At 40.5% G+C, this 114,412-nt stretch overlaps 4 protein-coding genes and 2 long non-coding RNA genes across 7 annotated transcripts; 4 read left to right on the top strand and 2 right to left on the bottom strand.

Moving 5' to 3' along the window:
• The first annotated feature begins 8,132 nt into the window (after positions 1-8,132).
• Positions 8,133-12,580, top strand: LOC124264816 (serine/threonine-protein phosphatase 6 regulatory ankyrin repeat subunit C-like). The gene is made up of 3 exons (XM_046699603.1): positions 8,133-9,701; positions 10,054-10,347; positions 11,090-12,580. Exons 1-3 carry the CDS (start codon positions 8,178-8,180, stop codon positions 11,432-11,434), a joined length of 2,163 nt encoding a protein of 720 aa, XP_046555559.1. The 5' UTR covers positions 8,133-8,177; the 3' UTR covers positions 11,435-12,580.
• Positions 12,581-23,208: 10,628 nt separating this feature from the next.
• Positions 23,209-34,703, top strand: LOC124264824. Its single transcript, XM_046699608.1, has 5 exons — positions 23,209-23,232; positions 29,358-29,840; positions 30,102-30,188; positions 31,033-33,571; positions 34,685-34,703. The coding sequence occupies exons 2-5, from the start codon at positions 29,360-29,362 to the stop codon at positions 34,701-34,703; spliced, it is 3,126 nt and encodes a 1,041-aa protein (XP_046555564.1). The 5' UTR covers positions 23,209-23,232; positions 29,358-29,359.
• Positions 34,704-35,512: 809 nt separating this feature from the next.
• On the top strand, positions 35,513-36,147 carry LOC124264819. Its single transcript, XR_006895266.1, has 2 exons — positions 35,513-35,597; positions 35,988-36,147. It is a non-coding gene; the product is annotated as an uncharacterized LOC124264819 (long non-coding RNA).
• Positions 36,148-40,714: 4,567 nt separating this feature from the next.
• LOC124264817 (ankyrin repeat and protein kinase domain-containing protein 1-like) lies at positions 40,715-43,965 on the top strand. Of its 2 annotated transcripts, XM_046699604.1 has the most exons (3): positions 40,715-41,057; positions 41,250-41,315; positions 41,703-43,965. In XM_046699604.1, exons 1-3 carry the CDS (start codon positions 40,730-40,732, stop codon positions 42,329-42,331), a joined length of 1,023 nt encoding a protein of 340 aa, XP_046555560.1. In that variant the 5' UTR covers positions 40,715-40,729; the 3' UTR covers positions 42,332-43,965. The 2 variants fall into 2 exon arrangements, with proteins under 2 accessions (XP_046555560.1, XP_046555561.1); XM_046699605.1 differs by lacking the exon at positions 41,703-43,965 and having other exon boundaries at positions 41,250-41,694.
• Positions 43,966-60,476: 16,511 nt separating this feature from the next.
• Positions 60,477-83,093, bottom strand: LOC124264825. Its single transcript, XM_046699609.1, has 5 exons — positions 82,920-83,093; positions 81,850-81,936; positions 65,126-65,211; positions 62,070-62,268; positions 60,477-61,580 (listed from the first exon to the last, which is right to left on the bottom strand). Exons 1-5 carry the CDS (start codon positions 83,091-83,093, stop codon positions 61,464-61,466), a joined length of 663 nt encoding a protein of 220 aa, XP_046555565.1. The 3' UTR covers positions 60,477-61,463.
• Positions 83,094-84,091: 998 nt separating this feature from the next.
• On the bottom strand, positions 84,092-88,468 carry LOC124264820. The gene is made up of 3 exons (XR_006895267.1): positions 88,368-88,468; positions 85,548-85,660; positions 84,092-84,156 (listed from the first exon to the last, which is right to left on the bottom strand). It is a non-coding gene; the product is annotated as an uncharacterized LOC124264820 (long non-coding RNA).
• Between the last annotated feature and the right edge of the window lie 25,944 nt (positions 88,469-114,412).

Below are 114,412 nucleotides of genomic sequence, written 5' to 3' on the forward strand. Positions count from 1 at the left end.
GTGTCTCACGGCTATCCGTAAAAAAAAGGAGAACAATGTTATGAAATTGTCCGTTCATGAAGACCCAAAAGCGTGTCACAACATCCAGGCAGTTTGTTTTTTTCGAAGCACTTTAATTCGGAATGGGAATCTTAAGGCACATTGTCACGCCTTTCAACAATATTTTTGTCTTTAATATACTATATATATAAACATGTGATTTCTGCAGGTGTATAAGCAATAGATATATAAAATATGAGTCCAGATATCTCATCTTGACAAATTTACTGTATATCTGCACGAGATCTTTCACTGTTCAACGGCTCCTCAGGTGTACAATGAAAGCTGAGTGTCGTCATCATGCGTATGACGTTAAGCAGTTAGTGACAATAGCGGGAGACATAAACCGTAGTCTTAGGTGACAGTAAGGTTACGTTTGTGACGTCATCGTGTTTTAGAAACAATAATGGTGGACGTGTATGCGTTTAGTCATGTGACCAACTCATGACTTCATCATGTTAAGCGACGTCATATGCGCTTACGGCAGTCTTGTTCAGTGCACTCCATGCAGACAGACGTTATGTCGGAGGGTTCTGATAACAGAGCATTAACAGCTGCCATTTCCCGCATTGAACAGAATCTTTGGTAAGGTCCGACATTCCACAGCTCAGAAATAAATGGCCAAAAGAGGACGATGCACAGAACAAGACTGGCGTAAGCGAGGTATGACGTCGCTTAACATGATGACGTCTTTAGGTTGGTCACATGACTAGACTGAAGACTGCAAATGTTTTTTTGTGAAGACAAACTATATACTATCAAAACCAACATGAACTGCCGCAGCAAAAATGTTATATATAGTACTAAAGAAATTGCTTTTTGAAAAACATTTAAGGGACGTCTTGAAAGTCTTTGAAGAAAACCCAGTGAACCATTCTTGAAATATCTTGCTGACAATTCAGGTTAACATGCTGAAATCTTCAAAGTGTCTCTGTGACCTTGAAAATTAAGTGAAGGTCACCAAAATCCACTGGGCCCAGCACCTTCCCTGGAGGAATCTTGGTTTGGAATATGAAGAAAATCCAGGGAACGGTTCTTGAGATAGCTTAACATGCAGGTAAAACGTTAAAGTCCCCTTGTGACCTTGAAATGAAGGTCAAGGTCACCAAATCTGACTTCGATCTTTCTAATACTGTGATAAACCTAGGTACCAAATATGAAAGGAATCTAGTCAACGGTTCTTAAGATATTCCAATTCGTACGGACGGACGGACGGAGCCTAATATTATATCCCCCGCTTCTCACCATGACAGTCTTAATCGCCAAACAATGAGACCTGAGGCAGGAAATGCATGACTGAATACTTCAGCATACACATGATGACGATAAGGAAAGGTAACACTAACTACATGTGTTCGGTATTTTTTGTTGTTTGTTTGTTTTGTTTGTTGTTTAAATCAGCAATGCTCCAGCCGTGTGATTACTAAATTTCTACGTTTAATTTTACGTCGCTTTCAGCAATATTCCAGCTAAATGGCGGCGTTCCTTAAATATTCGAATCATATATGAAGAAGATATTACTTCGAAAGGTTTATTGGGGATCTTCCCATAGTTTACCGTAAGGGCGACAAGCTATGGGCCCTAACTTGGATGTTTTCGGACACTTCCATGTCCTCTTAAGGCTCCGAACTTACTGAACGTTGGATTTTGCTATTTGAACATTTGGAGACTGGTCACTTTGGAACCCAGGAACCCAGGTTTAAGCTGGAGCAAAGCTCAGAGACGGGAGAGTGGTGCGAGACTTGAAGCCGAGAACGAGTGTGCTCCTAGGAACCCCAAGCCTGGGGTCTAGGGCGCATCAGCTCTATTCTGATTGTCACTAACTTTCGTACTAAGAAACAAACTCAAAGCACCAGCATTTCGACTGAGACTGAAGCTTCCCAGCTGAAGTCTTCTAATTATGTGACAAATAGAGTGGGTTGGACCAGCAACGCAGTGTCAATAAAACTGTGGAACGAAGAACATCGTCTTGTGGTTGCTGGAGGAACTACGGTAAAGGTCCAAAGGGCCCTCGGGTACTGACACGGTGCCTCTCGCACATCCCTTATTGTCAGGACCGAAGTACGAGGGTATACCGTAGTTCCAGGTAACGACACACCATCCCAGGTGAGGGATACCGACAGGTAAAATACCAACTACCTGCCAGGTAAAGGTGATAGTCGGAACCCTTTGGATACGTGGTGACAGATGCGGGGTAAGATCTCCGAAGAGAGGTACGTTGTATATTACAGAACTGTGTCGAGGCGGCAGTAATGACTGTAGGAGTAACTGAGACGTAAAGATCGGATGGTGTAAGATTCCCTGAGAGGTACAGTCGACATTTCAGCATTGTGAAGCAATGGAACTAACAGCAGTATGAATAACTGTGTGTGGTGAAGACCTGATGGCATAAGATCTCTCTGGTGAGGTATAGGTGACATTACAGAATTGTGCCACAGTGACGTGAATAGCTGTGCAAATAACCAGGAGTTGTGGGGCCCCGTGGCGACACCAAGTTGTACAAGTGGAACTGAAAATATAGAGTGGTTGGCCTGACTTTGTCAGTGCAGTGAACATTTGTGCTGATGTAACTTTAGTAGTGGTGTCAATAACGTAAATTGCAACAGTAGAAGAAAATGTGTAGCTTCGGCATAAATAGTTTTGTTAATATTTGAGGTTTTGCATGAACTCAGGCGGTTGTGTGAAAAATCAAGCCGCGCCAGTATAATCAGTGGTTGCAATAACTGGATGGGAGCATATACTCCTGCAGTAGAATAAATTGTGCAGAGCTGACATAACCAGTCATGTTAATATTCTAGGTGTTGCATCAACCCAGGTGGTGGTGTGAAAAATCATGCCGCGCTAGCAAACACTTTTAATCAGAGGTGTCAAAACCTGGAGGGGTTGCATATGTTATAACACTAATGAAAATACATTGTGCTGACATAACCGGTAGTGTCAATAATTTGAGACGCTTATAGTGGGTACATGTAACTAATGATCTAACTCGTGAAAACTCTGAAGACGGGCTCAAGACTGTACTAAAACTTTGGGACAATAGACGAAAAGGATTCCATGGTAAAGGTGACGAACAAGGAAGTGCCAGCAAGAACATATATATTGTGACATTCGGACCCCTTTCTTGGAAGTGCCAGCAAGAACATATATTGTGACATTCGGACCCCTTTCTTGGAAGTGCCATCAAGAACATATATTGTGACATTCGGACCCCTCTCTAGGAAGTGCCAGCAAGAACTTATATTGTGACATTCGGACCCCTTTCTAGGAAGTGCAAGAAGAACTTATATTGTGACATTCGGACCCTTCTGTGTAAAGTGTTAAGGTTTCATAAAATCGGGCATATAGAGGTAAGCCATACCTTATCGTATTATATCGAATACAAATTGTAAAAGAACGAGATCCTTGAAATAATCATGGCACCAAAATCCAGCTACAAGGCCTATCACTTTTATTATAATCTGTCTCACAATTGCTGAATAGCATTATTTTCCCTTCTATTTTGCTAGCTATAGGGCCTTAAATGAAGCAAATCTGTTTCCCCCATGTCTATGAATCTCCCATTTCAATAAAGAAAAAGGAATTATTGTGTCTGTCAAATTTAGTTAATTAGAGACCAAACGCTAGTCATATTAAAGCCCTTAGTTTAGTAGTACTACTCCATTTGTGTCAGTTACCACTACGATCAGGAAATGCTCTGAAATGCTCTGATACCATTCACCCTCCCACAACAAACTCCCAGCTGATATTTTTATCTTCCGCCACTCACATTACAAGCCCGCCACCTCATGGCCCCAGCACACATTCCAGAGCGTCTGTGAATGGAAAGCCTGCCCAGTTAATTACAAAGCAGTACCGCTCTCAGCAGCCCGCATGGCACACTATGTTGTAGACTTGCACAAGGCTCTAAAGTAGTAATGAATAGTTTAAACAACAATTCCCACAACAACAGCAAATATATGCAATCAATATTAACACATTGTCCATCTAACAGACGGACCTTTATCTTGACTTAGAAAGATTGCATTGCTGTACACTTGTAGCTGGGTTATGATGACAAACGAGAATTATTTTCCCAATATCTATCTTCTCAAGCATCACATCGGTTCGAAGGAACCCTGTGAAAGTATAATTGTCCCTGGCAAATCTTTAAGAAAACATTCTTGCAACGCTATACCCCAAACTCCATTGTTATGCTAAAAAGAGATAATGACGTAATAGACAGGAAACAAAACAGTCGGAGTCAATTGCTGACTTCTTACAAACGGTGGGACATCAAACAGCCATAATTGACCGAAACAATGATGATTTTGTCAGGGATCTCGTTCTTAGATTAGAATGTCAAAAAAAAATAATTGAAATTGTATTAACTAGACCACATTTTTACTCCCTGAAGTTATATAGAGCGCAGAAATTGGTGACGCTACTGGATCCCCTGAGGACGAATTACGGGAAATGCACACAATTCACGTACTGAGCGAACCGATGGACCACCAGATCGCGTTTTCTCTCCAGTCAATTAATGTTGTTGATTTGAGCCAGTTCCTACATACGCAACCACACACAGTCCAAAGACACATTACCATAACCACTGATTCGGTGCTCTCAATAATACCCAGATACAGCAGTATCTGCGGAAACGCTAGTATAGTGCACGAAACACTTACATTACAGTTGAAGGAGGCAGGCAACAGGCGGTATATGTCCAAACTTACTTTGACACAGGGTTTAAAAAGGCTGGGGAGGTGGATTCTTGTCGGACGAGATATGTATTCGCCGTGGAAGCGAATTTCCTGGAGAACATGAGAGATTATATTTTTATAAGGATACTAGCCTGTTGAGGCGGCTTCTTGTCGGACGAGATATGTATTCGCCGTGGAAGCGAATTTCCTGGAGAACATGAGAGATTATATTTTTATAAGGGTACCAGCCTGTTGAGGCGGATTCTCGTCGGACGAGATATGTATTCGCCGTGGAAGCGAATTTCCTGGAGAATATGAGAGATTTATATTTTTATCAGTGAATTAGCCTGTTGAGGCGGAGTCTTGTCCGATGAGATATGAATTAGCCTGTTGAGGCGGAGTCTTGTCCGATGAGATGTGAATTAGCCTGTTGAGGCGGAGTCTTGTCCGATGAGATATGAATTAGACTGTTGAGGCAGAATCTTGTCCGATGAGATATGAATTAGACTGTTGAGGCGGAGTCTTGTCTGATGAGATGTGAATTAGCCTGTTGAGGCGGAGTCTTGTCCGATAAGATATGAATTAGCCTGTTGAGGCGGAGTCTTGTCCGATGAGATATGAATTAGCCTGTTGAGGCGGAGTCTTGTCCGATGAGATATGTATTAGCCTGTTGAGGCGGAGTCTTGTCCGATGAGATATGTATTAGCCTGTTGAGGCGGAGTCTTGTCCGATGAGATATGTATTAATAGCCTGTTGAGGCGGAGTCTTGTCCGATGAGATATGTATTAGCCTGTTGAGGCGGAGTCTTGTCCGATGAGATATGTGTTGGCCTGTTGGGGCGGATTCGTGTCTGATGAGAGTGGTACAATGGTTCACCATGAGGGTGAATGTAGCCTGTCGAGGCGTAGATGTATAAATAGCTCAAGTAATATTCATTGCGGATGGCTACTGTCAGTGGGCCCTACCGGTAGCGACCCGCAAGAGCCGATGCCAGCCTCCCCTACACCACTGACGAAACTAGCCGTTGTTGCCCAAAGCTGACTGTTCGCCACTGCGCAGGGTGACGGTAGGCTCGCTTTTATGTGGATGGGCAGCTTTGGTTATTGACGTAAGAGCCGCACCAACAAACAAACAAACAAACAAAACAAAAAAGAAACAAACAAACAAAACAAATTCAGGTCACATTATCGTGTGACACACCTTCACGGTACATGGAAAATAGAACAGCGCCAACAGACAACAAACCAATAAACAAAAACAACTACTATTAATCACAGAGACTCAACCCTTGGTAGTATAAGGGTTTGTTTCATAATCACATTTAAACTGGAAACTTTACAAAGACACGCACCTATATACACCACCATGCTGGAATGGAGACTGTTGCGGAAACATGCGATCTGGTTGGCCCTTGGACCGGATGTAGAGACGGTTATACTTTTATGTATACAAACAAACACTATACTTGAAAAATTACGTCAAGTATTGCTATTGGACTTGTCAGGTGCTACTTACGACAGTGAGAAGACTTTGTAACGTAATCAAGGCACATACTTTCGCCGTCTCTATCAATGCGTTTCTTGCACGCGGGAAGTGGGTTACCCGTTGAACGTCATTAGGTTTTTCGTGCATTATTTTCAATTGTGGTAGTCTTTTAGATAGTCAAATATATTCCGCTGTGTACTTTACTGTTACAGTATCTATACTATTGTAATTAATATCCAATATGGCATGGCTCCCCTTGATGACGACTACGATCACAAGATCTCGATATAGGGTATAAATTATGTCGCATGCCTCTGGTTTTTAAGTGCTTTGAATAATATATGTTTAAGGTGGGGGAACGTTGGGGAAAACCATAAACGAAATGGAAAGATAACAGGGCCAAACTCAAAGTGCTCAGTGAATTCATGGCCGTAGGACCAAAATGAACTTCCAGAATATTATTTTATCATGTCGTCAAAGGGAGTTATACACATATATAGTAGATACCCATAGTTATTGTTGTTAACAAATATGTATTAGTATTGGGATTGATACCTTATACCCACTAGGTACCGGAATGAATTTGTGTTATACTCAGTCATAAACAATTGTACCATTTTGTATTCACTTCTCGTGGGTGATATGTTGCTATATTAGTAGTTGTTGAAACCATTTTAACCAACGGGATTGTGAACCGTTCTATGTGTTGCTGTACTCGATTGTATTTCAAATCGGTTGCTGTCTACTGGCTCTGTCTGTCACATTCAAAAACAAAGGAATGAAAAATCAACAAAAACATTTGGCACAAACTTGGATCCCTGCGTCACAGAACTTAGAGTGCGAGTGTGAGGGCACACTCTTGGTCAGAAAGGGGGTCGTATTACAGGCATGAAATTATAATATTGATAAAGATAGAACTTAGAGTGTGAGGGCACACTCTTGGTCAGAAAGGGGGTCGTATTATAGGCATAAGATTATGGTACTTGCTGCAATAATAGATATACAATTGACATTATTAATAACAGTGATTAAGAGGTGATAAGATACAAATTATGAGAGGATTTAATAATATATTTAAGATGTAAAGTGATTAATAACGTTGTAAGGTAGGAAGGAAGTCAGTAGCGGAGGTAATAAACATGAAAGTAGGTCGTTAAAGCTGATGGGGGCAACGTGACTCATAGCTTAGGTAGGGAAAAAATTGTTACACTATCAAGATTGAGCGGCGTGTCCGGGGACCTTGCTACCAGATCTTGGTACTATACGAGTCATATATGGTTAGGGGAGAGAAACTCTGAGATTCCTGGAATACACCTCACGGTCTTGCAAATATGGTAGTGGGGGTACGAAATATAGGTGGGGGAGAGTAATAGATAGTCAGGTTATGGGTTATTGACCAATAGAAAAAATGAAAAAGGGTGTTGGCTGTGACGTAGGAACCCAGGTTTAAGCTGGAGCAAAGCTCAGAGACGGGAGAGTGGTGCGAGACTTGAAGCCGAGAACGAGTGTGCTCCTAGGAACCCCAAGCCTGGGGTCTAGGGCGCATCAGCTCTATTCTGATTGTCACTAACTTTCGTACTAAGAAACAAACTCAAAGCACCAGCATTTCGACTGAGACTGAAGCTTCCCAGCTGAAGTCTTCTAATTATGTGACAAATAGAGTGGGTTGGACCAGCAACGCAGTGTCAATAAAACTGTGGAACGAAGAACATCGTCTTGTGGTTGCTGGAGGAACTACGGTAAAGGTCCAAAGGGCCCTCGGGTACTGACACGGTGCCTCTCGCACATCCCTTATTGTCAGGAGCGAAGTACGAGGGTATACCGTAGTTCCAGGTAACGACACACCATCCCAGGTGAGGGATACCGACAGGTAAAATACCAACTACCTGCCAGGTAAAGGTGATAGTCGGAACCCTTTGGATACTTCCACAGATTGACATCAATTGTCGGGGATTTTTGGGTTGGACACCACTGATGGCAGCAGCTTTGTGTGGGAAGAAAGATGTTGTCGACCTGCTCGTGTCAAGGGGAGCTGATCTCACACCAAGAGATGACAACAATGACACCCTCCTTCATGTGGCATGTGAAGGTGGAAATAGTCCCATTGTAGAAGATCTGCTTCCACAGTTTGACATAAATTGTCGAGGACAACTGGGTTGGACACCACTGATGGCAGCAGCATGGTGTGGGAAGCAAGATGTTTTCGACCTGCTCGTGTCAAAGGGAGCTGATCTCACACTAAGAGATGACTGCAATAGAAATGTCCTTCATGTGGCATGTGATGGTGGAAATAGTCCCATTGTAGAAGATCTGCTTCCACAGTTTGACATTAATTGTCGGGGATTTGTGGGTTGGACACCACTGATAGCAGCAGCTTGGTGTGGGAAGAAAGATGTTGTCGACCTGCTCGTGTCAAAGGGAGCTGATCTCACACTAAGAGATGACTGCAATAGAAATGTCCTTCATCTGGCATGTCAGGGTGGAAATAGTCCCATTGTAGAATATCTGCTTCCACAGTTTGACATTAATTGTCGGGGACAACTGGGCTGGACACCACTGATGACAGCAGCTTTAAATAGGAAGAAGGATGTTGTCAACCTGCTCGTGTCAAAGGGAGCTGATCTCACACTAAGAAATGATAACAATGACACCCTCCTTCATGTGGCATGTGAAGGTGGAAATAGTCCCATTGTAGAAGATCTGCTTCCACAGTTTGACATTAATTGTCGGGGATTTGTGGGTTGGACACCACTGATGGCAGCAGCTTGGTGTGGGAAGAAAGATGTTGTCGACCTGCTCGTGTCAAAGGGAGCTGATCTCACACTAAGAGATGATGACAATGACACCCTCCTTCATGTGGCATGTGAAGGTGGAAATAGTCCCATTGTAGAAGATCTGCTTCCACGGTTTGACATTAATTGTCGAGGACAACTGGGTTGGACACCACTGATGACAGCAGCTTTAAATAGGAAGAAGGATGTTGTCGACCTGCTGGTGTCAAATGGAGCTGATCTCACACTAAGAAATGATAACAATGACACCCTCCTTCATGTGGCATGTGAAGGTGGAAATAGTCCCATTGTAGGAGATTTGCTTCCACAGTTTGACATTAATTGTCGGGGATTTGTGGGTTGGACACCACTGATGACAGCAGCTTGGTGTGGGAAGAAAGATGTTTTCGACCTGCTCGTGTCAAAGGGAGCTGATCTCACACTAAGAGATGATGACAATGACACCCTCCTTCATGTGGCATGTGAAGGAGGAAATAGTCCCATTGTAGGAGATCTGCTTCCACAGTTTGACATTAATTGTCGGGGACAACTGGGTTGGACACTACTGATGTCAGCAGCTTTAAATAGGAAGAAGGATGTTGTCGACCTGCTCGTGTCAAAGGGAGCTGATCTCACACTAAGAAATGATAACAATGACACCCTCCTTCATGTGGGATGTGAAGGTGGAAATAGTCCCATTGTAGGAGATCTGCTTCCACAGTTTGACATCAATTGTCGGGGACAACTGGGCTGGACACCAGTGATGACAGCAGCTGTGTATGGCAAGAAGGATGTTTTCGACCTGCTCGTGTCAAAGGGAGCTGATCTCACACTAAGAGATGACTGCAATAGAAATGTCCTTCATCTGGCATGTGAAGGTGGAAATAGTCCCATTGTAGAAGATCTGCTTCCAGTGTTTGACATTAATTGTCGAGGACAACTGGGTTGGACACCACTGATGACAGCATATTTGTATGAGAACGAAGATGTTGTACACCTGCTGGTGTCAAAGGGAGCTGATCTCACACTTAGAAATGACAACAATGACAGCAAATGAAAATCTGCTTCCACGGTTTGACATTAATTGTCGGGGATATGTGGGTTGGACACCACTAATGACAGCAGCTTTAAATAGGAAGAAGGATGTTGTCGACCTGCTCGTGTCAAAGGGAGCTGATCTCACACTAAGAGATGACTGCAATAGAAATGTACTTCATGTGGCATGTGAAGGTGGAAATAGTCCCATTGTAGAAGATCTGCTTCCAGTGTTTGACATTAATTGTCGGGGACAACTAGGTTGGACACCACTGATGACAGCATATTTGTATGAGAACGAAGATGTTGTCGACCTGCTGGTGTCAAAGGGAGCTGATCTCACACTATGAAATGACAACAATGACACCAAATGAAAATCTGCTTCCACGGTTTGACATTAATTGTCGGGGACAACTAGGTTGGACACCACTGATGACAGCAGCTTTAAATAGGAAGAAGGATGTTGTCGACCTGCTGGTGTCAAAGGGAGCTGATCTCACACTGAGAGATGACAACAATAACACCCTCCTTCATGTGGCATGTCGAGAGGGAAATAGTGGCATTTTAGAAAATCTGCTTCCACTGTTTGACATTAATTGTCATGAAAAACTGGGCCGGACACCACTGATGACAGCAGCTTTAATTGGGAGGAAGGATGTTTTCGACCTGCTCATGTCAAAGGGAGCTGATCTCACACTAAGAGATGACAGCAACAGAAATGTACTTGATCTGGCATGTCAGGGTGGAAATAGCCCCATTGTAGAAGATCTGCTTCCACTGTTTGAGGTTAATTGTCGGGGACAGATGGGTTCCACACTATTGATGACAGCAGCATTGCATGAGGAGAAGGATGTTGTCGACCTACTCATGTCAAAGGGAGCTGATCTCACACTAAGAAATGACAACAATGACACCCTCCTTCATGTGGCATGTGAAGGTGGAAATAGTCCCATTGTAGAAGATCTGTTTCCATTGTTTGACATCAATTGTCGGGGACAGCTGGGTTGGACATCTTCGATGGCAGCAACTTGGTGTGAGAAAGAAGATGCTGTCATCCTGCTCGTGTCAAAGGGAACTGATCTTTCACTAAAAGATGACTGCAATAGAAATGTCCTTCATCTGGCATGTCAGGGTGGAAATAGCCCCATTGAAGAAGATCTGCTTCCAGTGTTTGAGATTTATTTTCTGGGATATGTGGGTTGGACACCACTGATGACAGCAGCTTGGTGTTGGAAGAAGGATGTTGTCGACCTACTCTTGTCAAGGGGAGCTGATCTTTCTCTGAAAGATAACTACAATAGAAATGTCTTTGGTGTGGCATCTCACGGTGGAAATAGTCCCGTTGTAAAAGATCTGCTTCCAGAGTTTGACATTAATTGTATGGAAAAACTGGACCGGACACCACTAATGACAACAGCTTCGTGAGGGAAGAAGGATGTTGTCGACCTGCTCGTGCAGAAGGAGCGAATCTTTCACTAAAAGATGACTAAAATAGAAATGTCCTTCATCTGGCATGTAAAGGTGGAAATAGTGAAATTGAGGTACATCTGCTTCCAATATTTGACATTTACTGTCGCTGAGAAAACGGTTTTATACCAGCAAAGGAAGCAGCTTTCTGTGGAAAACACAATATTTGGGAACTTCTTCTGAAAAGTGGAGGTAACAGTACATGTGTAGATGATGATAACCTCACAACACTACTTTGATCTCAGACACAAGAGAATGCATCCTTACTATGGCTCACAGAGGGCTAAGCAATGACATCGTGGAATACCTGAGGAATATGTCCGGAAATCAATGAATGAGAAAAAATTGAAAAATTGGTGGACAGCTGATGGACTTATAACGTAAGAATGTCAATGACCATTGTGGACATCAAATATTGAATTATTAAATATACTGATACACTGTGAATATGCATAATGAGTATGAACAAGAAGTGAGCAAAGGAATTTTGCACACAGCAGATAACACTTCAAATGAAACCTGTAATACGACTATGTTCATTTTCATGATCTTACGCCTCAATAAGCTGAACAATCTGATGTTTGTGAGGTCAAATTTGTTAAATAAATACAAAGAATGTAGGATGCTCTGCATGCAATTTGAATATACCCATTGTCTTTAGTGAATATTTGGAAGATAACATTTGTTTTTATTTGACACTTGACTTATCGATGTTCCACAGGTTTGGTACCAATTGTAATCGGATATTGTAGATATGTAAATAGATGTCTATATCATTTTGACACCGAACATAATGCTGCAGTACATAGGTGCATAACATTACATGTGTCGTTTTACTCCTGGCCAATTAAATATGCTTTGACTATTTTGGTGGTTGCAAATGGGAGAAATTGATAATGATGTACATTCAGTAATTACTAGATGTTTATTTTATTTCCAAACCTGCTTCCTTTGTTGCAGTGGTTACCAACTATTGCTTGTAATCAGATGTAGATATGTAAATAGATTTCTAGATTTCTACTATTTCCACCTATGCAATTGTTTGACACAGTTTGTTCATTCCTGGAGAAATAGTTTTTTCAGACATTTGTAACATTATTCACTGACTATATTTGCTGGTTGCAAATGGGATATGATGAAAACATTCACATTCAGCAATTAATGGATGTTTTTTTCACCCCATAGGCGGCTATAGGTAGTAACTCCTATCCTTTAATCAGATGCTGTAGATATGTACATAGATGTCTATATAATTGTTTGACATAGTTTGTTCATTCCTGGAGAATTAAGATGAACTGAGGGTCTCGTATTTCAGCTGTTCACTCAATATTTGACATAATGCATTGAGTATACTTTGTGGTATCAAAATAGGAAATATTGCAAATAATCCACATCTCAATTATTACATGTTTATTCTAAGATATGCTTATTTGCTTATTTGCATGATGTTCATCATGAAATATATACATGTGATATAAATTAATTCAAAAGGTAATAACCCCACTGATTTTCAATTACGCATATAGATATAACTGAAGGTGGCTCACAACTCGACGTCTGTCTGTATGCCTGCCTGTCTGTTGAATTCCATTCATAACTTTTCTCAATAGTTTCACGTTGTCAAATGATTGTGTGGGATAGGCATTATGTGTGTGTATATATCGATGTGTTCTTGGGGGTCGGAGGAAGATATTTTTCTTTCTTTCCTTTTTGTCAGGACAATACAGAAGTTGTGAGAACTTTGATAGACAATTAGACTGGTCAACTATCGTACATATTGTCAATATACTCATTGTACAGTTACAAACAGAACTGATTTGATATTGAACATGGAACTGATTTGATATTGTACATATAACTTATTTGATATTGTGCATAGAACTGGTTTGAAATTGTACATAGATCTGGTTTGATATTGTGCATAGAACTGGTTTGAAATTGTACATAGACCTATTGATATATTACATTGCATACATACTGAACCACAAAAGAAACGTCGCCTTTCAAGCCAAATGCAAAATTTTGTTCTTACAAGGTGGAGTATCTATCATGATCGTACCGTTTTGTTAACATGTTTTTCAATCCAAATTGACAGTTATTACCAACATCAATGTGTTTTCTGATAAAAAAGCATATCGACCTAACGCACCGAAAAAGGCAGACATGGTAGAAGGTTCAGTATGACATTCGTGAAAATGAAAATGCACGTGCATGTCGTGAAAACCCTACCATTGAAAGCGGGTCCCAAACTCGCCTCAAATCATTTTTGTTTTGACACAATCACCATGGGGCGACTTACGAGGGATCAGAGGAACGAAGTCTTGGGGCGATTGCAAGTTGTCCCGACTGCACCTAGGGTAGTCAATCATTTTAATGTCATGTTAGGACAATCTATCGACTGCAGGAGTGGTGTCAGGTCACTAACAGCATCCAAGACCTTCAGTAACATCACAACGTCAAGACCGACAGATTTTGCGCCACCATGTGCAGAATCGCTTCATCAGAGTGACGGAAACAGCACGCCAGACCACTGGGACTCACAACAGACCCATCAGTGCCGATACAGTGCGTTTACGTTTGCGCAGAATAAACCTCTGCTGTCACAGACCCTATGGTAGTCCTGTCATAGCCGCTCATCACCGCCCAAACCGAAATGCAATGGGCAACTCAGCATCGAAATTGGTGTTATCAACAATGGAGAACTGTGTTGTCATCTCATGAATGCCGATATTGTGTTTCGACAGTCAATGGCAGAGTGAGAGTATGGTGAAGCAGTGGGGAACTGTCTTCCAATGAATGTATTGTTGAAGAGACTCGTGGGGTGGTCGAAGCATCATAGTGTGGGGTGCAATCGGTTTTAAACCAGTTAGTTGGCACCGTGGTGTTCCAGAATCTCGGTCCAGGACGAGGAAATGACATGGCAGCTGCTCATTATACTGACCAAGTCATAAGACCCCATGTTGCACCACATTTTTGACGTTACAAAAATCACATCTTCCAGCAAGACAACGCTCGTGTCAACACTGCCATCTAAACGCGACAATAGCCTGCACTCAGCCCGGATTTAAGTCCAATAGAACACTTTTGGGACGAGATTCAAAGAAGACTGAATTACCTCCAACGAAGGCCGACAACTGCGGCTGGACTCGATCAGACATTTCCAAGTGCCTAAGGCCTTCATCAACCGGCTAATTCATTCCAGATGATGGAACGCTTTCATCAATGCCCATGGAGGCCATACACGATACTGATTTTGGGATATCTTAATGGTACTGTTTTTGGTGATAATGTTTGTGATAACTCTATTGTGATTCCCGAACATGTGTTAACCATAATGGTCAAGCTTGAACTCAATCTTCCTTTTTGATTGTTAACTAGAGTGAATTAAAGTGCGTGCTTTAAGAAACCGCTATCGGTGCGACATTTATTTTATGGTTCAGTATATATGCTCCTATTTTACCCAAGAAATGCTCAGTATCTAGACCCTTAAATATAAATCTACATTATTGGTAATAATTGTGACATGTTGTTTTTAGTGTCCTGTTGTCTACAAACTATACTTTCTATTATGTGAGAAATACATTGTGTATTCATTGTAATTTCACCTGTATAACGATATATAATTAAATATTTAAAGATTTCAGACCCCCTGAAGAAAAGCTTATTATTTCATATGCCTAATGATGACAACAAGTGTATAGAAATTAACATGGCATATTTTGTATGTCTGTTTCAGTAACTGTTGGGACATATTGTAACACGTGGTTCTATGTTATGTAATTCTGTTTAGATATAAATGTTCTGCTGATGCGGCGTTAGGCAATATTCACTCACTCACCAGATATAATTGTGAACAAGCCAAGTTTTATGTAAATAGATGTTGTAACATGCTGTGGTTAACGTCGGTGATGAATCACAATAATTGTGTGTTAAATACTGGATTTCCTTACATTGTTTACTGATGTGTGTATCTGTGTGTTTTTGTTGTTTGTGTATGTGTGTGCGCGAGTGTGTATGAGTGTGTCTCCTAGTATTTGTTTTCTTCTTTTCAAAGAAGTCTGAGTTGATTCATGTCTCTACCTATTTGTCCAGACACGAACCTGAGTGCCTGCTCTGTTTCTGTAACAGGGAGTAAGAAATAAATATATGAATCGTGTTATGTATTTTGTGTTATCTACCTATAGCAGACTGGCTTCTACACTCTCTACTGTCTGTCGGGGAAATGGTAGTTGATGACGGCCAACTTCCGGTTGATCATGAACAGGGCTTACCCCATGTGTTTCTTATATGGCGGTAATAATGCCGAATTGACGCAAAGCCCAACTCCACTAGTAAAGTACAGATTCTAGTACTTTTGTCGAGTCCCATCCCAGATTCGAACCCACACTCTCAGAGTCAGGCACCTTATCGCCAGCACTTAGCCTAACCCGCTCAGCCAACGCGACTTCCACAAAAATGGAAGTCGGACAACTGGTAGTCTAGAGCGGACTTGTGTACATCTGATAAGTGTACATTGGCATGGTTCCGATGGCCGAAAGCTATGATTACACAATGTCATTTAGAAGTTGTGGTCACATGTGACATATGTTAACAGTCATGTGGCATTTCTGACATGTTGCCATCATGGAAGTTTGGACGGACAGATGTTCAATGACACCTTCATCACTGAACGCAGTGTTTCTGTCAAAGCTGCATTCTTGTGGTGGTGTTTCCATGATCTGCAGTGAAACATGGTACTGCAAAATCCAACGTCTCAACGTTGCCGGTTGTACTATTCATCTATCATCACTGGGAGTCAACAAGAGGCAGGTTGGCAGTATTACACAGGTAAATATCTATTGCCTTATGTTATTCACTTTTGTTCATTTAGTGATATATAATCTGTGCTTGTTGTTTAACTCCTTAAATCTCTGATATTTGGCAACCTGTAACTATTTGGGTTTTGACCAGAAAACCCACTAATTAAGACCATTAGGCATAATAACAAACGTTCACAACAAATTCAGCAATGCATGACGGCAGTACCAGTTACTTTATGGTATTTATTTTCTTGTTTATTTATTATTCTAAACAAGAATGCATGTTGTTCTTAGAAAAAATGGATAGAACAGTATCTGATCTGTAAAGCTGTAATATGCCCATTGCCTTGGTATAATACAAAGCCAGTCAATTGATGTGACATAACCAACAAAAAAACCATCCTGATAACTCTTGCTCCTTCGTCGGGGGATGGTGAATCTATTACGGTAGTTAAATCGGTTAGTACAAGAACTAAGTGTGATGGCAACAAACAACAAAACAATGAATACAATCAACAATTGTATTCTAAGTTTATAAATTTATACAAATACTACAAAGGTATTACTGTGGCAGTACAGAGTCAAAGAAGTACGATACAAATACGTTTTTTTTACATTTGCCTCCGCATACAGGTTGTCTATTGGAGAAGTCCTTCATGTTCCAAGACAGAAACCATGGCATTGGTATAATACAAACCCAGTGATTAAAGAATATAAAGGCATAGATGGTAATATTTACTCACTGCAACATTGTCCAAGTAAACTTTAAGGTATTATGACAGATTAGAGGCAAGAGTGATATCATCTTATGTAACTCATAGAAGAAAATACCAGATCTTTCTTTTATGTTATCTGCATCAGTGAAGGGTTGCGGAATATTCACGTGCACTGTCTAAGTATGGGACATGTCTAAATATAGATCAGACTACTGCCCCTTACAGAATACCAACAAGTACAACTTATTGCAATTGGAACATGTTATCACAGCGAATAACACTGCCAAATGTTTCGTTTACAACATAATAGTGTCATTTGTCACACGTTAGCTAACCGACAACTTACCTAATTCTATGTACAGTATTATGTTTGTGTTTCTTTTTCAACATACTAGTGTCAGCTGTCACACGTTCAAACCAACAACTTACCTCTAACTATATGTACAATATTATGTTTGTGTTTACAACATACTAGTGTCATCTGTCACACGTTCAAACCAACAACTTACCTCTAACTATATGTACAATATTATGTTTGTGTTTACAACATACTAGTGTCATCTGTCACACGTTCACGCCAACAACTTACCTCTAACTATATGTACAATATTATGTTTGTGTTTACAACATACTAGTGTCATCTGTCACACGTTCAAACCAACAACTTACCTCTAACTATATGTACAATATTATGTTTTTGTTTACAACATACTAGTGTCAGCTGTCACACGTTCACGCCAACAACTTACCTCTAACTATATGTACAATATTATGTTTGTGTTTACAGCATACTAGTGTCATCTGTCACACGTTCAAACCAACAACTTACCTCTAACTATATGTACAATATTATGTTTGTGTTTACAACATATTAGTGTCAGCTGTCACACGTTCAAACCAACAACTTACCTCTAACTATATGTACAATATTATGTTTGTGTTTACAACATATTAGTGTCAAGTGTCACAAGTAACTCTATGCACAGTGAAATACGTTTAATACGAACGCTCTTACAAGGAACTGACAGATATAACAAACTGTATTGATCTTAAGACATAAAACGAACTGTGGTTATAACAGAATTAACTTCGTGGTCCCTCTGATTCCGTTAGGGCCGTTGTTGACTGCATTATTATCATGCTACAATATCTACAATTTTAATATATGTGTAATTCAAAACACAACAGTGAACAGAACTTAATAATCAATAAAAAGCGTTTTAAACTACAAATCTTTGTTGTTAATGCTTTTGATATGTTTATTATTTATAACCATTATGGATTTATCTATTATTTATTATCCCGAACATCACGTAAACAGTTTTTCCATATGTATTTGACCGAATGAATCCACTATGTATAACTGAAGCACGGTTGGCCAAGTCTTCTATGTCGCTGCAATTCAATGGGAGTTGCGTCCCTTTGGCACAACAGGATTATGATTGTTGATTCCAATGTTGCTATGTCGGTAAACATCATATGCTCGTCAGTTTTAAATAACAGAGAGGCCTGTATAGAATATTAGAAGTTTTACCAGAATGCACCTAACTGTTCTTCCAGGATTTCTTAAGGGGTGAGTCCTCCTGTGAAATGACACAACATTAGAAATGTGCTTTCACTCCAAACCAGAAATAATGTCAGCCGTCGTGTGACCTGTTGATTCCAAGTTGAAACAATAGGGAAATCAGGCTGGAATAGATCTCACTGTGCAGAAAAACAGGATTTACTACTACTGTTTCAGTACTGTATTGACAGGTTGGAATTGTCAACAAGTAGTTCATGATGAGACTGATGTTGAATTTGTGTTGTGTTTAGTTGCCTGCAGCGATTTCCGGATCCTGCATGCACTCATAGTTATGAGGAACCAGACTCACGAGGATGTCACCTGCTCCAACGGATTCTCCTATCTACCGACCACATCAGACAATGTTTCCATGACAACGTACCATTAGACATAGGACGGTGCGACTGCCTGACAAAATCCCCGCAGGAATGAAGTCCCACAGACAAAAGCCCCATACATCTCAGACAAAAGCCCCATATGATAATATATACGAAAACAATTCAGATTTCACAAGATTTATTTACATTCTAATATAAAAAATCAACTTAGTCCTATCCAATGAGAGCATTTGAACACATATTTTCTGAGCAGCACTACTTGTCACATCAAATCAAAAACAAATCAGCATAGCCCTACCCAAACTCAGAATATTTCCCTTATACAGCACTTGTCCCATCTTATCCAAATCTTACAGTGTGTCCAACATTCTCAAGAAACTCTGGAACAGTTTTTACATTGAGGTTTAAAGTCCATACACAGTTTTGCAGCCTCTTTGCTTGTTGGTCACGGAGTTTCTTTGATCTTTTGGTGGGTCTGTAACTCCAGGCAAACTGGAGAAGCCGGGTGTCAGAGCCAGAGCCTGGTCACGTTGAAATCCTTGTATTGCACGCCACAGGATGATTGTGACCAGTCAACTTCTTGAATCCACTATTCCAGGATTCACAAATGTTATTTGTCTTGCTTCCCCTGTCAATAGGTGCCTGATGCACATTCCACACTGGTGGTGGAAACAGGGAAGGGGTTCTTCTCATCTTCATGTGTGGTGGGGGAGCATCTGGGTTAAGTGCTGGCTGTTGGATTCTTCTATAAGTCCCAACGACATATGTATCTCGGAAGCAGGACACAAGGTATCAAGGCTCTCGGGAATGTTAGTTTCCCAGAATTCCAAACCAGCCGATACATCCTAGATAGGAAGCAAAGATAGGCCATCAAGCATCCCACACAAGTGTTTGACATGGTCGTTCTCCTTGTGCAGTGTGACAAGTCCCAATTCTTGTATTTTTCGCCAGGTGCTCTGAGTACGATGGTACAAACAACCTTGTGTCTGTACATGATTACCAAACACAGACTTAACTGCCCTCATGATAGCCATCTCAAAGTCACCGATTACAGACGGCTAATGAACTAACTTATTTGTATGATTTTATAGCCAAAGGACTTGATAAAGATGAAGAGGTCAGAACTGTTTTTCGTGACATTAGTAAGGCATTTGATAAGGTATGGTACAAGGGCATTATTTCTAAACTTAAAAACTATGGCATTGGTGGATCGCTTTTGAATTGGTTTGAAAGTTATTTACAAAACAGATCACAAAAAAGTTATCATTAATGGATACTGTTCCGATTATAACCTGTACTTACTGGCGACCCACAAGATTCCGTATTGAGACCCTTACTATTTATTGTATACATAAATGATATAGTAGATGGTATAAAATGCCACATACGTTTATTTGCTGACGACACCTCACTTTACGTAATTGTAGATGATCACGATACTGCCGCATCCTGTCTGAACGATGATTTAAACAGTATATCTAGCTGGGCAGACAAGTGGCAAGTTTACTTCAACCCTGATAAACCCGAAACAAACAATTTTTCTCGCAAACATAAAAATGATACGATTCCGACCTTGAACATGAACCAAACCCTGATACGGGAAGTCGAAGGTCATAAACACCTAGGTATACCTCTACAGAGTGATTGTGGATGGAAAAGTCATATTGAAGATATTGTTAAGAAAGTTAGCCGCATGATAAACTGTCTCTGAAGCTTTAAATATCGCCTCTCCAAACGCTAGAAACCAGGTGCAAATCGTTTGTGATGCCGATATTTGACTATTGTTGTCATGTCTGGGTTAATTGTACAAATGATCAGTCCCTTATTCTTGAACGGTTACATCTAGATGCTCTTCGTACAACATGCGGCGCAGTTCGTGGCACTAGTCATCATAGGTTTTATATCGAAACAAAGTATAAACCATTAAAAGAAAGAAGGCGCGACATTAAACTAATAATTTTTACAAGATGAATAACGATCTCGCACCTGACTACCTCTGTGACCTTGTCCCTAAATTTGTCTCTGAAAACCGTCAATATGATCTCCGTAATAAATTTAAGTTACAAACAATAAATTGTAGGACTAAAATATATGAAAAGTCGTCCCTACCTGACACAATTAAAATCTGGAATTCATTACCTGATAATTTAGTATTCGTTAACTCAATCGTTGAATTTAAATCTCTGCTTAAAAATGATGAATCACTTAATTATCTAGATCTAAATTATGGCAGTCGATTCTGTCAGATCGTACACTGTCGACTTAAGCTCGGCTGTCGGCTGTAGTGATTTGAATGCGGATAAAGTAAATAGACACTGGATGCGCTTGTGGATACCACAATGAAGATACTGTTCATTATCCTTTTACATGTAAGTTATACACTGCTATTAGAAATGATACTTACTTCTATGTAAATGGCCACAATCTCCAAACTGTGTTAAACGGAATACCTCCGGCAAACAACGATGTCAATAAGAACATAATAGAGTCCCCGCATCAATAAATCTTTAAGTCTAAACGATTTGACAAATTATGCTAGACTAATATATGTAAACAATTAATGAAGTGTAGCTGCAGGCTCAAGGTTTATAAGCACCTACAACGCACATATATGATTTAATTTGTCGTTTTGTGTATCCAGTTCTTGTGTATTTTGTTTAAATGATATATGTACTGGTGAGGTATTGATATAAGCAAAGTTGTGCTTGTGTACCAAACCAGATTCTTTAGGAATAAAAGTTATAAAAAAAAAAATGATGTTACTTTCCTCTCCTCCCTGGCACCAAGAAGCAGGATCAACATTCTCAGAGGATGCCTCTAATCGGGAGCCGGGTTTTTATAGTGCCGAGACTGGGTCACGGGTAAATTTCATCATCCCACAAGCTCTTCCATATGAGAACCTTCTTTGTCACATCACGGACCATGACATTTACTTCGTCATCTTGGGTTGTGTACATCCCATGGTGCTGGTCAGTTGAATGCACTGATTATGACGCTAGTCCTAAACATGTTTATTGTTATTATCGTTTTTGAATAATGTTTCGAAGTAATGTCTTCGATACCAGTGAGTTCTGGGCTTTCCAACCAGTCTCTTTTGTGATCACCCAGAGAACAAGATGATCATTATCATCTTGGTCCACAACCATTACTGTATATGGGCCACAGTCAGTATAATGGTGGTTTATTTCAGAAAAGTAATATAGGCCATAGGCCCAGGTTACACTTTGAGAATTACAGAGTGAGAAAATATGTTATAATGAGGACTCTCTCAGTAACATATATAGCTTGATATATATATGCCGATAAATGTTTTAAGATGCTTGCATTTGATGATTGCAGAAGCGTATTAAATTTTTGGATTGTTGGATATTCATAAAAGTGTAAAGGTATAAACAGTCGCCGCAATACTTGATATGTATTACAAATAAGTAATAAAATTGTCACCATAGTACGAGCTGGAAGTATGGTCAGCTCATCAGCTACCCTTGTGTTTGATACTAAATCAGTTCTACGTATGTTTATTGCTGATCACCTGTCAATATGTTAGACTGGCATATTCTCCATGTATATATATGCAGCAGATGAGGTCTTGTGAATAAATGATTGGGATATACGTCTAATGTATTGTTTGGCCAAGAGGCGTTACACACAGTTGGCTCTGATCTGAATATGGATTTATGCCGTCTGTAGTAATATTCATTTGTCAGCGTTGGACGCCACGAACAGATTTCATATAGTACACCCATGTAGGGAATCAAACCTAGGGCTTCGCCGCAATGCGCAAACACTCTTTCTCGGAAAAGCTATGTTTGATAAGAGGTAAGATAAACCTTAGAGCAGTGACACACTCGGGCAGACAGTCATTATTTATATATCTTTTGTGCTTCTCAATAGCAATCAGTCTTCCGTGCAGCTATGTCTCCTAAATGAGTTTCCTAAATTCGAGTCTGGAAATTCGAGTACCTTTGTTTCTGAATGGAAATCTCAATAAACATAGCTGGCCGGTTTAAATGGTGCGAAAGGGGGTAGTATTTTGTTTCGGAGAATAACTTTCCACAGCATCTGTGAAAATTAAAATAAGAAAATGCTATATTATTTTAAGTAAAAAAAGCAACAAAAAAGTAATTGAGGGATGTCGGGAGAAAGGGAATCCCTGCATTGTCTGACAAATCTGAGTTTTTAATGGTAACATGTACTGTGAGTTATCATTAAGTGATTGACAGGTGTGATAAGTTATCTGTGTAACTGTCGTGTGGAAAATCCCTCACGTGTCTGCACGTAAATGTGACGTACATGGTGGGTGGTAGCAGTGAGAAAGATGGAGTCTAGCGGTTAGAAGGTAAGGGCGATTTACGTTGTCATATTTCCGTGGTAGTTTCAGGTTGGTTTCTCTAAAGATATGAGACTGGTCCTGTTAGTTGTATACAATAAAGACTGCTTACAAACAGTTGATATGAGGTCCAGAAACATGGACGTGTCGTATCACAGCTACAGGGCAAGATGACCGCTCAGGGTGATATGCAATTTTAAGTGCTCTCCAAATTAACATTTTGTATATGACGTTTTCTCCGTTTTCTCATTCACGGCAAAATAAGCAGCGCAACTAAATTCTTATAAACAGACAACCACAATTTCATGCAAACACACAGATACACGCACGCACGCACACACACATACGTTTCCGTCTGGAGGGTTGACAGAGACAGCACACGATTTGTGATGCTCGATGACTTCCTCCGACAAAAACGAGAATCTAAACGTGACAACCTTATGATATCAGTGAATAATTACGCTGCAGGCAACCCACATTTCATGTTGCGAAATATCTCCCCTGACAATATGAACTGTCAACTGATAAATGTGACTCAGGTACCTTCTGAACACGTTGTAACAGAAAGAAACTGAACGTCTTTGTCGAAAGTGATGTTAAAGACAAAATCGTCAGTTGCATTTAAAGATCAAATGACCCTATTTCATCCAGAAAATTTAAACCCTCAATGATAGCTTGTGAGCGGGGCTAGTGTGTGTGTGTGTGAGCGGGGTTGTGTGTGGGAGGGGGGTAAATGGGTATCCAGTAAGTTAAGGTAGTTCTGCAGATTATCAGACAACTAAAGTTGTGCACGTCCCATGGAGCTGGTCAGTTGAATGAACTCAAGATGCTTGGTCTAGTTCTGAACATGTTCTTCTATTATCGTTTTTGAATAATGTTACAAGGTTCCTCTTTGAAACAAGAGCCTTCTGGGCTTTCCAACCAGTCCGTTATGTGATCGTCCAGAGAACATGATTATCGTGATTATCTTGGGGAGCCCAATCATTATAATTGTCATCCCTGTGTTTCATACTAAATCAGTATGTATTCTAAACTAACCGGCAAAAGTAACGATACCAAGTCGAAATCACTGATATTACAAAACGAGAAACCATCATTGTGAAAAAGGAAAGTGAATTTTAATGACAGGTGTATTGGCAACAATGCTGGTTTGTCGTTTTGTAATGCCACTGATTTCGACTTGGTATCGTTTCTTTAGCCCGTTAGTCTAAGTATGTTTGTTGCTGATCACCTGTTAGTATGTTAGACTGGCAAATTCTCCATGTTCGTATATATTAAACAGATGAGGACCTGTGAATGGATGATTGTGTGAATGAATGAGTGGGGTTCCGGACGGAAAGCACAAAATTATTATTCTGATCAGAATATGAATGTATGCCGCCTGTAGTAATATTTCAGCAATTTGTCAGCATGGGACGCCACAAGTAGATTTCTTTTTATATACCTATATAGGGAATGAAACCTTGGCCTGCGCCGTGATGCGTCAACACTCTTTATCGGAGAAGTTAGTGTCTGATAACATAGGCCAGATACTCAGCGAGCAGAGACGCACTCGGACAGGCAGCCCATAAGAACTCTATATATTTTTGTGTTTCTCAATAGACATGAGTCGTTCTTGCAGCCATCTTTCAATATGTGCTTCCTAAACTCGTCTGGAAATTCGAAGCCATCTGCTTCTGTATGGAAATCTTAATAAACATAGCTGCCTGGTTTAAAGTGTGTATGGGAAAAAGTATTTTTTTTCGGGGAATAACTTTCATAAGTGAAAATTAGAATAAGAAACCCCAGCATATTCAGACAAATCTGGTTTTGTTATGGATAATGTCCCATACTGTAGCTGTATAGATCCAGGGGAAAACCCAACAACTACATCAAGATAAGGTGACAGGTCAAATGAGAGAATTGAATATTCAATTGACGTTACTAAGCAAGAGTTGTACCGATCATCTCGAAAATGCCTCATCCAGCTTCTCAGGCTGACAGTCGGTTGAATACAGCACACAGCCGAAGAGAACACTCACTCTAAGACAAATATCTATAGAATTAATTCTATACGCGTAATGTGCAGTTATCATATTGAAACATGATGTTGATCACAGGATTGTCTGATCCAGACTCGATTATTTCCAGGCCGACGACATGTAGCTGGAGTACTGCTGTGCGCGGCGTTAAACAACAACTGACCTACTGTTATACAGAAACCTAATGAAGAAACTTATCATTAAGTGATTGACAGGTGTGATAAGTTATCTGTTTTTCTGTCGTGTGGAGAATCCTTCACGTGTCTGCACGTGAATGTGACGTAAATGGTGGGCGGTAGCAGTGAGAAAGGTCGAGTCTAGTTGTTAGAAGGTAAGGGCGAGTTACGTTGTCATATGTAGGTAGGTTCACGTTGGTTTCTCTAAAGGTAGGGGGGCTGGTCGTGTTAGTTGTAGACAACAAAGACTGCTCGCAAACAGTTGAGATGAGGTCCAGAAACATAGACGTGTCATATCCCATCTACTGGACAAGATGGCTGCTCAGGGTGATATACACGTGGTCTCCACATGAAGCTCCACTTGTCGGGCTCAAGGTTTAAGTTTCAGCAGCAATTTGTTATCCCTGTGGGTTACAGGTGGTTTCTCAGGTTTAGGGTTCAAACTAATTTCCTCCATAGAATCCCTCACGGGTACAGTTGCGAAATATGCAATACAATTCTATTATAAAATGTCTCTCCCGATAAGCATGAACTGTTAAAACAGAAATGTGATATTGTTTCAGGGACCATGTCAACATATTCTAACGGGAAAAAAACTGGAGGACTTTGTGGAACGTGTCCTTAAGAATTAAATTCTTTTGTTGCATGTACATATCAAATGACTCTATTTTATCCAGAAAATTTAAACACTTAACAATGAACGTGCTACTAGTATCCAGATACTAGGCAAAGTTCCAAGACACCAATTTGGGCGAGACTTCGAGGCTTACAGTGTTGCCTACTAAACATGGGGGCCGATCTGAAGCTCAATAACGACAAAAAATAACAAAACATAAATGATCCTAATAAAGAGTATTGTCAACATCTATATGTGCTAAAACCTTGTGCAAACTGTCCCAGCAATACAATGAACAATGAATTAATAATGGATGGTAATGTCAATATGAGGTACACAAAACAGTTTTTCAATATCTGCCCAAGTGGTTTTTTTGAGAAAATGCCTGCTTACTGTCGAGGAAATGATTTGTAGATGTTGCAATAAGTTTTTACCCCCGTGGAGTGCCGCTGCCGATCGGATGATAGCCCTACATAGGTGCTGTCAACGTGGCTGGAATTAATAAACGAATTGAAAAGGTGCGTTTTCGCTGTCTTGGCTGATTTTGGCTTGGAATTGCGGAGGTTGCTGTTTTCGATGAGTCGTGGCGTATAACTTTTGCAATAATGATCTGATTGTGACCATTTATTGCTCATTTTATAGAGACATCTTCTAGCTTTCGATCCGTAGGCCTCGACGGGGGCTTTAAAAATAGTTTACGTGTTGAAATCTATCTTTAATTGAGGAGGTTTGGTTCCGTCGTTACATCCCTTTCCTTTCATATAGTACTAGGGTAGGGTCTATATACCTATATGTCTTTCTAACGCTGTTTCTAAACGCGACACGCCCCTGTGGTATTACGGGAGCAATTTAATGTTATTGCAGCATGGGTCTGTGGTACCCCCATTTGGAGCATATCTATAGCCCTTTTACGCTGCACTTGTGTTAATTTCTGAGAGACTGAAGATCTGATATATTACTCAGAGGGAAAAGTTTTACACTGTTTCATTGGTAATCCTGTAAATGAAATTTGTGCTTGAACCATAGAAAGGGTGTGTTGACATGGTTAAAGACCCAGAAACGCAATGAAGCATATGTTGGTTTTGTTGTTGTTGAAATTGCACGAAATCAGCAAGATGTATGAAATACGAGTATTTGAGTCAAAGTTCATGAATAGGCTAGATAACCATATGCCTGTCATTCCAATCTAAGCAGTCTCAAGAAGTACAGAAGGAAGTATTCATCTTTCTGGATTAAGCTTGACATACCGCGCCACGCAGAAAATGAAAACTGGGGATCGGAATGTATTCTTCAGTACCTTAAATTGTGACGTTGGTCACCAATTCAACGTCCAAAGAAAGACAAGTTTGCGATTATTGCAATAAGTTCAAATGCTAGACCGTCCCCATAGTAACCGCCCATCATTAACGACTGATGGATTCGAACCACGAACCTCCGAGACAGGTTCCAACCCTTCGAGCCCGTACCATACCTGACAACAGAGGTGTATCTACGAGAACAGTGAGCAGCTTGAGCATACCTTACAGTGATGTCTTACTTTAACCGATGATTTGTTGTGCATGCATATAACTCTACATGTATGACATTCTGTTAGTGTTGACAGTGTTCAGTCATCTGCTGTTAGTCTCACGACGGAAACCATGGTTACAACTCGAACCTTTCTGAATTCTTCATGAAGAATGAACGGGAACCCTGTCATGAAATTACATGAAGATGAAAACATTTGATCTGACAAAGTCAACAACTGATGTATCGAGGTCAAAGAATTAAGATAGCAAATTTCGGTGTGTCTTTATGTGTATGTTACTTAGTTGTATGAGTGAGTAGGTGTGTGTCTAATTGTGTTTGTGCGTGTGTGCGGTTGTCTGTATGTGTCTGTGTGTATTTGATTGTGTGAATGAATATATGTGTGCGCATGTTTATGTCTGTGCATGTCTCAGTGTGTCTGCTTGTCTGTATGTGTGGGTAACTGTGTATGTCCGTCTGTCTGTATGTGAATGTTTGTATGCGTTACCTATGCGTATGTCAGTGTGTCTGTGTGAGTTTCGGTATTTCTGTGTGTACATGTGTGTATGTTTTTGAATTTTCTATATCTGTGACTGTGTAGTTTTGTGTTTGCCTGTCACTATATAATACCGATAAACAAATGGGGACAAATAAGGATGATATTATTTTTGCACAACATCCAATAAATGTTACATTTTATCTGTTTGTCCATCAGATAGGAGAGAGACCAGAATGTGGAACCAGAAGCAATGAAACTTGTAATTCAACATACTGAGTGTTCTTTTGAAGAACAAATTGCAAAATATGCATTGTCTGAGTGGGGAAAAACTTTATCTTCTGTGACTACATGAACTGTAATAAAGAGTACCTTTGGGCAAGATAAGTATGGTATGTGTCAGGAGAAGTACGCAAAATGTTTTTGTAATTTCATTCACATGTCACAGGGAAAAGACCACCAGCTTCTGTTAATATCAGGAGTAGTTTCCCCTTCCACAGATCACACAAGCAAGTTTTTGGCCAGATTGTGTAGTGAAGATCCGGGTTAGAATTGCTGAAAACGGTTATCGCTAAAAAACGCACGCGCGTTATCGGAAATGAGCGTGCCACTCAATGCCCCAATATAGATTGACGACGGGCTGTTTTCACGCCTGTTGTTAGGTGACGTCATAAGGAGCTCAGCTGTTGATGTTCAATTACATACGGCTCGTTTGAAGTCGATATTTCCGAATCACAGTCTTGCTGTGATTATCGAATATCAAGCTTGTAGAATGAAGAAGATCATGCTGTTGATCACTGGATTATATGGTCCAGAATCGATTACTTACAGACCACCGTCTTATAGATTGAATATTGCTGAGTGCGGAGTTAAACAACAAACAATCAATCAATCAATATATATATAGGTAAGGTTTGATTGGTATTCTGGCCCTTAATCCTACGTCTCACGGTGCTGACAGACGCACTATTGTGGGTACGCATGGACGTTTTAGCGCTAATTTTTCGTAGTCATCCAGATCTTGGCAGATCCTTCACCTGTCATATTGGTTTTGATCTGGCTGGTCACAGTGTGGTTAACGTTCAGTGCTAATCCAATAATCTTACTTGACATCCCAGCATGGTGCAAAATAAAATCTTTAAACCAGAAGCACATTCAAGATCCAAAAGAAGTTATGATAAACATTCTTGCCTAGCCGGTGGCGTCTATCACAATCACAAGTCAAGCCTGTATGTTGCTTAATAACTTCATTTATCAATGGTTTATCAATTTTAGTTTCACTTGTGGAATAGGTTAATGTTTCTAACATTGATTTTCAGACATGTCGAGGAATCAGAGGGAGACAGAATCTGAACGTCATAACAGGGAAAGTGAGACAGATGGTGATGAAACTTTCCCAATGGACAACCTGGCAACATCAGAAGTGGCACAACCTGGTAATGACAATGATGTGGATGTCGTTCCCCAAGGAAGACATGGTGATGGGACATTCTCCATGGACATGATAGCATCATCAGAAGTAGCACAACCTGGTAATGACAATGATGGTAATGTCGTTCCCCAAGGAAGACAAGGTGATGGGACATTCTCCATGGACATGATAGCAACATCAGAAGTAGCACAACCTGGTAATGACAATGATGTGGATGTCGTTCCCCAAGAAACACATGGTGATGGGACATTCTCCATGGACATGATAGCATCATCAGAAGTGGTCGAGCGTCAGGCCAGTGCCGGAAATAGTACCATGGCTGTTTCCGAGAGACGAGAAAGGCAAGCGCTGTCAACTAGAATCACTGCAGGTAACTAGAATGCTTATCACAAACAAAATATTCACCACCTTTGATAAAAATCAGTATCAATGACGGTATTTTCTGAAACACACTTTATTGTCTAAAACGTGCAAGGGAGTTGGTGCCATCGTTGGTTACACTTATTGTTGTTTCCTTCCAAAATTACGTAAGTATCTGACAAGTATCAAACACATACAATCAGGCTGCGGCCACAACGAAGCTACTGCATGATCCATTGTGACTCACTTGCTGTTTCTACTCTCATTGCAGGATCTGACTTCAAAGGCATCATAGTACAGGACTCTTCTGATGTCAGCTTATCTGTTGGAGGTCACAATGATGGAATAATGAAGTCAGGTAATAATGATGCCTAATTGGAGAAACATAGCCTTGTTATGGGACAAAACAAATGCATTTAAAACCAGCTAGAAGTGAGCAACCGGGAGAGTTCTACGGACATACAACCTGAGTGTTCACTTGCTTGGTGATGGTGTTAGTAGCTACAACGAAGCTCCACTTGTTAATAGCCACATCACACCAACTTCCATTTGGAAGTGGCCTTTGAAGAACTCAGGCTGACAGGATTGTCTTAAGGTCTTAAACCTTTCTATTCTCTAAATGTATCCTTTCTCTTTCAACTTCATACAATATGTTGATTTAGGTAAGATTTACCTCTACACAGACATAATAGACAGATGATGACAATGAATGTTTTGTGTATAAGAAGCTGTAGAAAACCATGCTGTATATTACTCTAGGTGGTAATGTGTGGTGGTTGGGTGACTGGATTATGTAATTCTTAATCCTGTTAAATCAGAACCGTTAGCTTCGTGATGCTCTTTTTTGTTGGGCAAAGAGGACAGGCGACTGGGATCGCCCCCTGCATCGGATTCATCGGCTTTTATTCCCTCGGTGTGAAGAATATTGTAGCAAATCCAGCCTTTGGTACTTACATTTTATAACTGTTGAAGTACATTTTTTATATATCAAGGAGTTACATATAACTCTAGCTCATAACTTGTTTGATCAAGGTTACTCAATTGCAATTCCGTAACTGACTGAGTTAATGGCAAAAGACGATCTTGAATGAATTTATTTCGAGTTAATGTGGCAATCAGACGTAGATACGATACGGCAGATGTAACAGCATATATGATTTAAAACTGATGTGATAGCAGTAAATGTCATTTTCGTCTTGTAGATATGCTGGAAATGAATCTGAAACGAGTCAAAGATGTCTTTGAGAAAACTGCTAACTACAAGAGAGTGAAAGAACGCTTGGAGAAGTATGGTCATGTGACAATGAGTGGTGCTTCTGGTGAAGGAAAAACGTCCATTGCCTTGATGATCGGAGCAGATCTCAGGAACCAGGGGTATGAACTTGTGTTTGTTGATGATGTGGATAAATTCGAGTTGAAGAATTGTGACCTGCGTGGAAAGAAAGTTTGTCTGATACTGGATGATATATTTGGAACAGTCGGCTTATCAACTGACGTTCCCCATCTTAGGACCATGCTGCAAAATCTGAAACATTATTTAGAAAATGCTAACTCTAGTAAGGATAACAAGCGGGAAACACATCAAGGCGCTGAGTCAGAGATTCGCGTTATCTTCACCACTAAATCATACAACCTGGAATGTGGAGTCGCAAAGTTGAATGGCCAAGAATATTATTTTTTCACTGGACCATCGCTTCTCGATTTGACTAAAAGTAAGTCATGTCAATACAGCCCCCAGGAAAGAAGGAAAATACTCCAGAAACAACTAAGACACCATAACATCGACCTGGACCTCGATATTGGTGAGCTTTGTGACACAAGTGAATCTTTGTTTGGTTTTCCCCTAATATGTACACTGTTTTGTGAATTTCTGAGTTTTCAGAAAGAACCTGCACAGTTTTTCCGAGAACCCCTATTTTATCTACGGCAAGAAATTGACATGATCATAGAACGTAGAAATGACCAGTCTGCTGCGCTCATCCTCATGTTGCTGTGCGAAAATAATCTGAACTTGAGCCAGGTAGAAATGGAATCTGAAAATGATGTTTTAGAAGCTAATCTGCAGGCCACAAAACGGGTGGCACAAGTAACGTCATGGACTGTAGTTGCCAAAGCCGTCAGGTGTTACAGGGGTACATTTTTCACGGATGGAGATATCCTTGGATTTTCACACCCCACCATCTATGACGCCTGTGCGTGTGCTCTTTTCAAAATGAATCCATCCTTCGTTCTGAACCACTGCAGTATCAGATTCCTTTATGAGCGTGTACGGACCCAGCCAGTCCAGTCCACTGCAATAGATAATCACCTCCACATCATCTACGTCTCAGATGCTTACTATGACACAGTTGCCTCCAGACTGGCTGACGCTGTTGTCAAAGGCAACTACAGTATGTCTATTGCACACCCGATTTTGAAAAACGAGCAAATAGTTGACAAAGTGTTCAAGATGCTTAAACTGAAGAAATCCAACAAGCTTAACTGGTTGCCGAATACGGAAGATGCACAGCGGCTTGCCATGTTACATGCAAAGGAAGAAGGGAAGCACTTACTGTACTATGCAGTTCATGCACACAGTCTGTACTTGGTTGAGAAAATCCTTGATTTTGGGTACGGTTTTTCAAATGAAGAGATCATGGAAGCCTTCAAGGCCTGTGCTTCCTGTGGGAACGAAGCAGTGTTGTTGTTGTTATCTTCCAAATATACGTCACTGCCTCATCAAAGTGTGCTCAACAGAGCTCTAGTGACTGCCACAGACAATAATTACAAAGACGTTGCATCAGCCTTACTTAACATTGGAGCTGATGTCTTTGAATCAAAAAATGATGTTGGAGAAAATGTCTTTCAAATTGCTAGGATGAAGGGGTTCAATCTAATAGGAAGAGAAATATTTGTATTTATTACCAAAGGATTATACGTCCAAGATCTCACTGGAGACTTCGACTTTCAAAGTGCATCTCATTTAGCCTTGCAGTACAGCTGTAGAGTAGGTGACGTGAGACTTTCAAAATTCTTCCTCCCAGTCACTGACATTAATGCAAGAGATTCTATGGGGAAAACACTGGTTATGATTGCTGCTTTATATGAGAACTATAAAATATTTAGTCTGCTCAGATCTGAAGGGGCCGATGTTCGTATAACCGATACTGATAATAATAATGTACTCCACTTGGTTTGTAGGAGAAACAATATTGACAACAGAATCCTGTCTCTCCGTCATGGATACCATATAGACAGTATCGCAATTGTAAAATATCTACTCCCAATGTTTGACATTAATTGTCGGGGAAACCTGGGTTTCACAGCAGTAACGATAGCAGCTGTTTGTGGAAAGAAGGATGTTGTCGACCTGCTAGTGTCAAAGGGAGCTGATCTTACACTAAGAGCTGACAACAATGACACCCTCCTTCATCTGGCATGTCAAGGTGGAAATATTCCCATTGTTGAATACCTGCTACCACTGTTTGACATTAATTGTCGTGGACGGATGGGACTCTCACCAGTGATGACAGCAGCTTTGTATGGGAAGAAGGATGTTTTCGACTTGATAGTGTCAAAGGGAGCTGATCTCACTCTAAGAGATGACAACAATGACACCGTTCTTCATTTGGCATGTCAAGGTGGAAATACTCCCATTGTTGAATACTTGCTATCACTGTTTGACATTAATTGTCGTGGACACATGGGTCTCTCACCTGTGATGATAGCAGCTGTTTTTGGAAAGAAGGATGTTTTCGACCTGTTTGTCTCAAAGGGAGCTGATCTCACTCTAAGAGCTGACATCAATGACAGCGTCCTTCATCTGGCATGTGAAGGTGGAAATACTCCCATTGTTGAATACCTGCTATCACTGTTTGACATTAATTGTCGTGGACAGATGGGACTCTCACCAGTGATGACAGCAGCTTTGTATGGGAAGAAGGATGTTTTCGACCTGCTAGTGTCAAAGGGAGCTGATCTCACTCTAAGAGATGACAACAATGACACCGTTCTTCATTTGGCATGTCAAGGTGGAAATACTCCCATTGTTGAATACCTGCTATCACTGTTTGACATTAATTGTCGTGGACGGATGGGACTCTCACCAGTGATGACAGCAGCTTTGTATGGGAAGAAGGATGTTTTCGACCTGCTAGTGTCAAAGGGAGCTGATCTCACTCTAAGAGCTGACAACAATGACACCGTTCTTCATCTGGCATGTCATGGTGGAAATACTCTCATTGTTGAATACCTGCTACCACTGTTTGACATTAATTGTCGTGAACGGATGGGTCTCTCACCAGTGATGACAGCAGCTGGTTTTGGGAAGAAGGATGTTTTCGACTTGCTCATGTCAAAGGGAGCTGATCTCACGCTAAGAGCTGACAACAATGACACCGTCCTTCATCTGGCATGTCAAGGTGGAAATAGTCCCATTGTTGAATACCTACTATCACTGTTTGACATTAATTGTCGTGGATGGGGGGGTCTAACACCAGTGATGACAGCAGCTTCGTATGGCAAGAAGGATGTTTTCGACCTGCTAGTGTCAAAGGGAGCTGATCTCAGACTAAGAGCTGACAACAATGACACCGTCCTGCATCTGGCATGTCAAGGTGGAAGTAATCTCCCATTGTTGAATACCTGCTACCACTGTTTGACATTAATTGTCGTGGACGCATGGGTCTCTCACCTGTGATGACAGCAGCTGTTTTTGGAAAGAAGGATGTTTTCGACCTGTTTGTCTCAAAGGGAGTTGATCTCACTCTAAGAGCTGACATCAATTACACCGTCCTTCATCTGGCATGTCAAGGGGGAAATACTCCCATTGTTGAATGCCTGCTCTCACTGTTTGACATTAATTGTCGTGGACAGATGGGACTCCCACCAGTGATGACAGCAGCTTTGTTTGGGAAGAAGGATGTTTTCGACCTGCTAGTGTCAAAGGGAGCTGATCTCACTCTAAGAGCTGACAACAATGACAACGTCCTTCATCTGGCATGTCAAGGTGGAAATAGTCCCATTGTTGAATACCTACTTTCACTGTTTGACATTAATTGTCGTGGATGGGGGGGTCTAACACCAGTGATGACAGCAGCTTCGTATGGGAAGAAGGATGTTTTCGACCTGCTCGTCTCAAAGGGAGCTGATCTCAGACTAAGAGCTGACAACAATGACACCGTCCTTCATCTGGCATGTCAAGGTGGAAGTACTCCCATTGTTGAATACCTGCTACCACTGTTTGACATTAATTGTCGTGGACGCATGGGTCTCTCACCTGTGATGACAGCAGCTGTTTTTGGAAAGAAGGATGTTTTCGACCTGTTTGTCTCAAAGGGAGTTGATCTCACTCTAAGAGCTGACATCAATTACACCGTCCTTCATCTGGCATGTGAAGGTGGAAATACTCCCATTGTTGAATACCTGCTACCACTGTTTGACATTAATTGTCGTGGACACATGGGTCGCTCACCAGTGATGACAGCAGCTGGTTGTGGAAAGAAGGATGTTTTCGACCTGCTCGTGTCAAAGGGAGCTGATCTCACACTAAAAGCTGACAGCAATGACACCGTCCTTCATCTGGCATGTCAAGGTGGAAATAGTCCCATTGTTGAATACCTACTATCACAGTTTGACATTAATTGTCGTGGATGGGGGGGTCTAACACCAGTGATGACAGCAGCTTCGTATGGGACGAAGGATGTTTTCGACCTGCTCATGTCAAAGGGAGCTGATCTCACACTAAAAGCTGACAACAATGACACCGTCCTTCATCTGGCATGTCAAGGTGGAAATAGTCCCATTGTTGAATACCTACTATCACTGTTTGACATTAATTGTCGTGGATGGGGGTGTCTAACACCAGTGATGACAGCAGCTTCGTATGGGAAGAAGGATATTTTCGACCTGCTCATGTCAAAGGGAGCTGATCTCACACTAAGAGCTGACAGCAATGACGCCGTCCTTCATCTGGCATGTCAAGGTGGAAGTACTCCCATTGTTGAATACCTGCTACCACTGTTTGACATTAATTGCCGTGGACGCATGGGTCTCTCACCAGTGATGATAGCAGCTGGTTGTGGAAAGAAAGATGTTTTCGACCTGTTTGTCTCAAAAGGAGCTGATCTCCCTCTAAGAAATGACATCAATGACACCGTCCTTCTTCTGGCATGTGAAGGTGGAAATACTCCCATTGTTGAATACCTGCTAACACTGTTTGACATTAATTGTCGTGGACACATGGGTCTCTCACCAGTGATGAGAGCAGCTGTTTTTGGAAAGAAGGATGTTTTCGACTTGCTCATGTCAAAGGGAGCTGATCTCACACTAAAAGCTGACAGCAATGACACCGTCCTTCATCTGGCATGTCAAGGTGGAAATAGTCCCATTGTTGAATACCTGCTATCACTGTTTGACATTAATTGTCGTGGATGGGTGGGTCAAACGCCAGTGATGACAGCAGCTTCGTATGGGAAGAAGGATGTTTTCGACCTGCTCGTGTCAAAGGAAGCTGATCTCACACTAAGTGCTGACAACAATGACACCGTCCTTCATCTGGCATGTCAAGGTGGAAATACTCCCATTGTTGAATACTTGCTACCACTGTTTGACATTAATTGTCGTGGATGGGTGGGTCTCACACCAGTGATGACAGCAGCTGTGTATGGGAAGAAGGATGTTTTCGACCTGCTCCTGTCAAAGAGAGCTGATCTCAGACTAAAAGCTGACAACAATGACAACGTTCTTCATCTGGCATGTCAAAGTGGAAATACTCCCATTGTTGAATGCCTGCTAACACTGTTTGACATTAATTGTCGTGGACACATGGGTCTCTCACCAGTGATAATAGCAGCTGGTTGTGGAAAGAAGGATGTTTTCGACCTGTTTGTCTCAAAGAGAGCTGATCTCAAACTAAGAGCTGACAACAATGACAACGTTCTTCATCTGGCATGTCAAGGTGGAAATAGTCCCATTGTTGAATACTTGCTACCACTGTTTGACATTAATTGTCGTGGACACATGGGTCGCTCACCAGTGATGAGAGCAGGTTTGCATGGGAAGAATGATGTTTTCGACTTGCTCCTGTCAAAGGGGGCTGATCTCACACTAAAAGCTGACAGCAATGACACCGTCCTTCATCTGGCATGTCAAGGTGGAAATACTCCCATTGTTGAATACCTGCTAACACTGTTTGACATTAATTGTCGTGGACGGATGGGTCTCTCACCAGTGATGAGAGCAGCTGGTTTTGGAAAGAAGGATGTTTTCGACTTGCTCATGTCAAAGGGAGCTGATCTCACACTAAGAGCTGACAACAATGACACCGTCCTTCATTTGGCATGTCAAGGTGGAAATACTCCCATTGTTGAATACCTGCTAACACTGTTTGACATTAATTGTCGTGGGCACATGGGTCTCTCACCAGTGATGACAACAGCTGGTTTTAGAAAGAAGGATGTTTTCGACCTGCTAGTGTCAAAGGGGGCTGATCTCACACTAAAAGCTGACAGCAATGACACCGTCCTTCATCTGGCATGTCAAGGTGGAAATACTCCCATTGTTGAATACCTGCTATCACTGTTTGACATTAATTGTCGTGGATGGGTGGGTCAAACACCAGTGATGACAGCAGCTTCGTATGGGAAGAAGGATGTTTTCGACCTGCTCATGTCAAAGGGAGCTGATCTCACTCTAAGTGCTGACAACAATGACACCGTCCTTCATCTGGCATGTCAAGGTGGAAATACTCCGATTGTTGAATACTTGCTACCACTGTTTGACATTAATTGTCGTGGATGGGTGGGTCTCACACCAGTGATGACAGCAGCTTTGTATGGGAAGAAGGATGTTTTCGACCTGCTCCTGTCAAAGAGAGCTGATCTCACACTAAGAGCTGACAACAATTACAACGTTCTTCATCTGGCATGTGAAGGTGGAAATACTCCCATTGTTGAATGCCTGCTAACACTGTTTGACATTAATTGTCGTGGACACATGGGTCTCTCACCAGTGATGACAGCAGCTGGTTGTGGAAAGAAGGATGTTTTCGACCTATTTGTCTCAAAGAGAGCTGATCTCAAACTAAGAGCTGACAACAATGACAACGTTCTTCATCTGGCATGTGAAGGTGGAAATACTCCCATTGTTGAATACCTGCTAACACTGTTTGACATTAATTGTCGTGGACACATGGGTCTCTCACCAGTGATGATAGCAGGTTTGCATGGGAAGAAAGATGTTTTCGACTTGCTCATGTCAAAGGGAGCTGATCTCACACTAAAAGCTGACAGCAATGACACCGTCCTTCATCTGGCATGTCAAGGTGGAAATACTCCCATTGTTGAATACCTGCTAACACTGTTTGACATTAATTGTTGTGGACGGATGGGTCTCTCACCAGTGATGACAGCAGCTGGTTTTGGAAAGAAGGATGTTTTCGACTTGCTCATGTCAAAGGGAGCTGATCTAACACTAAGAGCTGACAACAATGACACCGTCCTTCATCTGGCATGTCAAGGTGGAAATAGTCCCATTGTTGAATACTTGCTACCACTGTTTGACATTAATTGTCGTGGACACATGGGTCGCTCACCAGTGATGTTAGCAGGTTTGCATGGGAAGAAGGATGTTTTCGACTTGCTCATGTCAAAGGGAGCTGATCTCACACTAAAAGCTGACAGCAATGACACTGTCCTTCATCTGGCATGTCAAGGTGGAAATACTCACATTGTTGAATACCTGCTATCACTGTTTGACATTAATTGTCGTGGACGCATGGGTCTCTCACCAGTGATGACAGCAGCTGGTTTTGGAAAGAAGGATGTTTTCGACCTGCTCATGTCAAAGGGAGCTGATCTCACACTAAGAGCTGACAACATTGACACCGTCCTTCATCTGGCATGTCAAGGTGGAAATAGTCCCATTGTTGAATACTTGCTACCACTGTTTGACATTAATTGTCGTGGACGGATGGGTCTCTCACCAGTGATGACAGCAGCTGTGTTTGCAAAGAAGGATGTTTTGGACTTGCTCATGTCAAAGGGAGCTGATCTCACACTAAGAGATGACTACAACCTCACCGTCCTTCATCTGGCATGTCAAGGTGGAAATACTCCCATTATTGAATACCTACTAAAACTGTTTGACATTAATTGTCGTGGATGGGTGGGTCTCACACCAGTGATGAGAGCAGCTTCATATGGGAAGAAGGATGTTGTCGACCTGCTTGTCTCAATGGGAGCTGATCTCACTCTAAGAGCTGACAACAATGTCACCGTCCTTCATCTGGCATGTCAAGGTGGAAATACTCCCATTGTTGAATACCTGCTTCCAATGTTTGACATTAATTGTCGTGGATGGGTGGGTCTAACACCAGTGATGATAGCAGCTTTGTTTGGGAAGAAGGATGTTTTCGACCTGCTAGTGTCAAAGGGAGCTGATCTCACTCTAAGAGCTGACAACAATGTCACCGTCCTTCATCTGGCATGTCAAGGTGGAAATACTCCCATTGTAGAATACCTGCTACCACTGTTTGACATTAATTGTCGTGGACAGATGGGTCGCTCACCAGTGATGACAGCAGCTATTTTTGCAAAGAAGGGTGTTTTCGACCTGCTCATGTCAAAGGGAGCTGATCTCACACTAAGAGATGACTACAACGTCACTGTCCTTCATCTGGCATGTCAAGGTGCAAATACTCCCATTATTGAATACCTGCTACCACTGTTTGACATTAATTGTCGTGGATGGATGGGTCTCTTACCAGTGATGACAGCAGCTTTGTATGGGAAGAAGGATGTTTTCGACCTGCTCGTCTCAAAGGGAGCTGATCTCACACTAAGAGCTGACAAGAATGACAACGTTCTTCATCTGGCATGTCAAGGTGGAAATAGTCCCATTGTTGAATACCTGCTACCACTGTTTGACATTAATTGTCGTGGATGGATGGGTCAAACACCAGTGATGATAGCAGGTTTGCATGGGAAGAAGGATGTTTTCGACCTGTTAGTGTCAAAGGGAGCTGATCTCAGACTAAGAGCTGACAACAATGACACCGTTCTTCATCTGGCATGTCAAGGTGTAAATAGTCCCATTGTTGAATACCTGCTATCACTGTTTGACATTAATTGTCGTGGACGGATGGGTCTAACACCAGTGATGACAGCAGCTTTGTATGGGAAGAAGGATGTTTTCGACCTGCTCGTCTCAAAGGGAGCTGATCTCACACTAAGAGCTGACAAGAATGACAACGTTCTTCATCTGGCATGTCAAGGTGGAAATAGTCCCATTGTTGAATACCTGCTACCACTGTTTGACATTAATTGTCGTGGATGGATGGGTCAAACACCAGTGATGATAGCAGGTTTGCATGGGAAGAAGGATGTTTTCGACCTGCTAGTGTCAAAGGGAGCTGATCTCAGACTAAGAGCTGACAACAATGACACCGTTCTTCATCTGGCATGTCAAGGTGTAAATAGTCCCATTGTTGAATACCTGCTATCACTGTTTGACATTAATTGTCGTGGACGGATGGGTCTAACACCAGTGATGACAGCAGCTTCGTATGGGAAGAAGGATGTTTTCGACCTGCTCATGTCAAAGGGAGCTGCTCTCACACTAAGTGCTGACAACAATGACAACGTTCTTCATCTGGCATGTCAAGGTGGAAATAGTCCCATTGTTGAATACCTGCTATCACTGTTTGACATTAATTGTCGTGAACAGATGGGTCGCTCACCAGTGATGATAGCAGGTTTGCATGGGAAGAAGGATGTTTTCGACCTGCTAGTGTCAAAGGGAGCTGATCTCACACTAAGAGCTGACAACAATGACAACGTTCTTCATCTGGCATGTCAAGGTGGAAATAGTCCCATTGTTGAATACCTGCTATCACTGTTTGACATTAATTGTCGTGGACAGATGGGTCGCTCACCAGTGATGGTAGCAGGTTTGCATGGGAAGAAGGATGTTTTCGACCTGCTAGTGTCAAAGGGAGCTGATCTCACACTAAGAACTGACAACAATGACACCGTCTTTCATCTGGCATGTCAAGGTGTAAATAGTCCCATTGTTGAATACCTGCTACCACTGTTTGGCATTAATTGTCGTGGACACATGGGTCGCTCACCAGTGATGATAGCAGGTTTGCATGGGAAGAAGGATGTTTTCGAGCTGCTCTTGTCAAAGGGAGCTGATCTCACACTAAGAGATGACAACAATGTCACCGTCCTTCATCTGGCACGTCAAGGTGGAAATACTCCCATTGTTGAATACCTGCTTCCACTGTTTGATGATTGACTGGAAAACCTGGGCTTGACAGCAGTGACGATAGCAGCTGTTTGTAGAAAGAAGGATGTTGTCACCCTACTCGTGGCAAAGTGAGCTAACCTCACACTAAGAGCTGACAACAATCACACCGTCCTTCATCTGGCATGTGAAGGTGGAAATTCTCCCATTGTGGAATACCTGCTACCACTGTTTGACATTAATTGTCGTGGACGGATAGGTCTCTCACCAGTGATGAGCGCAGCTTTGCATGGCAAGAAGGATATTTTCGACCTGCTCCTCTCAAGGGGAGCTGATCTCACACTAAGAGCTGACAACAATGTCACCGTCCTTCATCTGGCATGTCAAGTTGGAAATACTCCCATTGTTGAATAGTTGCTACCACTGTTTGACATTAATTGTTGTGGACAGATGGGTCTCTCACTAGTGATGACAGCAGCTTTGCATGGCAAGAAGGATGTTGTCGACCTGCTCGTGTCAAAGGGAGCTGATCTCACACTAAATGCTGACAACAATAACACCGTCCTTCATCTGGCATGTCAAGGTGGAAATTCTCCCATTGTTGAATACCTGCTTCCACTGTTTGACATTAATTGTCATGTAGAAGACGGGTTTACACCAGTGATGTTAGCAGCTTTCTCGGGAAAACACAGTATTTGGGAACTCCTTCTGAAACGTGTAGGTAACCGTGTTTGTGTAGGTGATGATAATCACACAACACTACACACTGCATGTAGAGGTGGTAACATGTTGATTGTTGAAGATGTCATAGGTGATTTTGACATTGACACAAAAGATCTTCACGGTCGCACACCACTCCTGGAGGCAGCTAGAGGAGGCCACATTCCTGTTGTTGACTTCCTTTTGTCCCGAAACGCTGACGTTAAAATAGTGGACAATATGGAGAATAGTCTGCTACACGTTGCTTTTATAGGTGGGCACCTTGGTATGGTGAAACATGTGTGTCCATGGTTTAATACTGATGACAGAGACACACATGGGTGGACTCCTACAATGGTAGCATCTATATTTGGAAAGTCTGCAGTGTTTGACTACCTCAGACGACAAGGTGCAGATCTGACACTGGTTGATAGGACTGGAGATGATTTGTTCACTCTCGCCCTTCAGGGAGGATGTAGACAAATCATAGAACGATTATCACCTGATGGACAATATGTGAAGAAGCACATCCCCTTGGACAATACTGATGAGATCGGTAGTGACAGTATCTTTTGAAATGTTGAAAGTTGCTATGACAACAGTCCTGAGTTGGTTCAGACAGATCAGTTTGGAGTCTGCTTCATCTGACTTGTCCCGGAGCCAACAGACAATGTGTGGAGTATCTGCTCCCGACCTTTGACATCAATGTCAGAGGTCGGTACAACTTGACACCGGTGATGATGGCGGCTGTGTGTGGACATTGGGATGTGTTCCAGCTACTGGTGGACCACAAGGCAGATCTCTTTCTGGTCTCAGACACAAGCGAATGCATCCTTACTCTGGCTCAGAGCGGACAGAGTAATGTCATTGTGGAATACCTGAGGAATAAGTCAGGGAATTCTCGGGAATGAGAAAGATTTGAAAAAGGTTTGGACAGCTGATGGACTTTCCTAAAAGCTCAAAAATGTCAAGGATCATCCTGGGCATCAAAGATTGAATTCTTAAATATACTGATACACTGTTAAAATGCATAATAAGTATGAACAAGAAAGCAACAAAGGAATTTTGTACACAGCAGATGACACTTCAAATGAAACCTGTATTACGACATTATTGATTTTGATGATCTTATGCCTCAATAAGCTGAACAATCTGATGTTTGTGAGGTCAAAATTGTCAAATAAATACAAATAATCTAGTATGCTTTTCAAATCGTCTCAGTATGCAATTTGAATATGCCTATCTTCTTTAGTGAATGTTTGGAAGATAACACCCTCTTGTATTTGACACTTGACTTATCGGTGTTGCTCTTGGTACCAATTGTAATCAGATGTTGTAGATATGTAAATTGATGTCTATATCATTTTGACACAGAACATAATGCTGCAGTACATAGGTGCATAATATTACATTAGTTTACTCCTGGGCACTTAAATAAGCATTAAACTTTGTGAGCAATAAATAAGTGCATGGATGGGAACAGGTCGGTGAAAATGTTCAATATGACGTCAAAGTTCCCAGGAACCACCGCATCCAAATATTAACTGTCAACATAAATCTATATCATTTCAATTTTACAAATATATGTTAAATCTTGTCCTCTCATTAATCCTTTTGATTTAAATATGCACTTACTATATTGCTTGTTGCAAAGGCACACTTTGAAAAATGATGTACATTCAGGAATTAATAAATGTTTATTTCATGCCAAGACATGTTCCTTCGTTGCTATGGATACCAACTATTGACTTGTAATCAGATGTCGTAGATATGTAAATAGATGTCTATGTAATTGTCTGACACAATTTGTTCATTCCTGGAGAAATACTGATAAAAGACATTACAGATGTTCACTATATATATGACATTATGTATTGACAATATGTGCTGGTTGCAAATGCTTTATAACGAAAATAATTCACATTCAGTGATTACTGGATGGTTTTTTTTCATGCCAACGTATGCTTTCTTTGGCGGCTGTGGGTAGCAACTCTTGGTCTATAATCAGATTCTGTAGATATGTACATAGATGTCTATGTAATTGCTTGACATAGTTTGTTCATCCCTGGAGAATTACGATGAACTGAGGGACTCGTATTTCATCTGTTCACTAAATATTTGACACAATGCATTGACTATACTTTCTGGTTTCAAATCTGAGATATTGTAAATAATTCACATCTCAATTATTACATGCTTATTTAAGACATGCTTATTTGCTTGTTATCAGATCTGTGTTATCAGATGTTGATCATGGTATATATACATGTAATGTAAAATAATGCAAATGGTAATAGGTAAACATATTTTCGGTTACGCGTGTAGATGTAACTGATGTGTTAAGATCACAACCTGACGTCTGCCTTATGTCCCTCTGTCTGTCTGTCCCTCTGCCTGTCTGTCTGGCTGTCTGTCTGTCGAATTCCGTTCATAATTTTTCTCATTCTTTGCACGTTGTCAAAAGGCATGTTTGTAAATATCGATGTGTTCTTGGAGTCGGAAAAGATACAACCCGACGTCTGTCTGTCTGTCTGTCTGTCAGTTTGTCTGCTTGTCTGTCTGTCCGTCCTGTCGATTTCCATTCATAACTTTGTCTGTGTACTCTTGGGAGTCTGGGAGTAGGAGAAGGATATTTCTCTTTCTTCCCATTTTGTCATGACAATAAGGAAGTGGTGAGTTAACTTTTATAAAGACAATTTGACTGGTCGACCATTGTACAGATTGTTAATATATTCATTGTACATTTACAGACAGAACTGATATGATATTGTACATAGACCCATTCAGATATTACATTGTATATATATGCTCCTTTTTTACTCAAGACATGCTGAGTATCCAGACACTTAATATAAATCTACATTATTGGTAATAATTGTGAATTGTTCACTTTAGTGTCCTGATGTCTACAAACTATAATTTCTTTTCAATGTTTCAGGATCTCTTATGTGAGAAATACATTTGTACTCATTGTGATGTCATTTGTATGTCGATTCATAATTAAATATAAGATTACAGCTCTCCTGAAGGAAAGCTTATTATTTCACCTGATAACATGTACTAAAAATTACACTTCATTTTTTGTTTGCCTGTATGACAAACAGCATACCTCTGCTTCAGTAACTGTTGGGGCATATTGTAACACGTGGTTGTATGTTATGTAGTTCTGTTTAGATATAAATGTTCTGTTGATGCCGCGTTAGGCAACATTTACTCACTCACTCACTGACAAACTCACTAGATATAACTGTAAACATTTGAGAATATCTCTCAGTCTTACTTACTTGATGCCCAATATTCCGACATGTATCCCAAGTGAATCAAGACAAGCTTTACATAAACTAGATGTTGTAACATGTTGTGACTCCATGGTTCTGCTGATGAATCGCTGTAATGTTCTGTTGTGTTATGAATGTCTTTAGTGACTCTAAGCAGAAAGTTCACCTTACAGCTCAGTACAGAAACTGAATGAATTTGTGCGTGTGCGTGTGCGTGTCCGTGTGCGTGTGCGTGTGCGTGTGTTTGCTGTGATGAATCACAATAATTAAATACTGAATGTCCTTACATTATTTATGGATGTGTGTGTGCGTGTGCGTGTGCGTGTGTTTGCTGTGATGAATCACAACAATTAAATACTGAATGTCCTTACATTATTTACGGATGTGTGTGTGTGTGCGTGCGTGTGTTTGCTGTGATGAATCACAATATATAAATACTGAATGTCCTTACAATATTTACGGATGTGTGTGTGTGTGTGCGTGTGTGTGTTTGCTGTGATGAATCACAATAATTAAATACTGAATGTCCTTACATTATTTACGGGTGCGTGTGTGTACGTGTGCGTGTGCGTGCGTGTGTTTGCTGTAATGAATCACAATCATTTAATACTGAATGTCCTTACATTATTTACGGGTGTGTGTGAGTGCACATGTGCGTGTGCGTGTGTTTGCTGTGATCAATCACAATAATTAAATACTGAATGTCTTTACATTATTTACGGTTGTGTGTGTGTATGTGTGTGTGTGTATGTGTGCGTGTGATGTGTGTTTGCTGTGATGAATGAAAATAATTAAATACTGAATGTCCTTACATTATTTACGGGCGTGTGTGTGTGTATTTTGTTTGTCTGTATGAGAATCTACTTCAGTAACTGTTGGAGCATATTGTAACACGTGGTTCTATGTTATGTAATTCTGCTTAGATATAAATGTTCTGCTGATGCGGCGGTAGGCAATATTCACTCACACACTCACTGACTAGATGTAAATGTAAACATTTGAAAATAATTCTTAGACTTACTTACTTGTCACCCTATATTTACACCATGTATCCAAAGTGAACAAGCCACGTTTTATATAAAATAAATGTCGTAACACGCTGTGGCTAACTTTGCTGATGAATCACAATAATTAAATACTGATTGTCCTTACATTGTTTACTGATGTTTGTGTTTGTGTATGTTTATGTTTATGTCTCTCTCACTCTTTTTCTCTCTCTCTCACTCACTATGTGCGTGTGTGTGTGCGCGCGCTCGCGTGCGTCCTTGTCTCTAGTATTTGTGCCCTCTTTTTAAAACAAGTCGATGTATTTCTCTACTCATTGTCCAGACGCAACCATGAGTGTCTGATCACTTTCTGTAACAGCGAGTCAGAAATAAAAATATTAATCGTGCGTTCCGTTTTGTGTTAGCTACTTCAAACAGACCGGAGGCGGTGGGGTAGCCTAGTGGTTGAAGCGTTCGCTCGTCACGCCGAAGACCCGAGATCAATTCCCCACATGGGTACAATGTGTGAAGCCTGTTCTGGTGTTCCCCGCCGTGTTATTGCTGGAATATTCCAAAAAGCGGCGTAAACGTAACTCACTCACGCCGAATAGTAACTTGCAAGTTGTTTATCACAGTTGTTTGCGCAAGACTGTAATGAATCGATATGATAATCGAACTTCCTGACATTGATGCCAAACATTGTGACGAGCTGTCTTCCGTTCTTTCATTAATGTGAACTATATAATTCATGTAAAGTGTTATATTTGGGATTACACTTTCTTAGTAAAGTACAGTTTCTAGTACATTTTGTTGGGTTGAGTCCCATCCGGGATACGAACCCACACCCTCTGAGTCTGGCTCCTAATCGCCGGCACACAAAGGCAGCCACCTAACCCGCCCAGCCACGGCGACTTCCACGAAAATGGAAGTCGCACAAGTGGTAGTCCAGAGCGGACTTGTGTACATCTGATAAGCGTAAAATGGCATGGCTCCAACGGCTGAAAGCTGTGATTACACAATGTCATTTACAAGTTATGGTCAGATACACTTTCTTAGTAAAGTACAGATACTAGTGCCTTTTTGTTGGGTTGAGTCCCACTACGAAAGTGCAATCCCAAATATAACATATGTTACATTTGACCACTTTCTAAATGGCATTGTGTTATAATATATAATTCATATCTCAAACGGCCGCTCCTTAAAGATAGTCACAGGATCACTTTGTCAGTGATTGGTCGGTGAACAGAGCCAATTTACATGTTTACAAGGCAACCGAGCGTGTACTCAATACTGGCGTCATACCACCAATTAACACTTTGAGCTGTTAATATTCTCCCGTTCTCTAACTACAGGGAACTATTTTAGAAACTTGCAGCATGAGGATGGTTGCTTGGGAATTTGTTCAGCTAGTTCTCACCATCACCGTGACTTACAGCTCAATTTTACAGTCATGTCACATTTTGACATTTAACCATCATAGAAGTTTGGACGGACAAATGTTCATTGACACCTTCATCACTGAACGCAGTGTTTCTGACAAAGCTGCATGCTTGTGGTCTTGTCTCCGTAATCTGCAGTGCAACATGGTACTGCACAATCCAGCGTTTCAACGTTGCCGGTTGTACTATTCATCCGTCTTCACTGGGGGTGAACAAGAGGCAGGCTGGCAGTATTTTACAGGTAAATATCAATTGCCTTATGTCAGTCACTGATGTTCGCTTCGTGACAGCTACCCTTGGCTTGTTATAAGACCGTGCTCCTTCATACTCCAGTATTCCAGCTATATGACGGCAGCCTGTAAATATATGAGTCTGGACCAGACAATCCAGTGATTAACACCATGAGCATCTGTCATCGGGCATAGTAACAGACGTTCACAATGAATTCAACAATGCATGGCGACAGTACCAGTTTTTCTTTTGGTGCAGTTTCATTACATATGTGTTTGTCCATTTATTATATTGAACAGCAAAAGAAACGAAGTTTCGAATAAATGAAATCTCATGAAGGTAAGCGTTCATGGAACGTTCATGATAAAGTGACATAATGATCCGAGATGAGATGATGTCATGCAATTTGACGTCCATACGAACCATTCGCACAAACACACCAACAGTGCAGCAAAACCATAATTGCAGCACTTGCAGCAACGGTTCTGGATGAAAAGCATGCATTTCAATCTGAGGTGTCCTTTATAAAGGTTTGTGTCAAAAAACAGTTCAGTATTGACACTAGGAGATGTGCACGCCACACAAACGATGCCTCGACTAACGACTGAGCAGAGAGGAATGGCCATTGGAAAGTTGCATGGAGGTAGCTCTGCAACCGCTGTAGCTAGACAATTGGGCTGTCATCTTACCACCATTACACGACTTGCTCAACGTCATCAGCAAACCGGGGTTGCTGCTGATCGTCCCCGTACCGGACGGCAACGAGTGTCATCTCATGCGCAAGATCGGTTCATCCAGGTCACTCATCTAAGGAACCGAACTCAAGCACCAACAGTAACAGCAGCCTTAGTTCATGGGTCAAGGGGGAGCAGTGTCCAGCGATACGATTAGGCGTCGTCTTCGGGCTGCTGGAATCCACTGCCGAAGGCCATATGTGGGGCCAATTTTGACACACCAACAACGCCAGCGACGTTTGCAGCCCTCCCACAGCAGGGGTGTCGATGAATTATCTGGCTCAAAACAACATTAACGTTTTTCCATCGCCATCTCTTTCCCCGTATATGGCTCACATTAAACAATCTGGGACGAAATTTGACGTAAACAGCCACTCACACTTGCACAATTGGAATAGAGATTGGTGTTTGAGCGGAACCAATTTCCTCAGGCATTCTTTCAGACTCTAATGAACTCAATGAGACCACGTTGCACGGCCTGTGTGCAAGCTCAAGGTGGTCATACACGCGACTAAAGAGACTGTCACTTTTCGCGTTCAGGGGTATCTCCATTTGACGGACAGTGATCAATTTGAACTTGTTGCAATTCAATGTCAATAGCAACTTTCAGCTGTTAAATTGACAGTGTTGTCTATAGATGAAATGATGGGACATGATTTTGGTTGTCTTCTATTCACGAACTTGACAAAAGGCCAGATTAGAGTTTCTTTTGCTGTTCAGTATATTTGAAAAATTGTTCTTTGAAAAACAAAAACATACAGAAAAGATTATTTGATCAGTGAAGGTCTTACATGTCAATGTCTCTTTATGGCTGACAATTTTACTTTTTAACTGACTAACATGTCTGTTCAACCTTCCAAAATTAAAGGCAGAGAAAGGTAGACGGGAACTATGGCTTCATGGAAGTTTAATCATTCCATGGCACGAAGGAACACAGTTTGTCCCTTTATTTTATGCTTCCTCGAGAACCATATAAATGAGAGATCTTTATTCACTGAATTATTGGCTACAACGATGTCCAGTGAGTGCAAGACAGCTTTTTGTGTCTCACTCTCTTTCTTTGGGATAGATATTGATACATTTTGAAGGGTTTAAAATGAATCAATATACAGGTCCTTTGTGTTCTTGAATTTAAAAATGAGAATGTTTAATCAAAGTTCCTATAAATGTTTGCTTCTTCAAAGAAACAGAACCACTAGATTAATTTTGAATAGCTTGCATGTGTTGTAAAGTAAGTAAAATATAATGATCTGTGGTTATTGATAGGGGGGTGCCATTCTGAGAGCAACAGCTGTGTTTAGGTTTTGTCCCCTTACAGTCTCAAGTATAGTAATACTGCGTTATTGTCATGAATATTCACTGACTTGCATATCTACTATCATGTCCTGCATAACCAAACGTACATTTCCCAACTTAATAACCATACTTCATAATCCGAACCTTAAAATGATATGTTAAGTCCTACGTAGCAGCGTAGGAGATAGTGACACGAACAGTTTTTTTCACCGTGGCCCTACTAAGCTTCCATACGATTCACTCTTAACATCATCGTTTATTTCGAATTAAAGTTTACTAGGCGTATAGTACAGCCAGTGTCCCACACATGTTGGAAGCTGAACTAAAGACTTCAGAAACTGAAAGCCTTCAGTGGCAGTTGTACATATGAAACGTAATGAAACAACCCTTGCTTGGTACATGTGAACAGAAAGGTGTCAGAACTTTCATACTTGTAGAAGGGTATGGTTATCTTGCCTGATTATCTGACGGGAGATTGAATAATTGACTTCAGAAAAGCAACAAAATGTTACTTTTTGTAGGCACATATGCTAATTTGTATGCTCTTTACGTGACAAATGCCAATACTGTTGATTTTGTGGAAACAACAGTCAGTTGAGTAGGTATTGTCTTGGTACGACACATGAGATGCCAGATCCAACTGTCTCTACAGGCCATTTGACATATCCCGGGATGTTTCGTATCAGTATCTTGTGTATCCACCACGATGACTCCACCCTTCTCCTCGTCGGACCAGTGAGTATTTTTGGACGTTTTCGAGGCAACTGCCGCCACTCCCCATGCAATGTTGCCTCCAATTCACCCATATTCTGTATAGGAAGTGACCCTTTCCTGTAAACGATGGCCCAGAATGTCTCAGATGTGCTCGATGGGGTTCAAATAAGGGCTCCTTGCAGGCCAAGGGAGAGTCTCAAAAGCATTATTCCGCAGGAACTCACCCACAGTATCAGTAAGATGTGGGATAGCATTTTCGTCCATGAATATGGGGCGTGTACCTAAAGGATGGTTATCAAGAGGAGGCACAACAACTTGATCAAGAATGTCTGTGATGTAGCGCTGGCCACAATCTTGATTGACACACGTCTGTTGGGCACCCAAGGTTGCTTCAAACAGGGGCTCGTGGCGATAGGTTCACGCCTCACGTACCGCTGGAGTGGTGTTCCTGGGTTGGCCTTGTCTTGGTAGATCCTTGAGAGCGCCTGTTTCTGGATACGTCTATTGACGACAGAGTCGCAGTTACCAAGCTGACGCCCGGTGGCCTTGAATGACATGCCTGCTGCATGCATACCCACAATCTGCCACCTCAGTCTCAATGAAAGTCTTCTCGTCGCCATTTAAACATGTATAGATGAACCCGATGGCATATTCACAAGTTTTATACACTTTAGTTGCCAGGTAGGGGTTTTGTTTTTCATGAATAGCATGATTCACATGCATCTGTGTTTTGGCACAACCTTTGAAACCATAACCTTGCTTTTCATTACCTGATATTTGTTACTAAAAATGTCAGTTTGCGTGTTTTACATGTTTCAAGGCCAATACTGAGTGTAACCATGTGATTGTATGACAGCCATCACTTTCCTTCTCATACCCCTTGCCAGCCTCCTGATCCTCTGAAGGGTTAGTCTACGGCATTCCTCGTGTAAAACAGCTTCCAATTAAGCCAGGTTCTGTACAGGAGGATCCCTTTGCTGCACACGACGACCAATCATGTCCCAGATATGCTACAAAGGGTTGAGTTCGGGTGTCATCAGTTGTGAGACATATATCATCATCGATAGCTTCATCCCCTCCATAAACATACTACGGAGTGCTTTAGTAAGTTCCATGTGAATAGATTGTGCAACATCACGTCTTTGTAAGACACAGAAATAATGTCTGCGATAATTAAATCTTTCAGCGGCACTTTCATTGTGCAACGTCACACCTTTTTAAGACACAGAAGTAAAGTCTGCGATAATTAAATCTTTCTGCGGCACTTTCATTGTGCAACGGCACTTCCTTTTAAGACACAGAAGTAAAGTCTGCGACAATGAAACCTTTCAGCGACACTTTCATTGTGTAACGGGACATCTTTTTAAGACACAGAAGTAAAGTCTGCGACCATGAAATCTTTCAGCGACACTTTCATTGTGTAACGGGACATCTTTTTAAGACACAGAAGTAAAGTCTGCGATAATTAAATCTTACAGCGGCACTTTCATTGTGCACCGTCACACCTTTTTAAGACCCAGAAGTAATGTCTGCGACCATGAAATCTTTCAGTGGCACTTTCATTGTGCAACGGCACGTCTTCTTAAGACACAGAAGTAATGTCTGCGACCAAAAAAATCTTTCAGCGGCACTTTCATTGTGCAACGGCACTTCTTTTTAAGACACAGAAGTAAAGTCTGCGACAATGAAATCTTTCAGGGACACTTTCATTGTGCAACGGGACATCTTTTTAAGACACAGAAGTAAAGTCTGCGATAATTAAATATTTCAGCGGCACTTTCATTGTGCAATGTCACACCTTTTTAAGACACAGAAGTAAAGTCTGCACTTTCATTGTGCAACGGCACGTCTTCTTAAGACACAGAAGTAATGTCTGCGACCAAAAACATCTTTCAGGGACACTTTCATTGTGCATCGGCACTTCTTTTCAACACACAGAAGTAAAGTCTGCGATAATTAAATCTTTCAGCGACAATTTCATTGTGCAATGGCACTTCTTTTTAAGACATAGAAGTAAAGTCTGCGATGATTAAATCTTTCAGCGGCACTTTCATTGTGCAACGTCACAACTTTTTAAGACACAGAAGTAAAGTCTGCGATGATTAAATCTTTCAGCGACACTTTCATTGTGCAATGGCACAACTTTTTAAGACACAGAAGTAAAGTCTGTGATGATTAAATCTTTCAGCGGCACTTTCATTGTGCAACGTCACACCTTTTTAAGACACAGAAGTAAAGTCTGCGATAATTAAATATTTCAGCGGCACTTTCTTTGTGCAACATCACGTCTTTGTAAGACACAGAAATAAAGTCTGCGATGATTAAATCTTTCTGCGGCACTTTCATTGTGCAATGTCACACCTTTTTAAGACACAGAAGTAAAGTCTACGATGATTAAATCTTTCAGCGGCACTTTCTTTGTGCAACGGCACTTCTTTTTAAGACACAGAAGTAAAGTCTGCGATAATTAAATCTTTCAGCGGCACTTTCATTGTGCAACGGCACTTCTTTTTAAGACAGAGAAGTAAAGTCTGCGATGATTAAATCTTTCAGCGGCACTTTCATTGTGCAACGGCACTTCTTTTTAAGACCCAGAAGTAAAGTCTGCGATAATTAAATCTTTCAGCGACACTTTCATTGTGCAATGGCACACCTCTTTAGGACACAGAAGTAAAGTCTGTGATGATTAAATCTTTCAGCGGCACTTTCATTGTGCAACGTCACACCTTTTTAAGACCCAGAAGTAAAGTCTGCAATAATTAAATATTTCAGCGGCACTTTCATTGTGCAACATCACGTCTTTGGAAGACACAGAAATAATGTCTGCGATAATTAAATCTTTCAGCTGCACTTTCATTGTGCAACGGCACTTCTTTTTAAGACACAGAAGTAAAGTCTGCGACAATGAAATCTTTCAGCGACACTTCCATTGAGCAACGTCACATCTTTTTAAGACACAGAAGTAATGTCTGCGACAATGAAATGTTTCAGTGGCACTCTGATTCAGCAGCTTCACATCTTTGTCAGACACGTAAGTAAGGTGAATGTTTCCAGAGGCACTTAGACTGGGCAGCTTTACAAAGTACAGATACAATGGAAGCGAAATTACATTGAACGGTTCAGTGACACTTTGATGGTGTAACTTCACATAGGTATCGTCTTCTTCAACGACAACCACGGTCCAGCCATTCATAGTGCAGATTGGGAAAGATGACAATAGTCACACAGTCCTCCTTCTATCTGGTCTTCACAGCGTCACGTGGACCTGGCCTCCAGGTCTGACTGCTGGCGAGGGCGGAACACTTTGTCCAGTAATAGGAGCCATTTTGGAAAACATCTGTCAGACCAAGCCACGATTCAACTGCAAAGAAAATATACACCGTATATGTATATTTTTGCTTGTATTGCGGCTATTTTATTTACGCGTTGTGTTGTTTGCATTTCGCAATGAAGGTGTCTGTATGTAATCTAGTCTGAATCAGATAATCCAGTGATTGACAGCATGAGTAAAGATCTTCAAAACGAGAGTATGATGATATTGTGGACCAGGGCCCAGTTTCACAAAGCTCTCGTAAGCCTAACATGTAACTTCTCTTGTAGCATTCGTACTTCCTATGTTACAGTATAGGAGGTAGGAATGCTACGAGGAAAGTAACGACATCTTAGACTCAGGAAAGCCTGCCGTTAGACATTGAACATCATTAAAAGATATTCTATTTAAAAACATTTTTGGTGTGATAATATGCAACAACGCAGTCGTATCATTGATTGCACATGGAACCCATGGCGATCCGGCTTAGAATTGGTCTTCAGCAACCCTTGTTTGTCGTAAGAGGTGACTACCGGGATCGGGTGGTCAGGTTCGCTGTCTTAGTTGACACATGTCATCGTATCCCAATTGCGTAGATTGATGCTCATAATATCAGTTACTGGATTGTCTGGTCCAGATAAGTTACAGACCATATAGCTGGAATATTGCTGAGTGCGTTTTTAAACAACAATCTAACAAAATCTAAGGTCACTGACGTTAAAGGCTAAAGTCAGATGTTCCCGTAACATTGAGAAGCTATAGGATGTACACTATATTAATAGTTGCGACACCTACTTTGCTTTAACCGTAAATGTTACCTACTGATTTATCTGACCTTCAAAAGACCTTCAAACCAGTAACAGCTACACTCAGTAAACAACTACACCCTTTAATGAAATCCATAATGATTGCTTCCATGTTCTGCTCATCACGCAACGGATATAAGGATTCCTGTGACATTTAAATGTCGCCTCCTAGAAAAATATAATTTCTTAAACCAGTGTAAAGGACACGTGGAACGTAAAAAAACCTAATTCATCGTTTTATGTACCTCTGTGGGATTGGTCTTCAGCTACTTATATTTGTCACATAAAGGGACTGACTTTATGGATGCATGTCATGGTATCCCAATTGTGCAGATGGATGCTCAAGACGTTGAATGGAGGCGATACCTCACCTAATCAGAATCAGTAGTTTATGACATTCGTCCGGTAATTAAACATGACTCAACATGATGACTTATGTACGAAAGTCTAATGCTGCCAGCAAAAGAAAGAAGAGAAGAATATCATCAACATGTTTTATTGTTTTGTCGGGTCATGGCATTATTTGTCGTTATTTCAATTATTTCCTGATTGCTGCAAGTATTTTCAAATATTTTCTTTTCATTTCGAGCCTGTTTACGTTGCATTAATTAATTTCTTAACGTGGACTTGGTAATGGCAATCTTTACCTGGAACATTAGGGTCAGTCATGAACAGACTTTCTGCCAGATCCACCATCTCTCTAGTACCAATAATTGTCACAGATCAACCCTCAGACTCGCAAACACGAACTGCTTGAAGCCAGTTTCTCTGTTTCTGATGCTTCTTGACATACATCACTGTCTCTCCAACCTGTACATGTTGGTAATCTACAGGCATCCCTGGCAACAGTGGAGATGTATTGCAGTATTACACATATTTCCACACATACACCACCGTCTCTCCAACCTGTACAGGTTGGTAATCTCTGGGCGTCCCTGGCAACAGTGGAGATGCATTGCAGTATTTCACATATTTCCACACATACATCACTGTCTCTCTAACCTGTACAGGTTGGTAATCTCTGGGCATCCCTGGCAACAGTGAAGATGTATTGCAGTATTACACATATTTCCACACATACATCACTGTCTCTCTAACCTGTACAGGTTGGTAATCTCTGGGCATCCCTGGCAACAGTGGAGATGCATTGCGGTATTTCACATATTTCCACACATACATCACTGTCTCTCTAACCTGTACAGGTTGGTAATCTCTGGGCATCCCTGGCAACAATGGAGATGTATTGCAGTATTACACATATTTCCACACATACATCACTCTCTCTCCAGCCTGTACAGGTTTTTAATCTACATTCATCCCTGGCAACAGTGGAGACGTATTGCAGTATTACACATATTTCCACACATACATCGCTGTCTCTCCAACTTGTACAGGTTGTTAATCTACAGGCATCCCAGGCAACAGTGGAGATGTATCGCAGTATGAAACATACTTCCACACATACATCACTGTCTCTCCAACCTTTACAGGTTGGTAATCTCTGGGCATCCCTGGCAACAGTGGAGATGTATTGCAGTCTCTAAGATGCCTAGCGGTTAGAACAATCGAAAAAAAATACATTATCAGACAATAAAGGTATAGTTTTTTGATGACGTAACAATTGAATGACGTTATCCCGTCACTGCGCCATTCTAGTGTGACCCCTCGTAATCGAACCATTTTACATTACGTCACAATGAAAGCGACGTCACGATGCATGTCAGTTGTCATCGCCTCGTGCGGCCTCCTACAGTAAACTACACCGTTACATCCCGTTTCTTGGTTTGCTGCTGCTTCACCCAGCTAATGTCACTGGTGGAAACATTACGTTTATGTTTTACGACGGTTAAAATGTCTCAGTTCGTCTCACAAATTTTCAGCGACACGGTAACGTTCGCAATTTTTACATTCCCACAATGCAATCGTGGAATGTCGCTTGACTACTCAACTTCCTCTGGATGTGCTGATCTAAACTTACGTTGGTAGTAGAAATGCAACGTTCATATTGCCCCATATGGTTTATGTTAATAACATATGTATTTAAAATAATTCAGAGAAGATATTTAATCCGAACGTAAACCGTCATCAAACTGTTATCATTTGTTTTTTTCTGGTAACGTTCGTCTTAACGTAGGGGGCAGACACATCAATAGAACAGCGCGCCAGTTACCCTGTGCGAGGATTTTTAATTTAGGTCGTTTGTTTTCTGCCTTAAATTAATCGTAATTATCCTTAGAAAGTAATAAATTTGGCATCTTAGAAAAGTAATACAGTTCGCCCTACCACCATGTATAGTGTAATAAAACACACTTTCGCCCTGAACAATTATAACGTTAAAGCACTCGGACGCAAGCATCCTCGTGCTTTAACTATAATAGTTCAGGGCAAAAGTGTGTTTTATTACACTATACATGGTGGTAGAGCGAAGTGTATTTCTTAAATTACGCATATTTCCACACATACATCACTGTCTCCCCAACCTGTACAGGTTGGTAGTCTATGGGCATCCCTGGCAACAGTGGAGATGTATTGCAGTATTACACATATTTCCACACATACACCACTGTCTCTCTAACCTTTACAGGTTGGTAATCTCTGAGCATCCCTGGCAACAATGGAGATGTATTGCAGTATTACACATATTTCCACACATACACCACTGTCTCTCTAACCTTTACAGGTTGGTAATCTCTGAGCATCCCTGGCAACAATGGAGATGTATTGCAGTATTACACATATTTCCACACATACATCACCGTCTCTCCAACCTTTACAGGTTGGTCATCTATAGGCATCCCTGGCAACAGTTTGGATGCATTGCAGTATTACACATATTTCCACACATACATCACTGTCTCTCCAGCCTGTACACGTTGGTAATCTATAGGCATCCCTGGCAACAGTTTGGATGTGTTGCAGTGTTACACATATTTCCACACATACACCACTGTCTCTCTAACCTTTACAGGTTGGTAATCTCTGAGCATCCCTGGCAACAATGGAGATGTATTGCAGTATTACACATATTTCCACACATACATCACCGTCTCTCCAACCTTTACAGGTTGGTCATCTATAGGCATCCCTGGCAACAGTTTGGATGCATTGCAGTATTACACATATTTCCAAACATACATCACTGTCTCTCCAGCCTGTACACGTTGGTAATCTATAGGCATCCCTGGCAACAGTTTGGATGTGTTGCAGTGTTACACATATTTCCACACATACATCACTGTCTCTCCAACCTGTACACGTTAGGTAATCTCTGGGCATGCCTGGCAACAGTGGAGACGTATTGCAGTATTACACATATTTCCACACATACATCACCGTCTCTCCAACCTTTACAGGTTGGTCATCTATAGGCATCCCTGGCAACAGTTTGGATGCATTGCAGTATTACACATATTTCCACACATACATCACTGTCTCTCCAGCCTGTACACGTTGGTAATCTATAGGCATCCCTGGCAACAGTTTGGATGTGTTGCAGTGTTACACATATTTCCACACATACATCACTGTCTCTCCAATCTGTACACGTTAGGTAATCTCTGGGCATGCCTGGCAACAGTGGAGACGTTTTGCAGTATTACACATATTTCCACACATACTCACTGGTTGTAGCGACCATTCTCAGACCTTTGCAACAGTGCTATATTTCTATAACATACTTTTTCTTAAGATTCGGTGGAGGGATGGGGTGTGCTAGTTACTTTATTTAGACTTTGAGAACAGTGAGTGAGTGAGTTGGGGTTGACGCCGCTTCTAGCAATATTCCAGCGGGGGCACTAGAAAGAAATGGGCTTCATACACTGTACCCATGTGGGGAATCGAACCCGGGCCTTCAGCATGACGAGTGAACGCTTTAACCACTGGGCTACCCCACCGCCCCTACATGGAGAGGTGTCTAGTCTGGATAAATCTGGGCACATTCTGGAATAGACCAGTGACATCTGACCAGGAGAATTAAAATGGTGCCGGTCTTGCCTCAGTCAGCTCTCATTACAGGACGACAATAGGCGAATCCAGAGGGGAAGGGTGTGTAGGGGGGCACCTTGCCTCTTTTGTCCATGTGGAATTGGGGGTGTTGAAACCTACCTGCTTCTTATTTGGAGTAGGAGAATTTACGTCTCAAGGTTTGACCCTTGTAGTTAATTTATTCACTTTCACAACGACACAAAATGTATGTCATTAACCAGGGATCTCACATGGGACATATTATGTAAAGTAGGTTTAATAAAACGCGTGACGGGCAAAGATATCTTCCTTCGAGGGTATCTTACCTCTTTTGTCCATGCCAGTACCACAAAGATGCTGAATCCATCTGTCAGGACAGCACGATTTATCAAGCTGTTTCAGTTGTTTGCAGGCGATGTCAGAGCTATTGGGGAACACCAAAGAAAAGGATGAGAACAGGATCTCACCCCACACAATGCTGGTGATGATGACCACGATCATGTTCACGCAAAGAGAATACTTCTTCCCATCAAGGTTTAAGACACAATTGAGTTGGGTCTTGATAATGACGATACACCGAGTATAGCAAGCTGATGAATCATAGATCTCGCGTTTTACACTGTTGACTGGCTTTCTTGAAAATACACAGCGACAGATATATTTCCACATTGTGCCGGTCATAAAAATGCACGGCGATATATATTTCCATGGCAACCGCAACGTCTTGTGAGGAGGCATAACAAAAAGAAACATATTTTGGTAAAACTGATCAGACAATTAATATTGAATGCCCCTTGTCAAGGTAACTACTAAGACACGCACAATGCTGCACGAAAGGTATCATCAGGTGTATATAGTTGTAATATCAATGCTACTGTGACATCCAAACGATACTCAGCACAGCCAGGATTGAAAAATAGAGATTTCCATGGCATTAAATTATATTACCAAGCAAGTTTGTCCTTTCAGAGAAACAACTTCTATCAGAGTATATCATTAGTTATACCTAACTCAAGGGAACCGCTAATTCGTTTCGTGGTAACTGTAGTTCCTTATACGTGTTTCAACGAATTGTGAGCAGGGACATTGCCTGTATAAGGTCACCTTGCTTTAAGACAGTCATTGGCATTTTTTTTTAAGCAAATGAAAGAGTATCCTTATGATGTGACTCACTGCTGTTAACGAAACATTGTCATTGGAAGTCTGGAAGGTGGGGAATCTCTACCTGCCGTTGCGCCGCACGTCAATGATCACCAGAGTACCACCAGTCGTTAATGGGACCGATATCAGCAAACCAATTCTACGCAAGATCGGCCTCTAAGTTGAAGGCCTCGGATTACCACTGTAACCCAGGATAGGTACATCCCAGTATATCATTTGCGGAGTCGAACTGTCCCACTAAGGCCCGGATCCACCAACTGTATCACAATAAAATCAACCTTGACTTCCTAGCACGACGCCTCTGACAGCTCGCCCACTAAGGCCCGGATCCACCAACTGTATCACAATAAAATCAACCTTGAATTACTAGCACGACGCCTCTGACAGCTCGCCCACTAAGGCCCGGACCCACCAACTGTATCAAAATAAAATCAACCTTGAATTACTAGCACGACGCCTCTGACAGCTCGCCCACTAAGGCCTGGATCCACCAACTGTATCACAATAAAATCAACCTTGAATTACTAGCACGACGCCTCTGACAGCTCGCCCACTAAGGCCTGGATCCACCAACTGTATCACAATAAAATCAACCTTGAATTACTAGCACGACGCCTCTGACAGCTCGCCCACTAAGGCCCGGACCCACCAACTGTATCACAATAAAATCAACCTTGAATTACTAGCACGACGCCTCTGACAGCTCGCCCACTAAGGCCCGGATCCACCAACTGTATCACAATAAAATCAACCTTGAATTACTAGCACGACGCCTCTGACAGCTCGCCGAATAAGGCCCGGATCCACCAACTGTATCACAATAAAATCAACCTTGAATTACTAGCACGACGCCTCTGACAGCTCGCCCACTAAGGCCCGGACCCACCAACTGTATCACAATAAAATCAACCTTGAATTACTAGCACGACGCCTCTGACAGCTCGCCCACTAAGGCCTGGACCCACCAACTGTATCACAATAAAATCAACCTTGAATTACTAGCACGACGTCTCTGACAGCTCGCCCACTAAGGCCTGGACCCACCAACTGTATCACAATAAAATCAACCTTGAATTACTAGCACGACGCCTCTGACAGCTCGCCCACTAAGGCCTGGACCCACCAACTGTATCACAATAAAATCAACCTTGAATTACTAGCACGACGCCTCTGACAGCTCGCCCACTAAGGCCCGGATCCACCAACTGTATCACATTTAAATGGGGAAGCAAAATAAGATACTCAAATCAGTTACTTCAACAAAGTGTCACATAATAAATAAAACAAACACGACAGCGATGATTTAATAATGGTTCCACCTGCCAAAGTGACATGTACTACTTCTAACGAAATCCTGCCTGTGTGGTACAAATCTAAATCTAATGGTATCACATGCTAGACATTTATATCACAGATTATTACCAGGATAAGCAGAACATGCCTTTCCTTTCACAATGTATGCAACACAATGAGATTTTACCGGCTCCGTAGCTCACCTTTATGTGTCACAGTATGAATCACTACAAAGATTGTGGGCAACTCAACAATGTTCTAAATATACAAGAACTAATGTAAAAAGACAATGTATTAGAGTTAAGCGAATGTACACAAGGTCGTAAGTATCATGCTTGCCGTAAAAGGCGAATAACTGGATTGGGGCCTCTATCGTGTCAGCTTTGATGATCGATGCTCATGATGTCAATCACATGATTGATTTGTCCAGACTTGAATAACTACCTTTGTCGTAATGGAATAAACTGTTGAAGGAGACTAGACAGAGATATAACCGATCAGGGATATTTGAGCTGCAATCGTTTGATGAGGGTGAAGTCCACTTCAATGGCGTCGGCCTGCTGTACTGGAACCCTTATTGGACCAGTGAACAGATTGTTGTCATCAACAGATATCTGAAATGATCATGAACCAATATGTTTATTACACAGGCTGTGGCATCGTACGACGCACGCGCGCGCACAAACACACACACACACACGCACACCCTCCCTCCTCCCCTCCTTGGTCTTCACTAACCCATGCTTTGGTCGGATGGTTAGGCTCACTGACTTGGTATCCCAACGGCGTAGATTGATGTTGATGCTTTTGATCACTGGACTCTCTGGTCCAGACTCAGTTATTGAGAGACCGCCACCATATAGCTTGAATATAGCTGAGTGCGGTGATAAACAACGACCATCCAACCGGTCTAACACCGTTATCAAGCAAGTGATAAACAAACTGACGATTCAGAGATTTACATCTCACCCTACTTGTATATATGTCCCTCTATCGTCATTCTGTTCATCACTTTCTCAATAACGGTTTAGAACCTACACCGAAACGTCGCTCTCACTGTAATAGAGACGGCGTTCATCCCTATATTATTACAGCCTACGTACCAGGAACTCGGTGTCTGTGATCTTGATGGAGAGGTTTGAGATGACGTTGGGCGTGAGGACTACATTTGGATGGCTCAGTGCCGTTGACCACACGCCAGATGACCGTGTATTGAAGCCTATGTCCATTGTGTCCCATCGTACAACCAAAGACAGAGCCAGTGTGCTGTCACCATTTACATGAAGACGCACCCAGTTTCGACTGAAAAGAGAGATGTCACCCATTTAAAAATACCAGAACCCTCACACTGTCAGTTAGACTTAGTGCAAACCTCTCTTTCAAAGTCATTGAATATAACAACGCCAAATACCGGGCTCCATTCCCCACACAGGTACAATGTATTGAGCCTTTTGTCTGATGTGGAATATTGATGAATGCGACGTGTAACCATACTGACCCATTTACATTGCTCATCTAATTGTATCCTCACATACACATGTCTACAGTAGTCCACGAAACAGACTGCTCTCGGATTACATTTACCTTTTAGTGGGAAGTATACGGCCCAAGTTGCCAGCAAGGTCCTAGTTTGTTACCAGCCACTCTCCCCCGTCCATTTATTGCTGTATGAACGGAAGCATATTTCATACAAGGTCAGTTGACAAAAGAGACCATAACTATAGTTATTATGTGTAGTCGATAAGCTGTTGTCATAAGGACACATAACATGTACAACATGAACCTTCCCCTGTTTATGTCTTGTCTGACCTGTAGGCGAGAAGCTGTGGTCATAAGGAGACATAACATGTACAACATGTTATCTTCCCCTGATTACGTCTTGTCTGACCTGTAGGCGAGAAGCTGTGGTCATAAGGAGACATAACATGTACAACATGAACCTTCCCCTGTTTATGTTTTGTCTGACCTGTAGGCGAGAAGCTGTGGTCATAAGGAGACATAACATGTACAACATGAACCTTCCCCTGTTTATGTCTTGTCTGACCTGTAGGCGAGAAGCTGTGGTCATAAGGAGACATAACATGTACAACATGAACCTTCCCCTGTTTATGTCTTGTCTGACCTGTAGGCGAGAAGCTGTGGTCATAAGGAGACATAACATGTACAACATGAACCTTCCCTGTTTATGTCTTGTCTGACCTGTAGGCGAGAAGCTGTGGTCATAAGGAGACATAACATGTACAACATGAACCTTCCCCTGTTTATGTTTTGTCTGACCTGTAGGCGAGAAGCTGTGGTCATAAGGAGACATAACATGTACAACATGAACCTTCCCCTGATTATGTCTTGTTGATATGTAGTGAGAAGCTGTGGTCACGAAGAGACGTGGTATGCACGATATGAACCTTCTCCTATGTTTCGTGTGACCTATAGGCTGGAAGCTGTGGTCATAAGGAGACATAACATGTACAACATGAACCTTCTTCTGTGTATGTCTTGTCTGACTTGTAGGCGAGAAGCTGTGGTCATAAGGAGACATGACATGTACAACATGAACCTTCCCCTGATTATGTCTTGTCTGACCTGTAGGCGGGAAGCTGAGGTCATAAGGAGACATAACATGTACAACATGGACCTTCCCCTGTTTATGTTTTGTCTGACCTGTAGGCGAGAAGCTGTGGTCACAAAGAGACATGACATGTACAACATGAACCTCCCCTTGTTTATGTTTTGTCTGACCTGTAGGCGAGAAGCTGAGGTCATGAGGAGACAAAACATGCACCTTCTATGTGTGTGACCTGTAGGCGAGAAGCTCTGGTCACAAAGAGACATGACATGTACAACATGAACCTTCTCATGTTGATGTCTTGTCTGACCATTACAATTGCTCTAGTCGTGTTCACTGACATCAGATCTAAGGCCAGTTCCAATGGTACAGCATGTATTACTTCAATATTTAATTCTCTTTTGTCTTATTCATACACTCTTAAAAAAAATAGGGGAATCTTAACTTTGGATAGGAAGAACACACTTTTCAAAGTGTGAAACATCTTATGAACGCACAACCATTTCTCTTTATCACCACCCCTAAACACAACGCATGGAATGCACGTGCACAACGCAGTAACTCCATACAAGTTCATGGGTTGTCATTCTGGACTTTGACTGCGATATCAAGAAGGTCGATAAATCATTGTTGACCATAACTTAATAATTAATTAATGATCTTGCATAATAATAACATCTTGCTCCGATATAGCTGACTTATTCATTAGATTCATCTTCTACGTGGGACAAGTCAGCCATCAGATAGCCCGACTAATCAAGAGCAAAGCGGGCTTTGATGTAACTTTCTCTAGCGGTACAACAATTAAGACACTCCTCCGGGCAAATGGAAAAGGATCTAGCAATGGAAGCCCCAACCCTAGAGGATGTGTATACCAAATACCATGCAGCTGTGGCGATCAATATATTGGCGAGACTCTCAGGCCCATTAACACCCGGGTTGCTGAGCTCAAGTCGTCTGTATGCAAACAAAATGATTAGTCAGCTGTATCGGAGCACAAGGCAAATAACCCAAGTCATGTAATCCTATGGAATGATATCAGGGTGCTTTCGAGAAATAACAACGACTGGCGTCGGAGAAAACTACAGGAGGCTGTGAAGATAAGGAGACATAAACCAGCAATGAATCGTGATCAAGGTGTATACCTGCCAAGTGCGTGGGACCTCTTGCTTAACTTTTGATGAACTTTAGATAAAAGAAAATCGAGTCTACTATTCTTTTTGGAAAACCTGCTATCAAGTAACTTTTCTGTAATTAGCAGTTGTTGTGTATTGACAATTCCACTTTAAACTCTATTATCTAGCATGAATTTTCATCATTATGTAATTAACTCTTCAAAATCACTTATACAATAGTCTCCCTAGTGTACTGTGATGTCACTTGCATTGTTATGACGTCATAATGACGACGTCATAGTCCTAACTGCCAGTTCACCTGATGAAGGAACCTGGAATGGTCTCGAAACGTCGTGAGAGAAATTAAAAAGAAGTTTAATCTATAAAAATATCTTGGATATACTGAAGCAGTATCCAAAATTATCGTAACAACATGTAATACAAAATGTTGATTGTTGTAAACTTTACAAACACCTACTTGGTGACTCCATCTGCGGCTGCCTCCACGATAATCTCCGTTCCAGTGGACAGAAGAGCAGGAAGAGGCGTCCTGAATACTCGAACCTGTTGTAAAGAAGACAGTGAGCAGGTGTGTGTTACATAACAACTAGACAGGGGTGCAGGGAGAGACGTCCTGAATACTCGCACCTGTTGTAAAGAAGACAGTGAGCAGGTGTGTGTTACATAACAACTAGACAGGGGAGCAGGGAGAGACGTCCTGAATACTCGAACCTGTTGTAAAGAAGACAGTGAGCAGGTGTGTGTTATATAACAACTAGACAGAGAAGCAGGAGAGGCGCCCTGAATATACCTGTTGTAAAGAAGACACCAACTACACGGGGTGCAGTAAAGAAGACACCTGTTGTAAAGCAGGACAGTGAGCAGGTGTTGTTATAACAAACCTAGACAGAGGGAAGCAGGAAGAGGTACCCTGTAAAAGACAGTGAGCAGGTGTACCTGTTACATAAAGAAGACAGTGCAGGCAGAGACGTGTGTGTTACATAACAACAGTAGACAGTGTGGTTATATAAAAAGGAAGCAGGGAGGCGCGTCCTGAATACTCGTACCTGTTGTAAAGAAAGAAGACAGACAGCAGGTGTGAATACAGTAGCATAGCAACTACATAGTGTAGGGACTCCTGACAGAAGGAGCAGGTTACATAAAAGAGGACGTCCTGAATACTCGCACCTGTTGTAAAGAAGACAGTGCAGCAGGTGTGTGTTACATAACAAACTAGACAGAGGGTGCACTAGACAGGGAGAGGCGTCCTGAATACTCAAACCTGTTGTAAAGAAGACAGTGAGCAGGTGTGTGTGTTACATAACAACTAGACAGAGGAAGCAGGAAGGAGGCGTCCTGAATACTCGTACCTGTTGTAAAGAAGACAGTGAGCAGGTGTGTGTTATATAACAACTAGACAGGGGTGCAGGGAGAGGCGTCCTGAATACTCGTACCTGTTGTAAAGAAGACAGTGAGCTGGTGTGTGTTACATAACAACTAGACGGGGTGCAGGGAGAGACGTCCTGAATACTCGTACCTGTTGTAAAGAAGACAGTGAGCAGGTGTGTGTTACATAACAACTAGACAGGGGTGCAGGGAGAGGCGTCCTAAATACTCGCACCTGTTGTAAAGAAGACAATGAGCAGGTGTGTGTTATATAACAACAAGACAGGGGAGCAGGGAGAGGCGTCCTGAATACTCGTACCTGTTGTAAAGAAGACAGTAGCAGGTGTGTGTTACATAACAACTAGACAGGAGTGCAGGGAGAGGCGTCCTGAATACTCGTACCTGTTGTAAAGAAGACAGAAGCAGGTGTGTGTTACATAACAACTAGACAGGGGTGCAGGGAGAGACGTCCTGAATACTCGCACCTGTAGTAAAGAAGACAGTGAGCAGGTGTGTGTTACATAACAACCAGACAGGTGTGGTGCAGGGGTGCAGGAGAGACGTCCTGAATACTCGCACCTGTTGTAAAGAAGACAGTGAGCAGGTGTGTGTTACATAACATCTAGACAGGGGTGCAGGGAGAGACGTCCTGAATACTCGTACCTGTTGTAAAGAAGACAGTGAGCAGGTGTGTGTTACATAACAACTAGACAGGGGTGCAGGGAGAGACGTCCTGAATACTCGTACCTGTTGTAAAGAAGACAGTGAGCAGGTGTGTGTTACATAACAACTAGACAGGGGTGCAGGGAGAGGCGTCCTGAATACTCGTACCTGTTGTAAAGAAGACAGTGAGCAGGTGTGTGTTATATAACAACTAGACAGGGGTGCAGGGAGACGTCCTGAATACTCGTACCTGTTGTAAAGAAGACAGTGAGCAGGTGTGTGTTATATAACAACTAGACAGGGGTGCAGGGAGAGACGTCCTGAATACTCGTACCTGTTGTAAAGAAGACAGTGAGCAGGTGTGTGTTACATAACAACTAGACAGGGGTGCAGGGAGAGACGTCCTGAATACTCGTACCTGTTGTAAAGAAGACAGTGAGCAGGTGTGTGTTACATAACATCTAGACAGGGGTGCAGGGAGAGACGTCCTGAATACTCGTACCTGTTGTAAAGAAGACAGTGAGCAGGTGTGTGTTACATAACAACTAGACAGGGGTGCAGGGAGAGGCGTCCTGAATACTCGTACCTGTTGTAAAGAAGACAGTGAGCAGGTGTGTGTTATATAACAACTAGACAGGGGAGCAGGGAGAGGCGTCCTGAATACTCGCACCTGTTGTAAAGAAGACAGTGAGCAGGTGTGTGTTATATAAGAACTAGACAGGGGTGCAGGGAGAGACGTCCTGAATACTCGTACCTGTTGTAAAGAAGACAGTGAGCAAGTGTGTAGGTGTGTGTTACATAACAACTAGACAGGGGAACATGGAGAGGCGTTCTGAATACTCGCACCTGTTGTAAATAAGACAGTGAGCAGGTGTGCGTTGAGGTAAAGTAAACTTTTATGTCTCTTGTATATCAGAATCTCGTTGGTGTTTTAGAAAATGTTTCTTTCAATACCCGCACCTTTTATCTTGATGAACTAATTTACGCTTTTTCCACCTTTTTCCGTCAAAGAAAACTTTATCATTTTATAAATGAAACTACAGAAATCTTAAAATCTGGAGCAATGAAAAACAAATCCAAGAAGAATGGCACTGAGACTAACATTTTCTGTGCGGTGGTGAGTTTGTAACGTTACTTGTAGCAGGGAGCGGTCGTACATGCTATTAATGTGTCACTGAATGATTTGAGATATGTGTGTCCATTGGCTATTACGCTTTTTCTACCTATCCTACAGATCCTTTTTAGAATTTGTCATCCGTAACCCATGCTTGTCGTAATAGGCAACTAACGGGATCCGGTGATCAGGCTCGCTGACTTGGTTGACACATGCCATCGTATCTTAAATGACTAGATAGATTCTCATGGTGTTCATCACTGGATTGTCTGGTCCAGACTCGATTATGTAGAGACCGCCGCCCTATAACTGGAATATTACAGAGTGCGGCGTTAAAACAACAAAACAACCAACTGCCCCCTAGCTTTTACTACCCCGTCCCAATACTGGCAACTGTCAGGAGAGCATCGTTGCTGTATGGCTCTCAATGTTGATAAGATGTTAATTTATTTAAGAGACTTTTTTCATTCATTGTGATCAAAATGTGTTTTTAGGTTTATTTAGAACCATGACAAAGTCTCCTCCACCCGTTAGTTTGATTATCAGAGTAACATTATAATCATGAAGTGATGTATGTATTGAAGGACGTGCACATAATTGTTTCAAAATATGCATCACCGTACCGGGTCAATCCAGAGGGTCTGCATGCACCGTCCTATGTCTAAGGGTACGTTGTCATGGAAACATTTGCCTGACGTGGTCTGTAGATAGGAGAATCCGTTGGAGCAGCTGACATCCTCGTGGGTCTGGTTCCTCATCACCGATAGTGCATTCAGGATCCGGAGGTCGCTGCAGGCAACTAAACAAATCCGATTCCACATCAGTCTCATCATGAACTACTTGTTGGTAATTCCGACCTCACAATACAACACACAACGCTGAGACAGTTATTTGTGTAAAAAGTTTTGTTTTGCTCCTTTGAGTGAGTGAGTGAGTGACAACGCCACTTTCAGCAATTTTCCAGCAATATCAATATTGGGACAACATAAATGGGCTTCACACATTGTACCCATGTGTGGTGACGAATCCGTGAGGAGCAAATACTTTAACCACTTGGCTGTCCTACCTCCCTGCTCCTTTGACATAAGGTAACACCTCTTGGTGGTTTGGCAAATACGTCATCAACGTTCAATGCTTGTTTTATGTGACGACTTTTGTTCAAGTTTGTTAGATGTTGATCTATGTGTATTCCAGCTACATGGCAGCGGTCTGGAAATAATCGAGTCTGGACGAGACAACTGATAAACAACCGATAAACAACTGATAAACAACTGGGGCGTTGATGTAGGATAAGATGACATGTGTCAACCAGGGCAGCGAGTCTCACTAGCCGATCCTATCTGTCGCCGTTTACAACAATAGGTTGCTGAAGATCAATTCTAATCCGGATCTTCACGGGTACTCAGTTCTGAGTGGATGTTTAACTTGGATTAAAACATGTGTCACCATGTCAGGCTTCCGTGACAGAGATTACGTGCGAAGTACCAGTGAGTGACAATACATCCAAATATTCCAATATCAAACATCCGCATATCTAACGTGTTATCGACAATCAAAAATAATGTTCTGACGCGGTCTATTGATCGTTGTTTTCTATGCCAGAATGAAAAGAAATCTGGATTCTTGACAATATTGATTTACTGATAAAAGCATTGGGTTATTTTCACATACCAAGATCAAGTAGATGACTTTGTTCATGTTATGAATGGTTCCCTGTTTGAGTGAGCTGAAATTACCTTGTCGCATCGTCATTGTTTCAGCCATATAGCACAAGGCTAAATCTGTGCACATACAGAAGACCAGTCTCAACACAAATCACAAGAGAGTGTCTTAAAATGCATATTTCTTCAAATTGTAGAGACCAATTTCTCAAAGAGTTTACAATGAGATGCCAGCTCACATGGGAAAACAGATCTTTCAGATTTACTGCATGATAGTGTGAATTCAATGCATTTGAAAACCCAACACAGTCAAGCAGAATATGCCTGATGATAAACACTTTATCACAGGAGATGCACTTAGGAGGTCCATCTTCATCTGTTTTAATCAGATAGTAATGAGTAAACCGACTGTGGCCAATACGACATCGTCGTAAAACTACCTCATCGCGTCTTGACCTACTGATGTTGATGTCTGGATTATATGGCACTAACTCGTATATTTACATACTTGTATTTACTGGGATTGATTTTATTATAAAACACTGCCGGGTTTACAAAGAACGTATTTAGTTAAATATCTCATGAATGATATTTTATCACAACTAAGTCAACATGTTTTGTTTTATTTCACGTAAGAAAAACCTGGCCTGAAATTCTTGACATACCAAGCCAACAATAGTCAGTAGACTTTCAATCACGTTTAGTCATAAAGCGTATCCACCTCGTGATCAAGATACTCATACACTTAAAATACAGTTGTTAGTCATTCATAATGTAGAGCAATATCTGTTAACATTCTTTTGCACTTCAAAGGATAATGATCAAGTGTAGTGTACATCGTAGCACTTGATGTTGATTATTGTCAAACCCAGTAACCCTTTGAATCAATACAACCTTAACACAACGCTGTTCTGGGATAAGGCTGAAAACTTGTCATCTGGCACTGCATTACTTCAAAAGTGTCTGACTGAGAACAGAAGTAAGTAATTTCCCAAAGCTGCTCTCAGGACTGACACAGTGATAATTATTAGGATCTCTTCTATCACCCTTTGTAAAACAAGTGCACAATCAGAGCTGATGACAAATAAATATCCGCTTGATAAAACATTGTTGAAAGCCTTACACCACACGAAGGAGGAGTGTTTCACACATTTACTTACCTTACAAATTAACGTTTCATCCGACGGCCATACAAAAAGTGAGATTTGCACACGTTTAAGGGTATTGAAATAATCTAACACTGCACTCATCAGTTGCGTTTCTTTTGCAGATCATGACATTTGGGAGACTATAAACAAATATCAGAAAGTTTTTAGATAATTATAACATCTAAAATAGTCGTAAATGTTGTGAGTGAGTTAACGGCGCTTTTAGCGATATTTCAGAAATATCACCAGAAATGGGTTTCAACATTGTACCCATGTGAGGAATTGAACCCGGATCGCCTGCGTGACGAGCGGGCGCTAAACCATTAGACTACAACAATGTCCATTATCATGTTGTTCAGTTTAGTGTAATTCTTGTAGAAACGCCGTCAGTTCTACTCATCATATTCAAAACAGTGAAGATCCGGGTTCTAATTGGTCTTCAGCAAACCACGATTGTCATCAGAGGGATCGGGTGGTCAATTTTGTTGACTTGGCTGACATATGTCATGGTATCCAATTAGCGTAGATCGATACTCATACAGTTTATCACAAGTCCAATAAAACACCTTAGGACGAGATTCAAAGAAGACTGAATGACCTCCAACCAATGCTGGCAAATTGGCTGGACTCGCCCAGGCATTTCGCAGAGTATGGACCCAAGTAGCTATGGCCTTCATCAACCGGCTAATTCATTCCATATTGGGACGATGCAACGCCGTCATCGATGCCCATGGAGTCCACACACGATACTGACTTTCAGGTATCCTAATGGTAACATTTTTGTTGGTTTTGTTTGTGTGAACTCCCGAAAATGTGTTAACCATAATTGTCAGATTTGAACTCAATCCTCCGTTTTAATTGTTAATTAGAGCGAATTAAAGAGTGTGGCGTTTCTTTTGCGATTCAGTATCATTTGTGACATTAATAGGTATAGGATGAAAAAACGTAAAACATTTTTCGTTTTAAGAATACCAATGGGCGTCTGATAGTTAATTTTATCGATCTAAACAAGCTGAGAAAGCAACGGCTGAAACTCACTGATATATTGGATCCGATTTAGCAATTACTATAAGAAACATCCTGGTAAAGGGTTACTTTAGTATATAGCAAATATTTACATGTCTGAACATGACATTCCGTTCATATTCTCAAAACAAGTCACTTTTACAGCAGACTCAAAAAGCTATATTAACAGCTCTTAATTTTATAGAGGCTCAAACTAACAGTGAATGTAAGCAGTTCATAACATTTTATCATTCCCTTTCCTGTCTTCAAGCCTTAAGAATCTTTCTTATAAAACTTCCAGTTTTACTTCAAATCATAGAATTACATAATCATTTTGCTACTGGCCAATACGTCTTCTGTTGGCTACCCGATCACCGGTAGATCAATGGCCGATGCTGCAGCCAAACCATCACTCACCAAATCGTTGACACCACTTCTAATTTCGTACAGTGACTATAAGCCTATTATCAGATGATACATCAACTATTTTTTGCAAAGAAGCGAAACACTCAAGTAAGGATAAATAAGTTACATGCTATTAAACCAACCATTGGTTACACTTACTCGGGTTGCCAGTCCAGATGTAACTTGTGTGTTCACTTTAAGGACTAACCTTGTTTACTTTGCATGTTTTCAAAGGCAAGCATCGGTCACTTTGTTCACCAGTGTATCACAGTTTTACGTGATTCGCGTTTCTTTTGGAATTGAGTATAGTATCCACGAGAGTGGGGATAAGGATGGTGGAATTATTTACACTCAGTGATTATTAATCCCATTATTTGCAGGGGCGATGGGGCCGCGATTAAATTAAGTAAATATCAGTTAAAAGTTTAGTTACATCAGCATTATTTCATTTGCTAATCACGTTGAAGGCTCGGGTTCCATTCCCCACATGGACACAATAAGTGAAGTCCTTTCCCGGTTGCCCCTTTGCATTCATATAGTTGTACTATTCCTAAAAGAACCCAAAAAGCCAACGCACTCACTCATTATTTTGCAAAGCTTTTTAAAGCATCGTGAAGTACTGTGGGAAATATTTGAAGTTGCACTCATTCATGATACTTTTGATATCGTACAGGGGAAGCTGAGCTAATGTCTCTATATGAGATAAGAGAACATTTGCCAACATATCCTCTCAAAACTGACCGGGGCGGTGGGGCAGCCTAGTGGTTAAGGCGTTGGCTCGTCACGCCGAAGACCCGGGTTCGATTCCCCACATGGGCACAATGTGTTAAGTCCAGTTATTGTGTCCCCCGCCGTGATATTGCTGGAACATTGCTAAAAGCGGCGTAAAACCAAACTCAGTCAGTCAGTCAGTTTCAAAACTGACCACCTGTACTATTTGGAATGAGCTATAAGCAACAAAGAATTTAGGAATTTCATGAATCGCCAAGTCTGAAGCTTCGAACTCAAAGGTTGTTCATCAACGCATCCATCTTACACTCCAAGGTTCATGCTGTTTATTTGTTTTAGCAGAAGAGAGCGAAGATGGGTACTTTGAGTTGGTTTTGATGAAATTCAAATTGTGATCCCTGAAGAAACCTGTACCCATTGTAGACAAACTTTATGGATAACAATTTCTTTATTTTGTGAGTGAGACGTTTGATGCATATCCTTTGCTCATGCCTGCGCTTCTCAACTTCTAACAGGCCACTCAAAGAAGTAAACCTGGATTGTACTAACAAACAACAATTCAGCATGTGTATTCCTATACGTCATTTCGAAAGATTGTTGAATGCAGTGTTCAAGATTAAACAAACAAACACAGATCAAGTATTACTATAAGAATACCACCAGAATGACATACAGCATTCGTTACCTGTATAATACTGCCAGCCTGCCTCTTGTTCACTCCCGGTGATGACGGATGAATAGCACAACCGGCAACGCTGAGACGCTGGATTGTACAGTACCATGTTGCACTGCAGATTACGGAGACACATCCACAAACAGGCAGCTTTGTAAGAAAAGCTGCTTTCAGTGATGAAGGTGTCATTGAACATTTGTCCATCCAAACTTTCATAACGGCGAAATGTCAGAATGCCACATTGCAAAGCTGAGCTGTAAGTCATGGTGATGGTGAGAACAAGCTGAACAAATCCCCACACAACCATCCTCATGCTGCACGTTTCTGGCAATAGTTCCGGGAAGTTAAGGGAGAATATTCAAGGAGCATGTCACTATAACTAAAGTATCGATCGCCTAGTGTGACGATTTATGGATAAGATTGGTACGCACCACTACCGGAAACACTCTACTCTTGTATCTGGTTTTATGTTTCATATTGACATCTTGACAATATTTAAACGGGTAAGATATTGATCAATGGCTTATTGATGAACAGTTTTTCCGATGAAGCCCATCTATGCGGAACTATAAACATATGTTATAATGTTATACTACTCGGACTCATCGCAATCACGGTGGAAAGTTTCGATTATAAAATCGCTTTGTCTCTTTAAACTGGAATTCTTCCGATCGAATTAAACGTCTCCATAGACACAAAAACAAATAGCAAATAGAAGGTCAAAACGAACAAACAATGCCAAGATTTTACTTTTTGAACAATAGGAAGCATATTAGAAACGAAGAACAACACCATCGGCATGATTTGCAAATATGCTACCGACAAGGTAAGGGAACTGATGACATTTGTTGGTTGGTTTCATATGTCTCATATTATCAGCAATATTCCAGCTCTATTGCTGCGATCTATAAATAATCGAGTCTACACTATACAATCCAGTGATCAATAGCATGAGCATCGATTTGATGAAAGTAGCGCTGCTCAGTGGCGACGCGCGTGAGGACTGCTGTGATACTTTTGCATAATTTAATGTGTTTTATGGTGCTTGTATGTGTGATTTTACGTGAGTATGTATTCTACAACGAACGTTTCATTCAACACAAACCGAATATTTGTGTTACTTCACCTGATCTTGCTGTCAAATCACATTTTGTATTGTTGGACTCTCAGTGCTCACTCAAACCCAAGCCAACATGGCGGACACGAGACTGTGTACGCTAGAAACTTTCTCATGTCATACTCTGGTATTCATCAGTGACTGGCTTTAACTTGGATTTACCTTTGGAATGTGTGCGTAGAGAACCTTACCAACATACGAAACGCAAGAGAGGTAAGAAGGGAGGTGTACGTACGCGTGCTCGCGCCCGTAAATACCGGCCACCACTCCCCAGTATACTGATGTCAAATGTGCGATCTCTAAAGAATAAATTAGATGAGCTCACAGCTAATGTCCCCTACCAATACGAATATCGGGACAGCTGTCTGTGATATAGAAATCGTGTCAGACTTTAAGTATTTGGGAACTGTTATAGACAATAAGCTCAACTGGAACAAGAATACGGACATAATCTATGCTAAGTGCCAACAACGCCTGTACTTCCTGAGAAAACTTAGATCCTTCAATGTTAGCACACCCACGCTTGTTTTATTCTACAAAACATTTATCCAAAGTGTTCTTTGTTTTTCCATTGAAGCGTGGTCGGGGGCTCTCACAATAAAACAAAGAAACAAATTCTCCTAAACAATAACTCAAGCAGGCAAAATTTCAGGTACAACCTTCGAGGACATCACATGTCTAGGTCAGCGGCAAGTCAGAAATCTAGCACTAAAAATTTGTACAGATTCGAACCACTTTCTTCATCCCGAATATAAACTTCTTCCTTCAGGCCGCCGCTATCAAACTCCCCGCCTCAGGACAAAGAGAGCGACCGACTCATTTATCCCATACAGTATTGTTATTTTAAACAAACAGAAGTAGTTTTATTTATTCTTAGCATTCTACTGTGTTTTATGTTAAATATGGGCTGACAGAGAAGTAAGTGTATTGTATGTAATTTATTAACGCCAAATTTAGGTGTCTTGTTTTGCATTAGATCCCTGATGTAACTTCTTATGACAAGCTTATTATTATTATCATTGTGAGGTGTCGGATCTGGTGTCCAACATGTGTTGAGTGGTGCTTTAGTAGCAGAAGCTGTCATTGTGTTACGGGGGCTTCCAACAAGACTGGGCAACCAACAAAAGACGATGTTATATTGGCCAGTGGCAAGACCATTTGCATTCGTGAATTTCGGCTTACATTGGATGCCTGTTGGACACTGTATGGCCCAAAGCACAAAGGAGAGTCTGAAAATAGTATGCATTGTTTGTATTTAGACAGTCTATTGATATATTTAAGAGCAGCTGTGGAAATAGAGCTTTAATACGGAAATGTAAACAATATTGTTTTGGATCCAATGACCAGGGCACCCGTCCTTGGATCACCTATAACTGTTTTGTAAGTGTTGAATCGACATCTTAGAAGTGATTGAGTAAAAACTGAAGCATACAACGTAACTGTTAGCTTGATAATGGTGTAAGTAACTATATCGATACGTCGCTCTATGCAATAAGCAGGAAGTCGTTATCCATAAAGTTGCTTGCTTCATAGATTTCGTAAGTGTTTCTTAATTGATAGTATTGTTATTTGCTGATTAGCCGTTTGATTTCAAATTTCAAATTTTGTTAATTTAAGTTCCACCTGTGGTTTCATTAATTGCCAAGGATGAGATGAAGAAAGCACGCGGAAATGATATATATTTCAAGGTCGATATTAGCAGCAGAAATCGCATGTTCAGTCCTTCTGCCTAGAAGCGGGATATTGTACGTATCTTCATAACGAGGATTGAAAGAGCAGCTGTACGCTGGATATGACACATTATAATGTAGTAATATTCTGTAAGGAACATTTTAACGAGCAGAGTTTAAGAGATGACTCGTCAGCCTCCACATACAGACTGTCAATCGTCGATACATTCAAAGATCAAAAACAAAGTCTAAGAGCTTGACGATCGAAAGGATCTAAATGTTGCTACTGCAGGCTCCACAAAAATGATGAAGCCATAATCGACCTTAGATATGTCCTCTATAGACAAGAAGGCGCGTTGATTTGGGTTCTTTATAGATCGAGCAGAGATAAACACTTATCAATGTTTGATGAATGATTCTAAACGCACTAAATGATCGATGGTACTTCTGATATTACCTCAGTCATTAGTATCCAATTCCAAAGGTGAACAATTATTGATTATAAATTATCATCAAATGGTTTTGCAAACGCAGCTTGTTAGTGAAATTGGTCGATCAATTAAAGATCGGCATGGATTCAACTTTTTACTTTAAATTACCAATCATAAAACATGTATCCATTCCGTTCTCAGTGAGATACCCGTTCACGTGGGAAAACAGATGTTCTAGATATATGGCTAGATAGTGTGAATCACTTGCATTTGAAAAGTCCACACAGTCAAGGAGAAAATGTTTGAATGTGAGCACTTCGTCACAAAGGTTGACTGGTGACGTCAGACCTCGCGCGGTCAGTTGTTGACCCTCAGGAGCGGCCGCACTGTTCTGTAAGTCACCAATACGCCTCTCTCAGTGGTCGTGGCGTTTCAAAGCATCATCAATCTTAAAACACAGTTCAGCAATTACCTAATCTCCGGTTAAACACGTTGTTTGGTTCTCTTCCGACATTTGGCGTCTGCTCGCGGGAATGTACTGAGCATGACTGACACACTAGCGACACCTATCACGTGATGTCACATGACTGACACACTAGCGACACCTATCACGAGATGTCATGTGGCTGGTCACGCGATTACAGAGAGGGTTTCTGTTTGCCGCTAAGGACCAGTCACGCCCCACTCGAGAATGTTATCGGGTTATGAATGGTAAAACAATATAATGAGACTGTCCAACACCTTACCAGTCGATAAACATATTATACAGTTATGATTCTAGGGGGTCGAAAAAGGTGAGCATGTGCTGCCATAACTGTGACAAACGTTAAATACATATCTGACAAAGAGACAACAGCGGAACATATGATTTCATTTTTTGCAAATCTTCTAGAAATTGTATACTTCAATGTGTTGTGCTAATTAATATCTCGTTAACCACATTACCCACGTATGTGAAAGGTTGGATATGGCTTTACTAATGATTCCTTCAAAATAAAATGGAAGCTTTCAAACACTGGACATCGAGAATATACTAAGGCCGACTACTATTTGACCGACGCTCGTATGACAACAGAATTGCTGTAAAGAATTGCCATTGCAAACGGATAGACCTTTCTGCGTCTGATTTTTTTGGACATTGATCTCGTATAGAGCAAATAAGACAAAGGCTATATATATTAAATGGTAAAATCTCCTGAAATACATCGAAATGGTCTGTTAAGTTTGTTCTTTGTCAAAACTGCAAACAGCCGACTTGACAAGTTATATATCTCTTTGACACGACTAATGGTGTTCTTATAGAGATGAAGAACTGGTTGTCAGCAGCTCATGCTTATCGAAAGAATCGACTAACGGGAACGGCTGGTCTTGTGTATCAAGTTGGAAAACGTTAGTTCACATTAATATTACACTTATGAAATGTACACCCCAACATACTTGGGGCCTTGGATGCACGTGAGCATGTGGATATATGTTTTGAGAAATTGTTTACAGCACTTACTTTACATGTGTATTGCAGTGTGTTAGGACATGACTGACTGTTTTCACCAAAATCTTGAAACTTGACGTTTTATTCAAGTGGTGTTCTATTAATCCTCATGTGTAGAGTTAGTATTCAGGCGCGGACATATACTTCTGGACAAGAATTTAATCTGCCTTTGTTGATTTATTTTCATTCGATCAAGTTTAAATGGCAAGTTGTACTTACAGAGAGCCATTCAGGTGAAACTGACGTGTGATGTTTTCCACGTTTAAATAAAAAGAAATGGCATTATCCAGACCATTGAATTCTAGTCGAGATTGTTAGTGGCTGTATCCTTGAAGGGGGTTAAATGTAAACTTATTGTCCTCCTGAGAGGATATGTAAGTCTCAAAACTTTCAATGTCCATTTTGGTCTGCCGATTCTTTTATCGTGGAATATTTGTTGTTTTAAATGATCGTTAAATCTCACTACAATCGCCAGCGGCTGAAGGGATGGTGTAAATCCAGCTAGGGTCCATGCAGGTAGCAAATGTACTGTAAGTCCCCATGGTCCTTAGTATGGTGATCTACCTTCAGTTGCTGGTGATCTATGGCCCATTTTATATTGTAATGCCTTAGATAGTATATAATGTGAAGTAACATGCAAATTTGAAATCTCTAATTATGATATTATAGTTGTTTTACCCTCCTTCGGCGATACACTTTAGAATATAACGTTATAAAAGATTTAAGTATGACCTGTTTTAGTCAAGATATGACTGAAATATAGCCAATGTGATTGTAAACGTGTACTAACTCACTCATTGAATATTTTGGGGCGGTTGGGTAGCCTAGTGGTTAAAGCTTTCGTTCATCACGCCGAAGACCCCAGTTCTATTCCCCAAATGGGTACAATGTGTGAAACCTATCTCTGATTTTCCCCGCCGTGATATATCCTGCTGGAATATTGCTGAAAACAGCGTAAAACTTAACTCACTCACGCACTCATTACATTTATTCTCATTCAGATACTTGTTTAGGATGCATGATGGTGGTGTACACCCTCAACATCGAATATGTAGAAATAACATATGTATATAGGATGACAGATTCTTGTACTTTTGTTAGGTTGAGTCCAATCCAGGATTCGAACCCACGCTCTTAGAAACAGGCACCTTATCACCAGCGCACAACGTCAGCCTTCTAACCCACTCGGCGCGGCTTCCACTAAATGACATTGTCTATTCGTATTTTTCGATGATTAGTAACCGTACCAAGGTACACTTGTCAGAGAGATACACAAAACACGTGATGTAGACTACCAGCTGTCCGAGTTCCACTCAGCAGTTACTGAGTGGGTTAAATAGCTGACGTTGTGTGCTGTTTACTGTTAAGTGTAATCCCAATTATGTAACATTTGACCACTTTCAAAATGGCATTGTTTATTCACAAATATACAGACACCTAATGCCCTCAAGAAATCACAGTCGCCCACATAAGGCAAAAGACCATCGATGTGTGATAAAGGACAAAGCTTGGAGACAATCTGATTCCATTTTCAAGCCACTATTCCAAATACAGACAAATGTATACCAAATTTTACAAAATTCTCGTAATATTTATAAAAATGTTACTGTCTTTCTCAACTATAATGAGCGAGTAACAATGTTTAGTTTAGTTATACCTCTAACTCCTTGGAACTATTGCCAAGTATACTGGGGCATTGATGTATTTAAGACAAACGAATTATAGAACTTGAAATGACCATTTACAGTGTATTTCATTTTGATATATGACCCGTGAAGATCCGGGTTAAACTTGGTCTTTAGTAACCCATGCTTGGCGCAAGATACGACCAATTAGATAGGATGGTCAGGCTCGTTCACCTGGTTTCATTGTTCTCCAACTGCGTAGATTCAAGTTTATGCTGTTGATTGTCTGGTCTAGACTCGATTAGGAACAGGCCTATATTAAGTAGAGCAATTATTTAGCAACTCAAATTCATGAAAATTGCAATCATGGCATCCAACTACATCCCCGATATTACGCAGCTGTTTTTGCTTCTATTTGCAGATGATATCATATTATTTTCCAGCACTGTATAATGGTCGACGTGATGAAATAGAGAATTATTGTGATAATTGCAAACTAAGTGTACAACAAAGATTAAACGAAAGTTGTAGTTTTTTATAAAAGTGGCAAAATATCGGGTAAAGAATAATAATTTTTCAAAGGAGAATTTGTAGATATAACATTGTTCTATAAATATTTAGGTGTTTACTTAACCAAAACCCTGTCATGGAATATGATATGGTATGATATGGTATGGTATGGTATGATGTGATATGATATGGTGTGATGTGATGTGATGTGATGTGATGTGATGTGATGTGATGTGATGTGATATGAAATTGGGTTTTACGTCGTGCTTGAGAATATTTCGCTCATGTGACGACGTGCATGCGTGTGTATGTGTATGTGCGGCTGCTTGTACTAGCCAAGACTGAAGCTGGTTTTATAGTGCGAGCACACTGAGACACATTATACTGACTCCGAACCGACCAGTCCTTGTTGTACCCATTAATGCCGAGCGGCAGGCAGGGACTAACAAGTACCATATTTTAACGTCTTTTGATATGACGCGATCGGGGATCGGGGGCAGATTACCTCAGTTTCTAAACAACAGACAATTTCAAGAACGGGTGGGTTCCACGTTGTCTGATTATTTCCATCAGGACCAGGGCGTCCCCCAAGGCAGCATCCTGTCTGTCACACAGGGCGTCCCCCAAGGCAGCATCCTGTCTGTCACACAGGGCGTCCCCCAAGGCAGCATCCTGTCTGTCACACATTTTAGCATCAAACTTAACAGCCTCACTAACGTCTTAAACAGTTGTGTTGATGGGTCCCTTTTCGTGGAAGATTTCAATATTTCATACCGTGGTAAGAACATGCACGCAATAGAAAAGCAGCTACAACTCTACATCAACAAAATTATAAAATGGGCCAATGAAAATGGCTTTACGTTTTTAAAATCCAAAACAAATTGTATTCACTTTTGCCGTAAATACAAACTGCACAAGGATCCAGACCCATTGCTGGTCGTAAAAAGCGACCAAATTTGGCCACGTGTTTACCGTTGGTTGCGTCCCTGGTGGGCAGATATGGCGTCTGGTAGTTGAGGTTACCGGAGCTGGCAATTATCCAACACACTTTGCCTTGACGGGTGGTAGAATAGGCTCAGTTCTATCAATCAGCTGGTCACGCCATAGGCATGGAATGTTTACAAAGATTGTGGTTTTTGAGAAAAAAAACACTTTTGGTTTGTTCAAAATGATAATAATATTTCTGCCAAAATATGAATTGGCTTCCAGCCCCATGAATCAGACGTGAAGAGCAACCTCCTTGTGGTGAGAGCTGGGTAGCCCTTATTAAACTCCCAGTCGCTCAGTCACACATGAGACCATCCATCCATAATCACAAAGCATAAAAACATCATTATTCCATTTTCAAGCCATTGTTTAAAATAAAGACATGGACATTGTTTCATAATTCTGTAGTGCTTGTAAAACATTTTATGTCTTTCTCAGTTGTGATATTGTTGACTATAGTTACACCGTGTCCTTGGAACAATAAACAAAAGCATTAAGTGTAATCTATAAGACAAATCGAATTGTTGGAAAATTAACAGTTGTAAGTGTGATATCTTGAAATGTATCACTCTATGTAAATTTTCCTGACTTTAACATCTCCTGCCACTGTGACAGCGTTCACTGGTTTCGGCTCGGGGATCTTCAGAGTGAACACCAAATTGTCATCAACAGACACCTGAAATTAGTAATTCAATCAATTTTCCTTTCGCTTAAAGTAAGGCTGACATATTTTAAACTGGAATATGGGCTCATTCATGACTGTAGAACCATGTATCACTATGTTTTAACTGTCTTCACCCAAAACCCTTAATCTGCATGAGCTAGTTATGGGCCAAAACAGAAAGAAACGCATAGGTGTATACATGTATTTCAATCTGCCAACTTTAAGTGAAATAACAGATGTAATTTTTGATTAGTTGCAGCCAAAAAATAACAGCATAAAAGATCAAATAAATGTCTGTTAACATATATAGCTTGTAAACAGTTCAATAAGTGAAAGCTTCCGTTCCCATTTGGGCGTCGTCTTCAATGTCTGCTGGTGCCACCATGAGCCCCAAGCAGAACCAAATTAGAGTTTTCTGGCTCAAAGTCCAGCTTCTCGTAAACGATTACAAATGGTCTACGCCGACACTCTCCTTAATGTTTCAAGTGCAGTCGCTGTGACAGTTCGACTCCGCAAATGATATACTGGGATGTACCTATCCTGCGCTGCAGTGGTAATCTGAGGTCTACAAGTTTGAGGCCGATCTTGCAGGGAATTGGTTTGCTGGTATCGGGCCCGTAAAGGACTGATAGTTCTGTGGTGAACATTGAGGGGACAATATTCCAGCAATATCACGGTGGGGGACACCAGAAGTGGGCTTCACACATTGTACCCATGTGGGGAACCCGTGTGTACGGTGTGACGAGCAAACGCTTTAACCACTAGACTAACCCACCGCTCCCCAGTCGTATGGAGGCGGTCTGTAAATTATCGAGTCTGGACCAGATAATCCTGTAAAATCGACAGCATGATCATCGGTCAACGCAACTTGGATACGATGTCAACCAAGTCAGCGAGCCTGACCACCCGATCCCGTTAGTCGCCTCTTACGACAAGCATGGATTACTGAAGACCAATTCTAACCCGGATCTTGACGGGTCCTGGTGATAGTGTACCTGAAAGTCATTCCACTGTAACACTACTGCTAGCACGAATGTCGTCCATGCTAGGTCAGGACATCCTTCTGCTGTTTCCCATGTTGATTTGGCTGGTGGCCTGTGACTGGTAAAAGTCATGAAGTTGAGGTTTTTGCCGTCCTTAGATTCTACATAGATGTCTAAAGGGGTCATTTCGTCGTTTTCCAGGGTGATGCCAAACCTAAGAAATTCGAAGAGTTATAGTTCAATTTAGATTCAGAATGGATGTTTTAAGATTATATATTCCAATGAAATGTCAGACACAAAATGGAAAAGGAATTTCTCAATCTTGAATATTGTGTTTAGTTTGTGTTTGTTGACCGCCACACTAGGCACTTTCAGCCATGTAACGGCGGTTTGTAAATAATCGGATCTGGACCAGACGATCCAGTGATCAACATCATGAGCATCAATCTACGATACTGAGATACGATGACATGTGTCAACCACATCAGCAAGCCTGACTACCTGATCCTGTTAGTCGCCTCACGACAAGAATGGGTTGCTGAAGACAAATTTTAACCCGGATCTTCAGAGGTATATAAGTTTTAAGGGTCAACCCAGTGATTGATATAATAAACAACTTTTTCATGGGGATATGCTGATGTGTTACTGACAAAGGATCAATATCACGCTAAAAGGGGGATTCGAACCGACCCAAATCGGATTTTACCGCCAGTTATCACCACCAGTTCTACACTGCAGAATATTTGACGTTGAACCCGGGGAATGTATTTAAAACATTATTTGATATTAAAATGTTTTTTGTAACAAATTAGCTCAGGGCTGTCTGGTATTACTAGTAAACACATTCTCTCTAATGGGCAAGGTTTTTATTTCATTCGTTGTGAGAAAATGTATGGCTCAAAATTAATAAACCTACATGCAGCATTAGCGACCACTGTAGGAGGGATTGGCAGATGTACAAACCATTTCGAATATCAGAATGTATTTAAAACATTATTTGATATTTAAATGTTTTTTATAACAAATTAGCCCAGGGCTGTCTGGTATTACTAGTAAACACATTCTCTCTAATGGACAAGTTTTTTTTTCATTCGTTGTATGTCTCAAAATTAAAAAACGTACATGCAGCTTTAGCTACCACTGTAGGAGGGATTGGCAGATGTACAAACCATTTCGAAAATCGGAATGTTGATAACTGGAATGTCATTTTGTCCCGGAGTTTCAGACTTCTTCTCAGAGGAACCTTTCTCTGGAGACAGAAAATGAATATTGCCAAGGGACTGGTTTGGTTTACGTGTGTAAGGGCGATGGACTACTCACTCACTCCAGATACCGGCACACACCCACTCACTCACTCATATTCCAGATCCCGGCACTCACTCACTCATATTCCAGTACCGTCACTCACTCACTCATTCATATTGCAGATACCACACTCACTCATTCACTCACTCACTCACACACTCATATTCCAGATACCGGCACTCACTCACTCACTCAATCAATCAATCAATCATATTCCAGATACCGACACTCACTCACTCACTCAGTAATATTTCAGCTACCAGCTTTGTGGCAGGGGTATGCAAATAATCGAGATAGGACCAGACAATCCAGTGATCACTATGAGCATCGATCTACGCAACTGACATACGATGACATGTGTCAGCCAAGTCAGCGAGTCGGACCACCCAATCTCGTTAGTCGCTTTTTACGACAAGCATGGGTTGCTGAAGGCCAGTTCTATATATTGACTTACGTGTCATGATGAATGGTACATACTGATCAAAGCAAACCATCTTCTTCTAGTATGAACTAGAGAGCAGGTGGAACTTCAAAAGCATTGCATGATGAATAACAGCTGCAAACCTCCAAATATGTTATGCTCTTCAAGTTATAAAATATCAGAATATAAAGAACATTTCTGTTAACATTTAAACATGATATATTTCAAAATAACCATTTCACCTGTCGTGTGTCTCTGTTCCAACGAAGGATGCAACGAAAATTCCAGAACTGACTTTAATGCCATTCAACACTGTGCCCTAACCAACCAGGCTGACGCAGCCCGTTTGCTTTATGATATGCGCAAATATGGCATATAGGAAATGTTGATGGCCAGCTCACAGCTTTCTAAACTACAATTACACCTTGCTGTTGAACTGTTATACTCAACATCCCGAAGAAGAACCCTTGAAGATCCGAGATAGAATGATCTTCAGCAACAAATACGTGTGGTAAGAAGCGACTAACGGGATCGGGTGTGTGTGTGTGTGTGTGTGTGTGTGTGTGTGTGTGTGTGTGTGTGTGTGTGTGTGTGTGTGTGTGTGTGTGTGTGTGTGTGTGTGTGTGTGTGTGTGAGGCTCACTGAGATGGTTGACACATGTCATCGTATCCCAATTGCATAGATCGATGCTCAACTGTTCATCAACGGATTGTCTAGCCCAGAGGCGACTGCCGCCATGTAGCTGGAATATATCTAAATGCGCTGTTAAATGACAACAACAAAAATTTAAAATATATGACCAATCAACAGATATGTTTTGCTTAGAATGCATGAAAATAAATAGAATGCAGAACAATAAACTGCAGAACAGCATACATTCCATTGTAACAGTGATACATATCATGTGTACTCACCGCGTTGTTTTCAGTGCCCATAGTATTGCAGTGACAAGAATATATCCCTGCTGCTTGATGAACGAAGCGGAAAAAGCCAGGTACACAGTATCTTTTGTCAGTCTTGGCAGTTCCTACAATATTGGAATACCAAACCTTGTGGCTCGGTCAAAAAGCAAACTTTACATGCTTTCCTACAGTTTCGGTAGTTCCTAGAACATTTCACTATCGGCTGGGGAAAATAGCAAACTTTATAGATTTCCCTACAGCAAACTTAATAAGGAGTTGAGCTGAATCGAGTTTTACGTCGCCTCGCCATTGTTTCAGCCATATATCGACGAGACCAAGTCTGCTCATATACATATTTGAGTTTAAACGAGTTTCTTAAAATGTATATGTCTTCATTACACAATTATCAACAAAGCCATAATTAGTATAAACTGGTTATTCCTTCACAGAGCTGAGCAAGTCGGTCAACGAGAATAGACAGTATATTTCTTAAAGAATTTGAGTTGAGTTAGGCTTTACGTCACATCGGGATTACTCCAGCCATATAGTGACGAGATCAAGTCTGCATCCGTAGACATTTTAAGGTACAAAGGCCATATGAGTTTGGTTTGTTTAAAACGTATACATTTATTACATTATTATTTAGAAACAGAAAAGGTCATAGCACCAAATCCCCTAACCACCCACCCACCCAAAAAAACAATAAATAAAAAAATAAGCAATTTGTCTCAAACAATTACAAAGTTACAATTTATGATACAGTTCAATCTCTCTTAAGCAGTAACTCAAAACGGTGACAACTGAATTGTGATATCTCTTAAATAGAATTCAGAATAGAGAACGTGAATTTAGAAAACATTCGTTCCAGGGTGGTTCACCAGAGGTTTCAAATCTTATTTAACACCTCTGTTTCAAACAGCTAATTTGATCGCTCAGCCAACATGGAAGTTCGTCTTTATGGCTGAGTTAAGTTGTTTTGTAAAGGTCTGCACACATACTCATCTCAAATACAAAGTCCAAAGGAGTCTCTTAAAATGCGTATTTTTCCATTACAGTATCATTTGCAAATCAAAAAGCTGTAACACCAAATTATAAAAAAGCAATTTGTCACACCTTCAGTTAGTTACCATTTATGATAGAGACCAATTTCCCTCAGGTAGTTTACAAAGAGATGCACGCTCTTTCAGATGTGTTGCTTCATCAGGTGAATCCCATGCATATGAAAAGTCCACACAGTCAAGCAGAATATGCTTGATGGTGAACACTTTATCGCAAGAGATACACACAGGAGATCATCTCCATAGACAAGAGTCATCAGAAGATGACAAATCCCCCCGGCCCCCACAAACAAAAATTATCTGACAGTTACTTAAAGTCCAACTCGATGGGAGTATGTCTCTCTTATCTGTCCGTCCGCATACAAGAGTAGTTACTGAGCTGTGAAACCAATTATATGGAACTGGGGGTCGTAACTTTGTGCTTCTATGTCAGGTTGACACCAACATCAACGTCAAAGGAAAAACACAAATTTTAAGAAACTGTAACAGCAAACTACGGCAGTTGACGACCTGGTTTCCGTTTGTTCACAGTTTCATGAAAGATTACCTAGTAGGGTGGGGCTGACAAAATCCCACCCTGACAAAATCTCATAGCACAAAATGTCTTTGGACAAGATTCCACACCAAAATAAACAACATAGGACAAAATCCCATGAATGAGTTAAATGAGAGTTATTATGAGTTTAGTCATGAGTAAATATCTATTTCAAAATAAAGTGTATGTCATTTTTCACACTGATTTTGTCCGCAGTGTGCAGGCATTTTGTCAAATGGGATTTTGTTCTACCCTCTTCTTTCGAGTTATGGTCCTCACAAACAGAACGATATTAACAGAGTCAATATCAAACTTGTTGCCATGGAAACAGGAAACAAATTCGTTTTCTTCAAATTCATATGAAAACAAACAAAGCATTATTTTTCTAAATTCTAAATACTTAACCACCCAGTAGCACAAGGCACTATTTGACAACCTCGGCCCGGTCTGTGTGTGTACAGAGTTTTAGAGTTTTAGAGATATGGTCAGGACAAACTCACCACTACGAACAAAGTCAAGGTCAAACTTGTTGCTGTGGAATCAGGAAAGGCTTTCCTTTCCAGAAAATTCCGTAATATCAAAAGAAAAAATCATGGCAGACTGGGGTGGAAAGACTTCGAAATTTTTTGGCGGTGCACGGAAACGAAATCCACCCCCTGCCTTTGAGTCCAACTCGTTTCCATGGTAATGGAAAAAAATACAATTCCCATAATCTACAAATAGCTAACTCTGACTTGTTTCCATGGAAACCGGGAAAATCAAATTTTGAAAAATTCCTAAATAGCAAAAGGCAACACAAGTTCCAGGTTTGGTGCATGTACATCTTTCATGGTTTTCAAGTTTAACTCCGGAAACGAAATCCAACCCTCCTTGAGATAACTAGACCAAATTGCTTCCATGGAAATCAAGAAAAATATAAAATGTCCCAAACTCCGAAAGACACCACTTCAGGATCTGTTTGATATGTCTGCTAAGTTTTGTTGCTAGGTATTAAGTGGTTTATGTGTCATGGTGACGAACGAACGAAATCCACCCTTTTTGTGAGACTAAGTCCAAGGAAATTGAGAAAAAAATGACAGTGCCAAAGGTTTGTAAATAGCAAAAATATTGGACGGTTTCGGAATTGTGAGTGTGTATTGAAAGCATAGATTACAAGTGAGCGTCATCGTTGTCATTCATAAATTATCTGATGTACATTGTATGACGACCAACTCATGGGCACTTAAAATGAAAGCTTACCTGGTCCCGAACAGTTTGAGCTCTTTCCCGATGTTGACCTCTCCTCAAGCAGTGATCTTACTGGTGATCCGCTGTGCACATTGCTCACGTCGTTAGCTGAAACATAGAACATTGAATCCTACATAAAACATTGAATCCTTCATAAAACATTGTATCCTGCATAGAACATTGCATCCAGCATAGAACATTGAATCCTGCATAGTACATTCCTAAAAGCATAATGCATTGGATAAAGCATAGAACCGTGTATCTTACATAGTGCATTACATGAAGCATAGAACCTTGCATCCTGCATAGAACATTGTATCCTGCATAGAATCTTGCATCCCGCATATAACCTTGCATCCCGCATAGAACATTGCATCCTGTATAAAACATTGTATCCTGTATAGAACATTGTATCCTGCATAGAACCTTGCATCCCGCATAGAACATTGAATCCTGCATAGTACATTGCCAAAAGCATAATGCATTGGATAAAGCATAGAACCGTGTATCTTACATAGTGCATTACATGAAGCATAGAACCTTGCATCCTGCATTGAACATTGTATCCTGTATATAACATTGTATCCTGCATAGAACCTTGCATCTGGCATAAAACATTCCATCCTCGGCTCAATCAGGGACAAGACGTTGGCTTGTCAATAGGAAAAAAGGGGTTGGGGTCACAAAAATTTACAAGCTTTGAAAATACCAATCAAGCTTGTATTTTTTGTAAATTTAGGATTGATTTTCAGGTTCTCCTTTCCCCCTAGAACCCCCTCACCCATTCTCAGAGAGAATGCCCAATTACCTATTTCTTCTGTCGTTTTGATTTCTACTTGTTTAGGAAACGAATAAACACGAATAAAAGTCAAATACGCATCCAGTACTACCATGTAAACATGGTATAAATCGTAGAAATCAACTCGAAATCACTATTTTGTTTGTAACAATCAAAACATGTGTCACAATTTATTCATTCTTGGTATCGCCAAAGCTGTAGTGTTTAAACAAATTGATACAATTAGTATGTTTACAATCATAGGCGTTTAAAATCACTTCCCATATGTTGTGCGTACATGAATGTAAAACCTATGAAAAAATGAAGGGATTATCTTAATAAACAAAACAAATGTGGAAGGGAAACTTCATCTTTATTCGGGAAATTCCCTACGAAACAGGTAAGATTGCTTGTTAATTTACTTCATTATAGGGATATAGTTTCACGATATTTTAAAGAATTGTTCTACTGTTGATAATTTCTTCGGTAGAAGCATTTGGAAATGATCACTATATTTGGTTGTCGTTAGCTATCTTTTCAAAAGATTGCCAAATTTGTATTTCGTGAAGCTTGTATCATTTCTGTTAATATCACATAGATTTTTTAGACATATTGATATTGACCCTAAACTGCAACATATCTTTCGCCTCAATTTTGTACTCGCTCCTCAAAGTATGGTAACGAAGATTGCAATGAATGAAGTAATACCTTCATAGCTATCACATGTTCCAGTAGATTTAATGCTAATCAAGTAGCAATAATATATATATATATACTGAGTCAAAAAAGAAACTTCACATTCTTTCTTCAGGGCACTAATAAAGAACAAGAGATGGTAAGATGGTTAAATTGTTTTATTTCATTGCTGAGATCTGTGTGATGTACTCGATACACTCACAGTGCCATAATCAGTTCCATTAGGATACACCGCCGTTCCAAAAAACATGGGTATACAGAATGTCAACTCACAAGAATAAAATGCGAAATTTCTCAGTTCAATATCGTGTATGGCCGCCCCGCGCATTCACCACTGCCAAACACCGTCTCCTCATCGACTGCCTGATGCTTGTGAACACGTGGTTGGGGATTCTGCGCCATTGCTCTTGCAAGGCAGCGCCAAGTTCCTGCAAATTCTGAGGTTGGTTCCTAAGACCACGAAGCCTTCTCCCAAGTTCATCCCAAACGTACTCTATTGGATTAATTTCAGGAGACCTCGATGGCCAGTCCATGACGTTGATTCCAGTGTTTTGAAGGACATTTCGTTTCAACATCGCGGTATGCGGCAGAGCAATAACATGCTGGAACTGTAGACCTGGGCCAAGAGCCGCCATGAAAGGAACGAGTTCACGATATGGACGTCGAGAATGGAGATTGGCAGCCCGCAACCGATTTTGAATGGTCTGTGAGGACAGTCGACCTCTAAACATCTCAGCCCTGGTTCGTGTAGCCGGCAGAAATCTGTCACGTAGGTGACGTAGGACGTTTTGACGGTCTTCTTCTCGTGACGTCACACGTGGACAACCCGACCTTGGGCGATCAGAAGTGGTGCCAGTTTGTTGTAGACGACCTCGCAAGTCATACACAGTACGACGGCTGCATCTCATTGCTCTTGCGACGTCAATAACTGATCTTCCCGCTTGCAACATGCCGACGGCACGTTCACGTTGCACATTTGACAATCTTGGCATTTCAAGCACAGTTAGAACTGTGGTTTAAAAGTGTTTTTTCAATTCTTGAGGCCAATGCAAACACGTGCATATGAAGAAAACTTCGATGCGAAGATCACGTGATCGACTGCACGTGCAAAACCTGATTTGGCACTAACGCCATTTGCACGACGAATGGATTGGTTTGAGTTGGTTTTGCTAACGTTTTTCTAGAGTCGAAAGATAGGGATCCCATTTCGGATACATAGATGTATCATCAGAGGAAAATTATTCATTATTTTTCAAATTACATTTTGTAAAGTTTCTTTTTTGACTCAGTATATATATGGTAAGTTGTTGTAAAATCAATCTTTTTGAGGCCGATTCTTACGTCCAATGAATTAGTTTGTAAGGTAAAGTAAATTACAGTTTGGTAACGTAATTGGACATTTTAGCATCCCAGTTTCGTCGGTTCCTACAATATTGGAATATCAGACTTGTGACCCGAAGAAAAAACAATTAAACTTAACATAAGAGAGGGAGTTTTATGGATGTTAACTTCTTTATAGGAACACAACGGTTCGGAGAATATACTTACTTCTTCATCAGGTGAATGGATGTCATGAGGCAGAGTGCATATATGTCTACATGTAAGTACAACAATTTTGAGAAGACAACAAAGGTGGAGACTGAGCAGGGGTGAGTGAGTGAGTTGGGTTTTACGCCGCTTTTAGCAATATTCCAACAACATAACGGAGGTCGACGCCAGAAATGGGTTCCACACATTGTACTCATGTGAAGAATCGAACCCGGGTCTTAGGCGTAACGAGCGAACTCTGTAACCGCTATGCTTCCCAGCCGCCTCTGCGTGTTGTAAGAGGCGACTGTTCAGGATCGGGTGGTCAGGATCGCTGACTTGGTTGACTTATTGCCATCGTATCCCAAATTCGTAGATCGAAGTAAAGATGCTGATACAGACTGGATTATCTAAAGACCGCCGTCATGCAGGTGGAAACAACGCTGAGTGCAGCGTAAAACAAAAACTAAACACACACAAGAATGGTTGTACATCACTAATTGCACAAGATTTGGAGCTACAGGCGGTTATCTCTTTGTAACTATATTTGTATTATTGATTAGATCATAATGATATGTGATTGCCTTCATATTAGCAGTTACCAACAGAGGGGTTCATGGTGATTTGAGAACTCTGATAAGAGATATCATCACATTTTCAATTGTCACCATTGTAAGATTGGAGTAGTAAAATATGTTAGGTTTAGGTCTTTGAAAGGCATTTAGAAGTGATACACATACCAAAGAAAGTAAAACCATGCTCTCCCACTACTTGTCCATTGCCTGTAATTTAATTCCCGGCGTCGAACTGTCCATTGTCATGACCTATCAATGCTAGTTAACTGCTAATGGCTTCCAGTTGCCCTTTAACAGCAACACAGACAGCTAATTTCTAATATATTTGGTTGGAATAAGTAAACTTCAAACTGAAGCTAATTCAGTTTCGGAAGTCCTGTACGTCAACTTACCTTTTGTAATATGACAGCTGCACATTCCAATCCCCATATGATTCAACTGCTTGTTACACTGACGGATTTCCCTGCATTTGCCATCACCACAGTGTTGTACAAATGAAGGAATCGGCACGTTGGAGCAGAGGAAAATGTGGAACAGTTGATGAAGCAACATCTCCCTGGCTACAGATACGATCCAACCAGTAAATGGATGGTTTTAGGGTTCACTTTGATGTCTTCCATTCCGTTATTGATCATGTTCTATATTTGGAACTTTTATTGTATATGTTTTATTTCATTAAAACAAAACAAGAGCCATTAAACGCGTTCAATTTCAATTTTCTCCATAAAATATCTTAAAACATAACAAAATGATTTCACATTTCACTAACTTTCCATGAATTCTAGATGATTACATTTCTACTTGATCAGTTTCAAATATACCTATCAAATAACCCGAACTCAAATACTGGTATCTCATAAAAGTATTAAAAGGTACTTGAAAAACAACATCTATACATCGTGTTTCAGCTGGCATCGATCAGGAAGAGTATAATCACTTACGAAGCACAGCTAATAATGTTTAAAGATTAATCCAAGACAATTGACAGCGCTACTCTCGTGGGATTTAGAAATATGTCATTACCAGATTGCTACCAAATAACTCTCCATTTTGTACATCCGAATCCAAAAATCATATTAAAAACACAGGAATATATCAGTTAACAAGCAAAACAAACAATTTCATATCTTTTCAGACTCTTTCTCCTGTCTCCAGGCAATCCAACATCAATCAATCAGACATCTACTTTTTGTCGAAATTATTGAATTATATAACCTTCTTGTTACAGGCCGAATTACTGACATTGTTTCTAAGCACCCAACAAAATGGTAACATTCCAAATAGCTTAATTTTAGATGTTGCATTCGTATATGACGTAAAAGCAGTGGGACACCCAAGTAGGTATATAGAAATGAATTACATGAACCTAAACAAGATGTTGGTTGTAAATACTTTGGCTGTCAGTCCAAATTTGAGGATGTCATCGTGGGACGATGTCGTATTGGTCGTTCACGATATACACATGGATTCTTATTAAAATTCGAGGATCCCCCATTCTGCATCCCTTGTCATGAAAGCATGTCTTTACTGACGGTTGTTATTTTTCCATTACTGGGGATCAATATTTGAAAGTCAAAATGCCAAAGTTGTAGGAAAGTTCATTTAAGAATTGAATGTCACTTTGTGTGTTTGCACTGAAAAATGAACAATGTCAAAGCGTTGTTTAAACTCGTGTGAACGAGCGAGTTTACGAGCATGAGCATGTATCTTGGAGTGGAAGATGGGTGAATTGAGGAACAACCTTTCACTTTGCAGCTTCAGATTTGGCGATGCATTAAATTCCAAAATTCTTTGTTGTTCATAGTTTATTCCCAATTCTACACGTGGTCAATTTTGTTAGGAAATGATGGAAAATGTGGGTCTCTAACCTCATTTAGAGACATTAGCTCAGTTTCCCTGGTTGAAAGATATGAAATCTATTCATGGACGAGGGACTGGATGGTCCATGTTCGATTATTTAGAGTGTGCCGCAATATTGCTGGAATATTGCTGAGTGTGGGGCTCAACAACAACCAAATATGTTGTAATTTTAAAGATTTGTGTTAAAAAATGTTTCTTTTGAAATTCAGTATATGTAGGTTTGGTCGCTAAATATTCCCTCGTTCGTTCAGTAGGTCTTTCTTCTGTACTATTGCAGCTTTAACTTCCGTGCTTTTTCACAACAATGACCTATACTTTTATGATAATAAAGCATACAGCTTTATGCATAGCTTGAAAACAGTGCCCGAATTTTCATCGAAATGTCGCTCTTTGCAAAAACAAGAAGTTAATTTATTTTTCACTCACCTACTCCTAACAATCTGTACTGATATCGCTGGGATATTGCTGATGAGACGTTAAATTGAAACCCATTTTCTCAATGAAATTTCTCGAAAACCCAGTTTTAATATGGCCGCCATGGCTCCTTAAGCTTCTCAAAATCCAGGGGCAGGACATACACCCAATTGCGAAGCAATAATGACTTTCATATATGGCAAGTTGTTGTAAAATCAATCTATTTGAGACCGATTATTACGTCCAATGAATTAGTTTGTAAGGTAACGTAAATTACAGTTTGGTAACGTAGATTACAAAAATATCATTGTTGAATTCTGACAGAATGGGAAGACTCATAACGAGATCCAGCGGGATTACGGACAAGGGAATAGGGAGAAAGAAGGAATGAATGTTATTCATGTGTTTTTTTTGGTGCAAATCTGTAATCTACGTTACAAAGGCATTCATTCACAACCTGATCAATACTATTACCTTTTATAAATGCTGTTGTATTGTCAGTGACGTTCATTATATTACTTCTCAGATGTCGATTCTTTTTGTCGACTTCTTTTGCGTAAACAACTGCATTTAACAGTATAACATAAAGTTATATTTTCAAGAGCTTTGACTTGATCAAGTTTATTGTTATAATGCTAACAAACTCAACTGAGTGGAGAGGATGCTACATGTAATGTTGTTTCCTTAACGAAACCCAACTTAGGGATTAACGACTGAGCTTTGTGAATGATAACAGTCACGTAGATTACAACGATCGTGAAGGGTGGTATTGTATGAGATGTGACGGAATTTTTACAAGCTCCCCTTGAGTGCTACAATTTCTGATTTTCGTTCGTGACACTTTCTTCAACAAAACAGCTACAACAAGTGACAGAAATATTGTGTTTAATTTTTTACGATTTGTGTCTGTCTATTTGTAATTCATCTTCAGTATGATAAAGTCGAAATCCACTCCATTGTGCAAGTGATGGAATCAATCAACATCCAATCAGCTTGTTTATTCTCAACGATGTACATCGCTCCATACAATAAGCGTGGAGCTTTTATCACTTAAGTGTTTCGTTATATATATCTCATACTGTTTATTGCAGTATAAGTGAGATCTGCTTCAGTCTGCGGCTTTAAACAACAAACAAATAAGCAAAATACAACATACATAATAGTGTAACTCCTTTTGCATATTGTGTCTGACATTTGGTTGAAACTTTCACTGGACTGTCTGGTCCAGACTCGATTATTTACAGAACGCCGCCATTTAGCTGGAATATTGCTGAAAGCGGCGTAAAACTAAACTTAAGATATACTGAACTGCAAAAGAAACGCAAGTAACTATTCTCAAAACATACGTTCCAAATGCATTCCTTTTAGGACAACAAAGCATACCATTATAGAACCAAGCATTCGAAGATGGTTTTGCCGTTGTTGCCGCTTATTCTTGACCATATCGCCCAAACGCAATCATTTTCATGTTTTTCGTGTTTTTTGCATGAACTTTTTGTGTTTCACACAAAAATGCGTGCATTTCACTCCAATTTGAAGCTTTTTAAGGCAGGTCATTCAAAAAAACACCATAGAACACAAAATTGACTGTGACAACGCGGAGAAAACATGCCACGTCTAACTGAACAGCAACGAGGAATCGCCGTTGGAATGTTGCAGACCGGATCCACACCAACTGCAGTGGCCAGGCACTTCAGATGTCACGTGACAACAATCACAAGACTATCCACAAGGTATCGTCAAACCGGTAATGTTCGAGACCGACCACGTTCAGGACGTCCCAGGATAACAACGCCAGCGCAAGATCGTCACATCCGGGTTACTCATCTGCGTAACCGACAGCAACGAGCAACACAGACGGCTGCAACCATTCAAGGGCCACAACGTCACATCTCTGCAGACACTGTTCGTCGTCGTCTGAGGGCAGCAGGGATCAGATGTCGCCGTCCTTACGTCGGACCGATTCTGACGCAACGTCACTGCCAAAATCGTTTACAGTGGGCGCGACAACACCAGCGTTGGCGACGTCAACAATGGCAACAAGTGTTGTTTTCTGATGAGTCCAGATTCAACTTGTCCCACGCCGATGGCCGATTACGTGTATGGAGACGACGTAATGAACGTTACGCCAACTGTTGTGTTGTGGAAGCTGACCGCTGGGGAGGTGGGAGTCTCATGGTATGGGGTGGCTTCAGCTACCACCACAGAACACGTTTACACGTGTTTCGTCAACGTGTGACTGCTGTAGTCTACAGAGACCAGGTCCTTCAAAACCACGTTGTACCGCTATTCCAGGCCCAACCTCAGCTCCAGACGTTCCAGCAGGACAATGCTCGTCCTCACACTGCACGGGTCTCTGTGGACTTCCTTAGAGGGAACAACATTGCTGTACTGCCCTGGCTCTCTCTCTCCCCGGATATGGCACCAATCGAGCATGTGTTGGATGAAATTGGTAGACGGATACAGACAGCTGCTCAACCTCAAAACCTTAGAGATTTGGAAGCCAGATTGGTCAGGGAATGGAATCAAATTCCCCAAGCCTTCTTTCAGACACTTGTTGACTCGATGACACGTCGTTGTGCTGCCTGCATTGCAGCCAATGGTGGTCACACGCGCTACTGATTGACACACTGTTTCGTGACAGTTTTGGTGTGTGAGGGTGGAGTGATAACATATGCTTTTACTGTAAACTTGAGTGTTGTTTTCACCAGAGATCACGACTCATTTCTTCAACAATCACTTGTCTGTTGTTTTTTCGTAGTGTTACGATTGTTTGTTCCATAGATTCAGAAATATTGACATGTTTACATCAACTTGCGTTTCTTTTGCGGTTCAGTATATTTAGTAATCATACGGCTTGAGCATTGCTGATTTAAACAACAAACAAACAAAAAAAACAAAAAAAACCAAACATACAAACAACAACAAAAAACAAACAAACAAACCTCTTGTTAGGACACAGGTATAAACCCCAGTTCCAGGTGGCAGTGCATAAACTCCTCACAGCTGCCATCAATACAATGTGCAGCAAATGAAGGCCACGGGAAGAGAACAATGTTGAACAACTGCTGCAGCAACATCTCTCACAGATTCAATGACAGACGATGGCTAGATAAATATAGTATCAGTTATTCTAAAAAAACAACAACTGTTAAACAGTATCGATTTGTTCCTTGTATTCTGGGGTATTTTATTCAAATTTAATAAGATATAAAATGTGACTTCCATTTGAAGTAACCAGATCATGCGATATGAAATATTAAACATTAATGTACGTTCATGTCCACCACTATCGAATATAGCCGTCTGTTTTGATCTTTGCTGTATATTTTAGTTAAAACGTTCAAGTTCGATATGACCACAGTAATAACACATTGGTGGATATGAATGACACTCACCCTGCACACTCACACCGGATTGAACATCGACATTGAACTGTCATCTGTGTGTGGACCATGCATTTGAATCAACAATCAGCTTAAACGCTTAAATAGTTTAACAGGGTGAATGTGTGTGTGTGTGTGTGTGCGTGTGTGTGTGTGTGCGCGCGTGCGTGTGTGTGCGTATGTACAATACAACAAGACAACAAGAATTGAAAAGAAAAAACAATAATTGTGACAGAACGTTTTTTCTGAACGTACATACCGACTAATAGCATTTTTATATTTTTCAGTCCTGGCTGTGCTGAGTATCGTTTGGATGTCACAGTAACATTGGCATTACAACTATATACACCTGATGATACCTTTCGTGCAGCACTGCGCGTGGAATAGTAGTTGCTTTGACAAGGGCATTCAATATTCATTGTCTGATCAGTTTTACCAACTAGACAACCATAGCAGTTTCCATGGAAATATGTAAGTCGCAGTGCATTTTTATTAAAGTCAGTATATAGAAATATATATCTGTCGCTGTGTATTTTCATGAAAGCCAGTCAACAGTATAAAACGCGATATCTATGATTCATCAGTTTGCTACACTGGGTGTATCGTCGTTATCCAGAACCAACTCCATTTTGTCTTGGACCTTGATGGGAACAAGTATTCTTTCTGTGTGAACATGATCGTGGTCATCATCACCAGCATTGTGTGGGGTGAGATCCTGTTCCTCATCCTTTTCTTTGGTGTTCTCCAACAGCTCTGACATCGCCTGCAAACAACTGAAACAGCTTGATAAATCGTGCTGTCCTGACAGATGGATTCAGCATCTTTGTGCTACTGGCGTGGACAAAAGAGGTAAGATACCCACGATGGACACCATCTTTCCCCGTCACGAGTTTAATTAAACATATTTCACATATTATGCGACACGTGTGATGTCTGGTACATCACAATTTTTTTGTGTCGTTGTATACCGGAAAACTGAATAAATTAATTTACAAGGGTTAAACACTGAGACGTATTTTTTCCTCACGAATAATAAGGTACGTTTCAACACCTCCAGTTCAATCCTTGCGTTGATCACAGGTACAAAAGAGGTAAGTGACTCCCTATGGAACATATCCTTCCCCGTCATGAGTTAAATTAAACATATCTCGTGCAACACATGCAATGTTCGGTAGATCACATACTTTTTGTGTTGTTGACTACAGGAAGATTGCATGAACTATTTACAAATGTAAAAAGCTTGAAACGAAAATTCTCCTCAATTCTAACCATCTGTGCGTTGTTTACATGGACAACAGTTGTAAGACACACAACGATGGAAACTATCTTCTTCCCAGCCACGAGTTTAATTATTCCTCATACCACATACATTTTCAGTGGTTGTTTACATTAATATTAAATTAATAAATTACACATGTAAAACCTTGAAACTTAAATTCTCCTTATGTCTAACCTGATCCAATTCACAAAACACGCAGGTACGTTTCAACACCTTCCATCTCGAGGGTCTTCGACTTCTATCTAATAGTTCCAAATTATGGAGGCAAAAAGTAGAGGTCGAATATCCTCTGTTTTATAGCAAAAATAAAGGGGAGATAATATGAGGGGGAGATAACTCTTGTAAGACATTTGTCCGGTCAATGGTTGGTTGGTCGGTGAGACGGATGGCTCCGTTGTTAGGAGCTATACTGAGTTTAACAAAACCTTGTAGAAGGTTGCGTCAGCTAACCTTTTGGACTGACCAATCACAACACAGCTTACCAAATCGCGAAATGTAACATTGCACATGCCGTTTGAACCTTTACCTCAAAAACTCGAACGACTCCGAATGCTATTTTCCGCACGATCGCTTCTGAGTGATACACGCAATGAGTAAACAGTCGTTGAAAATAGCGTTTTTGTCAATATTCAAGGATGTCATCTTGCGACAATATAAGTAAATAGTAACAATGTCATTAGAAACCCATAAGCGTATATACTGCAGGTCAAATATCTGTGTTTTATGCGGATTTTTGTTTGTTCAGAGATCAGTGTCAGCGACCAGGGAAGAGAAAATTCAAAAACCGAAACCTTACAAGTAGTCGTTTTCTGATTGGTTAAAACCTTTCGGCCGTCTCGCGTTTGAATGGACGATCATAGGTCGCTCAAAGGTTAGCTGACGCGACCTTCTACTAGGTTTTGTGAGATTCAGTATAGCAGTGTGACGAATAATACTGAGCCTAAGTTTACTTAGACTGGTGAGTTACTGCATAAATGAAGAAATAAAGTGTCCAGTATTCGATCATAGATGTAAACAAAACAACATGTCCACCGTGGGAATCAATGCTGGCCCTAACTCTACGACGTGCTGAGAATGTCAGACGCCGTATACCTAGGGCAGGGATCCTTCGCCATAAATATGATCTTGGACATCGGCTCCAGCACGAATCTGAGGATCCAAATTGTCCCACAAGTGGTCAATTGATGACATGTCAGGTGACCTGGAGGGCCAAGGAAGCACATTGGCGTTGTTTCTCTGTACAAAATCCATGACAATACGGGTGGACGGGCGTTGTCCTGCTGGAACATGATCCGGTAGGAATTGTAGCAAAGAAAGCGTTGAGGCGATTGTCTTTAGCTCATAACTACCTACAAACTTGAGTTCGAGTCCAAATTATCAAATTAAATATTGGTATTGATTCTTTAACCCGTTAGTTTACTATGAATTTGGAACGTGATTGATTCTAATTAGCCAATCAAACGTTTGAAACCGCAATGATTATCTTTGTTTGTAACATCTGAAGCAAAACTGTATTAAAAATAGACTTCCTTCTCAGTCATTGTTGGTAGTTATCCTGCCTAAGGAGGTATCTTCAAATGTTTGTTTATCTGTAATGAGAACTTAGATTTGAATTTCTTGACGTTGAAAGGTCTTGCACTTGACAACTGAATACGATTCCGAAAGGTGTATAAGTACAAAAACGGTGACCAGAGCAAAAGCAAAAATGCTCGAACTTCCAGAACAGGCGTAAGCTAAGCATCCTGGGTGAAGAGTCATCTACACACAAAGCTATCGTAGCGCTACGATTTTCGTAAGTCTGTGTTACAGTATTGTGGTACGACACACATTCTGGCCTGCACAAAACGAGACAGTAAGTTTACGGGGATTTGGTCGAAGCAAGCCCTCTGATTGGTCGACGCTAGTTAAGGAGCCACTTACAGGTGATGCATTGTTTTGTTGTTGTTTTTATTTATTTTTTTGTTTGTTTTTGTTTTGCTTGGAAAATAATTCTTACATTTCCAAGTCAAGCAGGCGATGAAATTCAAAATTCCCGTGAATTTATATAGAATGTGGAGATTTACAAGCCTTAACCAACTGGAGGGTTTGCTTCGACACCACATCCCCGTTTTGTGTGGACTTATCGTCATCCATTTGTGACTAGGTCGTTTAGTTGAGATTCAAAATCGGCTTTCAATCGACTTGCAGAAATAACAATAAAGAATTGGTAGGTGTCATAAGTGGTGATCGATGGGCCAGTCATCCATGATTATGTTTCCATCAAGTTTTAATTGATTGCATGTGATGGAAGCGTAGCGATCGGCAAAGCAGGTGGGTGGGCGCCGAAGTGTCATGATTTATTGTAGTGGGAAGCATTTCGAGTCGGGGGTCATCTCAAAATCTATTTTTTTTCAAATCGTTAATCATTGCAAAGAAACGAGGGCCTGTGGTACGACAGTCGTTCCGCTGCGATAGCTTTGTGAAACGGGACCCTGCATCGTCTCCACGTACGGGTTGTTGGCTAGCCCTTCGGGTAAAGCGTTCGCTCGTCATGCTGAAGACACGGGTTCGATTCCCCGTGTGTGAGGCCCATTTCTGATGTCCCCCGCCGTGATATTGCTGGAATATTGCTAAAACCGGCGTTAACCCCCAATTCACTCGCTCACTCTTCTCGAAGTCTAAATATTGGAACAAGCACACTGTCCTCCACTAAATCTTATGGGCACAATGTGTGAATCCCATTTCTGGTATCCGCCGTAGTGATATTGCTGGAATATTGCTAAAAGTGGCGTACAACCAAACTCAGTCAGTCAGTCAGTCTACTAAATCTTAACAGAAACTATACAAATACAGCACTGTTATCCAATGGCTTGGGAATGGTGCCTTCCACCAGTGAGTATGTGTGGAAATATGTGTTATACTGTATATAACAATATGTGTGGAAATATGTGTAACACTGTATAACACTGTGTGTGTGTGGAAATGTGTGTAATAATGTATAACACTGTATGTGTGGAAATATGTGTAATACTGTATAACACTGTGTGTTTGGAAATGTGTGTAATAATGTATAACACTGTATGTGTGGAAATATGTGTAATACTGTATAACAATGTATGTGTGGAAATATGTGTAATACTGCATAACACTGTATGTGTGGAAATATGTGTAATACTGTATAACACTGTACGTGTGGAAATATGTGTTATACTGTATATAACAGTATGTGTGGAAATATCTGTAACACTGAATAACACAGTGTGTGGAAATATGTGTAAGACTGTATAACACTGTGTGTGTGGAAATATCTGTAATACTGTATAACACTGTATGTGTGGAAATATGTATAACACTGTATAACACTGTATGTGTGGAAATATGTGTAATACTGTATAACACTGTACATGTGGAAACATGTGTATTACTGAATAACACTGTATGTATGGATATATCTAAAACACTGTATAACACTGTACGTGTGGAAATATGTGTAATACTGGATAACACTGTACATAAGGAAACATGTGTATTACTCTATAACACATTATGTGTGGAAATATGTGTATAACTGTATAACACAGCATGTGTGGAAATATGTGTAACTCTGTATTACACTGTCTGTGTGGAAATATGTGTTATACTGTATATAACAGTATGTGCGGAAATATGTGTTATACTGTATATAACAGTATGTGTGGAAATATGTGTAACACTGAATAACACAGGGTGTGGAAATATGTGTAACACTGAATAACACAGTGTGCGGAAATATGTGTAATACTGTATAACACTGTATGTGTGGAAATATGTGTAATACTTTACAACACAGTGTGTGTGGAAATATGTGTAATACTGTATAACAATGTATGTGTGGAAATATGTGTAAAACTGTATAACACTGTACGTGTGGAAATATGGGTTATACTGTATATAACAGTATGTGTGGAAATATGTGTTATACTGTATATAACAGTATGTGTGGAAATATGTGTAACACTGAATAACACAGTGTGTGGAAATATGTGTAAGACTGTATAACACTGTGTGTGGAAATATGTGTAATACTGTATAACACTGTATGTGTGGAAATATTATAACACTGTATAACACTGTATGTGTGGAAATATGTGTAATACTGTATAACACAGTACGTGTGGAAACATGTGTATTACTGTATAAAACACTATGTGTGGAAATATGTGTATTACTGTATACGCTGTATGTATGGAAATGTGTGTAATATTGTATAACACCGTGTGTGCGGAAATATGTGTATCACTGTATAACACTGTGTGTTGAAATATGTGTAATACTGTATAACACAGTATGTGTATGTGTAATACTGTATAACACTGTATGTGTTGAAATATGAGTAATACTGTATAACACAGTATGTGTTGAAATATGTGTAATACTGTATAACACAGTATGTGTTGAAATATGTGTAATACTGTATAACACAGTATGTGTTGAAATATGTGTAACACTCTATAACACTGTATGTGTATGTGTAACACTGTATAACACTGTATGTGTTGAAATATGTGTAATACTGTATAACACAGTATGTGTTGAAATATGTGTAATACTGTATAACACAGTATGTGCTGAAATATGTGTAATACTGTATAACACAGTATGTGCTGAAATATGTGTAATACTGTATAACACAGTATGTGCTGAAATATGTGTAATACTGTATAACACAGTATGTGCTGAAATATGTGTAATACTGTATAACGCAGTATGTGTGGAAATATGTGTAATACTGTATAACACAGTATGTGTATGTGTAATACTGTGTAACACTGTATGTGTGGAAATATGTGTAATACTGTATAACACAGTATGTGTTGAAATATGTGTAATACTGTATAACACAGTATGTGCTGAAATATGTGTAATACTGTATAACACAGTATGTGTTGAAATATGTGTAATACTGTATAACACAGTATGTGTTGAAATATGTGTAATACTGTATAACACAGTATGTGCTGAAATATGTGTAATACTGTATAACACAGTATGTGCTGAAATATGTGTAATACTGTATAACACAGTATGTGTGGAAATATGTGTAATACTGTATAACACTGTATGTGCTGAAATATGTGTAATACTGTGTAACACTGTATGTGCTGAAATATGTGTAATACTGTATAACACAGTATGTGTTGAAATATGTGTAATACTGTATAACACAGTATGTGTTGAAATATGTGTAACACTGTATAACACAGTATGTGAAATATGTGTAACACTGTATAACACAGTATGTGTTGAAATATGTGTAACACTGTATAACACAGTATGTGTATGTGTAATACTGTATAACACAGTATGTGTTGAAATATGTGTAACACTGTATGTGTATGTGTAATACTGTATAACACAGTTTGTGTTGAAATATGTGTAGACTGTATAACACAGTATGTGTATGTGTAATACTGTATAACACAGTATGTGTATGTGTATTACTGTATAACACTGTATGTGTATGTGTAATACTGTATGACACAGCATGTGTTGAGACATGTGTAATACGCCGCTCTTAAAGGTCACATGCAACGTAAAACACAACTTTGCAGATTCTGATACCTTTCGGTATGGACTTACGGAAACAAATCATCAAAAATACAAATTCAACCTATAAAGTTGAAAAATAACGCGATGAAAAAAAACGCGCGAATTTCGAGTTCAAACGATTTACTAATTTTTCCCCAGTGCTTGGGGGAATTGAAGTGGTTTCAACATCTGGGCTGCGCTCATAGCACATGCGCAGTGAAATAAGTTCGCGCAGCTTGGAAGCGGGTTGTCCAGTGAATACTCGGGGAAGGCTTTGGTGTGAGCTATTTTCCTAACGTTTTGTTGATATCTCACAGGCGCGAGGTTTTTATATGTTATTACAGTAGATTACCGATTTAACTGTTTATATAATTTCATTTGGCTATTTCACCACACGTTCTTCTTACCGAGTCACTTTCTCAGTTCGATACTTAAAAGCTTAGCGTTGACAGAATTTCTAACTGTGATATGGATATGTCGTTGTCACAGACAAAACTCAATGTCTGTTTTATTGACACCTATGTGTCTGCCCGTCTGCTAATGACAATATTCAATACACAACTTCGATCACTGACCACATGCAATTTGAACTTAACAACTATCAGGCTCTACACCATAAACAAAACGCATTGATGTATGGCCTGAGTACGGTCTCTGTCACATTATGTACTTACGCAGACAGGCAGGCGTGATACTTGTACACATGACAATGCCACCGTTCGATTCTTCACATGAGTACACTGTGTGAAACCCATTTCTGGCGTCCACCGCCGTTATGTTGTTGGAACATTGCTAAAAGCGGCGTAAAACCCAACTCACTCACTCACCCTTGCTCAGTCCCCATCTGTGTTGTCTTCTCAAAATTGTTGTACTTACATGTACACATATATGCTCTCTGCCTCAAAACATTCATTCACCTGACGAAGACGTAAGTATATTCTCCGAACCGTTGTGTTCCTCATAATAAAGAAGTAAACATCCATAAAACTCCCTCCCTTAAGTTAAGTTTACTTGTTTTTTCTTCGAGTCACAAGTCTGATATTCCAATATTGTAGGAACCGACGAAACTGGGATGCTAAAATGTCCAAACGGCTCGTTCCGCCTTTTTGTAATCTACGTTACCAAACTGTAATTTACGTTACCTTACAAACTAATTCGGTCTCAAATACATTGATTTTACAACAACTTACCATATATGAAAGTCATTATTGCTACTTGATTAGCATTAAAAAAATATTCATATCTACTGGAACATGTGATAGTTATGAAGGTATTACTTCATTCATTGCAATCTTCGTTACAATACTTTGAGGAGCGAGTACAAAATTCAGGTGAAAGATATGTTGCAGTTTAGGGTCAATATCAATATGTCTAAAAAGTCTATGTGACATTAACAGAAATGATACAAGCTTCACGAAATACAAATTTTGCAATCTTTTGAAATGATGGCTAACGACAACTAAATATAGTGATCATTTCCAAATGCTGCTACCGAAGAAATTCTCAACCGTAGAACAATTCTTTAAAATATCGTGAAACTATACCCCTATCATGAAGTAAATTAACAAGCAATCTTACCTGTTTCACAGGGAATTTCCCGAATAAAGATGGAGTTTCCCTTCCAAATTTGAATTTCGTGAAATGTCACTGAAGTGCTGCGATCATGTGACAGCAACCGGTGGCAACTATTGTAGAGTATCAAATTATTTGCCTGGGTTCTCTGACTATGCTACAAAGCGAAATCTTCTATTTCCAGTAATATTTTGTAAGATTCCATATCAGGTGGTAATGTAGATTTCATAACGTAGATTACTTTCACCGTTTGCAAACTATCATGATCTTGAGTGGAAGCATATTGCACTCCCTTTTCGGTTTTATTACACTATGAAAACACAGAGCATTCATTCTAATCACTTTTATAGGTAGCTATTAATGTTTCCGTACAGTAATGGCAACGCAGCTTTCATGCTCAACACAAACTAATTTTATAGACCAGGTTCGTCTTTGTGTACGGTTTTATATGGTTCGATATGTTCCAAGATGGCATTTTTTCTGCATATAATATATCAAGTAAAACCTTGCGGGCTTTCAAAACAAATGTTTGTCAATATATATGCATTTAACAGTGCATTTTACGTTCTGTTATACGTAGATTACTGCTATTGTGGCGACATATTTCGTAGTGTCACATTTGTTTTGTTTATTATGATAATCACTTCATTTTTTCATAGGTTTTACATTCATGTACGTACAACCTATTGGGCGTGATTTTAAACGCCTAAGATGGTAAACATACTAATTGTATCAATTTGTTTGGCGACACCAAGAATGAATAAATTGTGACACATGTTTTCATTGTTACAAACAAAATAGTGATTTCCAGTTGATTTCTACAAAGTATACCATGTTTACTTGGTGGTACTGGATGCGTATTTGACTTTTATTCGTGTTTATTCGTCTGCTAAACAATTACAAATCAAAACGACAGAAGAAATAGGTAATTGGGCATTCTCTCTGGGAATGGGTGAGGGGGTTGTAGGGGGAAAGGAGAACCTGAAAATCAATCCTAAATTTACAAGCTAGATTGATATTTTCAAAGCTTGTAAATTTTTGTGACCCCACCCCCTTTTCTTCTTGTGACAAGCCAACGTCTTGTCCCTGATTGAGCCGAGGATGGAATGTTTTATGCCAGATGCAATGTTCTATACAAGATGCAAGGTTCTATGCTTCTTGTTATGCACTATGTAAGATACAAGGTTCTATGCTTTATCCAATGCATTATGCTTTTGGCAATGTACTATGCAGGATGCAATGTTCTATGCAGGATACAATGTTTTATGCAGGAGTCAATGTTTTATGTAGGATTCAATGTTCTTTGTTTCAGCTAACGACGTGAGCAATGTGCACAGCGGATCACCAGTAAGATCACTGCTTGACGAGAGGTCAACATCGGGAAAAAGCTCAAACTGTTCGGGACCAGGTAAACTTTCATTTTATGTGCCCATGAGTTAGTCGTCATACAATGTACATCAGGTAATTTATGAATGACAACGATAACGCTCACTCGTAATCTATGCTTTCAATACACACTCACAATTCTAAACCGTCCAATATTTTTGCTATTTACCAATCTTTCGCACTTTCATTTCTTTTTCAATTTTCTTGGACTTTGTCTCACAAAAAGGATGGATTTCGTTCGTTCGTGACCATGACACACAAAACACTTAATACCTAGCAACAAAACTTAGCAAATCCTGAAGGGGGGTGTCTTTCGGAGTTTGGGCCATTTTATATTTTTCTTGATTGCCATGAAAGTAATTTGGCCTAGGTTTCTCAAGGAGGGTTGGATTTTGTTTCCGGAGTTCAACTTGAAAACCATGAAAGATTTACATGTACCAAACCTGGAACTTGTATTACCCAAGGGCTAAAGTGTTGCCTTTTGCTATTTGGGTATTTTTCAAAATTTGATTTTCTCTGTTTCCATGGAAACAAGTCAAATTTAGCTATTTGTAGATTTTGGGACAACGTGTTTAAATTCATAATAACTCTCATTTAACTCATTCATGAAAACATGATAATAAAAACATGCTACTAAACTTAGGGCACTGTCCTGTGTCACGAAAACATGATTAAATTGAAACTGGGATTTTGTCCTATGTTGTTTGTTTTGGTGTGGAATTTTGTCCAAAGACAATTTGTGCTATGGGATTTTGTCTGGGTGGGATTTTGTCAGCCCCACCCTACTAGGTAATCTTTCATGAAACTGTGAACAAACGGAAACCAGGTCGTCAACTGCTGTAGTTTGCTGTTACAGATTCTTAAAATTTGTGTTTTTCCTTTGACGTTGATGTTGGTGTCAACCTAACATAGAAGCACAAAGTTACGAGCCCCAGTTCCATGTAATTGGTTTTACAGCTCAGTAACTACTCTTGTATGCGGACGGACAGATAAGAGAGACATACTCCCATCGAGTTGGACTGTATCTCTTGCGATAAAGTGTTCACCATCAAGTATATTCTGCTGTACTGTGTGGACTTTTCATATGCAAGGGATTCATCTGATGAAGCAACACATCTGAAAGAGCGGGCATCTCTTTGTGAGGGAAATTGGTCTCTATCATAAATTGTAACTAACTGAAGGTGTGACAAATTGCTTTTTAAAATTTGGTGTTACAGCTTTTTGATTTGCAAATGATACTGTAATGGAGAAATACGCATTTTTAGAGACTACTTTGGACTTTGTAACCGAAAAGAGTATATGTGCAGACCTTTCCAAAACAACTTAACTCAGCCATAAAGACGAACTTCCATGTTGGCTGAGCGATCAAATTAGCTGTTTGAAACAGAGGTGTTAATTAAGATTTGAAACCTCTGGTGAACCACCCTGGAACGAATATTTTCTAAATTCACGTTCTCTACTCTGAATTCTTTTTAAGAGATATCACAATTCAGTTGTCACCTTTTTGAGTTACTGCTTAAGAGAGATTGAACTGTATCATAAATTGTAACTTTGTAATTTGTTTGAGACAAATTGTTGTTGTTTCATTATTTTGGGGTGGGTGGGTGGGTGGGGATTTGGTGTAATGACCTTTTCTGTTTCTAAATAATAATGTAATGAATATATAGGTTTTAAACAAACCAAACTCATTTGGCCTTTGTACCTTAAAATGTTTATGAATGCAGACTTTAATCTCGTCACTATATGGCTGGAGTAATCCCGATGTGACGTAAAGTCTAACTCAGCTCAAATTCTTTAAGACATATACTGTCTATTCTCGTTGACCAACTTGCACAGCTCTGTGAAGAAATAACCAGTTTATATTTATTATGGCTTTGTTGATAATTGTGTAATGAAGACATATACATTTTAAGAAACTCGTTTAAACTTTGTAACTCAAATATGTATATCAGCTGACAATGGCGATGCGACGTAAAACTCAATTCAGCTATACTCCTTTACGTTTGCTGTAGGAAACCATGTAAAGTTTGCTTTTTGACCGAGCCACAAGGTTTGGTATTCCAATATTGTAGGAACTGTCAAGACTAACAAAAGATACTGTGTACCTGGCTTTTTCCGCTTCGTTCATCAAGCAGCAGGGATATATTCTTGTCACTGCAATACTATGGGCAATGAAAACAACGTGGTGAGTACATATGATATGTGTCACTGTTACTAATGGAATGTATGCTGTTCTGCAATTTATTTTTCTGCTTGTTTCCTTTCATGTATTCTAAGCAAAATATATCTGTTAATTGGTCATATATTTTTAATTTTGTCATTTAACGCCGCATTTAGCAATATTCCCACCACATGGCGGCAGTAGCTTCTGGGCTAGACAATCCAGTGATGAACAGTTGAGCATCGATCTATGCAACTGGGATACGATGACATGTGTCAACCATGTCAGTGAGCCTTACCCCCCCCCCCCCCACCCCACCCCCATGTTTAAATGATAACAGAAATGTTCGATATATTCTGATATTTTATAACTTGCCGAGCATAACATATTTGGAGGTTTGCAGGTGTTATTCATCATGCAATGCTTTTGAAGTTCTATCTGCTCTCTAGTTCATACTAGAAGAAGACGGTTTGCTTTGATCAGTATGTACCATTCATCATGACACGTAAGTCAATATATGACTTAGCAATCCGTGAAGATTCGGGATAGAACTGGCCTTCAGCAACCCATGCTTGTCGTAAAAAACCGACTAACGAGACACATGTCATCGTATGTCAGTTGCGTAGATAGATGCTCATAGTGATCACTGGATTGTCTGGTCCTAACTCGATTATTTGCATACCCCTGCCACAAAGCTGGTAGCTGAAATATTACTGAGTGAGTGAGTGAGTGTCGGTATCTGGAATATGATTAAGTGAGTGAGTGAGTGTCGGTATCTGGAATGTGAGTGAGTGAGTGAGTGAATGAGTGAATGAGTGAGTGCCGTATCTGCAATATGAGTGAGTGAGTGAGTGAGTGCCGGTATCTTGAGTGAGTGAGTAGTCCATCGCCCTAACACACGTAAACCAAACCAGTCCCTTGGCAATATTCATTTTCTGTCTCCAGTGAAAGGTTCCTCTGAGAAGAAGTCTGAAACTCCGGGACAAAATGACATTCCTGTTGTCAACATTCCGATATTCGAAATGGTTTGTACATCTGCCAATCCCTCTTACAGTGGTCGCTAATGTTGCATGTAGGTTTATTAATTTTGAGACATACATTTTCTCACAACGAATGAAAAAAGCTTGTCCATTAGAGAGAGTGTGTTTACTAGTAATACCAGACAGCCCTGAGCTAATTTGTTACAAAAATCATTTTAATATCAAATAATGCATTAAATACATTCGCCGGGTTCAACGTCAAATATTCTGCAGTGTAGAACTGGTGGTGATAACTGGCGGTATAATCCGATTTCGGTCGGTTCGAATCCCGCTTTTAGCGTGATATTGATCCTTTGTTTGTCAGTAACACATCAACATATCCCGATATCAATCACTGGGTTGACCCTTAAAAACGTATATACCTCTGAAGATCCGGGTTCAAATTGGTCTTCGACAACCCATTCTTGTCGAGAGGCGACTAACAGGATCAGGTGGTTAGGCTCGCTGATGTGGTTGACACATGTCATCGTATCTCAGTATCGTAGATTGATGCTCATGATGTTGATCACTGGATCGTCTGGTCCAGGTCCGATTATTTACAGACCACCGCTACATGGCTGAATTTGCCTTGTGTGGCCATCAACAAAAACAAAGTAAACACATCATTCAAGATTGAGTAATTCCTTTTCCATTTTGTGTCTGACATTTCATTGAAATATATTATCTTAGCAAAAACTTCCATTCTGAATCTAAATTGATTTATAAGTCTTCGAATTTCTTAGGTTTGGCATCACTCTGGAAAACGACGAAATGACCCCTTTAGACATCTATGTAGAATCTGAGGACGGCAAAAGCCTCAACTTCATGACTTTTGCCTGTCACAGGCCACCAGCTTCATCAACATGAGAAACAGCAGAAGGATGTCCTGACCTAGCATGGACGACATTTGTGCTGGCAGTAGTGTTACAGTGGAATGACTTTCAGGTACACTATCACCAGGACCCGTCAGAATTGGTCTTCAGTAATCCATGCTTGTCGTAAGAGACGACTAACGGGATCGGGTGGTCAGGCTCGCTGACTTGGTTGACATGTATCCAAGTTGCGTTGGCCGATGCTCATGCTGTTGATTTTACAGGATTATCTGGTCCAGACTTGATAATTTACAGACCGCCTCCATACGACTGGGGAGCGGTGGGTTCGTATTGTGGCTAAAGCGTTTGCTCGTCACACCATACACACGGGTTCCACACATGGGTACAATGTGTGAAGCCCATTTCTGGTGTCCCAACCGTGATATTGCTGGAATATTGCTAATAGCAGCGTAAAACCTCACTCACTCAACCTAATATGTGACTTAACTTTCACCAAACCAAGAGCCAATGTGATGACGTATTCAATACGACCAAATCAGTAATATCTACTAATGTTATGAACACATTTATTTCAGCTTTTAGACCAGTATGAAATACAATATCAAGTGTTTGAGCAATGATTCTGAAAGTTATGGGATGCTTTGTCAGGAAAGAGCATGGACATAGTCCATCATTTCTATTCTTCTTCATACAACAAATGCATGGAAAAATACAATAAATGCTAAATGTAGTGACTATTGTAAGTTATTTCTAATCTTTGAAAGTGAACATATACTCTCAAAAACAAGAGACGCATAGGTGATATTGATATATGTAATTTCAAATAATTTTCTAAATTATTGTTTGATTGTTATGTCTTCGTCATTAAAACGCTGTCTTGTGTACACGGAACGAATGCACAGTGCAAGAAACGCATCTTCGGAAACTTTAATGAAAGTCTACTTTCAAAATAGTCAACTTGCATGAAAATGTCATGCAGAAAAATGTGGTTCCTGTTGAACTGTTTACAAGCTATATATGTTAACAGGCATATATTTGAGCTTTTATACTGTGATGTTTGGATGCAACTAATCAAACATTAAATGTGTTATTTCACTTCAAAGTTGGCAGATTGAAATACATGTATTCACCTAATGCGTTTCTTTCTGTTTTGGCATATGCTCATGCAGATTAAGGGGTTTGGGTGCAGACAGTTAAAACAAAGTGATACATGGTTCTACAGTCATGAATGAGTCCATATGTCAGTTTAAAATATGTCAGCCTTACTTTTTGCCAAAGAAAATTGATTGAAATACTTATTTCAGGTGTCTGTTGATAATAATTTGGTGTTCACTCTGAAGATCCCCGAGCCGAAACCAGTGAACGCGGTCACAGTGACAGGAGACGTTAAAGTCCGGAGGATTTACATAGAGTGATACATTTCAAAGATATCACACTTACAACTGTTAATTTTCCAACAATTCGATTTGTCTTATAGATTACACTTAATGCTTTTGTTTATTGTTCCAAGGACACGGTGTAACTATAGTTAACAATATTACAACTGAGAAAGACATAAAATGTTTTACAAGCATTACAGAATTATGAAACAATGTCCATGTCTTTATTTTAAACAATGGTTTGAAAATGGAATAATGATGTTTTTATGCTTTGTGCCTTATGGATGGATGGTCTCATGTGTGACTGAGCGACTGGGAGTTTAATAAGGGCTACCCAGCTCTCACCACGAGGAGGTTGCTCTTCACGTCTGATTCATGGGGCTGTAAGCCAATTCACATTTTGACAGAAATATTATTAACATTTTGAACAAACCAGAAGTGTTTCTTTTCAAAATCACAATATTTGTAAACATTCCATGCACAAGCCATGGCCTATTCTACCACCCATCATGGCAAACTGTGTTGGATAATTGCCAGCTCCGATAACCTCAACTACCAGACGCCATATCTGCCCACCAGGGACGCAACCAACGGTAAACACGTGGCCGAATTGGGTGGCCTTTTACGGCCAGTAATGGGTCTGGATCCTTGTGTAGTTTGTATTTACGTTTAAGCATACACATATCACCAAACCACAAATTCACCAAAAAGAAAAACCAAAGCGTTTTCCCGTTGCTCACACCAAATATGAAATTATTGCGCGCATATATTCTACTGCCATATCTCTTGTCGTCAGTCTGAGGTAAGGTGTAAGGTATTATGATAATTATGTTAAACTATTTACGATTGGACAGTTCATTTTACAATAACCACATGTACTTTCAGTTTACCCAAAGGCATTGCCTGTTAGTGCTATGTTGTTCATTGCGATGCCTACAAACAGTAAAGTATTCAGAAACCCGATTTTGTTTCATTGTTGAAAACCGGACAGGCAAGTTTGTATCCGGACTGGTAATTTTCTAAAGTCACCAGTCCGGCCCTCTGGCTTGGAATTTTGGGAGTTTTAAACACTGGATATACACCAGTATCTTCTCGTTTGACAAGCAACATTTACAGTCGAATCCCGTTTATCAGGACATTTTGGTTACACTCCAAACAAGCAAAACGTATTGCCGATGTATATTGAAAATGTATTCATGTACATGTATATATATATATATATCAATAAATCAATAGTCAAAATAAGCAAAAACAATTAGTCATAACATATACATAAGTGATCGTAAATGTATATGATACCAATAAACATTCTTTCACCACATTGACCCACATTACATCTTACTTCACTTCACTCAGTATCTTGACATTTCCCATGAAGCACACTTATTACTTTAACAAATCTGTCATTGATGTTTGTTTCGTCGGTTTGATTTCATCCAGTTTTTTAACCAAGTCCATCACGGGATTCACAGATGTTTCTTCGCCATTACATTCGTAGAATTGTAACAACCTGTTGGCGTTTTTTAGAGCTTCTGATACTGTTGGCGGGACAACTGCTGGTTGGTCCTCGTCGTCTGTTGGTGGTTGTAGTCTGTTGGCCGGTGTCTACGATAGCGTCTTCGTTCAAGTACTGCTCAGCGGTTGG

This window comes from Haliotis rubra, unplaced genomic scaffold, assembly GCF_003918875.1.
Source record: "Haliotis rubra isolate DU_JTF1 unplaced genomic scaffold, ASM391887v1 Scf946, whole genome shotgun sequence".
NCBI lineage: Eukaryota > Metazoa > Mollusca > Gastropoda > Lepetellida > Haliotidae > Haliotis > Haliotis rubra.

Coding starts and splice junctions, on each gene's coding strand:
- LOC124264816 (XM_046699603.1), top strand. CDS start 8,178: ATGGCAGCAGCTTTGTGTGGGAAGAAAGATGTTGTCGACCTGCTCGTG. Junction 9,702..10,053: donor ATCTGCTTCCACAGTTTGAC/ATCAATTGTCGG, acceptor CCACGGTTTGAC/ATTAATTGTCGGGGATATGT. Junction 10,348..11,089: donor TGGTGTCAAAGGGAGCTGAT/CTCACACTATGA, acceptor AAGGGAACTGAT/CTTTCACTAAAAGATGACTG.
- LOC124264824 (XM_046699608.1), top strand. CDS start 29,360: ATGTCGAGGAATCAGAGGGAGACAGAATCTGAACGTCATAACAGGGAA. Junction 29,841..30,101: donor GTCAACTAGAATCACTGCAG/GTAACTAGAATG, acceptor CTCTCATTGCAG/GATCTGACTTCAAAGGCATC. Junction 30,189..31,032: donor TGATGGAATAATGAAGTCAG/GTAATAATGATG, acceptor TTCGTCTTGTAG/ATATGCTGGAAATGAATCTG.
- LOC124264817 (XM_046699604.1), top strand. CDS start 40,730: ATGGGTCGCTCACCAGTGATGGTAGCAGGTTTGCATGGGAAGAAGGAT. Junction 41,058..41,249: donor CCTTCATCTGGCACGTCAAG/GTGGAAATACTC, acceptor TGGCATGTGAAG/GTGGAAATTCTCCCATTGTG. Junction 41,316..41,702: donor TAATTGTCGTGGACGGATAG/GTCTCTCACCAG, acceptor GTCATGTAGAAG/ACGGGTTTACACCAGTGATG.
- LOC124264825 (XM_046699609.1), bottom strand. CDS start 83,093: ATGACCCCTTTAGACATCTATGTAGAATCTAAGGACGGCAAAAACCTC. Junction 65,212..81,849: donor CAGTGGCAGGAGATGTTAAA/GTCAGGAAAATT, acceptor TCTTTACAACAG/GTTCGAGTATTCAGGACGCC. Junction 62,269..65,125: donor GCCGCAGATGGAGTCACCAA/GTAGGTGTTTGT, acceptor CTCTCTTTTCAG/TCGAAACTGGGTGCGTCTTC.